The 102235-nt window shown below is 42.3% G+C and overlaps 4 protein-coding genes across 7 annotated transcripts; 1 reads left to right on the top strand and 3 right to left on the bottom strand.

Annotated features, from left to right (window-relative positions):
• Nucleotides 1-16182: 16182 nt before the first annotated feature.
• On the bottom strand, nucleotides 16183-40721 carry colgalt2b (collagen beta(1-O)galactosyltransferase 2b). The gene is given in 14 exon segments (XM_069150274.1): nucleotides 16183-17545; nucleotides 20021-20227; nucleotides 20366-20493; nucleotides 21365-21497; nucleotides 21986-22092; nucleotides 22375-22448; nucleotides 22636-22755; nucleotides 24227-24368; nucleotides 24370-24432; nucleotides 24518-24652; nucleotides 25663-25780; nucleotides 25927-26037; nucleotides 40294-40584; nucleotides 40683-40721. Coding segments are annotated over 13 exon segments (1848 nt in total). The 5' UTR covers nucleotides 40530-40584; nucleotides 40683-40721; the 3' UTR covers nucleotides 16183-17271.
• Nucleotides 40722-48901: 8180 nt separating this feature from the next.
• On the bottom strand, nucleotides 48902-77867 carry LOC138198695 (uncharacterized protein C1orf21 homolog). 2 transcript variants are annotated; one of them, XM_069150273.1, is made up of 7 exons: nucleotides 77644-77867; nucleotides 76006-76107; nucleotides 63861-63990; nucleotides 54923-55008; nucleotides 53438-53505; nucleotides 52296-52356; nucleotides 48902-50524 (listed from the first exon to the last, which is right to left on the bottom strand). In XM_069150273.1, exons 3-7 carry the CDS (start codon nucleotides 63949-63951, stop codon nucleotides 50471-50473), a joined length of 360 nt encoding a protein of 119 aa, XP_069006374.1. In that variant the 5' UTR covers nucleotides 63952-63990; nucleotides 76006-76107; nucleotides 77644-77867; the 3' UTR covers nucleotides 48902-50470. The 2 variants fall into 2 exon arrangements, with proteins under 2 accessions (XP_069006374.1, XP_069006373.1); XM_069150272.1 differs by lacking the exon at nucleotides 76006-76107.
• A 1017-nt stretch (nucleotides 77868-78884) lies between these two features.
• On the bottom strand, nucleotides 78885-92288 carry edem3 (ER degradation enhancer, mannosidase alpha-like 3). Of its 3 annotated transcripts, none has more exons than XM_069150269.1 (21): nucleotides 91097-92288; nucleotides 90970-91015; nucleotides 90450-90550; nucleotides 89122-89161; nucleotides 88790-88902; nucleotides 88496-88649; nucleotides 87774-87908; nucleotides 86418-86523; nucleotides 86136-86233; nucleotides 85794-85919; nucleotides 85619-85702; nucleotides 85281-85364; nucleotides 84749-84873; nucleotides 83972-84143; nucleotides 83728-83873; nucleotides 83476-83620; nucleotides 82835-83026; nucleotides 82096-82261; nucleotides 81711-81896; nucleotides 81273-81320; nucleotides 78885-80193 (listed from the first exon to the last, which is right to left on the bottom strand). In XM_069150269.1, exons 1-21 carry the CDS (start codon nucleotides 91183-91185, stop codon nucleotides 79814-79816), a joined length of 2736 nt encoding a protein of 911 aa, XP_069006370.1. In that variant the 5' UTR covers nucleotides 91186-92288; the 3' UTR covers nucleotides 78885-79813. The 3 variants fall into 3 exon arrangements, with proteins under 3 accessions (XP_069006370.1, XP_069006371.1, XP_069006372.1); XM_069150270.1 differs by having other exon boundaries at nucleotides 81306-81320; XM_069150271.1 differs by lacking the exon at nucleotides 81273-81320.
• Nucleotides 92289-92431: 143 nt separating this feature from the next.
• npl (N-acetylneuraminate pyruvate lyase (dihydrodipicolinate synthase)) lies at nucleotides 92432-101284 on the top strand. The gene is made up of 12 exons (XM_069150266.1): nucleotides 92432-92803; nucleotides 93170-93255; nucleotides 94645-94718; nucleotides 97162-97249; nucleotides 97334-97391; nucleotides 98692-98767; nucleotides 98944-99036; nucleotides 99175-99320; nucleotides 99448-99494; nucleotides 99590-99674; nucleotides 99768-99807; nucleotides 99920-101284. Exons 2-12 carry the CDS (start codon nucleotides 93176-93178, stop codon nucleotides 100057-100059), a joined length of 927 nt encoding a protein of 308 aa, XP_069006367.1. The 5' UTR covers nucleotides 92432-92803; nucleotides 93170-93175; the 3' UTR covers nucleotides 100060-101284.
• Nucleotides 101285-102235: the final 951 nt, after the last annotated feature.

The raw sequence follows: 102235 nt of genomic DNA, 5'->3' as shown, positions 1-102235 counted from the left end.
GAGCAACATTGTCAATCACTTGGAGTGTTTGTGGACACCTGATGAATGCTGAGGTCCAACATTTACTCTTCTTTTAGCTCCGTTTTGGTCTCCATCAACTCCCCATGCAGCTACTATGTTCACCAGCTGCATGCTGAGCAGGTTGTGTAGATTAGTGTTGACTATAATCTTCTTTTAACGGTCATTAAGTTTGATGGCTTCAGTTTACCATTCTATTTATATACATCAGTGGTAATGTCATATATGTTGATTATTATAAAGGACATTAACATACAAATGTTATATAAATGACAGACTGTGGCGGTCTTGTGTGTGAAGCAGCTGCGGCCTCACGGTCCCTGTGTGGGACAATACAAGGAAGGTTGTAGATGCCGTCACCAGCACTGTGCATTGTCAGTAACTGCAGAGGAGAATGGGCTGAGTGTGTGAGAATGGGCAACACTGTTCCACTGTGAATGTGCCGGCACACGTACTCAAACAGCCCACTTGTGTGAATAAACGGGAAGATGTGAATCAACCGTAGACTTTGTGAGGGGTCTTTTTGTACCGTAAACATATCAAATGTGAGCAAGCAGTGGCTCATACATTTACATGTCCATTTAGTTCACTGACAAAAGGCCAAACTACTGATCCATACTTAGAAGGGCTGCCAGAAGGAGACAGTGGGAATCATATGATGCTTATTGTCATCTGATTGAGTGGGAGAGGTATTAGACCTGCTGTGGCCCCCTTTTCAATCCTGTGTGTAATACATGATCTCCTGCCCACTTCTCTGGCTCCCATAGCACCAACACGTAACCCAAACGTCACACTCAGCGTCACTGGCTGTCACACAGCACAGTCAGCATCACAGATATACGCACACACACACAGGGTGTCCACTTTTTTGGCATCATTACCCCCTACCAATTTTGCTTAAAGGGCACAAAGAGGCCAGGGAAGCCTTCATCTCCAAATTTCTCCATGTGTGGTAATCATACAGGACAGGTTTTCTTTCTGCTGACTCCTCATCATGTTGCATGTCTGGCGGGGGTCCAGTTCCCAGGCCTAGCTGCCCCAGTGTCCACTTGGGTCTTCGGAACTCTGGGAAGCCCAGAGGGGCAGTGGGAAGGTTGCGACCCCATACGACCTCCAGCTCAGCCCCGGGGGATCAGAGTGTTGGTCTCACAGTAAGAGTGATGTCATAACTTAGTGCAAACAAGACGTCGGACAAATGGGATAGCTGCTGCTCTGTCTGATGGATGAGCAGAGGAATATGCACATCTTTCAGCTCGGGATCAAAAGGAGATTTATTCTCTTACTCTCAGGTGCACTGGACCCATTAAAGTACTGTATGCTCCAATAACAAAGGGCTTGCTCTAGTTTAAAGTCCTACAGAAGATTTACAAGCCAAAATTTAGTAAATACCAGAGCTATATTGGAGTCCATGTCAATCCAAGTTAAACCAGCAGTTTGACATTTTGGGAAACACACTTATTTGCTTTGTTGTCAAGAGTTGGACCAGCTTAGTAGAAGGACTGGAATGGCAATAAACAACTTCCAAAAATTAACAAAATCCATCTACCAGCTCCTTCAAAGTTCCTTATTAAAACAATTAACAATTGTTTAATTAAACAATTAGTTTAATCCAGCATAAATGTTGTTATTCCATGGGCAACACCTCATCTTTGATTCATTAACACATGAGCAGCAATTTAAAAATATAGCTGGTCAAAATGATGGTACTTTTAAATCGTTTATATACTGCTTGGTGTAAAATGCATCAAATTTAATATGTTTCAATACAGTCATCTTTAAAGTAACTTGTAGCCGTCAAATAAATGCACCTGAGCAAAACTTTAATATTTCCATTTGAAATGCAATGAGTAAAAGTATAAAGTAAGTAGTGTCAAACGGAAAGTACCAGAATCTGAAAACGTTCCATCTGTCACATCTTCACATTTGTGATTCAAAGTACACAGCTCTTATAAATGTAACTTTACCTCGCACATCTCTCCAGAAATCAGAAAATCTAAATTTCCTGTCCTGTAGCCTAAATGTCAAGGTTCAACATGTTGCTTTTGTTTGAAAACCTGTCAAATATTGCACATGGTACTCCTGCACTGTAATACAGGCCAATCTTAATTTCAAGTATTCCTTCCTACTCAAGACTAATGACGTAATTACACTTAGGCAAGCCCTTGACGAGACCATTTTTCTTATAATGGCTTCCTTCCATTATGGAGCTTCCTAAGTACTCTATTCTCTCTGTTCCACAGTCCGAACAGTGAGCTACAGTACAGACAGAAAGGGGACAAAAACAGGAGGAGCGCTGCTCGCACTGTTATTGCACCACAGTGGGGGGAAAAAACGCACATTCCAGGAAATCTCCCACTTCCTGCCTCCAGCCTCCTGACTCCAGCGAGGCTGCTGTCCTCATACCTGACTGGCTGAGGAGCCTCTCCGGCCTGAAGCACGGTCATAAAAGTAGACCAATGAGGAGGAGAGGAGAGGAGAGGAGAGGAGAGGAGAGGAGAGGAGAGGAGAGGAGAGGAGAGGATAGGAGAGGAGAGGAGAGACGAGACAAAATAACTAGGAGAACTGAACCTCAGACACTCATGAGAATAATAATTGGGAGGATCTTGGGTTGCATGAGTAATGTCTCTGTGTTTACATTCGAGATAAGGAGGTCATGTATCAGAGAAAGTGTAGAACACTGTTGAGATTAACTTGAAAGCACATTATCTCTGCTGTGAGAGGGAGAGACTGAGACAGATGGGGGAGAGTTCACAGCACAGTCAGAAACTGAGAAGATCCATACTGGCGGAAAGACAAGCGTGATGCAACTGGACCATCTTGCACTGGTGCCCAGAGAAAAAGTCATTTTGTCATGTCAGACCGGAAAGAGACGTGCTGCTTTTCCTCTCTGCTGGAAACAATTCAACAAGGAAGAGGAGATTCAACATTTCGTCCAGGGAGAGGAGTATCATCTGTGAGTGGTGCAAAGGTTATGGTGTAAAATTTTAAAAAAAAAATCCTTCCTGGTGCCATATCTGGACCAAATGTCTCAATCTGTTCATCATCTCTTATTATCTTATTATTTATGTCACATGTGACTGTGTGCTTGGAGATACATGTTCGTATCGCACTTGCCTTTCGCTGTATGTTTGTGTGTGGTTGGCGGGTTTGTGTTTCCAAAGCATGCTTCCCAGTAGAGGGCAGAGTTCATAAGCCGCTGTGTTTATCCAGAGTCAGCAGAGGTTTCAGTCAGAGCAGGGCAGAGCAGAAAAACAGCAAGGGTTGGATTTATGGTGGAAGGGTCCGCTATCACTTGATATAACCTACAAATGAGAGAATTAAAGTAGCCTAAATGGATCCTTTGAGAGCAGTGGAGCAGCTACAGTGCACTCAGTGAGTGGTCATGTTTATATGAGGTGACAGAGTTTGTGGATCTGGTAAATACAGATGGACATGTCGGGTCATCTCTCATAAAGACACACAGCTGCATTTTCTTATGCTCTTTCTGTCTCTTCTTTGGTCAACTGAACCTTTTGTTCAAAGAGTCCCATTAAAGCTCCGCCTGCCTCTCTCCCTCTTCTCTTATGTCATGTCTCTGCTCCCCTCAGATCTATTGTCCTGCCTGTCCTGGAGCTCTCTCTCTCTCTCTCTGGATGGGTGACATCATCCGTTTTCCAGTAAAGCTGCAGACAAGAGACCCCTCCTCCTCCTCCTCTTCGTCCTTCTCCTTCTCCTCCTCCTCCTCGACACTACACATTCAAACCAAAGTAATAAGAGTCTTCAAGGAAAAGTGTTGCTGAGTCTAGGTGTTTCGTTATCGCCAGTGCTACCCAGTCATGTTTTGGCTATTTGAAACTTGGGAACAGACATGATTTTTCAGCTCTAACAGCCTCTATATCTTTTTTACTGGGGTCAGTTGGACCATTGCAATAAAGCAGAGCTAATCCACTCTAGAGCAATGATGACTGAAATGCTATGCTGGTTGTTAAGGTGATTTCAGGTGTCTCTACATTTAGAAGAGTTATGATAAACTAGAGAAGTCCCAGCATGCCCTCCCCCCCTGTGTGGCCCCAAACCTAACCCCCTGAGATCTAAACCCCACTAAGCCTTGAATGAATCGGTCTGGACTGGCTAGGTTGTCTGTCTGACCCCCCTGGCTAATGAGAGCAGGACCATCTGTTGCCCAGCAAATTCATGCTACCCTCAAGTCGTCACATATGCAACAAAAACAACACACACCATCCATCAAGCTCGAAACACACTGGTGACAACTGATGCCTAGCCAGAAACTGAAACCAATCGGAAAACTACAAAAACTACACAGAAGCCTTGCAAGTTCATCAAATCAGAATGTGCAAAGTCATACTTTTTTTCCACCATCACGCTATTTCAGCTTTTTATTTCATGCATTTCTGGTGCTTATCTTAAATCTGAGCAATACTATGCTGCCGTCTGCCGTGTTGTTACTGTTATTGTTAAATCAAAGTGTGAAGCATGTGCGTTTGTAGGAAATGAAACTGCGTAAGTGATGTGCGCAAAAAAACACACTCATGGAGCTGCTACCAAAAAAACAGGCAATAGATGGAGTGTAACACAAAAACATGCATTAACAGCACTGCCGTCGCCATAACGCCAAGCAAAGTGTACGATATTTACACAGCCAGAACCCACACAGTAGGAGCACTACAGACACTGTGCAAAGTTAAAATACACATAAAAATACAAACAAACAAATACAGGACATATTTCCTGCGCAAAAGTTTGTATATTTCGTTGTTTATCATAGTTTGTGACCTCTGCAGAGTTATTATTGTTAATAATCTGCTGATATCAAGACTGTGTGAGTGCTGACCACTCATAATAATAACTGGACACCAGCAAACCCCAGCTTTACACACTAATGCCACACACACACACACACACACACACACACACACACACACACACACACACACACACACACACACACACACACACACACACAATGCGAGCTTGATCCTAGTCATGCGTCCTGGCTAATGCTGCATGCCTGGCCTGAGTGGGAAAAGGAATAGAGAGTTTAGTACGTGTGTGTGGGCCACCTTGCACGCACGCACGCGCATACACACACACCATACACACACCCCCACACACACACATCACTACCACTAGCAGACTCCCATTGCCATATGGTGTGATGAGTTTCTGCTTCAGTTGAGCGAGCTGCTCCTGTGGTGTTTTGCTGTGGGATAGACATTTGGGTGACAGGGACAAAGCCTGCCGTATTGACTTTTCACACCAGTCCCATTATGTGACCTAATTAGGCCCAAGATCACAATACGAACCTCTGCAGTGCCACAGGCGACTAGACAACTTGAAACGCAGGGGGTCAACCAAGAGCATAAACACCATCTTAAGTGGTTGAATGAATAAAAAAGGGGATAGAGATCTGGATTATGAAGAAAACAGAAGTCTGGGAGTTTGTGAATAGTGCAATATGAGACAAAAGAAAGGACAGACATGAATGGACTTAAGTTCAGTACTGCCCTCACACATGTGCTTTGTATTGTCAGTCCTTACCGGGGTTAATCAAGAAAGCAATTTCTCTCGATTTCCTTTGTTTGGTGGTCAGCCAGTGGTGACTCATGTAAACTAGGAACTGTAAAATGTGTCACAAAGTTGGGGTTGTATTACCGGAACCTATACAGCTTTGTTTCGTATAAACTCAGCAAAAAAAATAGGTCAAAAGCTCTAAAAACTAGTTCCATCCAGATGAGTGAATCACTGAACTGTTGAAATCATTGTCAAGTCATCAAAACACATGACAAGCAAGAGTCCAAAATCTCTGAATGGAAATACCGAGACGTCACAGAGCATCAGCATGAAACGTGCACTTCTCTGTTCAATAAGACGAGAAAGAGGAAGGAGGAGTGCTAACTCAGCTTTCTCGCTTTCTTTCAATGGAAAACACACCATCATCGAAATTCTCCGTCCCCCTCGTCCTTTGTCCCGGATTTTCATGTAAAAAGTCACTTCTGCATTTCCAGTAGGTATCCTTCTGAGGTTATTGAACTGCTTGTGAGACAGCGGGTGTGAGGGAGCGGCTAATATTTCCTCTGCTGGAGGTTGAATTGATGAGCCTGCAGTTGAATTACATTGTCCTATTACTGACAGGGAGAGGAAAGTACAAAAGAACATTACAGACTTCAAATTTAAAGAAGCAGTAAGATGTACTGTGATAAACCACTGAGATCTGTGCAGTTGTGGACACACAATTCTGTGCAAGTAGGATCAAAAGCCCGTAACGTCCTTTATTTCTTGTCACAAATTCTCCAATGTCTGAATTATTACATTTAAAAGATGCAGCTTTTTTGTGAACTGTTATCATCACTTATCCATCTTTCTGTCAATCAATCTGTCCCTCCACCCGTGTGAACTACCATCTGTGTCCGTATGGGAGTCTCATTGTCCTCAGTGGACTACTGATAATGAGTGACACTTCAGCACTTGTCCCTCGTCTCTGACCTGAACTGTGGACCTGACAGCTGTCAATGACTGCACAGCAGGGTGATTAAAGAGAAATAACCAGTCCAGGTGTTGCATTTATGACCGGCATGGTTTCATAACCTAATATAAGGAAGCGAAAAGTAAACTGACAGGAGACTGAGAAATACCCAAGAGCAGTAAAGGCAAAGTCCTTAACCTCTGAGCCAGCTGGTAGACTTGGAGAAAACACATCACAAGAACGGATGTGCTTTCTTGATTCGTGACAAGTTTGGGAAGCTGCTGAAAACATCACCCAGGGATCAGTTGTTTATGTATGGTCGTCACGTCGCTAATGGTTTTGCTTATTCTTACTTAACTTTGTGGAAAGTATTCACCTCACTATATAATCACCTTTACTGCCGGTATTCCATCTGTGAGGGCAATCAGAAGTCAACACTGTAAAAACAGTCACGAGGATGATCTGCTGGCGTGCGAAGTCGATGCATTTACTGTGGGAGCATCTGTAAGCTAACCTCCAGTCGCCTTACCCCTTGAAACAATTGGTGGAAACAGTGCAGTGCGATGAGGCGACACGTCAGCCAGGATGTCAGAAAGGCGGCAATGAAGATTATCTTTCAATGCTTAGATTTAAAACGTATAAACAAGCATCACAGCGTGCACAATCATCTCATGGAAATGTACATGTTGTAAATGAGCCATCAATGCACTGCAAAAAAAAAAAACTGCTCGATGGACAGTTGAAAGAAGGATGAAAATGGATTCAGCAGAACTACATTTTTTTTTTTCCTTGTCGAAGCCAGACACCTACATTACCCACAGTGCAACTCGACTGCGAACAGGGTATTCAGAGATTTAGGTGTGTTTCTCTACCAGCAGCTACAATAATAGAGATGAGCAGCGAGCGGGCTCAAGGCACGGATGTGTCATGAAGAACTGGATACTGGATTACAAGATGACGCATCATTCATTCGAATGAAGGTGACTCCGGGGCACCAACGCCAGCAAAGTTTTGCCGTATCTGTGCACAAGTTGATGAATGTGGAAGTTGGAAGTAACATAGTTTGACCACTAAATCGCTACAGGGCAGCACTGTTCCTGACGGCTCGGATTGACGTCTACTAAAATCATTTCTTTCCAAATCCACATACCCAGATTTTTTTTTTCAAACTTTGTAACTTTTACTACAGCGAAGCCACAAAAGGCTTTTACAATGTTTTTTCACACGTGCTATGGTGTTCTCCAGGACAGATGGATAGACTTTGATTAGTTAATTTTTGTAATAATGACATGGAGGTATTAGGGTACTAAATGGATGCTTCTTGGGAACTTTTCTTTTTGCACACTCAGCACTGGAGCCTGTAGGGCTTTATCACCTTGCTGAAGGATGCTTCAGCAGCCTTGTTTTCAGACCTCAGTCTCCCTCCTCAGTAAATGTCTATGTGCCATTTAAAAACACCAAAAGTATTTTTTTACTTTGACAAGGCTGTCGCTGCAGGTTGTTTTCTGGTAATCACACTCAGTGACCTCACAGATGAATAAAATAGAGACAAATAAACAACAATGTGTGACATGAAGTGGAAAGTGAATAACATTTTGGTCATTCTCTGTGTTTGTCTGACACTCATCAAAGTCATTATCTGTTCTGAAGTTTCAGTGAGTAATGCCTTTTCTGTGAACTCTGACAAGTCAGCAACACACACACACACACACACACACACACACACACACACACACACACACACACACAAACACACTTAGCAATAAGCGGTAGTTCCAGTGAATGAGAAATGCCGTCTTTCACAAGAGTTCCTTCTGTCTGTGCCACCAAAGGTTACTGTCGGCTTATTGCAATAAAATTTGATTGAGTAGAGGTCAAACAGAGGAACCGAAAAAAACTGAAAATGGTTTGATAAATGACAAGTCAATTGCTGACTGATTTCAAAATGCCCTTCACTTACTTTACATTACACTGCTGGTTTATGTTGAGTAGACTGCTGGGATGCTGCATGTGTAATTGTTAACTGTCCATGTGACCAGCCAGGCCACAACTGCTGAGTCCAGAAGAGCCACAGATTTGCTGTCATTTATTCTTTAGCTGCAGTTCACACTCCTCTACTTTCTCACAATTACCAAACACATCCAAGCTACAGACCTTGGAGGAGTAACAAACACCACTGGATCGCTGCTCCTCACTGCATAGCTTTACATGTTTAGAATTCCAAGCATGTCTTTAGTGATTTTTTTATTATTATTATTATTATTGCTTCAATCTACCAAAAACGTTTTTTGTTTTTTTTTACTTCACTTTCCAAACATCGACTTACACCAAACAACCCTGCAACAACTTGCACGCTCCAAACAACAGAAGGCACAGGAAGGCCACTCGTGCGAAGGCCAACATCTACCAGATTGTTTAGGGAGACTGGAACTACCTGTGCTTCCCAGACATTAAAAACAGATTTCAATAAACACAAGAGTTGAGAGACATAATTATTCTGCCATGCGCTGAGTGAACTGTACTGACCCAGTGCCGCGGGCTGCTCTCCGGGGAGCGAGGCTGGTACCTCTGCAGGGAGACACCTCCCTCCCCCTCCAGCAGTAAAGTGCAGTCCAGGTTGGGGCAGTAGTGGTGGTGGTGGTGGTGGTGGTGGTGCGGACCCACAGGGCAGGAGCGTGGCCAGAGGGTAGTGGGAGATCATGCTGCATCAGCGACAGGGGTGACAAGGATGGCACGGCATACTCAAGTCTGGACGGCAGAGTGGATGGAGACGTCTTCAGCAGCAGGAGATCTTCGCGTACTGATGATCAATGAGGATTGAGGTTTTTCTTCAGGATTAACTGAGATCCTCGTCCTCCACTCTTCTCAGTGCGGTGGTTGTAGACTAGATCTTCAGCTCAGAGGTGTGACAGAAGATAACTCTCCTCTTAAGTTGTCCACCTCAGTTTCTCCCTTCCTGTTCCTCTTCTTCCACACTCAGTTTTCTGTCTTGCCCTCTTTGGGTTTTGTTTTTTTCCCCTCTCCTTTCAGTGCGCGTGGAGCCTGGCTTAACAACAGCTCTCGACCACATGAGTGATTAAAGTCTATTGTCTCTCTCTCTCTTTCCCTCCTCACCCCTTACATTAATCACAGTCAGAGGGGGAGGAGTTATAACTTGGTGGGACGGCGCCTATTCAAAAAACAAAACTGCTCGCTGACCACAGACAGTTTCGATCTGAAGAAGAAGGAAAGACAGGAAAGCTGAGATAGAGGGAGGGATGTTGTGGAAAAGGTTATAAGAAATACTAACAATGGCAAATGTTTTCCATGACAGGCAACCGTATGTCTTAACTGCACTAAAATTTCAAATTTGATTCTCATTGTTTTCTGGGTTTTGCTAAAGGTAACTTCAAATCTCTTCTTCCTTAAAGTTCTTTTCAAACTTGTTAAAGTTTATTGAGGCGGGCGGGTGTTTGTAAAACACGACACACAGAAATTCACATTAAATTTAAGTGCAAAGTGCTTAGCTGTGTGGATGGCTTCATAAAGTTACTGAGTCCGCTCTCTGATAAGGCATCACTGCTTGGCGACACTTTTGACAGCAGGGTAAAGGTCAAACCACAATAAATGTGAAACAATCATGGAGAAACAGAGAGGTTGTGTATGTGCTCAAGTTCAGAGTAGGAATAAGAACCAGTCATGTGTAAAAGACTGAGAAGAGGATTATCTGGGACCAGGCTGTGCTTCAACACATGCACGCACGCACACGCACACGCGCACACACACACACACACACACACACACACACACACACACACACACACACACTGTAGATTCAGCAGTTAATATCGAACGAGGTGTGATGAAAGTTGCACACTACATGTACAAGCTGCAGTACAAAGTAAGACTTTGCATCCTGTTTTTCCAGGTAAATAAACAGCCGGCAGAAAAACACTGGTGCCAGACAAGTATCCGGTGCACACAAGGAGTATAGTCTCTCACACACACACACACACACACACACACACACACACACACACACACACACACACACACACATACACACACACACACACACACACAGAGAGAGAGAGAGTTTTGATGTACTCTCCATTTCATGCTATTTTCATAATCGGTTCAGTTAGCCACCACTTCTTCTACACAAAAATCACATGATAAGCCAATAAAATACAGGTGTTTATTGAAGGTCAAGCCAGTAATCCTGGGACTCCTTACAAAAACACTGAGTCTGGTCAAAGCTCATTGTCATGTTTCAGGTGTCTACGAGTTGTCAGCAGTTCCGCCACATACACTTTTCCCTCTAAACTTCTCCAATTATGTCAATTTAATTACAGTTCAGCCTAAATAAATAGGGCAGAACATCTCTTCACTTCTCATTTTGGTGGTTCTCAACCTGTGGAAACCAGATTTAACAAACTACCATCAGTGTAGAAAGTGACGTAAAAGGCTCTTACATACTGAGCCATTGGCATTAACTAATTCATTTGATTATTACATCGGTCACAGGGTCCATTCCCTGCAACGTTTTAGTCACGTAAGTATTCTTACATTGTATACTGGTTCTTTTACTTAAACAAGCTTAAACACTGCAGCCATGACTCAGATTTTCACTCTGACTCAGCGTGACAAAATTCCTTTGGATTCTTAACACACAAAAATGCAATGAGACTCCACCTAAACTATGTTTATATTTAGCAATGGTTCATGGTTGGAGCTCAAGGATGAAAGAACAAAAGCATTAAAATGCCTCTCTAATCAAGTCAAATAAATCAAGTTCCACTGACGTGTCTGGAGGAAGAAGAGAGGGAGTTATTTGACTCTCTGACTCCATGTGTCCGGGTGACCACTGGGAATGAATGAGAGCGTGACAGGCGGGAAGAGTGAGTAAACATGGTGCCTTGTCTTCATGCTGATGTCTGGATAGACTTCCAGTGAACCGGCCTCAGCTCTCTTCCTACCTCTCCCCCTCCTTCCTCAGTTTCCTCTCTTTTGTTGAGTGCTGTGCTCTTTTCCCAACAAACCCTCAAGTCACTTCACTTCAGCACAGTTTGACGACCTTTACTGAACTGACGCATAACAAAGCAGCTTTAACTGTGTTAGATATGAGGGAATGCTATTAAGCTACTGAAATTCTTTACTTTTCTTTTCAGTTAATTCCTCCATTAACTCCACCTTCATGTACACAAATATATTTTACCCCTCTGTGAAACTTGCTCTTCTTGTTCCTGAGCTTTTCTTACTTTCCTTCTCTGCCACCATCTGAGTGTGCTGACACAGTCGCAGTGCGGCCAGCGTCGGTTTACACAGCTGGGACGCCAAAGCTCTCTACAAACACTCTTTTATACACACTACACACTCAGGCTCTCCTCAGCTTGGGTCAACATAAACAAAATCTCTCTCTCTCTCTTTCTCTATTGCTCTCATTTTCATCCTAACAAAACCTCAAACAGTGGCTCACAAGAGGAGATATCTCAGTTAAATACAGTAGTAAATGCAGTGTCACTGAGTAGAAATCTGAAGTAAATACATGCTGGAGGTTTACAGACAAAAACCGTGGCGGAAGAAGCATATAGATTGTTTCAAATTAAAAGTCAGAATAATAAAAAGCTATCTCTGTCAGTGTTGTATCATTGTGTACAAAATGATTTCAGGTGGATCTAATCCTAACCACATTGTACACTGTTGGGTCTTTCAATTTATAAGAGGCATCACAGCTTACAAGCTCCGATATGTTTTGTAAATAACATTGGTACTTTACTTGAAGGAGTTGGCCTGACACTGACGTGACAGCTGTCATGCACATCGACAAGTCTTTATGAACGTTAATGGCCGTTGTCATTAAGTGTCATTTGGTCAGTTATGTCACTTTTAATGCAACGCTGACATTTTTCAAGATGAATTTGTTATGACAACCTACTAAGTAACCCTAACCCTAAGACATCTCAAACAATGTAAAAACTAACTTAAAATCTGACATAACTGATCGAATGACAGGATGTTACCGTATCATCTTAATTTGACAAGGAACTAATAACTAAAGCTGTCAAATAAATGTAGTGAAGTTAAAAGTGCAATATTTGCGTTTGAAATGCCGTGACATAGAGGTATAAGGTAGCATACAATCTTAAAGTACAAGCGCAGTATGTTAAAAACCTGATTAAGTACAGTAGTCAAGTCTGTACTTAAGCACTTTTCCACCACCGTAAACACATAACCCCAGCTTGAGAAGGCCAGACAATACATGAAGGCATAATGTCTGAGAATACAAAAATAAAAAGTTTGTCAGAAACAGAGCTGTTTCCTCTTAGGCGATGACACATTAGACATGCAGCAGTTTCACGTCTCCACATTGCGCCCTGCTGGCTAACAATGGAACACAAAACACACAATAAACTCAATGAATTAATGTCTTCAATTTGTCTCCTGTGTTAAGTCATTGTCAGCGATTATAATAGAGGATCTTCATGGAGCAATCATATCAGATTAATAGATCATGTATGTTAAGATTCACTTTGTCTTTCCATAACCATTGGTATTGTTGCTAAAGTGTTGCCAGGCCCTTTACTGCCTTGCCTCCTGTGCACACACTCATCCACTCCCTGAGTGGACGTTTAAGGGTCATTGTTGACACTGAACAGTTACTTATTATCAGTAGGAGGAAAAGAACAGAAGAACTCAAGGGACACTTTATCGAGCTCACTGCTAGAGAGAAAGGGAAAAACAAAAGAGAAGAACGAGGAGGCACTGTGAGTATTTCAAGAACAACGTTTTCTTTTTCTTCCAAAGACTTTTGAAACGAATATTTGTGCATGTGTTGGATATACATGCGTAAATGTGCGTATGTGCGAGGCCATTCGCAGGCAAAGGGCCACGGCCTTACAACAGCACTGTTAGTCACTGGCACCTTCACACAGCATAGCATCACTGACTCATTTCCCTCATTTACGCAACAATAACAGTCTGTTATATAAAGATTCACCAAGTATTGCAGTCCTTGCCAACAACACTAAGATCAACCAGCTGTTCCCTTTGATGACTAACAATCCTGAATTTGCATTATTTGCATATTGCATGCACTAATGGGATTATCAGACAAGATATGCAAAATCAACGTATAAAGCCTCACATTTCTTTTCACGAGTCCACAACTGTCACAAAGAATAAGACCTCATCTACTTCACACCAGTTGCTCTAGATTCCAATGAGTTAAAGCAGATGCATGCTTTTTTTTGTTTTGTTCTATTAATATTTCTACTCCCTCTATTTTATATTCTGTAATTTATTGCTTTAATTTTTTTTAATTTGTCCTGTACATGCTGCTGCAACTACAACATTTCCCCTCGCGGGATTAATAAAGTATCTCTATCTGTCTGTCTGTCTGTCTGTCTGTCTGTCTGTCTGTCTGTCTGTCTGTCTGTCTGTCTATCTATCTATCCATCCATCCATCCATCCATCCATCCATCCATCCACCCACCCACCTATCCATCCATCCATCCATCCATCCATCCATCCATCCATCCATCCATCCATCCATCCATCCATCTATCTATCTATCTATCTATCTATCTATCTATCTATCTATCTATCTATCTATCTATCTATCTATCTATCTATCTATCTATCTATCTATCTATCTATCTATCTATCTATCCATCTATCTATCTATCTATCTATCTATCTATGCTGCACCACAATGTCTACCAACCGATGAGCTGGGACATCCACCCCACAACCCTGTCAACACGTCTCACGATACATTTAAAAGACTGCAATACAGTGAACACGATAACAAAACAGAGAAGGAATTATTTATCCTGCAAAAATCACATTTGAATTACAGGGGATGATTTGAAGTCCTCGGCTAATAAATATGAGGATAGAACATGTGGCAAATCACTCGGCGCTTTGAAGAGGGTGAACATTTACACACAGTGTTGGAGGAAGTGACTTCATTATATCCTACAAAATCTGAACAATAGTATTAAAATGTAATATGTGATTAAACATTTGCCGGTACCATAAATTTTGCAAGCACTTGACAATGTAGGGATAGCCAAGAACACTGCTATTCGTAATGTATAAGACGTTCTCGCAGAGATATGACACCAAGTGCTTCCAGTTTGAAATGAATAGTTGCTGCAGGTGTTTTGGCTGCTGGTAATCAAAAGGCTATTTCTTGTCACGAGTGGCGCCGAGCTTAGACGGGCATCTACCGGCCTGCATTTACTACTGGTGCGGTACGATTTGACTCTCTAAGCTTTCTGTGTCATCGTCTGGCTGTTACCGTTGTATTTGTAAATTTCTGTAAAGTGAATTGACGTTACTTAAACTAGCCTCGCAAGGGGAAAAAAAAAAGTAGGAAGCGAACAAGCGCAGGTGAGCGTCACGCAGTGCCCCATAGGTAACGCGATTTATTCATGGGACGTGAACAGGTATGTATTTCAAAAAAAAGGTCTAAATGTCATATGAGTGGTATTCAAATTGAGGTGGTCTACTGTCAATGTGAAATGAATTTGGTCTGTGGAAACAGGAAGTTTTCTTTTAATTCTAATCTGAATCCAGACAGCTCGCATGACATTTTACAGGGTGTAGGAGAGAGGTTTGGGGTTTTTGAGAAAGGTTAGGCTTTGAGCGAATTTCCATTTAATGCAAATACAATGTAACATTTTAATTTATTTTTAAATTTCTTCTTTAAGTATGGCCAGAAGCTTATCGATAATATACGTGTCAATTCCAATAGGCCTCATAAAGCCAAACTTCTATCCTGTTCCACACATGGCCAGCAGATGGCATCGTAGCACTTTTCCTCTAATTGCATCTAAAAGGGGTAACACCTCTGAGGTAAACCTGCAAAAGTAGGACTGACAATAGAAACTAACTCTATGACATGGCAGTAATATAAAGTGAAGCCTGGTTACTGTTGCTGCACCAAATATTAGAAAAAAAAATAATAATAATTTTCCATCGAATAAGAAGACCTGCCACCTGATAGCAACTGAATAAGACTGAACTTTGGTCTTACATCTCAACCCAAATGCAGGATATAGTGAAATATCCTCTTCACCCTGCCTCCATTTCTCTGCACCTCACAACATCTTGAGTAACCTCCGCCACCCCCTGCACCACAGCTCCTGGTCCCTGCTGTCCTGTTTCCCTCCCCCCTCCATCTTTAACTGTCAGATCCCACAGCAGACAGGAACTATCAAATCGAGAGCGAAATTTCACTCTGCCAGCGAACCGTAGGGAGCCAGCACACTCTGAGAGCAGAGTATCCTCGACGTGATCACCGCTCAAAACCCCAAATTTATTGGGAGGTTAAAGCTCCTTTCATGTTTTACCACAATTTGTGTAGCGCCATGAGGCTTAGTTTCAGGAGGAAAAGTCTGAACTCCATCCTTGAAGACAACAGGAGGTCATGGGAATAGTTGCGACAAGTTCATGTTTGCTATTCAGCTGATGAAACAATAATATACATTATTTAAAGCTCTATTTTCCCCCGCCAGATAAGAAATACCATGTGATGCATTTTCTGTAGCTTTGTTGTCATGGGCTTAAATCTGGCCAAGACATCTCTTCTTTTTAACTCGCCTCAGTCACCAAACACTCCAACAATGCCAATAATACAAAAATAACCCAATTCACTGTAAGAAGATAGATCATATCTGTGTCAGTTTATGCTGCAGAGTGAGCGACCACACAGACATAGACAAGTTGTTTTATTGGTTTAGCCCAGCAGCCCAAGTGAAAGAAGAAGCGCCTGTGTTAAGGACATGAAGAAGTCAATAAAACAGTTTTACCAAAATATTAAACCCATCTAAAATCTGAAAGAATGGGTCAGAAAGGGTTGAAACTGCATATCATACACCCTACAGGCTATATGTAACGTGTGACTGTTGCTCTGAAAGGCTAACTAGCAGGACCAGCCCGCTGTACAACTTTTTTCTCTCTGCAATAACGAAATTTGGACACTAATCACATCTGTTACTGTTACGCTCGGCAGGAAAGGGCTGCCCTTTCTGTGTGTATATATGTGTGTGTGTGTGTGTGTGTGTGTGTGTGTGTGTGTATGTGACATCATCTGCCGCAGTAGTGACACTCTTGGGTACGGTACATCAGCCTCCCTCCTCCCACATGTTCAGTTCTGTAAACACATGAATTTGTCCACGTACACGCACAAAACCACTCAAATACTGCAGTGATGTTGATGCACAGTTTCACACGCACACAAAGAGTTGTTGTCAGACAGCTTTCAGATTCCTTTATTCTTCAGCTGTCCCGTAAAAACATGTTACGTTTAAATAACAATAAAAATGATTTTGTAAGAAAGTTTTTTGTTTTTTTTCTTGAACATCCTACAAATGATGCTAGCTGTCTTCCATGTGTTGCTTAAGTTTTCTCAGGCTGTAACTGTCTCCACATGACCAGAGGAGGCACATGGGGAATAAATAAGGCTTTTGTCAAAGGCCTGCTGGCCCCCGTCCCAGATTCTGCTCTTCTTCCTCTTCTTCCTCTCTTCAGTGTCCCCTCCTCAGGCAGCAGACCAGATTTTATTCTGCTTTTATCCAGTTGTACACCTGTATGTGTGTGAATGTGAACGTATGTAAAGAATGTCAGCCTGTTGTTGATGTGTCTTTTCAAGTGTGTGTGTGTGTGTGTGTGTGTGTTGTGTGTGTGTGTGTGTGTGTGTGTGTGTGTGTGTGTGTGTGTGTGTGTGTACACATGACATTCACTGTGTGTACACGGTATATTTGTAAACACGAGTCTTTCTCTCGGAGTCTCATGTCTCTGTTTCAGAGTTCGTCACGTGACGCTCGAGCCGCAGGGGGCGGCGAATCTCCAGTGACGCTGTTCTGTGCCACGGGCCGGATGCTTCCCTGCTGGGCCGTCTTGCGGGCGTGCTGCCGGTCCCAGTCTGTGGCCACAGCTTCATCGTCCCAAATGGTGGAGGTCTCTGTGTCACTGACGTAGCCCGGCTCTCCGGTGTAGTGGGTGGGGTAGATGAGCAGCGGCTCCACGGAGAAGGCCTTCAGGTCCCGCGGCTCAAAGTGAGACATGTACTGAACACTGAGGAGGGCGGGGGAGAAAAATAAAAATAATTAATGACACTGTCGACATTAGGTGCAATTAGATCAGAATTGCAACAGCGAGCACAAATTATTTTATTTTCTATTGATGTCTTGATTATATTTTCAGTCAGTCAGTGCAGTCCCAAACCCGAAGAGGAACATGGAGCCAGTGAATATATGGTACTTTTGCCTTATAAATTACAAATATCAGGGTCACAGGTGGGGGAAATCATGGTAACCCCAAATAGTGGCATGAGGTAAGCAATTTCGTACTTGGTGCCTACAAGAACGACAGTTTAAAGATGCATTGTCAGCCCTCTGCCAGCTGCATGGTCATGATCACCGACTCACCACGTCTTTGACTGCTGTATATGTACAAAAGGTAACCTTAGATCACTCGTTACTGTTGCATGTGACTCTTTTGCATTTTGCTATAATTACTGACTCATCCTATCTGATAGGGAAGTTCTGGTGTCCATATTCAGTGTACCGGATTTTAACTTCTCCACAGACAGCAAATCTTCGGGATGTCAAAAAGGGGAACAGGATGCTCTTCTCATGTGCAGCAACTTTTGCGAAGGAAGTTGACCTCCTGTTTGACATTTGTGTGAAATGTTTTTATGATTAGAGCATGAATTCTTGAGTTATGTTTTGTGAGGTCACAGTGACCTTGACCTTTGACCTTTAACCACTAAAATCTGACCACTTAATCCTTAAGTCCAAGTGAAAAAAATTTGGCCAATTTTGAAGAAGTTCCCTCCAGGCGTTCCATCAGATCATATTGTTGCAGTAACCTCTGCTCCCAGTGGGTCATGGTCAGCCTGCAGCAGGGCCAGAGTGAGGAATGAGGAGGACTGTTTGGGTGACACTTCAGCCTCGAGGTGTCACAGGCAGAAGTCACCTCGGAGGTTAACTCTCTGCGGTCCAATCGCCTGTTTAAGGCCTTTCAGCACTCCGCTGGGACAGTGAAACCCTACACTTTTATTAGTGTTCAAAGGAGCTGACCTACTAAAACACACACTGAGGCCCTTTTACTTTGCATAGTTCACAGCCATGAATTTCCCTTTCAACTGTTTATGTGTGTTTTTAACTGAGTTGTAAAGAAAAGAGGAGAATTAAGAAAACAAAAACAAGTTATGTGACATAATATCCACAATATAAACAGACCATAATCCCTTCTGTTTTCATTAGTAATATACGACACATTTGACATATTTTCTCTCTCACCTCTCCGCATTTCCATCCATATTTCCCATTTCTCTCAATTCTGAACAAACTCACCTTCTCTCACTGTTGAATACACACAGCGTATTTACCTAGTAATCTATACACTGCACACTGGACACACATCGCCATGTATTTATATAGTAATACGCACACACTTGCACAGTGTTCATCTCAAACCCACCCCCACTCTCAGACCTCTATCAATGGGAATCCTGTCCCCCTTCGCCAACCAGCAGGAAGAGCCATGCTGGTCTACATTCCTCAAAGAGAGCGGAGGAAGGGGGAGGAAAAGCGGGTGACACGGGGACGGAGGAGGTGTGTAAAAAGTAAATTTTGTTGAGAAGAGTGAGGGCACAGACAACATAAAAAAAAGAGTTCAGAGGTCTAAGACAGGAGGGCTGGTAAAAGGAGTACGGCAGATTGTGGCGTTGAAGGAGACGAGGCAGAAAATGGGAAGGAGAGAGTAGGTGAGGGTGGAGGGGAGAGCAGGGCAAGGCAGGAATCCCCAAGGAAAAAGAAAAAGAAAAGCAGGCATTGTGTGTCCTGTGTTAGGCACCGTACCCACTGAACCCCCAGAACAATCCATGCCCTGTGTGTGAGGGAGCACAGAGCAAGAAGAAGAGGAGGAGGGAGGTGGTGCTGCAAAGAAAAATGAAAGAAAGACGGACAGGAGAAAGTAAAAAATAAAGGGTAGAAATAGAGACGTATAAAGAACATTACTTGGAGTTGAGTTTGTGGTGTACCACCAGAGCACAAATTAGAAAACAACACACTGTCCCACAACCTAAAACATCACAAAATAGACATAAGCATGCGTGTGTCTACGTATACGTAATTACTGGACAGTAGGCCCTTCAGTATTTCTGCACTGGTTTATTGCCGCTGAGTTTCTGTGCATGCACGGGATCCACGCATGGCAGCGTTCCATGTACTTTAAATTTAGTTTTTGCATCTTCATGTTTATTTTGCATGTGGATCACCTGGTACATCCTTATGTAAGAGTGCAGTGCACCTGCAATCATCTATTTGTGGTCCTTAGTAAATATTTTCCTGTCTGTTCATAAACCAGACTGTCTGAAAGGGTCTTTGTCTGTGTTTGTAAACATTACACAGAAAAACTGCTTACTGTGGCGTTCTAGCTCTCTGCATTACACGCCTTAAATAACACTCCGTTCCTTTGTATAGACCGTGTGTGTTATTCTTATTACAGTAAGTGAATGGCGCGAAAACTGGATCAAAGACTGACTTGGGGTGTTTGTTGAACATGACGGGCAGGAACTCGTCGACAGGCAGCATCTTGGTGAACGGCTTTGCAGCCAGTAGCTTTCTGGCTCCTTGCTGCGACAGCGCGTAGCCGAGCGTCCAGTAGGAATAGTCGGCCTTAACCAGGTTGTTTACTCCCTCCACTGACTGCTCCGGCTGCTGCACCTGCATACGCTTACGCCCCACGTAGCTAAAGATAGAATAAGACAGGCAAGTGTGTTACTGCACATAATAAGGCTTCACATTAATTTAAAGATTCATAAAAATTCATCTTGAAACAGAACATTACTGTGATTCGGGGGAAAGAACGTCGAATGTACGTGCTTACATGAGGTCCCAGTCCAGCTGGGCTTTGTCTGTGTCGTCCATTATGGCCTGAAGCCTTCGTTTAAACCTGGGCTCAAACCTCACGTCATCCTCTAAAACAAGAACCCTCTGGAGGCCACGATCTATCACCTGAGGGTGAGAAAACAGAGACACTGGAGTTAAAATGAAAGCATACCAGCTGTGGTTTTGCTACATTGTCTCACTCCTTCAACCTTCTTTGGAGACCATTGTGCTGTGCTTACTGTCCGTTGCCTTACATTGACAAGAAGAAGCGTAAGTTGCTTATATTCATCTTATAATGTCAGTTTTTAAAAGTTTTTTTTAATTTTTTTTTTAAACATACCATCATTTGGCATTTTAAGGTTACTATCAATGTCCTTAAAAGGTAAACCGAATCTAATCTCTGAGAAACACCACCTGCGCAGTGTGTGCCATGTTAACAGGTTAGAGCAGCCACACAGCGTGCATGAGATGCACGTCTCAGCTGAGGCTTTTTTTTTTTCCATGTATGCCCATGCACAGTTCCCAGTAAAAGTAGAAAGGAAAAAGATTTATAATCACATGTGTACTATATATACTATATAGTCATAGTAAAAACTAAATGTAGGCTTTAATTGTGGTATGTCAATAATTTAACTGAAGAAGGGTAGCATTGTTTTAGTGCGTGCGTGTCTTGCGTTGAACGAGTGTAAACGAAAATGACACGACTGCTTTTTGGATGCATTTGGATAGTAATGGCCAGAAACTCAATGCAGATAGTTTTGGGTTGGCAATAGCAGCACAGCAGCAGACATAGTGGCACACACGCACGGGCCACAGTAGCGCAGCGAGAGAGCCGTGACACACACACACACACACCATGCAGGCAGTGTGTCCAAGTCCTATAAGTCAATCAGTATTCTGTAAAAAGAAACTTCAACAAGTTCGATCAGCGCTCCTTCAGGATTCTAACCTTCAACCTTTCTTCTTGAATAAATGCATTACGTCTCCACGCCCTCACCTGCATCCATACAGAGTGATGGCTGAGGAAGCAGCCGATCTCCCCTCTAGTCAGGACTCGACCAGAGTACGGGTCCTTGTAGCCCGGCATCATCTCTATTTCCAACGCCTGCAGCTGGGACGTATTCAGAGCCCTGAGAGAAAGAGAGGTGAAAGGTTTGGGTAGTAATGAGAAGAGGAAGGCGCGTCATGTATCTATACATTTATTTTGGCTGCTTAGTTATTCCTCAGAGAAAACAAAGCCAAACAAAGCAAAGTCACACCCGGTAGGTTGCAACAAGTAAAACACATTGCCAGACAAACAAAGGCTGGAAAAAGGATTAGGACGTTCTAAACGGTGGATTAAAGTAAGCACCACGGACAAAAAGTAAGTCAAGCACAAGTACCGAGTCTCTGTTCAGACAGGATGTTTGGATACAGATGTCACAAAAAGTAGCGACAGGTTGGAGACAACAGCACTGAGCATTATTCCGGCACTGAACATGTTTTAGGTAGAAAAAAATTGTTGTACAGAAAAAGCTGAACACTATATCGCTGAGAGGCTCCAGAGATTTCTTTCGGGATGAAATTTTCTTCAGAGTGGTTCATCAGCTGCATGCAGGGCCGAGTGTTTGTGACCTACTTGCCGTCCACTGCATCTGTCAGTGTAGCGTGAAGGCCGAGTGAGCCCATTGTTTTCAACATCCTGGTTCTTCTGTCCAGTCGGCGCTTCAGGTTGATTAGGAAAATCTAAACAGTGAAAAAAAAATCAAACACACATGGGAAACATTCTATATTGTTAAATGTTGTTCTGAGAGAGAACAAAAAAAAACAGAGCGGAAGGGCAGACATTTATGAGGAAAGTGCAAGAGCAAAGGAAGAAGCAGAGGAAATTGGAGAAATATGGAAAACAAAAAACAAACTGGGAGAAAAACAGGAAGTGGTATTTGCTGAAGAACAGTAAATATACAATGAGACAGAAGTTGTTGAGCTCCTGTTTCTCCAGGCAGAGCCAGAACTCTCATAACTCACTTCATCAAAGCCTATCTTGGCCTGCAGCAATGGCGGAGAGTACACGTGCTCAGAGGGTTCAATGTCGTGGTCAACTGTTGACAGGGAGGGGAAGGAGGCGAAGGGTTGAAACAGCAACAACAGAATTAGAAGATGACAAAATATAGTGGCTTACTAAAAATCAGAGCAGTGAAGGGAGCAAAAATTAGATGGGGGGGGGGAGTATAGAAGAGGAGGAGAGGAGGGTTGACAGGATGCAATCACTGAGCTGTGTGGACTCACTCAAAGCCTCCGTGATGGTGTGTATGAAACTTTCGCTTTCATCTTCCACGCTTTGCTGGGCCTTGAGGGGAACGGGCAGGAAACCATAGTGTTCTCTATTACACACATACATCTGCACACCTAGGACGATCATACACACACACACACACACACACACACACACACACACACACACACACACACACACACACACACACACACACACACACACACACACACACACACACACACACACACACACACACACACACAGCGTTCTGTAAATACAACCTCTTGACCCAAACAATTTAAATAAACATGTAAATTGGATCACCGCTGGGTGCTCCTACCTCCTCCCACGTGCACATAATAAACGTTCGCAACAAAGGTGATGTGACTGTGATGGATGCACCTCCTCCAGGAAAGGAAAGGTTTAGTAGGACAATGTGATACCCAGTGAGTGGTGGAAGAAGATACGAAATCGTGAATTAATTTCCACAGCAATAATTTTTATTTCATTACGCATGTTCTAATTTTAAATATCCTTTCTTAAGAGGGCGTTTTATTTCACTGTCTCACTTTTTGTGAGTATTAGACACACCCCCTCGCCTTTCAGCCAATTACATGTCCCCTGCCTCTATTCAGCTCGCAACAAATTTAGCCTGTTAGCACTTGTTAGTCAGAGTAACAACTGTTACCGTCCCAAAGTATTTCTGAGTTGACCAACTGGAAGCTGCTGCTGTCAATAAATATAGTACAACTGTGTGAAAAAAAATGCAATTGTTACATTTGTATGTAAAAATACAAAGGCTTTTTGATGGCAGCCCCTAGCGGCACTCGGTGATACTGCAGCTCAAGCTGCTTCAGCATTGGCCTCATTTTTCAGACCTTGAAACTACGTCCACATTTATATAGAATCTAACAGTAACAAAAAAAAAATACCAGACCAAACAACAGCCAAGCCCCTGAGTGTGTTGAATTGAGCAAGAGTGTGATAAAATACTGTACATGTGAATGTTAAGAGGAATGATGTGCCATCTCTTCTTTCAAAGGTTAAATATTCTGCATATAAATGCTGTATAATCAATTGCATGAGCTCTTATGTAGTGCTGTCAGTGCTGAAACTCATTAGTGAGATGGAAGAAACTGTTTTTCTGAGTGTCTTTGTTTTTGCATCTGTTTGTGTTTGTGTCAACGTTTTCATGTTTACTATTTTTTTCCAGGCGAATGCCAGACACTGCTGTCTGTGTAATAGAAAGCTTAATGGCCCTATTTGTTCCTTATGGATGATTACACACATCAAACACTCACATCCACAAACGTTAATGTTGTTGCACACTCACTAACACACACAAGCTCAGTCAAGGACACACATGCATCCATTTATCTGTGCTCTCACTCATCTTTCTTAATCTGACACATGTGCATAAAACCAATGAAAAGCTCTGTGTTTTACAGCAGTTCACAACTGCACAGTGGAAAAAAGCGTTTGTAACCAACTACTGAGTTAATGAAGTCACTGATGATTCTCAGTTAATCCATGTGAAGCTGTCATGAGGCATTTGCATCCCTGTCACAGATCTGGCAGTTTGTTGTGAGGTTTCAAACTGACCTGCTTGACGTGCTGAGAAGGCAAACACCATGATGTCATCAAATGCCCAGCTGTAGTCAGGGTGAGGGGGGTAGAAAGCCAGGTCTCTGCTGGATTCACGACGCAGGTCCAATAGGAAAGTGCTGTGCACCATGGGAACGGGGGTAGCAGCCGAGTCGCTTCCACTCCCTGATTGGCTGGTAGTCTGGGGTTCGCTTATAGTATCCCTGACAGGGAGGAGGGAGATAAAGAACACCAGGCTGAGTTAACAAATCCAGCTGAGTGATGGATGAATTTAAGTCCAAAACATACCTGTGGGGTGATGCCACACCAGAAGTTGGAGTAGAGAGAGCGAGACTCTAACATAGGAGCCACCAAAGTCAAGTTCTCGGCCATCAGCAGGTTCAGCGCTTGAGGGTTCGTCAACAGGTTGTCACTGTCTACAAACTAAAGAGGAGCAGCGCCTGAGTGCACAAGTCACAGAGGAATACAGAGTCTAAAACTAAATCAGATTGTCTTTTACAGATGTTTGCCTTCTAACTCGTTAAAAGTAATCAAAACGGATACAAATAAAAATACAACTCTCATTAATTTGAACAAAGTTACACATTCTGGGACACTCACCATCAGAAAACCTATTTAACATCATTTTAAGTTTGTCACTGTTAGTTATATATTTTTGTTTTTTTAATCAGGTTGCAGATTTTTTTTTTTTTTTATCAGCCAAATTCAAATTAAAGCACCACTACGCCACTAGAGTAGGTTCAAGCAGAGGTCACACTCGCATTAGCTGATCGGTATCAGCTGTTTTGTTCTGGGCTTCACAATCACATTCTCCTTCACCAGCGGAGTATCAGCTGACTGGTATCACATTCATGTTGATAGACAGCCATTTTACAGTAACCTAAAACTTCCCACATCATGCCAATGCCATTTGCCTCCTGAGTTCTCTACACTATCCAAATCTCCCCATTATGATGAACATTAGGTATTGATTTGGTATAAAATGTAATATTCATGTATGTGTACTCTCAGTCCTCACTGCTGCTGTGAGAGCAGTGAAGATTGAGCAGATTATCTCAGTATACAACTAACTAACTGCATATCTGGTGTTTGGTGAGACATACTGCGCATGCTCTCTGGAAAGAGTATGTGCACTACACACTTCCACAAGCCAAGATGGCTAATTGCTGGTTTAGCCTTTTGCTAACTTGAATGGGGTTAAAATAATTCAATCATGTGGCCTTCTAGACTTTCCAAATGGTATCTGACCAAAAAGATCAAATTCTGATAGTTAAACGAATCCTTCCGCAGGGTTTGTGATGCTAATGACAATTTATCCTCCATTTTACAGATGCAACAGTAGCCACAGAGTAGAGGCTATGGCGGAGCCTATAGGCAGTGTTGACACTGTTTTTGTAACAACTCTTAGCTCTGAGTTCAATGAGAGAGGTTACCAGTATGAAGTCGGCCCATCGTTCCCGGGCAGCCTTCAGTGCCGCTTGTCTCAGCTTCATCACATGGTTGAATCTAGAAGGAGGCCAGTGTTTTGGACCCCACTCATCTGTGTAGGACCTACAGCAAAAAATAAAAGTCACTTAATTGTCTTTAGCATTCTATTGGGAAACACAAGTTATGTAAAGAAAGAAAAAGAAAGCAAAAATAGAATCAAATTCTGATTTACACCACACAGATCTCATTAATGGAGCATTTGGACCCACCTCGGCTCCTCCATCGGTCTCCACTCCACGTAGTGATAGACTCGCTGGGCTATCTTCAGCCATTCTCTCAATATGGCAGTGGTGTTGTCCATATTGTGGTCTGTTGCTGCCCTACAACACCAAACCAGACAACACAGAAGATCATTCAAAGGAACAGCCACAGTTTCAACTCCTTCAGGAACCACCCATGCTGTTTAGGTGCATCTGCTAAACACTTGGGCACAAACACAACATGCCACGCCTGTTTTCAGGAACCAGAAATAAGAGGAAATGAAAGAGGGTCGAGCATAACTTAGAGGGCTGCACATTTTGGTTAGCAGGATTTAACAGGGAAGAAGTTGTGACAGTCGGCACCATGATATTCAGAGAACATGTCAATGTTACAACAGGCAGCCTCAGTCAGTGTTGCAAAGCTTCCTTGCAGCTGGAGCGCATGCAAAGACTGAGGAGACACGGTGCAGACAGAAATTATTCTGGGGAAGTAATCCAAATGGTGCTCTAACCCTTCTTTACAAACTGGCATCTGCTTTTCTAACAATTGTGGGTGCTGCTTGACAAAGACGTCCATCGAACATGCTGAGCTCATGCGCAAAGGCTTCAAAATACTTAACTCAGCGTGCAGGTATCTTTTCCTCAATTTAAATATGAATATTGATGCACTACGTGTAAACAAACTCAACACCAAACTACTGCAAAGGTAAACTCACAAAGCGCCACTTCAGACAGACACTCCTACCTGTAAGCAAATGATGTCAGTTTTAGCATCTCGTGCTGCCACACTGCTGTAGTTTGCACTCTGCATTGGTGATTCCAATTCAGCTAGGCAGAGCTGACTCAGAGCAGACCCTGTGACTACTGTATGTGCGGATGGGAGTGGGTGCGTATATGAATTTGTGCAAGATAAATTAAAACCATAAAACAGCCCTGCATTGCAGTTTGCTATCACTTCACAAACGGAGATCTCAGAAAAATAAATATCACTTGTCGCTCCCTCTCTGCATTTAAAATGTGCTTTGAAGGAAAGGTCAACAGAAAGTGAGGCAGAAGCCTGTGCATACAAACACACACACACACACACACACACACACACACACACACACACACACACACACACACTTGGTGAGATGGAGTTTTCCACTGCTTCCTGTAATATTCCCTGCTGTACTGTCTCCAAAATCGCACCCAATTTTAGACAGGATGGACAGAGATAGAAAAACAAACACGCTCAAATTTGGACACCTCTTCATATTTTCAGCAAGTTCCTCTCAACATAGAAAATAACAATGTTAACACTCCTCATTTACCCACATTTAAAATATAACTCCTAAAAACAGCACCTGTTTTCTTTATGATAAACAGACATAGAGTTACACATAAACACGAGGACAAATTACACACGTGAAAAAACATCACACATACATGTTCAGTCTCGTACTACACACTAAACATTTGACGGAAAGAGGCGGAGCTCTCTTGCGTTTGGAATTTCAATCATCTTCAGTCAGACAGATAAACTCTTCATCCAACATCACAAACAGCTGCAGTGGGGCCGCGAGCAACACGGTCAATAATTTTAATAGTATGCGTGTGTTTGTATGCCTTCACATGTAGATGTGCAGCCGAACATAAGGATATTAATTTTGTGTCCTGGGAATGTTTGTTTTAAAGCAGCGTGACCGGTTATTTATGTGTTGCACAAGTGCTAGTTTAACATTTTAAATGCATCTGCCGGACTGTGTGTAAAGGCTGGTAAGTATGTGGTTTCGGAGGTGAAGTACACACATGCATGTAAGTATATACATCTGTGTGTGAGTGCATAACAGCGGATGAGAGTAAAGGAAGAAGCCAGACCAGCTTATTTTTCATCGCAGGCTAGGAACACACTGAAACACCTGACTCGTTGGTAATGAGTAGATGTGCACACACGTTTACAAGATTCTTCAACTGCTAAACTGCAAATCGCTAGAGGACATAAATGTGTTCCTACACGCTATCTACGCATGATAGCTGCAGCTGCAGGCAGAGATTTGATACAGGAAACTCAATGTGAGAGGTAAAGTAGAAAAAAAAACAATACCTGGCACAGTAAGTAGGAACATACAGTGCTTTTGAGAACGCATGTATGTTTATGGCTGTGTGAGACAGAGAGGATAACTCATGATTGAAATAGAGGGGAAAGAGTGGCTGAAAGCAAGAGCAAAAAGAAAAGGGGGTTTGTGTTTGCATTGCTTTATTTTACTGGCAAACATAAACCAGAAATCTGCATAATTGTTTCAAAATGTTGATCTTAATTAAGATCATTAAAACTTCTCCCAAACTTATAAACGATTGCACCGACTTTATTTTACACACACACTAAAATGCTAATGATGTTTCTGCTTCAGCTTATAAATCTCAGTGGAGACCTTTTCAATTTTAAAGGCTCTTCTTGGCGGGACATGCGCTCCAGTGTACAGGTAATCAGTCGGTTTTAGGTTGTTGAAAAAAAGTACAACAAACTCGTGACTTCATCTCTTAAGAAGGGGTTTTAGTACTTCAAGAAATAAGCAGATTTGACCAATGCTGCATTTGTTTTGTGATCCTGGATGCTAAGAAGCTTTTGGGGCTGAAACATACACACAGTACACACAGTATTAATACTTATTTGTGGTAATACCAGCACAAAATGCATCTAGTGAGGATGACATACAACTACTTTCGAGTTACGGTTGCTTTCTGACTCTCTATTTTCTCATGCACATCCTGTAAGCCCGCCCCTCCCACCTCCCAGCCCCTCCGAGCACTAAGGACTCTGAGTACATCGTGTAATTTTCCATTACCGACATTACATTTTAGTGTGGCGTATGATATCTGGATATGTGAAGCTTAGTTACAGTATGTACACATCAAAGCAGCGTATGAACACAGTGTATATTTGAGACAAATTGAGTGAAACAAAGGCTTTTGTTCATCGGTCTCTAACATGATCAAACAACCCCACACACACACACACACACACACACACACACACACACACACACACACACACACACACACACACACACACACACACACACACACACTATAGATGTACCTCATTCTCTTCTCTCCTTTATTTTTATGGGACATCATCTCCTTCATCTCATTCCATTTTAGAACATGCAGTCTTCTTCAGGAGGCAACTATGTGCGGCTTCTCCTCGATTTCCTCTACCTTCAGGCAAAAGCAGTCTGAACTCTCCTGTTCTGTGACCTCAGTGTCAAGTCAAAGAGGCTTCACTGCTCTTCAGTACCTCAGCTGTACTCAGCTAATGCCCGTCAAACCGCTGGAGTATTTCATCCATTTGGTTATGGGAAATAAAATCAAAATGGACGTGCGCGCCTCCAAGCAGAGCAGAAAGAGATACAATGTGATGCAGCTCTGCACATTATACAAACATACAATAATCTAGGCTCCAGGCCTCATATCCCCCTTCTTACCCTTCCATACCTCTGTATATCTCTCCTGCCTTGTGCTGTTTCTCCTCATTTCTTTTTTCTTTTAAGCTTACAGTGAACCTCATTATTCTGCTGCCTGCAGCTTTGGGGTGAGGCTTCCTCTCTCCTTCTCCGCCTTTATGATCAGCATCTGGACAACACATGCTTCCTGGGCTTCACCTTAACACACCCCACCACTCCCTCTCTCTATCACTTCAGAGATGTCCCTTTATTTGTCCCTTGTCTCTGATGTCAGTGCACCACATGCCTACTTATAATACGTCCATCAATCTGTCACATCAGCCTTAGTCTCTCTTACACCCATCACACCATATTCACATCTTACACCCACAGAGAGTATGGAAGTAGCTTCTAAGTCTGAAAAATGAGGTCAATGCAGAAGTGCCTTGAACTGCAATACCACCGAATGCCACAAGGGTTGGCTCCAAACAGGCTCCGGCTCCGTAGACTCCCATTCAAATTCTCTAATGAAATACAAACTCAACCATTTTTTTCCACACGTCATTATATTGTCGTTTGCAAAAGTTCCTCCTTCTCATTAGCTTTCTGGTGTTCCAATGCTTGCTCCTCCCCAGCTCTTCCAGATATGCTCACTTCTTGCTCCAAACCCCTCCGAGCTAGCAAAACGGTGACAGAAAAAAAAAATCAGAATTTGAGGCTTGAAAACGGCAGTTTACAAACCAATGGGGGACATCACTGTTGGTTGCTGCTTGCTTACACCAGCCAACAGTCATCCAGTGGTTCTTATCACCTTTATAGATTAGATCAAATTATGTATTGCAAGATAAAACAAGCAGTTTGCAGAGAACAAAAAAGATTACAAAAAAAATGATATATTTATAAAAATTCTAAAATTGTAGCCTTCATAACAAGAGTTTGGTCAGATTCAAAAATATAGAAATACAATGGTATCATTGTAATCTTTTTCAGGTAACCTGACTATCAACATGACTTCATCACTCTACCTCCCACCTCCTGTGGTTATCCACTCCAGAAAAGTGTGTCAGATAATCATGCCTTGAACACAGGGGCTTGTCTCTGAGACTGGCCCTTTGAGGTAAACACAGGTCTGGAAGGACCCAGCAGACCAGTGTCAGCTGACTGACTGTTGATTCAATAAACTATCTAATATCACTGCCAATAATGACTGGGTGCTGCATGTAATTAAGAAGGAACAAGAGAGATGCAAGGGTAACAGGAATGAGAAGGGTAGGAGGGAGATGGGGGCGGTGAGACGGGACCTCCTGACTGAAATTCCTCATGACTCTCAGGGTCAACAAAAGTAGCCAAGGCCGTCAGAGTTGCACTGAAGTGTAATGTTTGGCATTCATATTCAAGACTAGGAAAACATTAATGATCGTTTCATACTGAAGAAAGGCACTACTGATTGTTATAGGAGGCTTGTCAAGAAGATTCTACCGGTAAAGTCAAAAGCTTTGTATGGCCATTTACTACTCTGACCTCTACACAATTAATTTTTGCTAAATATTTTCAGACATGGACTAATGCCTGTATCAGAAGATACAAATTCAGCTCGATTTTGAGACAATTTAGTCTTTGACAAGAAATTCCCTGTGTCTGGCCCAAATATGAACATTAGAAACAACAAGCAGGCCTTATGTAGGAACACAATGTAAGAACAGCGAGGCTGCGTCTGGGACACCGCGGGACAAGCCGACAAAACACGTGAGAATTTCTTTTCACTTGCCAAGTTTAACATGGCCTATGATGTGTTCGTTGGCGTTGATAAATAGGATGACAGGATTCAAAACAAATCTGTGGCCATGATTGACAACTTCTCGACCATCGTCCCTGACGACACAAGAACTCAGGCACGAATGTGAACGATTACTGGTCATACTTGTAGTTTTGCAAGTCTCCTGACAAAGACACGGCAAGAATTTCCAGCACTTTGATTGCCTAATTTGACTTTGTGAAAGCCAAATATGGTGTGCAGTCTGATCCTGGCATTAGGGTATTCAAATAGGACCTGTGGTCATTCACATTGCTGCCAGCCCTGAGCTTAAATAAACGACCGATGCAGATCATTCACCGGTGTGTGTGCTCCACGCAATATTGCATGCGGGTGTGCAAATCCTCCCTTAGAAGGAAAAGAAAGAGAGGACCAAACACACCAGGCAAAGCATTCCTACTAAAATGAGGCTTAAAAAAACCCAACAAAACACAGTCACTCAGGGCTAACAAGGGTGGGAACATAACAATAACTGGTAATGTATTGAATCAATACAAACACAAACAACTAAGTACTTTTTGTAAACATTCAAAGCAAGGTCCAGTCACACAATCATAAACATTCATGATGTGAAAGAAATTCTGCTTTTAGAAGAGGACAAGAGAGTTAAAGGAACATGAAGACAGAGAAAGGAAAATAGAAAGTAGAGAAACAGATGGAAGAAGTGATGAAGGAACAAAAGGATTTCAGGAAAAGGGAGGAAATGAGAGAGTTGGTGGGAGAGAAGGAGCGACAACACAGTGGTTAAACAGTAAAATGGATGACACGCTCAGACTGACTGATGGTGCTAAATGTATATTTCCTCTATGAGAACATGAGCACCAGTCTTTCTAATGAATGCTCCACTATTCATGAACATGGTCCTTTAAACAAGTTACCTGACTGATTAACACTGGACCTGTTTCTCCCTCTCTGCCTCTCTGTATGTGCGCCTGCACTTCACCTAATCTTGTTTCATATTCAGGCCTCCCTCCTCTCCAGATGAGAGAGCTCATACCGAGATACCATTGTGTTTTAGTGTTTGCCAGCCCGATCATCAGTCTACTGCCAAGCTCTGACAATACTGCTGGAAGTGTGCTGGAACAGATGGGGAATCTAAGCAAGAATTCACAGTCTGGAGACAAGTATTGGAATAACCATTTACTCCACTCCAGGGAAGAGAAGGAGAGAGAGCTTGAAAAAGGCTCACGGATAGGAAAGTCAATTCTCTTAGCTTACTGCACATAATTGAACATGTATGTTCACCTTCTTCCTTCAAGGTGAAGAGGATTCTTTTTGCAGGTACATCATCATCAGCTGCATCCCTTCAGCTGTACCCGGTTAGAGTTTCCTGCTTCAGGATGAGAACAGGGCTGGCAAAGTTTAGGCTATGAAGTCACTGCGTTTGGAAAAATTATCATTAAGCCACACAGTAATTTCTCGTAATAACACCTCATCAAAAGGTGTAAAGAAAAGTTCCTGTTTCCACAGATACCCTGCAGCTATTTGAGCAATGCAATAAAAAACTGAGACTCAGTACACCTAGAGTTTGACTGAACGTCCATTTTAAAGTGATGTGTCACCAACTGGCGCCCATGTGCCTCGCATCCTCCTCACACCAGAACAGTAGAAAACACATCAGTGAGGCACACTGCTGCGCTTCATTAACGTTTCTTTAGAGCAACCAAGTGGCAGCTCACTGAGACGTGCTGCACTGGTTTGTGGACTTTGATGACTCAAGTCTGGTATTTTGGCCATCGTGTTTTTGGAGCCAAAAGGGATCATAATTGGAAAAGCTGGAAAGGAGCGAGGGGTGGATCTGAATGAGAATCCGAGGTCCTGAGTGCATCCCAGGCATGTCAATCACAACAGACATGCCTCCAAACATACCTAAAACATACCAATCATCACACCATAATAACTTTAGGAAAAGTTTACTGAATTAGTATTTTATGAGAGGTTGATGCCTTTTGAATGGGAGCAAGAGTTTTTTTTGGAGCCAGCCCCTTGCGGCCCCCAGTAGTATTACACTGTTTGTTTACACTTCTGTTTTCACTTCACTTTTTAGACCTAAAGACCACATCTATTTTTATATACAATCAACGGTTGCAACGCACACAGGCACGTTTTCTAAAAGGTCAATTACACAATTTAACATTTTTAAAGATGTACATCTTTGGTAATGACCAAACACATGGGTGGTTTTGATACTTCCCCCTAACAATAAGAAAAATATAGAGTATGGCGCTTTGGTGTGTGACTCCTCTCCTGCCTGTCTGTATCTACCTGTGGGTCAGGGGATTGTTTGCTTTGGCAGAGAGGTACCTTCTTCTCTACCTCACTTGCTGTGTTTGATTTGTCCACAATACTGGACAGGTGGATCACAGCATCTCCCTGTGGTAGTGCGCTTCCCTATCCATGTTTGTCCCGATTGCTTGGTGCCTCCCAGTCAATCAAGGGATTGGCCTCACCTCTATGGCTACATAAGACTCTTTACCTCTAAAGACTCTTCATGTTGCTCCTTTCTGACACTTACTGGAAGTTCGGTTGAGTGATGTTGTCACTTTAGTACATTACTTTGTTTTTAAAGTTGCAAATGGTGTCCCACCAATCATTATCATGCCGTTTCGAGCCGGGTTGTGAAAAATTTTTGTGCCCATGGTGACTCAAGGAGTTGGATCGGTCGTGATCAGTCGTGACTTCCTCACAGCATGTTTTGTCAAGACTGTGCTATATTTGTTCTATTTAATTTTTTTAAGTCATAAATTTCATGGTTTAACTTAAGACAATCTTAGACTCAAGTAGTTAATGAGTGGGTGGATTTAATGTAAAATTTTCTTTGAAATGATGAAGGTGTGGATCGTTAAGTTCCTTTTAAGGTATATACAACATTTGCAGCTGCAAACTGTGTTACAGCTGGGAATAAAATGCAGAGCCATCTTCCTCTGCTCCAGGGAGTTTGTGTCATTACGAGTTGCCTATCTGGAAAAAGTCACCTTGAGTTTCTGGAGCTGATGTCAAAAATTGGAGCAGATGTTTAAATACCTTTCAAGTCTCCCACAGATTGGATGTGACTGCAGAATACGACTCCTCAGGTGATACTGATTGGGAGGTCAGAGATGATTGTGGCCTGTTACTCTACACAGCTCTGGCTCACTGTGGGCCTTATGGGGTAATGGGAACGGGAATGGAAAACAGGGGCTGAGCCAGAAAAGAAAAGCAGAAACACACACTCGTTATGTGTCTAAGAGAACACACACATATCCATCTAAGACATGTGTGAGAAGAGACACACATGCATGGACATTAATAGTCATGCTTGTACCAGAACGTTGCAGATAATTATACGCGCTCCAAGTGCCAGTACTGTGATCTAATACATACTGACACACATCAAATATGCATGCTGCTAATCATTCAGAAATGCCAGTGCTGTCGGCTCCAGATAACACACAATAGCCCTACACCCCCCCAATCCCCCCGATAATTTATTCCATTCACTTGGATGCTCTCCTCTCCCAAAATGGCCAGAAGTCTTTGCGTGACAACACCAATAACAATTTCTCCTTCACTGGTGTGTTCCCACAGAGGAATGGGCCCTGAGGTGACACACCTGGCAAGGTGAAACCCCCACAGGGCAACAGTCCAACATCACAAAACTGATAACCTCCCTAAGCCTGTTTCAGTCTTTTCACCTGATTCCATTTTGTCAGTCAGAGGGAACGAAAATAGCCTCCGTCACATCGCCCATAAGTTTCCTGAAGAGTGGTTTTGATGCTTAATGTGACAGTGCCTGACTCTGCTTAACTCCTGGCTAATCCAAAACGAATAATTATGCGTAACGTTAAGCGTTAACACAATTTTACGTAATATGCACAAATTCACTCCTGTACAGCTGTCATTAATGAGCAAATTAGCTATAGAGACCAAAGCAGGCTGTAAGCATGTTTATTTCTACTCTTAAGTTCAACATTTTGACATGGGGGGGTCTATGTGGATGGACTCACTTTTGGAGCCAGCCTCAATTGGTCACTTGATGAACTGCAGTTTTTAGCACGGTTGCCACTTGGTTACTGGATAACAAGTCGATGGCCTTGAAGACTTACTGAAAGCCAGGCAACAATACTCCATTACATCTACAATTTCTGGGTCAGTTTGTTTGCAGTCTTTTCGGAGGTCTGGTGGAGAGTTGATATGAGATAACAGACGGTCCTGCTGCAGTGCGTGTTAGCCTAACTGTTTGCTGACGTTTCTCTGGCTTTTTGTTGGAAGAGATGTGTCTCTCTCTCTCACTATGTTTCAGATCGGACTGCTCGTCTGGGTGCTTGAACCACCCACACCTGAACTTCATTTGATCGTTTTTGGGGCTGGATATCAACCCCCAGACTCAGTGTTGCCATTTGGCCCCTTGAGCTATGTGTTGGGCTGAAGCTTTTATTGGTTATCTTCTCACCATTATGGAAGCTGTTTTTGATCATTCTTTGATACAGCTGTTTTCTCTCCCGTTGTTCTGGCTGACAGATGATAGAAGTGCCTTTACCATCTCTCTGTAACTTTAAAGAAACCTTGTAATGTTTTTTGCTCCCCCTTATTCTCCTGTTGTATTTCTAACTAGGGATCTTAGTATTGTCTTTTTTCTGTAATTCAGTTTTTTATTCTCTAAACAGTGTGGGTTTTTGTTGAATTATTTTGACCTCGGAGACCCTGATGTATATTTGCCTCCATTTCTACACTTTTAGTTGCAGTGGAACACTTTCTGTAAATTTTTTTTTTTTTTTTTTTTTTTTTTTATTGTTACATCTAAAAATGGTTTCAGCAGCCATTTCTGAGTATTTTGCGTTATTTCATTATGTTACTCTTTATGTTCCCCTGGATGTTAAATTGAGGTCATAACATTGACGCAGAGACTGAAGGCGTGGAAAGGCTCTACCAAAAGAGGACAAATGTGCCTCCCGGTGACACTGAGCAAACTGTCAGGAAGACAGAAGAAGGACTTCTTGTCAGACTAAGCTACTGTGAAGCACAGTCAGAATAAACACATCACATAAGACAAGTCTCCACATGACATAGTAGATCAAGAAACATTCAAATTTAACATCTCATTATCTGCCAGGAGCTGTAGTGTATACAGCATATCTGTCAGTGCGGTCTTTAACATGTTTGTATGGAACTGTGGTAAAATTTTGACTTGTAAAGTCACAGTATGCCTGAGGCTTTTGAGTGCATCAGAACTTAAATGATCTCTTGTATAGGAAAATTAAATAATAGCCATAGTTGGTTGATCAGAGCTCGATGGTTGCTTTGCGGCTTCATGTTTTTGTCAATAAAATGGCATGAAAAAAACTGTTCCTCGTGTTAAATACTAAGAGAAAATCATACCACAAACCCCATAAATTGGCACACATACAGTACAGCGGCAGACATAAATATTAGATAATTGGGCATAAAATAAATGAGTAAATAAACAACATGAGATTGTGAGAGGGAGAAAGCGAATCCTCAGGGAGAGGCTGATGATGTCAGCGCCCTGATATCCAGGTTAAGTCCGTCTCTGACAAGTCCACAAATCATCTCAACCCCCAGCTCAGCACCTGGGAAAGCTCTTCGCCACATGAACTCAGCCGGCGGGCAATAAGCAGCAGGCGGCCAGTAACAAGCGACGTGAGGAGTAAGCTAATAGCATGCTGGCCCTAGCTTCAGAGAGTGTGTGTCACAACAACACACACAGTTCCCTTATGCAATCCTCTACGATCTCCTTTGGAGCTGCTCTAAAAAAAGACTCCAACTCCGGTAGGCAGGGTGTAAAACTTAACTGTATACTGGCAGAAGAAAAAGATTTTGAATGTTCAATTTAACCTTTCACTAATTGTCACACACCGTTCCTCTGTTATCTCCTGCCCGAAACTTCAATGTCTGGCATTAACCAATTTCATTAAATATTTATGTTTTTACCAGCCTTTAACAAACACCTTTTTCCAATAAATCCTGGATGTTCACGTGCTAAACATCGCAGCTCCACACAAGTCCACAATGAGACACGTAGCTTGACAGCTGCTTGTCTTTTAACCAGAATTATGTTGAGGTGGATGCTTGGGGGATGGAAAAGGAGAACCACGCCAAGGGTGAAGAGGAGAGCAAATTTAGTCAAGCTACTGTGGGAATGTGGATTAACTAACCTTGCTATGCCCTCTGGGTAATTTCCCCACACTGTTGACCACCTTTTATCTACCGAACCATGCCCCTCTTTCTCTAATTCCCTGCATTCTTTCATTCTTTAACAGCAGTGTGAGAGTCTTTCTCATTGCTCTGCCATTTCTCCGTATGACCTGTGCCCACTTGCTGAAGGAGTCTTCTTCTAAAGGCAGGCAGATTTCACCGACCATCCCAGCTGTGAGTCAGAGCTAAAAAAAAAACAGGGTGTAAGAGATCTGGATGATCAGATTATCCTGTGAACAGGCTCGAACTGGAAACGTTGGTCCTCCCAACATCCACAGATCAGCCAAGGCCTGCCTACATTTTTGGAAACATGCATGATGTTGTCATTGTAAATCGAGCTGAGTCTACCCAGTTAATATCAGAGACGCAGTTACAAATTAAATGAAAGAATACAAAACAAGCAAAATGACAAGATGCTTCCTGATTGGCAACCATATTTGTTGGTCAAATGTCCTGGATCCAAGCGAAAAATATTTATAAGGGCCAACAGCAATGTGATCGCTTTGTCTCTTTTATCCCATCATGTATTGTACACTGCATTTGTTGAGGAGAAGGGAGGGATCTACATGAACGTTTCTGAGTGCCAGAAAATTATATATAAATTATACATACATGCTCTCTCCACATTTTGTCCGTTTGTCTCAGGTCACATCGACATGTATACATTTACAAGTCAATCAAAATGCCTAGAAACAAAAATGTCCCTTGATCCAGTGGAACGACGGTCAGGAACTAAAAGGTAATCAGATGTCATTCTTCCGTCCTTCCCTGTACAGTATCCCTCATTAATCAGAACCCTGGGATGAGGATAGGGAGCGAGGAAGAGTATGCTTCAGAGAGGATGTGAAGAACATTGTGTCCCCTCGCGAAAAGTAGCACTTCACAGCCAGATAGTTTGCCTACAGTTTATATCAGCCAGCCCATTATCTACACGGACAAGCTCAGCAAAGCAGTTAAGTGCACTAACTAGGCTGCTGGATGAAGATGTGTCATGTAACCACAAAGTATTTGGCTCCAGTCTAGCTGGAGAACCCTCGTCTTGAGTTATCTCGTCCCTCTTTTTCCCCCCCAAGCTACTCTGTACTGCCATAAAATAACATTTCTGTAGAAGCGATGATGAGGTCATCTATTTACTGTTTTATTCCTGAAGAACTTGCCCCATCCATCTAAGAGGCATCTTTCCCACTTAGATATCCCCTAATCTGTGGAGCTTCAGACACAGCCTGATGTTCAGGTTTTAAATTGAATTTTGTCTTATTACAATTATTTCTCTTTAACACATTAGAAAATACTTTGACATGTGTTTATGCTTTTAGGGAGATGGTTACATCAATGTAACACAATTAAAATAAGATGAGGCACATCATTATTATTCAGTTTATACTGAAACAAAGCAGCACCACATATTGCAGCCTCAGGGATGTTTAGTTACCATTATTGTCTGATGGCCTCTTGGACAACTATCATACCACACACACACATTTGTTTTCCATGTGCTAAATATTAACAGCTAGAGTCAACATATGTGCTAAAAAATTATCTTACTGCATGTAAAACGTACTGTGTGATAACCTCCGTAATATCAGAAAGCTTTATGACAGAAGGACTCTGGTGAAAAAAAAGCAGACCATGTCAGTAAAAATACTTCAGACTATGACTGCTGATATGAAAATGTATACAATCTAAAACAGTCCAGTGTTAGAGGCCTGCCAACTAGACATGGTGTGTGCCTATGTGTGTCCTTTCTATACATTTCTGTGTCAGTGGTAGATTATCAAACATTCTTAACATATAAGACTAACGTGCCTCAAGCATGCACAGATTTCTTCTGTCTGCACTGACTGCAGGGTATAGAGATGCTAGTCATAACTGATGGGGCCCTTCCTCTGTGAGTTAAACCACTCACAAAGCCATGTTAGCTCAGTCACTTTGCACTTTGCTGAGAGCGAAAGCCCCTCTCTCTGTACTGAGTTTCTCTGGTGCCTCTGTGTGTGTGTGCATTTTTGTGAGGGTCTCTGAATTAGTAACAGCCCATCTGCAAACAAAAACTTGGCATTCAGCAAGGGAAGGGTGGGAAACAAAACAAAAGAATGCCAGCCCGGTTACAGCTGGGTCTCTGGGAGAGAAAGAGTGAGGGCATTGTGAACATTTACCAGAGCTGCAAGTGTTACGTCCTCCATCTCATATTTTTCACATCTAATCGACACTTTGATAATCAACCTGCATGTAGTCAGAAGATCTCTTTTTTGATTTTTTTTTTTTTTAATCTGATCCATCAGCCTGCATAAACCCCCATCCAGGAGCGCACACACATTTTACGCATGACTTCCCAGAATTCACACACCCCCGGTCCTGCTGTCAGACCAACTCAATGTCTCCTTTCATCTCTTCACCTGTGGGGTCCCTCTTTAATAACTTTCAATTATATTAGCCTGCTGCTGTGGGACTAAACGAGCTACAGGACCTTACCTGAGGTGAGCCCCCCTTTCATAGCAGTCAGTCCTGCTGTTTTAAAGCCCCGTTTCCGCAGGTTTGTGCTGAATCAGACGAAGGGAACCGTGATTAAGGGTTAAGCCTAACTCTAACATGCACAACAGCTCTTTCATCTTCTGCCACAGTGTGCAATTAGGATGCCGGCAGACACGCCAGGTAAGAGCATCGTAAAACGCAGCAACAGGTCTCCGCGCCAACACTGACAATCTGTTATTATAATTAACGCGGACACACGCTGTTTTTCATTACAGCACGCTCCAGTGAAGCCCACCGTCCACATCATATCGCCTGTTATATGCACTCGGAACTAAATAAGCCTGGTCGAGAAAATGCACGTTTGAGACTTGCAGAAATCCTTGCACAACAAAGTAAGGTTCAGGTATCACAAAAAAAAGTAAACTCAACACCACATTTGTGCCTCTATTGCATCCTTGTTGGTGCGTCTCTCACCAGATCGCAATGCGCTCCTTCGGGTACTCCAGCCTCTCGATGCAGCCCAGGGAGTGCGGCAGGCTATGCGCTGCGTTACGAGCCACAATGGCGATCATAACCTTTGGCTTCAGTAGGGTGGACTCGGCCTTAACTTGCTCCTGCACCAGGGTCGCCAGCTCCGACACGCCACCGGGCACCACAGCGGCCAGCAGCGCCCACACCACACCGACTCCCACGGCCCCGACAGCCCGCATCTTCGCCTCCAGATTCCGCAGCGATTCTCCCCGACCTGGACCCGGAGTCCTGAGACTGAGAGAGCGAGAGAGGGAGTGAGCGAGCCACGCTGAGAGGGGGAGAGAGGAAGGAAGGTGGTTAGAGGAGGAGAGAGTGGGTGGAGGGGTCTCTACCTCTTTTACCCCTCCTACATCCCTGCTGCTGCTGCTGCTGCTGCTGCATGGAGCCTGTGCAGCAATGCTTTACTCACCCTATAACGTCTAATACTATTCATCAATAACTCTCAGTAATCATTATTAGCCTATACAGCAATAAAACACATGAACTGCTGATGAATGACTGATATTATATACTGGATAGTAAATTAAACAAGTAGACTTACTATCTCTATCGAATCCTTTACAATGGGTTTATTAAGATGTGCGGTATCACTGTGTTCAAAGCCATTGCTGCTGGTGTGCCTGCAGCCTGTTGTCTGTATTTCTCCTCCTTAATTCTCCTGGCTGCATGTTCTCTGAATGTTTTTTTCCATTTCCACGCCTTGGATCTTGGCAGCCTCTTGGATGCTGCAGAGCTGGAGACCATGAAGTCATCAACCATGGCATCAGACTGCTGCATGTTTAACCCCCCCTCCTCCCGCCCCCTCTGGTAGTGTTAAGACACGTGCATTGATGTATCTAATAATCACAGCAACATATACATGTGTGTGCAGCCTATAAACATAGGCTATAATAAATTGTATTTAAAGTATTTCATATTAATTGGGTGTGTTATATGAAGTTATTGAGTTAAAGTTGTTGACAGCTATATTAATTAACACTTGAATGATATGATATCTGCTTACAACTACATTATAGTGTGTTAAAAAAAAAATACAATTTTAGGCTAAGAGTTCATGCTGGAGCTTTTTCACAGCAGACATTTTGACTTGTCATTGTAGAGAAAACACAGGTGTAATAATGATGGCTGCATCCCACTTAGGATAAATCCTGTTTTTGTGCATGTTGTTTCAGTTGCATGGCTTACTGGGACACTTAACAGAACTCAGCCATCATTAATACACGTGCATTACTGACAATGACAAATCAAAATATCTGCAGTAAAAATGGTCTATAGGGAAGTTTAAGATAAAATGATGAACAGTACAAGTGACTTATCAATTCTTTTTAATATAAAGGACAAAGCCAGCAAAAAGAAAACATTCATCATTGTCCAAAGAAAACCAGGTATCCCCAAATTTATCAATTTTGCATTTTTCAGCAAAACTGAAATATGAAATGTCTCTTCATGGGTTGAAAAAAAAATTAACTGATTTGAGTTGAATTAACCACATTATCACTGCTGAAAAAAAACTATTTTTTTCTATAGTTCATTAAAAGTTGAGGTTTTGCAGACAGGTGGTTTTCATGTGACATTGACTACATGATATTCCTTAATTAGAGCAGTGTTTATTGTCTTTCTATGTTTGCCTGTCATGGACTGAAAAATGCTAGGGTTTTTTTTTTTTTTATACACAGCTGACTTACTTTATGGAGCGATGCCCGCAAGCTAATTCAGGCAGTCAGCTCGAGCTGCTCTACTCGTGTGACATGGCTCAGTCTCCACAATCATCACCCTCCAAATTTGGTGGTTTTAAGCTTTGCCTGTGAATTACACTGCTGCCCTGCATCAGTACTGCTGCCTCGGCCCCACCTCCACCCCGGCTTCCACCTGCCAGCTCCAGCTGGAAGTTAAAGATATGTGCTCATCACGCCCCGGTACCTCTGTAATCATATCCACAGAGAGTGATGAGGTCGGCGCGTGGACACCAAACTCCAACTACGTTCTGAATAAACATTTGAAACGTGAGTTGTCTGAGGAAAAAACATAGACCATAAGGGTAAATACTGTAAGCTGCAACTATGTCAACACCGGCAGAGTGATTCAAAAGAAAAATGTTAAAGAACACAAGTAAATTAATGGAGACAAAGATTCTATTTCCTGGATGCAGATGAAAAATAAAAGAAAAATGACAGGAATTTATTTAAAATTTAAAAGTGTAAAATAAATTGTGTCTTTCTTGAGGGCTACAAACTGTCAGAGGCATAAAACAATGAACAGTCATGGCACAAAAACAAACATAACACCAATTAATGGCAGAGAAAAATGTACCAAACCTTGACCAAGACCAAAAAAAATCGAAACGAAACACTTCAAAACTTATCACAGAAAATCTGACATTCACTCGCTATAACGGAGTCTACAGAAAACTCTCACACAGACACATCCTCCCATTCCAAAAGTTGGCATCCATGCTTTATATGCTATTATAATATTACTCTGTATGCTCTTATATGATTATAGTAACCCTCCAGTAACCTCTGTTAATTACAGTGCACCAACAGACACAGACAGACGGGCAAAGCCAGCTTACTTCTGTCCCTGTTTTGACTCTAGTGTTTATTTAAGCCAGGATCTCTGCCACCTGGTAAAGTTTTCCCTGCGCTGAGGTAAAGAGAGTATTCTGCCATGTCCCCCGTTTGATGTTCTTTGTCAGATGAGAGGTAGTGAGGAGGAGAGAGCAATGATTTCAGTGTGTCTGAGTAATCTCTTAGCTCCCTCTGGTGCTTTCCAAAGACATTTAAGATGTTAAAACGTACATGCAGGAGGATGCCACAAAATCACAGCCTCTCAATAGTAACACACACACTTGCCCAAACCTATACCTTCCGAAAGCATCACTTAAATCTTCGCTCATGCTGACCTTTTTAAACCTGTGGCTACAGCTGTCTTAAAACAAAGGTCAGAGATCAGGAGTTCACAGCTGACTGGTGGAGGCTGCCCATGTTGTGACTTGCCTCGCAGGCACGTTAACAGCAACAACTACTAGGCTCAAACTCTGGTCAAACTGGACTGTCACTGTTTAATTTAGGCTAAAATAAGAGGGAAATGCATATAAATAAATGATTGAAGAAAACGTACCACTTGTGTTAGTCACTGTATTCTGCACTTTCTGTTTGGCTCTCTGGAACCAACCTCACCCTATTGGACCGGAGTCAGGCTTCAGCACCGGCTTTTTCATTATTCAACTGGCTGGAACTCCCTCTTCTGTCGGAACAAAACATCTGCTTTGTAATTGTGGTTGTGTATTTGACGTGCAGCCATTTGTCTTTCTGTAACTAATCTATGGATGAGAGAGCAGAACCGTCTCGTTTCTTTTAGGTATGTTTGGGATAAATGTACGTTTCAAGGGCTGCCAAAGCTTTGGTTTGTTAAACTGTGGTTGCAGAGAAAGCGTAGCTTAAATAACTAGGCTTTCTCTGCTCTCGCTCTAAATAGCAGGGTAAATCCTTCAGAGCTACGGTCAGTAAATAGAAAAAATATTTCAGAGAGAAAACTCAAGGATAAATATGTACTGCTATTTCTCTAAAACGAGAGGCTTAAAAATGCAACTAAAAGAAGGATTGTAGCACTTACCAAATTCATTTTTGGCACGTAAGTGGAAACTAGATCATGTTTTTGTCTACTTCACTACAATACAAAATGGAAACTCACTGCTATAACATATTGTCGGTAGTTTTACACAGCAGTCGGGTGAAGTGCTCAAGGTACTGCTCAGCAGAGGAGATGCTTGCACTCTGGTTGTAATTCCAATGAGGTGATTTATGTCTGTGTGTGCGCTGGTAGGAGGAGGGTCGGTGATTTAGGACTTCATGCCTCCTCACCTGGCTGTCAGGGTGATGTACAGCTCTAATAGATAGTGCCTGATCGTGCAGAGGTGTGCACCCACGTGTCAGCATTGTGAGGGGGGGGACAACCTGGAACCAGCAGATGGTGCCCTTGTTTTATCTTTGAAGATTTCTCTCTCATGCATGCTTAAACACATATTGATCCACAGCTGTCTCATCTTGAGGGAACTCAGGTCCAGACAGTGGGAGACAAAAACAACTCATTCTGGCCAGACAACTTGAGATGATTGAAAATGTTCCCACACATGTCACTTAAAAACGACTCCAGTTCCTGACACACACACTCCTCAGTACCATTAGACTCACGTTAGAAGTCTTGCTCCAGGCACTGACTGCTTCCTCAGCTAATGTGAATTTGGCAGACTGCAGCAAAATACAATACAAGTGCAGAACCATAAGCCAATCAGGCTCTCTGGCTATCCATTTCAATCTCTCCTCCCCTGCTGGTCACTCGATGCGGTGAAGTACAAAAACGCACCTTTTCATTCCAGCTGAGGCATCAAACTGTGATGTTGACATTAAGTAGATGCAACCAGACAGTTACATAATTGTTCATGGGCGTGTATACACAGAACAATTAGCTGGCTGGGATTTAAGTAGGTCACTTCTTGTGGGTGTGCAGCATAAATGCAAACGCATCTAATTCCACCTGCCTAAAGCCTTGGCCTCCCCCTCATGTGAGGTGCTTCTTCACCAAGGTAATCCAGAGTATTGATCTGCATGGAGAGGTTTTACATACGAATGGATGGGGAGGAGAGCAGAGAGCGGTTCTGACTTCAAAAGGATGGAAATGTTGTTTGTGCACACTGTAGATGAACGTAAAATGTATATTTCTCCACACTGAGAGAGAACGAGGTGATAAAGAGGTTGACAATGCCACATTTTCTAAATGAGTGTGTTTGGAACTAGTTGAGGTGGATTACTCCAAAGTGGCAGCCGGGAACTGCTGGAGAGAGTTGAGACACTGAGCAAAGGCCTGCTGGGCATGCAGGCAGGAAGCCATCCCTTTGCCTCTCGCTGTTGACTCATACTGTCTACGTGGGCAACGTCTGCATGTACACGCACGCGCACGCGCACACACACACACACACACACACACACACACACACACACACACATGCACTGTGCTCCCATATTTGTAAAACCAAATTTTTTGTCTGAGTATCCAAGATGTCTTCTGTCTCAAAGGGTATCTCTTCAACAGAAATGCCATTAAAAAAAAGAAGCCACATTTACATATTTGTACAAAACTAACTTTTTGATGGAGATTTATCTTATCTTAAAAAATGATGACCCAGAAATATGTCATCAAAAAACAGCATGTAATATTTAAGAACAACAAAATAGGTCAGTAAAGACCAAACCACAGTCACCTCACAGAGAAGAGATAACTGTTCTTAAGTAAAGCTAAATGACTTTTTACAACCTGCTTTCTCCGGGCTAATTGGAAATTTAGATACATAGATCTGCTAAAAGCTACCTGCCCAGAGACCTTTTAGGCTGTCCAGATACAAATCACAGTATCTTATTTTGTATGTCAATTACTTTATCTTTCTTTTAGAAAAATAACTGTCATGGCACCATAAGCCAAGAAAAGTGGTTTTACAACTTTTTACAAAAAGCTCTTACACTAAGCAATCAATCTTCTGTGGCTCCCTGCTGAAGTATCCAACCTGTAACAAACAAAAGGATCATCCCACCAACAAAATCAACACATGGAGACCTGATATCACTCTCAAACTTATTAGCTGGACTTTCAAAACACAGATTAACACTAGACAACAACTACATTTACGTTGTTAGTGTTTTACAAGCTGCTAAAAGGTATGTTACTATTACTAATGTTTGAAAATACTGCAGAAATATTCTCATTTATGACAAACAAACTACAAATTTTCATTTATGAATGCGAATTCAACTCAAACAAGAATTTAGTCTTAAATCACACTCGCAGCAAAGAACATGTCGTACCTTATTAGGGAATTTCACACTCTTTATTTCGCTCACACACACAAAGCAGGGAGGAGTGGGCTCTTTATTGGTACTTACGTCAGGGTGGAAAGAACATTTTCTTGCCCATATTCCTGTCTGAGGTTAACGGGCAACATCCGTCTCTTCCTCACTCTCTCCCTCCCACATTCTCACTTTGCCCAACTCCCTCCCCTTAATTTCTCGCTCTCACCTCGCCCACCTCCCTCTCTCTACCTCGATCTGTCTGTCTCCAACACGTTTTATTTCTCTGTGTGGGAGAGCCTTGCTGCAAGCACTGGCCCACAGGGACCCCTTCACGCTGCCGATGTGCTCGGTGGCTGCTGATTGTAACCTTCTGTGCCCCTACAAGTGAATCATGCAAGGTAAAGATGTTTGTATGTGTGTGTGTGTGTGTGTGTGTGTGTGTGTTACAGAAAGACAGTAACAGCTATTTCAATAACCAGGCTACTGAATGTTCCTATCAAAATGGGGAGATCAGTGTTACTAACTCAAAGCAGAGCAGTGTCCAGTCCGACAGGGGGCACATTAGGCCGAGGATGGGAGCAGATATAGATTCAGCACTCTGGGGTTTTATACATGAAGTTACCACATCATGTTTATGAAAAAAATAAACACCCAGTTATCATCAGTATTATCCATATCAATCGATTAGTCTTTGTCTTTATTTATTATTATAGATTGCAACTATTACTAGCATTATTTGTAACTATATGGAACTTGGTTAATTAGGTATCAAACTCCTTCATTATTTAATTATTTATTTATTATTATTTTTTTTATATATATTTCTGCTGATGTCTTATCATGGAGTTCCCAACATCCAGTAGATAATTTGATGATTTTAACAGGGAGATGCCCAATGGGAACATTTATCAAAACAATGGGATTTATCGATAGACAGCACAGTGAGCCAAATGATATTTCAGAACCGTGGTCGAGGCCGTAGATTCCTAACTAGCACAGAAAGTTTAGTCAGATAAGGAATCAATGATTCAGGCAGACCAGACCCATATGTTCAACTAAACTACGGCTCTGCTCCTACACGCTCTCTGCTGTGAGGGGATATGTCATGTTAACAAGGGGGACTAAAACTCCTGTCTACATTACCATGAAGGTCAATAAATCATTACTTGTATTAAATTGCACACATTTTTTTTTTTGGTACATTTTCAATTCTCTGTTTTGACTGTTTAGCTACAGACGTAGGCTATTACTATTTAATGAAGTTGATAGGGTAAATATAGGCGATATGTTACCGAGCACTCCCCTACACATCCGACAGTTTTGAGGAACAAAACATCTCTGGCCCCAGTAGACTCCCATTCAACTTCTCTCATAAAATACAGTCGATCAATTTCTTCCCACAGGTCAATATGATGTCATTCGCTTAATTCCCTCATGGCCTCAAAAAGCGGTACAGTTGGGGGGCTTGTGGTTTAATTGGCAGGTCTGGCGTGCTAGACTTTCACTATAGTAGGGCGCACAAAGTGTTCTTTAGTTCTCAGTCAGATCCACCTCTTGCTTCTCCCCAGTTCACCCAAATATTGTCATCGCTGGCTTCAAAAAAACAACAACAAGGTGGCTTTGGCTGAAATGTCAGACTCGGGGCTTCAAAACGTCCGTTCACAAACCAATGGGTGACGTCCCGCCAGGCTGCTGCTGCTTGGTTTCTGGAGAGGGCCTTGTGTTTTTCGCCAGTTTCACAGCCACTACAAATTATTTTCGGATCGTGAGGCAAAGGGTATTTAGCTGGTTGCAATTTGCAACTTTAGCATTAGATGCCACTAAATCCTTCAAACTAATCCTTGAGGCTTAATTTTGGCTGACCAGCGACTTCCGTGCCGACAATTGTGGGATAGTTGAACATGAAACATTGTAGTGTAAACGTTGCGTAAAAGTTTTAGTAATTATAGAAGACAAAGTCATCAAACTGAATCGGAAGGGTCAGTTAAACGACAATATCTAATAATATACGTTTGAAAACATTCGCTAAAATTAGCCACTATACCAGACCAAGTAACGAAGTAGCAGCAAAACCTCTGACTGTATATATCTGTACAAGTGTGTTTTATTGCTTATGTAACTAATTGTTAATTTCTATTTTGTCATATAATTTCACATTAAATTTGGTTCTACTGCATTTCTTCACCTCTGCGTTTGAAAAGACGCTGAACTGTCCTTGCCATGATTGTTACTGTACCGTGCTATTGTAATTGATTTTAGTTATGCCATCTGGAAGGCACACGTATATAGAAAAGTTTAAGACAAACATGTTTCTTGAATTTTCACCAGCCATATTTGATTACAGATTTATTCCCTCGGGAGAGTTTTTGTGCTTAACTTGATTTATTTGAACCAAAGAAGAAAAGATCTAGGAAATTCTAAAACACCTGCCTGCACACATATTGCGTATTTAACTACATGCAAAATGCATTTTTTTGTTGACAGGAACACGGAGCCCACTAGACTGCAGTACTAATACTGTGCCAGCAGGTGGCATAACACAGTCTTGCAGTTCTGAATGAATCTGCTCTGACTGCATGGCTGTAGGCAGCATGACCACAGGGAAACAGACTGACTTCATGCTCCTCGGTACACTGCCAGCATGAAGGCACTCTATTACTCAGCTCACAACACGCACACGCACGCACACATTAAAATGCCATGCACGATCAGAGCTTCTGCGTTTTTATTTTTAATAGAAAATAAGTATTCAAAATAATACGACAGGAAGTATCCAGTAAAGATGACAGCAAAAAAAAAAAAAAAAACGTGATCAGGTCTGTGTCTCCACGGTAACCGGGCATCCTCCCCTTGAGCTCAGCCCAGTTTGCTGCTTCAGTGCCAGAATGTGTATGAATGTGTGTGAACACTGAACCAAAGCAGGAATATGGAGCTTTAAGGAATACCTCTGATTGATGTGCATGACAGTCTGCTGGTGACATGAAGGGTATCAAATAATGTGTGTATGTTTGTGTGATTTATATGTTCACGCAAAGGTGTGTTGGAATGAGGGTGCGTTACCTTATGTACAATATAAGACTCCGGGTGTGTGCTTGTAAGCTGGGAACCACAAATGTTATGGTACATGAGGGAGGATGGATTGGGTTGAGACACAGATGCACCGAGTTATACAGCTTCAGTCTGCCTGTTGTGGTGATGAGGATGATAATGATTTTGATGATGATGACGATGATACACTACAATGGAGGCCAAGAATCAAACAAACCAAAGAATAAACATCAGAAAAAGGAAAATAAAACTGAATGAGTGGCTTGCGGAACAGAAACAAAAATAAAGGTCCTTGACTTCGGAAGGCAGGAGGAGTTTAGAGTTTCTTAATCGACCAGCTCGCTCCCTACTCTCTCTTATTAAAATATTTTCTTCACCTTCCCTCACCCTCCCTCACCCATTCTCTCAGTCCGTCGTGGCCCTGGTCAGCCTGACTGTCGATAGGTAGGCCCAGAAAATTTAGTGTGGATCCAGGTGGCGTTACGTAACTCCTCTGCCTTTAGCATCTTTTCCTCCCTGGGCTTCCTCTCTTCTCTATTTGTGTGTCTCTCAGTCCTCCACACACCCAGCAAGATGTTTGTCCATATTTGGGAGTTCCTTTGTCCAATTGCAGGGTTTAAATATTCAGGATCGGACCTCGGAAGGAGAGACGGACAGATAGGAAAGGACAGATGGAGGGTTCAGAAGCTGTCGTTGTCCCACTTGAGGAAATAACCGTTTGACCCGACCGTGGCGAGTCCTTCGCTCTGCTCACGACGATGTGTCCATCCGTCAACACGCCCTCCTCCATCTCTCCCTCCTTTCATCTGTCTGTCCCTTCATCGCTCTGCCACCTTCATCTGTCCGCTCAGGGCGCTACGAGAGGAGGGCTGTAGTCTGTGAAGAAAGTTTTCTTTTCCATATTCTCTGTCTCTCATGCATCCCCCACTCTTTCATTTGCGCTTAAAGTACTATCTTTGTCATATGTTTAAAAACTCACACATATTCATACCAACACAGTGTCCCGTCACATCAACGTCCCATTGGTAAAACACTGATTGCTCTTTCTTTCTCTTTCGGTCTCTCTCTGTCTCTCATAAGCACACACACACACACACGTACACGTACACGCACGCGACACACACACACACACACACACACACACACACACACACACACACACACACACACACACACACACAGAGAGAGAGTGAGGCTCTCTGTGGAGGTTACTTTTTGGGGCCTCTGTGCTATGTCCCATCTTCTTCCTCCTCCTCCTCCTCCTCTGAACAGTAGTCTCTCCCCTGAAGAAAGAAAAGGATGAGTGAGAAGAGATGTGCATAATTTAGGGGTTTTTTTCCCAGAGTCTAATTTGTTCCAGTTAAGTGTACCCAGTAATAACCTACTTAAAAAGACTCTGAACTGTCTGAATGCACCAAAAAAAACCACGCACCTGTTACTCCAGTCATGTTTAAACAAACCCTCGTCTATTTGCAGGTACCGGAGTAGAACGTGCTAGATGAGGCAGTAAAGTACTGACAGGTGGGCAGTAATGTTGTTTTGTTTCTTCCATCAAGATGCGGCGCTAAATCGACTGCCTTCCTCTCCTCCCCACAGCTTCTCTAACAGCATGTCAAACCATGCACTCTCTCTTTTTCAATTAAGGATTAAAAACACATGTTGCCTTAGAATGACCCTGAAAATCAGTGGTACATTTACACAAGTGCTTTTATTTCTATTTCATGTTATTTTAAAGTGTTACTACTTTTGAAATAAAAATATTGCATTTATTTTTACTTGACAGATACATTTGTTTGTATTTTTTTCTTTTTCATATTCAGGTTTCACTATGCACTCATGATGCACCATGTTTGATTAAACTACCAGGTTGTTTTTAAGGTAATTAAATTTGCATTAACACTTTTTTTTTTTTGGACAACATTAACATATTCTAACCTTACAACATTAATGTGTTGAACATGGTCGCAAACAGCTGCCTACTATACTGCATGGAGCCACATTATCCTTCATTTGGAGTTGTATTTATGGCCACCTCAGAAATTTACTCCAATATTCACTCTCTTTCTAGATTTGTTTTGCTCTCCACGTACTTCTGAATAAGAAAGCTGACTTTTAAGTAGCTAAATGCTCCGTCAGCTTGTTGCTAACGTTGTCTGTCTTCTGTTGGTGTATAGCCCTGGTTTTATCAGAGCCTTTTTTTTCTGATATAAGAAGTGAGATGGAACTAAACCAGTAACTTTGCCAGCCGGACAACCAAAACATTGTACTGAAAGGCATTAAAGCGCTCTGTAGGGCTAAGAGGAACTGCTGAGTCAGAGAGTAATCCTCTGTGGATTGCTATATTGAATCCATTTCTTAATACACTGAATTATTTGATCCATTGCTTATATAACAATACTGAATATCGCAACTTTAAAATGTATATTACTGATAAAAAAAATGTTGTGCATTCACCTAAACAAAAAAATAAAATGTAGCAATATTAATGGTGATAAACCAACTTTTCCACATCCCTAAAGCCTAAAAACTTTTTTGCAATATTTCAACATTTAAATATTTATTTTACCATTTCGAGTCAGGCTTTTTTACGTGCACAAAACAGGTGGATCGAAACACACTTTGTGATATATTTACGTTCACTCAGGTAAAGGACCCAAATCCTCTCCCAGCCACCGCTTAAAATACGCCGATGTGTTTCATGGCACAGTTGTAAAATTAAAGGGATCATATGAAAGCTGAATCCAGCGTTGGCTGCTTGTGACTGTGCATGACCTCGCAGTGTAATTCAAGTGGCAGACTAAGTGTACCAAGTACTCCTCACTGCAGTGATCACCTGTTCCTCCCCCTCACGCATTCGAAGTTCAGTGTTGAGCTCGTACACAGAATAACAACGTGGACTAATGGATGTTGTTGCTGTAGAGCCTGTCTCTTTAAAAAATACAAGACCCAGCTGTTTCCTTAAACGCTCCGAGATCCACTCCTTGCACCCCCCGCCCCCAACCATTAAAACCATGCAAACACGCATGCATACACACAGCCCCCGCCGCCCCTCACCTTCTCAATCTTCTCATCCAGCATCCTGAAAAATTCCTGCTGGCTCTCTGACGTGTGAATACTGAGACACAGGGAGGGAGAGAGAGAGGCGAATGGGAAAGCAGGAGAGAGGGGGAGAGGAAGTTGGAGGTTGCAGATGAGGTGGAGAAGGGAGGCAACAAATACATCACGAGAATTTTCCATTACACCCCCCACACAGCACACAGCACACACACACACACACACACACACACACACACACACACACACACACACACACACACACACACACAGTTGTCACCACAGCGTGAGAAATCGTTGGGCTGGGAGGCTGTGGAAGATTTTAAATAATTATTTGATCAAGTATTAACCAAGCCTCTAATCCAAAGGCTAAATACTCTGCAACCAGCAGCAACCATCATGTATACATATATATACAAACACAAACACGGAGTCTGAGGTTGGCCAAGAGGCAGCAATACAAAAGCCAGACACAAAATATCACTTACTGCACACATCATAACATTAACATACTGAAGTCGCATCTTAATGGATGTAACAGCTTATCAAAGCGTCAGTTCAGCCAAATTGCAACACACTTCAAGAACAAGAAATTTCAGTATCTTTTCATTGAAACTACTTATTACATCAATTTTTATGAAAACTGTTCCCTGAGTTTGCAAAACAATCTCACGAGTTTGTATAGCACCTTTTCTGGAGCTTTTCATCGTGTCCCACGGTCTTCCTCAGCAGACGAAGTTTGCTTAGTTGTCTTGATTTGTAAATCTTGAGACTTTTTCAAATTAAATTTTTTCAGTCCATATTGGCTTAAATTTAGTTTTTCACCATGAGAAGAGCAGCTGTTTACATTGAGGTTTGTGGAATACTCAGAGTTACTGCAACATTGTTTCTTCAAAGAAAACTTTCTGTGTTTTGAGGACCACATGGGAGCAGAGAAAGGGGGATATCTCAAAACCTGCTCAGTTTAAACCAAAATGGCAGCATGGTTACTTCGAATTGTGAAGAGGGCATTATTTTTTGGAATTTGGGTGAACTGACCCTTTAACAATATTTGCGATAGAGTGTTCAAGTCATCACAGATCCCCATAAATGAACACATCATATAGTTTATACATTGCTACCAGCTGCTGCTGATCACTTACTTCGACTTGATGTTAGCTGCAGCAACCTCTTTCTGCTGTTTGCCCCTGTACTGTGCATTACTCTTCTCCTGGAAACACATGCACACACCATTAGTTTTCATTACCAGCAAATAATACAGGTAAAAAAAAAAACCCCAGCAACAAACAACTGATATCAGCATCAGCTACGCCACTCAAAGCCAACGTCACATCCAACCTGGATTATCACATTACTCCCACCCCCAGCTGGCACTGCATGACAGGCATGCAACATGGGGCAGGTCTAATAAAACTACTTATCAACTCTGATGAAGGTCAGTCAACTTACACACCCTTCCATGTTTCTGTGCGCAGTTTTCTGCTAGTGAAATGTTTCCATGATTCTGAACATCTAAAAACTCTGCAACATGCACCTTTCACAACTCACTGTGTGTGTGTGTGTGTGTGTGTGTGTGTGTGTGTGTGTGTGTATTCATGTCTGAAAGGAAACACCCACAGTAACGACACGTAGTAAGAAACAAATACTGCTCTGACCACATGCAGTGGCTGCACTGGAGGTTATCTCGCTGCGCAAAAATGTGGTTTGGCTCTCGCAACAGCAGCAGCTACAACAATTTTACAGCTTAAAAATAATGTTATGACCTTTGCTGAGTGTTGGTTGAATTGAAGAGATTTTGTGAAAATGCTTCATGTCTTAAAAAGAGTTGAATAATTATATTTGCAACTAATGAACAAACAAAAATCTGCAGTACCTTACCTGATGTCTTCATTTAAAACCTCCTGTGATGCAGGGGTTATAAGCAGCGAGTTTCACAGGTGGTTGTAGCCACTTACTTTCGCAAACCTTTTTTCTTTTTTAGGTATAGTAATATCATTTGTGGCAGTGTGATTTATGATATAGTTTATGGCTCGCTTGCCAGGATGTCAGGCAGACCTGATTTATGGAAAAAGAAAACAGGCTCTCAAGTTTACTCAGTATCAAACTTTTCAGTTTTTTAATGATGTGATGAGGACGTAAATCTGCCCGAGCTTTAAATTTAGATTGTTAATGTGTCTCAATTTATAAAAAAAAATTCCCATTACTGTACAAGAGGGATCCAATTGTTTGCAAGATTTTGGCAAAGTTTTACAGAAAAATAACTTCATGTAACACTTCTTTACACTGTTCAAGACCTAAAAGTTTTGCAAGGAGGGAGTCCAACCAACCAAGTGATCAGCCCACACATTCCTCACACGCCAGCATGTTGTCTCTACCTGCGTGCGAGGTGCCCCTTTGTGTGTTTGTGCTTGTGTAAGAGACAATGCGCATGTATGTGCGGGCCGGTGAGGTTTGACGGAGCTGCCTTTGGACACAAACACGAGCCTGTTTGCTTGAGCTGATGAACTGTCAGTAAAAGGTCTGAGTCTGTGTGCGGATGATGGGCTGTCACTGGACGTGGACGTACGTACGTGTGTGTGTGTGTGTGTGTGTGTGTGTGTGTGTGTGTGTGTGTGTGTGTGTCTCACCAGGTTCTCCTGGTTGCGTGCATTCACTCTGTTTTCATCCCCTCTCATGTACTTCACCTCCTCCACTCCCTTCATCTTGTATTCATCTGAGAAGAGAGAAATTTGCAGAGAGAGGAGGACATTATTAAAGGAGATAAAAAAAATAAAATAAAATAAAAAAGACTGAAAGGAAACAAACAATAACATATATTCATTCGTCTCCTACAAAGAAACACTGACCAAAATTATTTTTATCCGTCCTGGTCTATATTATTTGAAAGGCCAGAATAATAGAACCACCCAGTACTCTCACTGTATTACATTAACATGACTGGTGACTATTCCATCGATTCCATTTCTAATTTGTCAGAGGTAATCTGATAACCAAGACCTGACGCAGCGCTTTAGAAAGCAGACACGACAGCTGAGGTATAAGTAGGAGGATACGAGTCATCTCCTTTCCATTTCAGCTACGGCAGCTCATCTGAGAAAGCTACAACCGAGAGACAGCGAGAGGGAATACATGTGTAGCGTGTACGTGAAATACGAGAGGAGAGAGAAGAGACAAGAGGGAAGGAAAGAAGAGGAAGAGTGTACAGATAAGAAGGAGCAGAGCTGGAGGGGATTAAACATCAGTTGAACAGCCTCTAGGCTACATGGACAACTTAGACAGTTAAGACAGGCTCAGTGGCAGTGGGAGAGGTAACACTTCCGCACGGCGCAGCCACCACACCCAGCACTAAAATAATAGGACAATAAACCTGGCATTACGCATGTCGTACTGATACAGGGTTACACATATTACTGTCTCAATCCCATATAATTAACCTAAGAATAGCTCAAATACATCCAGATTCATAACCAGAAGATCTGTCAGGTCACAGAAGTGAAATGTGTAACTGGTTGTCCTGCATTATTCAGGACAAACAGATGTTACATTTACCATAAGCAAACTAATTATAACACTTGATTGTCATCAAGATTGTAGGGCATATCTTTGTCCAAAAAGAAATATCATAGTGATTTAACATGCAGATATTACTACAACATTAATCTTAGGATACACTCTGAGCCTGACATCTTCTACTAACATCACAACAACATTGCTTTTCCCCTCCGGGTTAAACTGTATGCTACAACGAGTCATGCTGATTATTTTACAATTATCCAACAAAGTGGCAACCAGTCAAGTTCAGACTCAATTAATAATGAAGACTTTGAAGGAATTTAGCCGATAAAGTTGTAGTCATGACAGTAGACGATCCTTGAAATATAGATGTTGCTGCAAAGAACCTACAAATTCTAAAACGTGGATCTTCACACACATCTTGACAGCACAACACGATTTATACATAAGCACAGTTTCAAGGTGAACACCAAAAATTCAGTCTCTGACCAAATGTGAAATATGGTCACAATCTCGCCCTCTGTTCCCGAGTTATGGCCAGAAAAGTGTTTTTACAGAACACTATCCTGTCACAGCGAAACTGACCTTTGGTCTTTTGGATTTTCAATTTCATCACTTCATTATCTTATTCTATTAAACATTTGTGTGAAACTTTGTCATAATTAGTCTATCAATTCTTGACTTATGGCCATTAATGTGTTTCTGAACAACAATATATAATCAGTTCATTTTGATAAAAAATTAAGAGACTCTTATTTTGACCAAATACACCATCAAATATTCAAAAATATTTAACCTACAATTTTAAAAAACAGAAAACTTAAGGAACTGCTCACTATTGAGAAGGTCTGTACTGATCAGAGGCAATTACAACTGTTAGAAACCACACCCTCATTTACGATGAACTATATATAAAAAAAATAAATACAGTCCGCTATATTGTAAATTGGAAACACATCTGAACAACTATTTCAGCACTAATGGCTCACAAAAGACCTCCAGTGGTGCTCATACCACGATATCATCATAAATCTGACTATGATATTAAATGATGCGATGTCTAAAAACTCCACCTACAGCATGTTGACATAAGACTGAACCCCACCTAACCTTGAGTACAACAATATAAGCACAGAGGCATTTTGGCTGACTACCTGATTGTTGGATATTAAACTGATGAAGCAGCCGAGAAGCTGAGGAATACATACATACAGATGCAGAGCAGTCTGCTTTATCTGTAGCACACTCTGTATTTTTGCCCTCGCTCTATCAGCAGTGACTCTGTCTGTCGGTTTATCCGAGTGTCTGTCTGCGCTCCTTTGTACCCAGCTGAAAGGTTCAACCCTTCCTCCGCTCGGCTGCTCACAATCGGCCCGCACCTGGATCACCTGTGTGTTTGCAGTATGTGTGTGTGTGTGTGTGTGTGTGTGTGTGTGTGTGTGTGTGTGTGTGTGTGTATGTGCGTAACATCACCTGGAGTCTCTACATCTCACACGTGTGTCACTGTAGAGCCAAACATGGCCTGCAATTGTCAGATAACCACCATTTATTTTAAATAATTTGAGGGGGGGGGGGGGAAACAAGGAGGGAAGCTGGCAGAGATTAAGAGAAAGAAATGCCGACTACCTTTCTGCTGTTTGTCTCAGGAATGTAAACGAGTCAGAGCACAGCGGCTCCTGTCTCAACACGCAGACACGTGCACGAACAGTTTTCTAACACAGCACAGGCTCAACCAGCTTAGATGTGCTCTGTAAACACACAGTTCCACGGCAGGAAACAGAATTAGGAGCCATTTCCTCTGCTGTCCTGCATTGTAAAGGGGTAATCCACATAAATTTCAAGCTATAAAATCTGTATTTTAAGGTGGATAAAGATGAATAGAAGGGGTAAAATTAGCTGCTGCTGCCTGCCGGGTACTTAAATAGATCTAAATGCACAATTTCAAGCAGGAATTGAGGGAAATGTCATTATGTAATTTGGGTGAGCTGCAGCCTGACAGGTTAAATTGTGTGAATGTTCTGCTCCTGTCACCGGATCGTCACCGAGCTTAATGTGATGGTTATAGATCAAAGTGACCCAGCTTACACCAATCAAGACTCATCACATCACAGACTTTCCTTCAGTTTAGATAGGAGCAAAATCCGGTCATGCTATGTACGTGGTGTGTGTGTGTGTGTGTGTGTGCGTGTGGCAGTCATTGTCACAAGAGATGACAAGGGTGTTTCGTCACGCCGATGCTGGGCTCGCCTTGGGTGAGAGGGAGGGAAACCGTCGGAGAGAGGAGAGATGAAAGGGAAGAACTATTTTGAGAAGCCGTGATTTTTGTGATGTGGACATCTTTCTCATCTCTGATTAGAGACCGCGGCTCTGCGCTGACCTGAAGGTACCAACAGTCACTGCGTGTGCACGAGGGCGTGTGCATGTGTGCACGAGTGTGTTTCTATTTCAGATGAGGTCGTGTCTTTGAATCAGTCCGTTTGTCGTTTGATGCAAGTGCAGCGTTTGTATGGGTGTGAGTCATTTAAATAGCCTTTTTTGGGCAAGTGTACATGTGTGAGTGACTGAGTGTGTGTTTGTGGTCCCACTGCTCTGGCTGTCCTGCCTGGCCTGTGGCTAAGTCACTCTGTCCTTCCTGCTGCGTGTCCTCCCTCTGGCCAGTCTGGCTCGAGGCCATCCCGAGCCTGGTCATGACATTTACACCTGAACACAAAGTCTCATCTCTAACACAGACACACACAAACACACACACACACACACACACACACACACACACACACACACACACACACACACACACACACACACATCTCCATCAAGTGGGAATCGCTGTGGGTAATATTTTGTACAAAGATGAATGTCATGCCTTTTGCTGGCGGGTATGAAATGATAAAAAGCGGGAACAGAATAATCAGAAACCTGCAGTGCTAACTCAAAACAAATAAGAAAATATTAAAATTAAGCCATTTGAAATTTCTGCTGATCCTCTGAGTTACTATGGACCTGCTGAAGACAGCCGACTAATGTAGAAATATGTATCATATAATTAAATCATAGGTTTTCTGGTGCTACTGATTGATTATTAACATATCTCTCCTGGTCTTTTATGAGGCCACGTAAGAATAAATGATACATTACGTATTCATGCAAAACACCCCTCAACATTCATTGACCATACAGGAGCAGTCGTCTCATCAGCTGAATGTGACTGCTAACAAAGCTCTGCTAACTGTGACAAAAACGAGCGGGCAATAAGGCCCTAAAATTATTCTTCAGAGTTGGGGGAAGGTGGGGCACATCCTCGCTAGACAACCTTACATGCATGTCTTTGGATGATGGGGAGGAAGCTGGAGCACCCGGAGAACACCCATGCAAGCAAAGGGAGAACATGCAAACCCAAACTCTCCACGCAGAAAAGGCCCCAAGCTGAACCCAGAACCTTCCGTCTGTGAGGTGACAGTGCTAACCACTGCACCACCGTGCCCACCCTCACTATGAATAAAAGAATTTTCACAATCATATTAAATATAATGCCGATATTATTGTGTACAATAACATGGCACATCCCTGCTTCTTCACTAAAAAAAGGCACTGGAGTGGTCGCATTTAGAAAGCTTTTATTGAAGCAACAACAGCAGGAAAGGTTCAGTTTCCACCAGCAATGATATGCATTAAGTTAGTAATCTGTGTTAGCTGTGATGCGTCTGAAAACTATCAGTGAACAGTAAAATGAGGTGGCTATCTGAAAGTATACACAGGAGACAGACATGACAGTAACACTGATAAGTGCAGTCAGACTTTACGACCAGTGATGTCTGTCTGGTCATATGTCAACTTCAGTTCTATTTTTTTGATAAAGCCAGTTTGAGCTCGTCTCTAATGAAATTCATCAGCTCATGTCGCATACTTTCAATGTTATCAAAACTTCAGATTACATGAATCTGAGGACACCCTTTAATAATTGACGAGTATGGCTTCAATCAAATTTAATGTTTAATTTGCATACATTTTGGGGCCTGCTGGAACACAGACAGATTACGCCTTATTATGAAGCCGAGCATCTGCTCTGTGACGGTGACGAGGTTACACATAGAGGATGTTATCATTGACTGACTTGCTTTTGGATGCATCTGTGAATTGAACCGATTCATTCAGTAAGGAACAGACAACACATGGTGGTGATTTCAGGACTTGTTATTTTCAGTAATCTTAAATGTGCCGACAGATTTCAGAGAACTTCTATCCTCATTGACAATGGACAGACAGAGTTTTCCCCTGTTCATATGAAGACGGGAAATTATTCCTATAATGCTAGCAGTGCACAGAAACAGAAAAGAGTCATGTGCCGGGTTCATAATAACATGAAGCAGTTCTAGTCAGGTGAGGTCATTAAGAATATTCAGACACATCAATGTGCCTGTGCATTTGCCAATATGTATTTAAAGATGCATATATAATTATTGCATTGTCATATAGCAGCCTGTGCATGACTGCATGCGTTGGTTAATTTAATTTGTTGTCTTTTTAGTCCCCTCCACTGACGAAAAGTTGAACGTATGTGTTTCATCTTTTCTTCTTTAAACTAGGGTTAACCCACTGGACACTAATACTCTTTTCCATGAAGATCCTGCTCCACACTCACACCTGGAAGCTGCCCAGTACAACCCCAGTTTTAACCTCAGCCAGCTCCTGAAGCAGCTCCACTGGAGCAGCTGAGTCGCCTTGTTAAAGGGCACTTCAGCAGTGATAATGAGGGACATCAAGGGCTGCTCTCACCTCCTGGTGCCAAATTTATCCTGCCAGCTCGGGGATTGAACCGGTGACCTTCGGGTCAACAGCTTGCTTCTCTTATTTCTGTCTACTGCCCCAAAGAGGAATTGTTTTTGCTCGCCATACAGCTTTCACAAAAACGGTATTTGTTGGGAGTTTGGGTTGTCATTCAGAGTTTATGTTCCTTGAGGGAGAATTCTCTGAAATCCAACGTCACAAAAACTTAATTCGAGGACGTAGTTGTTCTCTTGAGCTCTTTTTCAATTGTGTGAGATAATATGTTCGTGGTCTGACTTCTCATTTAGCAGTATGATAAAGAAAGCTAAGTATGACTGAAGTGCCTGCATTTCTTTGAAGCACGAATAAAACAATCAGTTTAGAGCAATGCTGTTTGACTCCCTGCAACTTTAAACATTACAGTATCAGCAATCCAAATAGTAAATCTGATCTGTCTTACAATTTTCTCTGCATGATACACAGAGTGAGAAGGACAGACTATCAAACCACTCAGCTGCTTCATCCTCGTAACAAGGCACAATTAAACAGGGAAATCTGCATGCCATTTTATTTTTGGTATTTTTTTTTTTTAATAGGGAGCCACATTTGCAATCATAAACACATGCAGAACTACATGTCTATCTACTACTACTACCGTCTCTGCTCCGATCTCCTCTCACTGGGATTATCACAGACATCAATGTTGTGGAGAGTGTTGCTATTTTTCCCTTTTCGTCCTTCAGTGTTTGTGTAATGGAGCTCAGCCTTTTCCGGTTATTGTGCGAGAGCGACCGAGAGTTGGGGGAGGGGAGGGGAGGGGGAGGTTAGGGTTAGTGGCCGGAGTCTGATGGAGTGGGCAGCCCGAATATCTGGGACACACACACACACACACACACACACACACACACAAGGACAGACTGACTGGCAGACAATCTGTTGGAGGCGGATCAGTGTGAGCAAGAGGATGGCTCACTGTCGAGCTAAACACTGATACATGACACACACCAACAGACACAAATGCAAACAAACTGACACACAGTCCACTGGGGGTAAACGTATGTATGTAGGCAAAGCGGGCGGACTGACCAATCTTTACCGCCTCAATCAGGAGAAGTAAACCTGATGCAGTGAGCCAGTTCGACTGGGGTTGGAAAGGGCAATGAGTCAAGTGGGAAAGAATGACTACACAGTTTGTGTCAATGCTGTGAAGTTAGAAAGCTAGATGTAAAAAAGAAGCAAAGATAAGAGTCGGCAAGGATAAGATGAATAGGAAAGAAGGGGTGAGACAGGAGATGCTATTAGGGGTAGTGGCCTGGGATCACTAATCCACACTATCCAGGTCACTTCCATCTTCCATCTCCCAGTACACACTTGCAGACAAGCTCAAATAGTCGCCTATCCCAGCCTCCACCACTCTGGATTCCCCTTTAACCAATTGACAGCAAGACGAGGGGGCTGGATGGGAGAATGAGGGAGGAAGCGATGTGAAAGGACACAAGGTTCTGACCCAGTGTTGTGCCAGAGAAGAGAGGAAGGAGCTCGAGAGAAGAAACACTGGGGGACGAAGGCAGGAAGAGAGGAGGGAGGGACGTGGGTGTCGAGACCCAAAATAGTGTGACAGAGAGAACGAGGAAGAGAGGAATGGGGCCTTGAGCAGGGGAAGGGAAGAGGGGATCTAAAGGAGACGGAGAAATCGAGGAGAAGGAGGAAGGAAAAAAAAAAGAAAAAAAAAAGAAACAGCAGCGTCAACCCACGTCACTCTCCCTTCCTCTCTCAAGGAAAATGCTCCACTCCTCCCATCGCTCCCTCTCATCTCCCGACCCGCTCTGCTGCTCCTTAAAAGACGAGGAGGGAACGAAGACGCGAGTGCGAGGCAATCAGAGAGGAGAGGCGAGGAATTGAAGGGACCGGAAAAGAGCAGGAAGTCGAAGAGAGGGCGCAGAGAGAGGGTGAAGAGGAGGGAGACAAGGATGATGGAGTCAGACGGAGGGGACCTCCTGTCGATCGTCATCTGCCACATCCATCCGCCCTTGTGCAGTTCTACCAGAGTGTTGCTCCTAATTCTTAATCGCCGTTAATCCCTCATCCACCCGTCATCTCTTTCTCTCTGCCGTTCACTTATATTTCCGTCCCTCGTTGCCCAACTGTCTGCTGCAGACAAGGCTACAACTAACATTTACGTTCATCACTGATAATTCTGCCCGTTATTTTTCAATTAATCAAAACTATTAGATCACGGACCGCTTGCCTAAAGGGAGTTGTCATTTTTCACATTCATGGGAGCAAATGAGGACTGAGTGTCTTGATAGTCACGATGTTATGCTTACAGTCTATATTTTGATATAGAAAAACTAATTTTTAAATAGATGAACGACAGCTTCAGTTTTGTTTCATGACTGACCTTGAAAAACGTATAAATCACTGTTCCCAAGCGTTTTGTCTCACGACCCAAAGCAGTCTTCTCGTGACCTCTTGTGACTCATGTCAGAGGTTGTCTGATTTGTGCAAACAGTGACGTTCCCAATATTTCTGTTAAATTGAATTGTTTAGAGGCCTTTAGTTCTCTTCTTTCTTGCTCAAGATAAATCAAATCAAAGAGTTAGGATCCTCAGACTGATCTTCCAGTCATTGTTTGAAAACTAATAAGGTATCTGTTCATGAACTTCAGATTTTAATGACTTATTGAAATGTTTAAAGGGGTACTCCAGCACAATGGGACTGCACTTCCATAATGATGGGTCACTCACAAGAGACAGAACTTAAAAAGAGTCTAAAGCAGTTTAGGGTCAAACTCCGGAAACACAATTCCACATTTCCCACAATGCACCTCAGTTGTCTTTCATTAGAACCCCCTGCATCCCTTACATTGGAAAACTTCCTCCAGAGCCACAATACAAGTAGTACTCAAACTATACCTGTACCTCATCATCACACCTCTCTAGTCACACCCCTCCTCACCTTTATGTTTCTATTGCTCTCAGTCTCTCTCTGTCCTCTTCCAAAGACTAAAGCATTAAGAACATAAAGGACACAAGTGAACACCACTGTCTCGCTTACTAGTTACTTCCTCTCTCTTATGTGAACTGTCAACACCGCTGATTCCAATAAAACTGGCGGTGTTGACTGTTATCGTCTCAAATGGAGCGCTTAAGACTCTGCCCTGAAAATATATTCTCTTCGTTATAGCTCATAGTCCTCGGGGCAGACAAGGCAATGGGTCTACGCTGAGCAATTAACTGAGTGAAATGGAGCTGTGGAGATTTTATTGACATCCGTGTGTGAACTGACCAGTGAAGAGGTCTCCATTGCTGTAGGCCTTGCCGCGTCCCTCCTCATCGTTGGGCACAGCCGACACCTGCTTGGCCGAGGTGCAGCCCATGGCCTCACACTCTGAAAGATCTCCTCATCGCACTCTCACCTGGGCAAGGACAGAGAGAAGAAATTCTAAATTCATAATGAACACAATTAAATTAACGACACTGCTGTTCTGGTTTTACACTGCTATTTATAGATATCACCTCTTAAAAGTACTCTATGGTATTGGGGACTTACGATCAATGTAAAATATGTTTTCTCATTTAACAGCTTTTGAGATTTGCTTTCCGTCAAAAAAGATACTTAGATATACAGATCTGGTAGTGCTAAGATTTGAAGTTTAAACAGAGTGGGTTTTATAAATATATTTAGCTAAATTTTGGCCATCCTCTATATACTGTATATCTGTTGCACATGTTGCAGATTATTACTTCAACCTTGTAAAAGTTCGTTTTTAGGGCTAAACATAACATGTGGTGAGCAGAAGCAGCGGGGGAGGAGGGGGCAACGAGTAGATAAACAACATGACCTGTTTGAAATACGGCTGGAATATGTCATTCTTCTCATTTAATTAATGTATCCATACACTGCTGAGGGATGATGAATATTTTTCATTTATTATGCATTGATTATTTTAATGATTAATGAATTAATTATCTTTAAACATAAAAGCATCAGGACTAATTCTCTTCAAATATTCAAAGATGAACAAAATAAACAGAGCTGAGGATTCGATGGCACAGTATAAAATGAAACTAGAATTACCGCCTTGCAGTTGTATGTCTCCGCCAACTAGTCAAGTTGCAGTTCACATTCATAAACGTTTAGACTCACATAATATAGGCTATGTAGTGAAGACTTTGAAGGAATTCGTAATGTGTTCACATTTCTGGCCCATAAAGCTGATTGACAGTAATCAATTCCTCACAGATCGTGGACACCCAAGATTAGTGTCAACAATTTAGTATCTGACCAAATGTGAAATGTGGTCACAATCTCCCCTTCTCTTTATTGTCGTCATGATGTTGAAAAAGAGCCAGAAAAGGTTTTTTTTACAGAACATTATGATGCCACAGTGAAGTTGACATTTGACACTTTGGATATAAAATGTCACCACTTCATCGTTTTATCCTAGACATGTGTCTGAAACATAGTCACAGTTAGCATTTAATTCTGGACATACGTGGTTTATGAGGTCACAGTGACCTTTGACCTCTTACCACCAAAATTTGAACAATTTATCCTCGAGTCCAAGGGAACCTTTGTGCCAAATTTGAAGAATGTTCCTTAAAGTTATTATGATACTCTTAGGAAAAAGCCTACCTGCATAAAGCGATTTGTGTATTTACAAAATTGACTTGGCAAACATGTTGGCAAAACATTGCCTTTACTCATTGAGCAGACACAAAGCAACATTAGAATTCATTTGGAGTCGTATTTCTGGCCACCTGGTTTCCGCCAGTTAATCTAATATTCACGCCCATTTTAGCTCCATCACCTGCTGAGGGGAGTATCTAACTCTTTAGCTGCCACATGCTAAATTAATGCCAAACGTTGTTCACTAGCTGTGTGCTAGCTTTGTCTGGTGTTTGGCGTGGAGCAGGAAGTGTAAAATGGATTTTTAGTGGAAATACTCTGTCTTCTGTGGATGTAAAGTTAATGACAGCAGCAGTGTGACTGAACCAAAAGAGTGAAGTGGCTGAAACAATGAGCTGAAATGTGCTAACATGGTGGGAACTGCAGCTGCATCACTACAAGTGACACCTTTCACATTATGTGTAATTATTTAATTGACTGTTGATATAAAAATATTGATCAGTGAAGCCGTAAAATGATCATTTAATCACCGATAAGTTTCTGTAAGCCGTCTCATCATTTTAACTTCACGTTGAAGCTTTTGGTTAGGAATTAAATAAACACTCCGAAATCATTCAGAAAAGATGAAAGTAGAAACCCTCCCGCGGAGCAGGACAGCTGACACAAAGCTGCGAACGTCACTGTCAGTCAATCTCGCACTCTGTCATGGGAGGCCTCACACAATGTCAGACACATTACATTGAGGGCAGTCTCCATGTCACTCACACATGCCATATCCTGTCATTGACAGAGCCCATCTGACTGCTGCCAGAAACAAAAATGCACGTACACACACACACAGACACAGACAGACGCAGCCGATGATTACCCATCACCCAAATTAAATCTGATGCACCAGCACACAAGTGAGAGGAGGAGGAGCATTGGATGAAGGACAGGCTTTATGAAGTGGCAGGAAAACACTGAAGAGAGAGAAAAAGACAACGGAAAAGAGGAAGTAGGTGGGTTGAGACAAAAGGGGGGGGCAAGGGGGGGCGCAAGGGTGAAGGAAAGGATAGACAGAAGGTGGGATAGAAAAAAGGCCACAGAGAAAAAGATGAGCACAGAGCTTCAAAAGAGCACCGCCTGCCCTTCCTCCCTCCTTCAGAGCGTTTGAAGTTGACAGGAGGCCCGTGTTCACTGCTGTGTTTAGGCTGCGGCCAACCAGCCTCCATCACCTTGGAGGCGACACAAAGCAGCAGGTGTACAGGGTGCAGGGAGTGGTGGTCCGTGTGTGCCGGTACTGAATGTCTTACCTTTAGGGATGGTTGTGACCATGTTATTGTGTCTGTGTATTGGAAGGTCCTTTTTACAAAATGTGCTGACATGTCGCAGAAAAAAACAGAACACGTGAAACTACTGCTGTAAAACAAATCCTGTTTTGCTTTGACAAAAACCTTACATGAAAAACCTTATCATCATAGTTGTGGCCAACATAATTAATTTGCCAGGTGCTAGGAGATCTGGAAATTCATTACAGAACTGCGAGGAAGTCCCAAGAGGCAAGCGACTACAGCAATCAGATGAGCAGTAACATTTTTCAGGACACACTAACCGTTTTATCAATGTAACAGATACTGAAGGCGTTTCAGGTGAGCTAACTTTAAGTTTTACCTTCAAGTAAGGTGTTTTAAGGTGTTGCTTGAACTGTGTAATCATTTCAGAGGCTGCAGTATTTAAAGGGAAAATGTTACATTTTTGATCACATAAAACTAACCGTTGTACGTTCCTGAAATTAATGGAAAAAATAAAATTCTGTATTATGTCAAGTTTACGAGTCATAGTTTGTGAGCTGGTGAGGAGTGTGTTCAGTACACCATGAGGAGATTCACACTTTCCCAGCTCTATAGGTGAAAAGGCATTAACCTCTGGAGCCTTAGCAGAGCTTTCACATGAATTTGTCAAAGGGCTTGCAGGCGAGAAGGAGTTGTGCCTGGGGGGCATGAATGAAGACACGCACGTATGCGCGCGCACACCCGCAAGCACGCAAGCTTGGGATTAGTGTCAGTGTGTGCAGCTGTGTGTGGTGTCACCTGTGGCCTGAGCACGAGTCCTGGACTACAGAGCAGCTTATCAGCCTGTTCCAGGCCGCCGAGGACACCTCTCACTCCGACTACCGCTCTGGAACAACTCAATTATGTCTCACACACACACACACACACACTCATAAACCCATGATGACGTGCACAGCTGGAAGATCTTAATACAGTCTGAGGCACGTTGTCGTAAAGACACAGAAATAATCTCATCTGACATAATCTGTTTCTTGACAAGAGCCACATACAGTAAATGAGAATTGTGCACCGAGCAGTACGAGGTGTGTGTGTGTGTGTGTGTGTGTGTGTGTGTGTGTGTGTGTGTGTGTGTGTGTGCGTGCATGCAACTGTCTCTCTGCCACCAGGGTGCATTTTACCTGTCAGAGTCACAGCACACTGAGAAACAGAGGCCAGAGAGAGCTACAGAGACAGAAAAAGAAGGAGAAAAAGGTGAATAAAGCCAACGAAAGAGAGGATGCAGCTCGGGAACCGTCAAGCGGGTCTACACTGTGGTCTATTAATGAGGAACTGAAGGGAACATTAGATTAGCAAAGCACAGAAACTCCCCTCAGCAGACCTCTGGAGGAAGTGTATTGAGAAATGTGGGAAGACTTGATAGATTTTAAGTTTCACAGGGTCTCTGGTGTGTGGGCAGCATCAATTTGAAGGGCTGTGATTTGTGTGTATTGAAACATCAAATTGTGAGTAGGAGCAGACTAAAAATAGGCAAGCAGTCCCAGAGCCATTGTTGTGTGCAAGGATGATGCTTGGCTTTGTGGATCTGTAAGCCAAGCAGCTATTACTTGGTTTATACGAATCGGCTACAGCTAGTGGGCAGACCATTACAAAGTCAAATACACCTATAAATAAATACCAGGGAGGCCTATAAAGGGCAAAGGATTCAATAATGACACAACACTCAGTTGTTTGTTGAAATTCAAGCAGTCAAAACATGTTCTGCAAGAAATCTGGTTTTCCCAGAAGCATCAAAAAACAAAATCAACTGAGGGTTTTATGGGTGAAGAGTTGGCTGATGCACACGCTGCTGATTTTAGTAGATTTCTTTCAAGACCATCCAGTGTTTTATTTCCACAAAAACATGAACATTTAGTTCTTTAAAATGCAGTTTTGCTTCAGTGGAAGCCAAGCGGCAACCAACAGTAACGTCACCCGTTGGTTTGTGATCAGCCATTCTGAAGTGTTGAGTCAAGTTTCGGTGGTCACCAGCTTGCTATCTCGGTGCCAGAAGGGACCATATTTGGATGATCTCGGGAGGAGCGGGCTGTGGCTCGGACTCACTCTGATTGGAAACCCTAGGACACTAAACCACGCCCACCTATAGTGCAAACCTTAATGCACCAGAGGCCTGTCAATCAACCAGCTCGCCCCCAAATAATACTGCTTTTTGAGACCTAAATTCTAACCAATGATGATGATAAATGTGATTATTTTCAGATGTACCACCGGGGGAGAGCCGGGACTGCAGATAACAACACCAAAATAACTCGTGGAAAAAAAATGTATTGGCTTTGTATTTCATTGGAGAAGTTGAATGGTAGTCTATGAAGCCGGAGCCTTATTGGAGCCAACCACTAGCAGCCCTCTGTGGTAATGCAGTTTAAGGCATTTACGAATTGGCCTCATATTTCAGACCTGGAAGCTACATCCACTTTTATATACAGTTTGTGGTAGAAGCCCTAAATGTTCAACAATATTACCAGAGTGAAAAATAAAAAAAATTAAAAAAAACTTTTGACATTCAAAATTGTGTTTATTTTCTTGACTTTTGTCGAATGTTGGCTTGTTTTTTTGTTTCAGGATTTAGCCTGCCTGATGTTTCAGACTCAAAATCAATGTGTGAATATGCGGGTCTGGGAACCCAACATGGGTACTTGTTTCCAGTAGTCGCCGCTTAATGGCCGTAAACCTAGTGTTAATTTTGAAACCTTTGGAGCAGCCTTTAACCAATCAGCATTCAACACTATATGCATTGAAACCAGGCAAAACTCTACAACAGCTGTAACTACAACGTGGCAAACCTTAATGTGAAAGCCGTTTCCAGACTACAATCACAGTAATGAAAACTGAATCAGGCTGGTATTATCCCTTTGGGCCTCTAAAAGTTCTTCAAATGAAACAGTCAAAATGGAGAAAATTACTTTTTGATTGAACGTCTTACATTGCAGACACATGCACCAAATACACACAGCTTTGTATTAAATAGTTTACAAGCAAAAAAAAAAAAAAATCCACTGCAATAAAGAAGACTTAAGGACCAGGATATTCTAGTGTGCCAGTGTTGAAGACTTGTTTGCATCCTCCTACTCTTTTTGCATGTGTTTCACTCTACAATGAGATCAGTGCACACTTTTAGCCCTGGCGACCCTAGCAGCACTGAGCCACTCTGTGCCACATGTAAGACCACAGCGGGGCGTTGCTCAGTGTTGATTCAACCCACAGGACAGCTGGACTGAGCTGCTCTGAAGTCGTCTCCTCCTGCAGACAGTGAAGTGTGTCAATGGGACAAGCTTAGTCTGGCGAGTCAGCGAGGACACTCACACCAGCAATCTCCCTGTCTCTCTCTCACACACACACACACACACACACACACACACACACACACACACACAGCCAACATGATCTGAGAAACATCCTGCGTGTGTGAAACGGATAAAAGTTCTTAATTCTTACTGGCACAGAACCACCTCAGCCACTCGCTCCAGATGCTTAACATTCAACAAGGGTACACTTGCCAAGGCAAAGTAGTAACCCAATTTAAAGATAAAAGTGTGTCACGATGTCACCTGCAGGTCTTGCATCATATCTAGCTAAACTTACACCAGATTTGGCACAGAGCCGTGTGTCAGTGTTTCACCTCGTAAGCAATCTTCAGTACACCAAAATAATAACACAGAGGTCGGCAAGGCAAAGAGCTCCAACTCCATGTTAAGTTCAAAGGGCACCCATAACACATGGAAAACACCCAAGGGCTTAAAATGAATGTGATTTGGCAAACACAGAGGCTTGCCCATGCCTGCATACCTGGGGGTGAGACGTGACCTGCTCTCAGTTCTGTGAATAAAGCCTCCTTTACAAGTCAGTTTGTCGAAGGAGGAACTCAAAAAGGACTTGTTCAGGGAGATGTGAGCGTACATGCTTGCGTAAACACACACCGTTCACACAGGCTGAGCAGTGTGCAGTTAGTGTAAAGGTTTCTCAAACGCTGGGTTGTGCCAGAGCGAGCGACCATAGAGCCTGAAAAACTGGCTGAACAAAAGTGAAAGACAGGAGAGGCCAAGACTACTTTTTTTTTGTTTTGGATAGGATTTGCTTCCGTGTTTATTAGTTCCCATCATAAGGCTCCTGTAACAGGAGGGCCAGACTGTAATCAGGAAGTGATCAGCTGTGGCCAAAGCCGCAGGGAGATTCACTACTGCGTAGCAGTTCTCTCAGTGAATCCACCTGTGACAGAGCACAGACTCACCCTCTGCTTCCTCATACTGAGTGCTGAGCCCTACTCTGCTGTCTGGCCTGCTCTACAATAAACTGAAAGGAACTGAGCTGGCCAGTGCTTTACAATGAGCCTTTGGTTCCCTCAGTACAGCAGCACAGAGTTACCCACAGAGCATTTACAAATGCATTAGACAGAATGAGAATTTATAGAGCTTTAACGGAGGAAGAAAGTGGTAGGACACTCATGTCCTGATGCATCTCATGGTTAGGATAGTTAGTGAATGGCTGCCGAAACAGTAGTTACACTCATTAGATGTGCACTATTTGTGCTTTTTTTTTTTTTACCACTCTTTTTGAGGTTAATGTTTAATTTCATAAAAATGGACAAAATATTGTGTGAAACATTTGAGAACGGTTGGGAGACATGATTTTATGTTGAAGGCAACAGCAAAGGATCAGCAGTTGTATTGATATGATGAAATACTTTGATTTTGAAGTTGATATATTTACTTAATTAAAAAAACCAAAAAAAACGCCCAGTTTGACTGTTAAGAATAGGCAGTTATCATCACACATATGTCCAAAAAATATGGGCAAGCAGGAACCGACTAAACTGGGCGCAAAAACAGAAGTCCCCAGCTGGTTACTTCACACCGTATATAAATCGTTTTGAAAGTGAATTTTGAGAAATTTTACAATATCAATACGGTTATATTAAATTCCATGTGTCATTAAAATACACAGACAGAAATTTCTGTTCTTGGCAAGTAGAGCAAAATAACAGACAAATCAACTTACTTCATCACAGTGATGTAAACATTAATCATGAACAAAACAAGGAGTCTTAATTCAGCCATCATGAATTTCCATTATTTATAGCTGTGCTTTTTTCCAACTGTGACATCTCAACATGTCATTTGTGAAAAAGGCCCACCAGTTTCTCAGACCTATTAAGGTTATAGCTGCAACAGTGTGGATGATGTGGTAAGATCTATGAAAGATTTATATGATTTTATGTTACATATATAGACTACAAATACTCCAGTGCAACAGCAGACACTCCTTTCTGACTAACGTAATGAAAGTATTGTTTTGACCTAGCAGAAGTCAGAAAACTGAAAAAAAAAAAATCCAGATCCTGTACCTGAAGTTGCTACACGACACTGTGATGGAGAACTGCGTCTGTGTGCTACTGTGTGTCGACTGCGTCTTTGCTGTTTTCTGTGACAGAGCAGAGTTTCAGTATGACTCCTGGGCCAACGCGCCATAATATTTACTCTAGCCAGGCAGCAAATGCTGCAGCTCTCCTCTTGTCCCAGTTTAAGCTCTCCATCAGCCTGACAAGCCCTGGAAAGCCACACACACACACACACACACACACACACACACACACACACACACACACACACACACACACACACACACACACAGTAAAGGTTTCTCTCCTCCTGAGTGCGGGTGCTTTTGCTTAAAGTAGTGTACGTCTCCACGCTCTCTATTCACGGTCTGCTGTCGAGCATCTCTCTCCTCCTTCTCGCTGCTGTAATGAGGATGACAAGTGGTCATGGAGGGGGTAATGGACGTGAAAACAGAGGGGGGTGAAGGGTTGGGGGGGGGGGGGCGAGGACATACAGGAGCGCCTCTGTTCTGTTAAGTGAAACTGGCCTTGTGACTGACAATGAGAGACTTACTGCACATAGCTGAGGCATGTGCTGGTCAAGAAACAAGAGCAGGTCTTAGACACAAAGTTACATGCATATACTTTGGTAAGAAGCCAGTGTTTTTACTCCAGGCCCATAAAAGCCAGTGGAGGTGAAATTTGTATGGTCTGGGCGCCTCCTACCATTTCCTTTCACGACTGTAGCTTACGCAAAGAGAAAAAAATTAGAGGACAAAACAAAGGGTTGAAAGAAGAAAGTGGTGAGGGACACCATTAGCGCTCAACCTCAGAGACCAGCACAGTAGTGTAATTGAAATCTGAGCTGTGCCTTTTGGTACAGGTAGAACCAACCCATACAAAAATGGATTGTTCCACCTAATGTTGGCTAGACCAGAGGATAAAATATTCCCTCTGAGGCCTATTAATGGCCGCCGCTTGCAGCACTGAGTTTTCAAGAGTGAGACATATTCCCTCAAAGAGCAAAAGCCGAGTAGTCATGCCCGTTTTTTTATTCCTTCTGGTAGCACTTTGTTCTGCTGTTTCCAATTGTGACCGGGGTAAAAGCAGGTCAGAGCCTGAGATGACTGATTTCAGGGTGAAGAACAGGAGCAAAAAAGGGTGGAAATGTGACTGAAGGGCTTGAGTGATATCAAAGCGCGACAAGTAATAATACATAGGTAGAATCAGGTGAGTCAGCTGGCTTTCAGTCTACTATGGGTACATTTTGTCCATGTTTGACTTGTATAAATGTTGCAGAGCCCTTTGTATGTTCCTATTTTTGGACTTAACAGTTATTCTCATCTGTAGTTAAATATTATTTTTCTATCGTGGCTGTCAATTCTCCAAAGTGAAGACTGCTGCTAATTGTTGACCTATAAAAAGGTGTTCAGCACTGCAGTTTATGTTTTTACGAGCACTGCTTTTCTATGTTCGACTTTAGTATGCCTCCATGTTCATCACATTTACTGACAGACAGCTGCACAAGTGACAGAGCGAGCCTACTCCAACAGAGCAGCGACACAAGGTCAAACATGTTTATGTTTTCTCGCCCAAATCAATCTGAATTGCGAACAAACCAACCGACAAGCTGGAAAATAAAAGAAGACCCACATCAATATTCATTAAGATTTCCGCAGCTGATGAAAATAAATACCAAATCTCAGCGCAATTGGCAAGCATGCTGCAGGATAATTGGCAAAGCCATCTCGGATGAGTGTCTGTGTGTGAATGAAGCACGTTGAAATGTTTGCCTGTTCGAGCCCTTTGCAGAGGAGCTGCAGACGAGCCTGTGCTTCACATCTCAACATGGCCGTGTTCTTTCAGATGCAAACCAGTGCTTTAGTCCGTCTGTCATCGTGTGCAGAGACACACAAACACAAACACACACTGCATCCTCTCAGAGTAGACCCCTCAACAGTTTTCATCCAACCGACACCTAGCATGAGGTCGTTGCTATTCACCAGAGGGAAACAGTTGCTGTGCTCGGCAATATGGTTCAAATGAAATCCGAGTGGAAACACTGAAAAAATAAATATCGATTGATTAATACATGCTATGCTGTTCAGCCAAGATGATTAGCCACCCACGATACATACACATCTCTTCTTGTGATGACTTCAGTGATTGAACTCCCTACGTTCAGAAAATATGTCATTTGTTCTGTGAAATAAGTGTTAGAAATGTATTCATTTTCATGATGTTAACAGCAAATCGAGGAGGCCACTGCACTGAGGTCAAAGTCAAGCAAGCAGGGCATAAATCTGATAGTATTTTTTATAAAAAGGTAATCATTTTGGTCATTTTCTAGCAAGAATGCTGAACATTTGCTGATTCCAGCTTTTTAAATCTGAGAATTTGATGCTTTTTTGTCATGTTAGATGCTAAAATAAATCTTCTGTAATGGTTATATCACCTTGGGCTATGGGAAGGTCCTTTTCACTATTTTTTTTTTACATTACAAAAACAGTTAAATAAAAAAATGTATCTACTTTATCAATAATGAAAATAATTGTTCATTGCATCATAGAATCCTGATTCAATCACAATATGACTCAGCTGAAAGTCAAAAAACTATAAAACAGTCATCTTCTTTCCTTGGAAAAGAGTAACCAGCATTCATTGCTACAGTGTTGTTTACTTTGTATGTCTAAATCCTGAAAAGTCACGTTACATTTTATCGTGGAGTAAAAGATACTCCACGATAAAATGTAATAAATGTAAAATGTAATACTAAGTTCCTGTTGTGTTCATAACCGCAATGATTAGACTATTAATAGATTAGTTAATCAACATAAAATGAATGGCTTACTGTTTGATAATTGATAAATCATTTTGAGTTATTTTTTTAATAAAGAAAAAAGCTAAAATTCTCTGACAGCAGCTTCTTGGATGCATCCTTTAGTCCTCTGTGATAAGATTAACATCTTGTGGTTGTGGCCTATTGGTCAGGACAAAAGACATTTTAAGTTGCACTTTGGTCTTTAGAAAACACTAGTAGACTTTTCTTACAATTTTCTGACATCTCAAAGACCAAACAGTGAACCAAAGCCTGTGAATTATTGTTATTTGTGGCCCTGCTTGTGTACAATATCAACAGAAAAAAAATGGTGTATGAACCACAGACACGTTGAAAGGTGAAACTAACCTGACACTTCGGTTTGAAAGATACCGGAAGTATTCCAGAGGTCGTACATTTGAATTCCTTATTTTATCACCAGGAATTGTAATAAATGCATTAGCTTTTACTGATAGGTTGAACGCTCCATTTGTTTTCTCACATCAGTCCAGCAGTGTTGTCATTATCGAGGAATGGGCCTGCAGAGATCCCCTCAGAAACTTTTATCCAGTGGGGATGGGGCATTGTGTCCCTTCGAAGTCACAGTAGGAATGAGAATAAGCAGCAAGGAAAAAAAAAAACAAAAAAAAAACTGGAAAGCAAAATCAATACTGCACTCTGTGTCCTTCTCCCATCCCAACTGGACTCTGACCACCAACTGAACTGTAAACACAGTCGGGGACACAGAGGGACGCTGCTTTGTCAAGTGACAGACTAAGCACAGAAAGCACGCATGCAGGCTTCACAGCCAGCGTCTCTGCTGACACAAAAGCAGCGAGAAGCCAGACCAACGGCGGGAACGGCCCTCATCCAATGATCTGCACCTCGACTGCAGCGCACGAACAGACGGGGAATAACAGACCACAGGAGTACGACACGACTGCAGCTTCCTGGTTTAATGCTGCAACATCTCCAGCTTTTAATTATTCTGTCAGGTAGACAAACCGGCCGACCAGCGATGCCCTCAGTCACACCGACAGACACGCTGAACCCAGAGGGATCGTGTTGTGCTTCCCTTGTGCTTTCTGCACTGCACTATAGAGACTTACCTCACCGCACCTGACAGAACGGCCCCGGACGGAGAACACAGTGCCCGCAAAGCAAACACCAACTAGACGCAAGAGACAGTAATGGGAACTCCCTTCCACGCCCACAGACAGAGAAGACATCCTGGTAACCATGGAAACCCTCCTCCTTGCACAGTGACATCATAGGTGTTGCATTATGACCCTCGCAAGGAGGCGGGAGGCGCCGGGAGGGGTGGGGGGGGGGGCTCACCTGAACCGCTGTTAATCAGCTGAAGGTGAAGAGGCTGCTGGTGGGGCAGGCTGGACTGGCGGATGATGGCGATGATGATTGAGGAAGAAAGAGGGAGGAGGACTAAGAATAGACGAGAGAGAGAGAGATAGAGAGAGGAGTGAGGAGGAGTTGGACTCTTGTATTTCAGTCTCTTCTGCTTGCCACCGGAACGAAAAGCCATATGTGAACGCTCACTCACAAACACAAACACAAACACACAGACAGACAGACACACACACACACACACACACACACACACACACACACACACTACGCTGTGTGATAAGCAAGTGAGGGAGGGAGAGCGAGGCAGATGGAGGCAGATGGATGAAGATAGACCGATAAATCAAGACTAAAGTAGGGAGGGGGACTTGCAGCATCCACTCCCAGGATTTGCCGGTCATAACCTATATAGCCCTGATGTAAGCTGCTGGTGACACGATGCTCCTTGCCATAATGCGCCGGCCACACCAACATAGTGTCACACCAGGGTGCTGCACAGCAACCAAATGGATGTAATGTTGTGATGCTGTTGATCACATGGGGGGAATCTATCCACTCTGGCTAATGACCATATGGCACGTTTAAAGGCAGCAGCCAGGAAGGCAGTTGGGAACTTATCGAGTCCCTGTGGTTGATGCAGTGTGGATAATACTTGCCGAGGAAGTGGGAAGTGAAGGATCCATTTGAAATAGACTCAGTGAGTTTTGGCTATTGGGCAGCAAATGAGCCTGCATATGAAATCTAACTGTGGTTGCTGTGTTAATGCCATCCAGCAGCTCCCGTCTCACCTCTGTGATGAGAAACAAAGACAACCAGCAGCTCATAACAAACATGCCAGAGAAGCCTGCTGATGGTGGTCAACAGAAGGAGAAAGCTTTTCCCGTCACACCAGAGAAGTTGGAGGCACACGGCAGGCTGAGGAGGAGCGGTAGCAGCAGTAGTTGTAGCCCCTGGCCCAGCCACACAGCTCTGCCCTGTCCTCCGCTCAACAGCTGTGTCCAGCTGCGCTGCCGGGAGACACTGGGCGCTTTGTTCCCGTCAGGGGGAGGCAGAGCTGCGGGCAGAAGTAGTGCAAACGGTGCGTAGTGTGGTTTCCACAAAGGTTAACGGCCCGCTGCCTCTGCCAGCCCCAGGTCTTCCCTCTGTTGAGTGTTTCTTCAAAACAAACGGCCTCTGAAGAGCAGCAGCGGCGGCGGCGGCATGCAGAGGGGGAGCAGCGGCACTGTGTGGCTCAGCCAACCAGGATGTGTGGAAAATTTGAAACGCGCCGAGCCAACGCCGTCCGAACCGAGCGAGCACGGTCATTCACACACTCCAAATGAGACACGAACACGTCCCCCCTCTCCTCGGACTCCTCTTCGCGTTGTTTTATCGCCGGTAAAACGGGGAGATAAAGTCGCGTTTAGCAGTGCAGCACCGAAAACCTCGACAGATGCGAAGCCCCGTGTGCAGCAGGAAGGAGAGCACCGGGTAATAATCACGGCACACTCAGGAAACAACAACAAAAGAGAGGAGTAAAGAGAGAAAGAGCCCGCAAGCAGGAGCGTGGTTTTCGCTGGAGGGTAAACGACACCCCTGGGAGAAGATTAGCGAGTAATTCACGCTCGTACTTACTCAGATGAACCGGTGCCGCTCGGTCCACTGGAGGGTAGCCGGTCGGTCTTCCGGCTGTGTGTCGGGCGGGATCTGCGCTATGGAGACTGGAGAGCTCAGCTCAGAGCCGCGAGGACTGAGCGTAAACTGTGGCTTGCGTCATTTCACCAGGATGCCACTATTGCGCGCAGCAATGCAGCCATCTTGCTGAGGAGTGCCCCACCAACTCACCAATCACTGCCGGACCTTAGCTGCTGTCTTATTATGACAGGGATCCGCCAAGAGCAGCACTTACTACGGTCCGTCTGTGGTATTATTTACCGTGCCGTGGAAGATCTGAAGGACATCTGTCAATGACAAATTAAACATTTTTTTTGTTTGGTTTTGTTTTGTTCTGTTTCTTCATATAAACATTTTAAGTCACTTTTATTAAGTGGTGGAAATTACAGTACAGTAATATTGTCATGCTTATCTACTACAACCGATAGCTTTATTTACTAGCCACTTTGCAAGTTATATTGTATTTATATATGCAACAGTATGAGTATAGTACAACTGGCTCCATCTCCAGAAGCTGTCCTATTAAAAATGTTGTTACATGTTTTTATTCTCCCCAAAATCTTTTGCCCAAAGTACAATTTGCTAAAAATAGGATACTTTTCTTCTTTTACCTAGGCTATGTAAAACGTAAATGCAAGACAGTTTTGCAGCCGCAAATTTCTACTCGACATGAGTGCTTCCTCCACCACTGCTTTAATCATTCTGACAGTAATGCCATGGTGCACCCTGAGAATATTTCCAATTACAGATCTCTCATGTTGACTAAAGTGATTTGATGTGGGTGTCCGCCCACTGTTTATAGAAATGTCTGTTGGAAAATTAAAAAAGGAATTAAAAAATATCTTTACCTTCCACTCAAATGACCCACTCTATTGTGAAGTCAACCTGTGTTTACCTTTCTCAAAAACGTCATAGACATGACGTGCTGAATAATGTCAGAGCAACTTTTTCATCCACACAAAATGGTGTAACACTTAAAATCTACAGTAGAGCAGGAGATGTGTTGTGTTGGTTGGGTGGTGTGGTGTGATGTGATGTGATGTGTGATGTGATGTGATGTGATGTGATGTGATGTGATGTGATGGATCCAACCACATCATCCTATGAGTAAATCTCCTTCCATTTAACATTCATTTTTTGATTGCAACAGAAATCAAACAATCAGTGTTCAAAGAACAAACACTCAAAGAATGAAGGCAGCCTTCAGGATTTCCCTCAATTTTTATTTGATTTCATCCTGTCATCTTATTGGCTTATTTCTGCTCCTTCAAGTCAGTCAGCAGCTCGATCATGACAGACAGATCATACAGCGCCCTCTGGAGGCGGCCTATGAGTGCGCGATCCATCCCGTCACGCTGCTGAGGGTGTGTCTGCTCCACCCAATGTGGTCCAGAGGCTGTTGTTTGTGGGGTGACCCAGAACCTGAGCGAACAGCGCTATATTATTTCGGTCAATATATTTCGACAAATACATATTTACAATGACAGATATCCTCCAGAGAGATTAAGTTTGGTGTTGAGTTTGTCTGCCATAAAGCCATAAAAAGATTCTGCAGCTTATTCATCACCAATCTTCCCCATTAACAAAGTTCTTAATTCTCATCAATGCTTACATAAGATTAAGCCCAAGACCATGAAAGCAGTAAATCTATCATCACAAATAATCGTCACATGTGAATAAAATGAATTGGTCGATGGGTTCATCAGTTAGAAAGTCGATGTTGGACCAGCATTCGATTGAGCAAAAGTAGTCAGAAATGCATAGAGACAGAGTGAGAAGTAATTTGGACTGGAGAGCGAGACGCGGTTATACACAGTCTGGTCCATGTTGATCATTAGGGTTTGTTATGACACATAAACAGAAGCTGTACGAGAAAGTGAGGTAAGAACCCTGGGCTCTCATCCACCGTCGACCTAAAAAGGACTTCCTTCTGGTCCAGAGAGACAGTATGTGGGCTGCCTTGGTACGTGATACCATTCAGAAGACGGGAAACCGTCATGAAAGACATCTCCCCGGCTTCCTGCGAGTTCATCAGGCTGAGGCTGGCGACATGTGACGATGCCCCACCTCCAGGTCTCTCCCCTTGGCGGCATCAGACCGCAGTCACAGGGCACGATGAGCCCGACGACTGTCAGAGCTCATCTTTCTCCATCTGCTGGAATGCCTCCAAGTCTTCCCGCCAATCAGCCAGCAGTTCGTCCACTGACTGGCTGCTGGAGTCTGTGTTGTCTTTAGGCACCTCTCTCTTCTCCGAGTCCATCTCGTCTTTAGGCTGAGCCGAGTCCGCCTCTGCCTCTGCAGGACTGACTTCCTCTACGGGTGGACTAACCTCCTCTGCAGGACTGGCGTCTTCATCCACAGGACTGACTTCCTCCTGTGAAGGAGTAACTTCCTCAGCAGCAGATTCATCTGGCTCCACCGTGCTCATTTGCGATTGGCCGACAGGTTCAAATGAAGTGGGAGTTGTTGCCTCAGTTAAGCAGTCCTCCTCCGCTTCTTGCACATTCACACCTGAAAAGGAAACAGGAGCGTGTGAGACTGAATAGTTTTGCGCAAAATGATGTACAAGACAGACACACACACACAAACACTTTTCCTCCTCCTCCTCCTCCGTCAGTAATACATACGAGCCTCCTGGTAGCCATTCTTGGTCAAAAATAGACCCGTTTTTGTCGAGAGGCTGTCAACTGTAACGGCATGATGCTGATTGTGAGTCATGTTTCTAACAGGATAAAGCCTTTCTCACATAACTGCAAAACCAAACTCAGACTCAAATGAGAAAAAAAAAAAGTCTGGCAAAGAGTTGTACTGTGAATGTTGCACAGCTCTGGTTAGAAGGAAAGTGATGCGTTATCGTTTCTAAAAATGTCAACGCCTCTTTAACTGCAGATTGTAAAACGTGTTAAGAGACAAGACTGTGCTTTTTGGCTGGTCTGCAATATAAATGTCTCTCACTGACTGACAGTAATTACACCATTTGTTGGCCGTCTGCAATGACTTCCTGTATCCATTTCAAAATAAAAGTCATCATTTTAAATTAAAAGCGCTTTAGTGTTTCATACACAGTCCAACCATATACTAGGCTTTAACCTCATCTTGTTATTATACAGCCAAGGGAATACACCCAGGACTGCTGCAATGACAACAGCAGCCTTCAACTTTAAGGCTTGCATAATTCAGGCACAGACGGGCACAGGCTGTCTGGTCATTATGGTGTCATGATTACCAAGTTACTGTTCATGATCATCTCCATTCAGGCATCTTAACATTAGGTATGAAGATTTTCTCATATTTACAGTAAATACACTGTTACATGCCTGGGTTATAACCCTACCACACTGTCCTGCCTTCCTGCATAACTATTGGTTTGTCCCAGTGACAGAAGGTAAGAGGAGCTGTCATGTCTTAAGGTCTTGCACTAAGCTTTTCTATCAGACTCCAACAGAATCCTGTGGTTAGAAGGCCCCGTGCGAGAGAGGGATGGTGAGATACGAGCATTACCATAAGGAGGAAAAAAAAAAGAAGATATTAAGGCCAGGGAACAGTGTGGGTAACAGACAAAGGAAGAAGGAAAAGAAGAGCATACTTACTGCCCTCAATCAGGCTTCCAGGAAGAGTTTTACCTTTGAATATGGCTTCTGTTCATCCAAAGGGGTGAGGGTTGTGAAAACACAGCAGAGAAACCAAGAAAGAGGAGAAAAAGGTACCGTTACAGGGAATAGGAGGATTTGGCAAATGAGGAAAAAAGAGGAAAAGAGTGTGGATGCAATAATGATAAGGGTGTAAACCTCCATCACACCCCATTATAACCACAGCCGGTGGGTAGCTCTGGAATGACTCACAAGCTCTGATACTTCAATTTGCACCTGAATCCCTACACCTCATCTTTATTTTATGAAACCAAGCATATAATGAGGCTCAGTCAGTAGACAGATATGTCTACAACGATGTGATCAATCTTATAAGTGGAATGAAGAGAAGTGCTGCAACCATCGGGAATGGCGCATACGAGGGAAAAATTATCACACCTCTGTCTCTGGCTTTGTCGCTCAGAAGCACCTCCACCTCTCTGTACTCCTTCAACGCCTCCAACAGGATGTTGCCCTCCTTGTGGAACAAGAAGAGGACAGGCATGGTGATGTCATCCGTGCTGCGGCCGTCCCCGGCCATCTGAAACAGGGGAGCTGTGTCGCTGCTGCTGCCCTCGTTATCATCTGGAAGGAAAAGAGAGGAGTGACAGACTTAACATTATTACTATAGCTCAAGTTAGTGTTAATCTTTTATTATCCGGTGATCATGGAGTGTGCAGCACCCTGTTGGACTGACTGTCTTCAAGATAATCCAGTTATCAAGCACTAATCTAGTCACAGAGTAGTCATATTCCGTCTTCTGTCATTTGCTGCGCGCACTCACCGATGACGATGCCTCCGATGGCGCCAGCTTTTTGGATGTGTCGGGCCTTCTCTGCAAACATACACTGACCCCTCTGGAGCAGAGCGATGTGGCCCTGGACGTACTCAGCGTTGGTGATCTCAGTACAGCCATTGTAGGGTTCAGCCACAGTGACAAAGCCTCGTACCTGCAGGACGAAAAAAAAAGCAGAATTGTCGCAAAGAATTCATCATTTTTCTGTTGTACAGAACTGCGGTCTGATCCCACAGGCATACTTTCCATCTGTCCTCCAGGACATATTCAAAATCCATCACACAACAATAACACCGTCGGTTGTCTGTTTTCTTGTTTGTTTAAATCTTTGCACTATTGTTTAGTTAGGTTTAATTTAATTATTCTATTTTATTCTATTTATTGTTTCTACTGTGCATTTTTATATTTAATATTTTACTGTTGTTTTATTGCTTTCCTGTACCTATAATGTTGCTATCTATCTATCTATCTATCTATCTATCTATCTATCTATCTATCTATCTATCTATCTATCTATCTATCTATCTATCTATCTATCTATCTATCTATCTATCTATCTATCTATCTATCTATCTATCTATCTAATATTTATTTATTTATTTATTCCTGGAGAGGAAGTTTCCCTCTCAAAAATAAAGGGGGAAGAGTGTGTCTCTCTTTGGAAAAACAAACAGCTAGATGTGCACTTGTAACCAGAAAGCTTGGCACAGCTACAAAACCCACTCACCCCTGTGGAACTTTTGGACAGGTCTGTGCCAAACTGCGCTGGGCCGGCGGTCAGCACCACCCTGCCAAAGAACGGATGTGAGACGATCTGAATGGCTCTGGGAGGCAGCTGCTCTTTCTGCTGCTGGCTGGACAGCTCCATCATCTCCTGCATGAAGCGCACGCCATCCTCTGCTGCTACTGCGCTCATCGCCTACGTGTAGGTGTGACAGAGTGGGAGAGGAGAGGACGGGAGAGAGCAGTTTTAAAAAAGGTGGAAAGAAACCAGAAAGAACATCGAGTTTGGACACAAATATATGTGGCAAAACAAAATTTGGCACCTGAGTCCAAGTATGTTCTCTTCCTTGTCTTACATAGTACAGATGCAGACGCTGGAATCTGAAGACACCATGATGCACGCATGATGAAAAATAACTTCACCTTTTAAAAGGTAGTTTTTCCTCATTAGCTCTACAGATATTATAGATGTGATCATGTTTTATCATGACAGCATGTGCTCGAACTGTAATATATTGTATCACAGGTTACATTATTATTCCAACAAGAAACAGCTGAGATGTAGCACACAGTCAAGAAACTCAGTTCATCCGGTCATGGATTTTGTGGTTTTTATGATAACTTTAAAACTGATAAATTGTTTACCTGTGTCGCATGCTGCACCAGCTGCACCCTGCCATCTTTCAGGTGGATGAGGCTGACTCCCATCCTCCTCAGCAGCTCCAGATGTTCAGGGTTGTTTGCCATGAAGTCTTGAGCCCTCAGGGGTGGACGGCCCATACCAGGTTCCCTGAAAGGAGGTGGGGGAGGAATCAGTTACAAAGATGGAAGAAAGCTGCTGAAAATAGACAATAGGTGCAGACAATATGAGCTGGTTTGATCTGTATGTATGCATACCTGTAAGGGGCAGGACGCGGGCAGCTCTTGTCAACAGCACTACGGATCGGTTCTCTCAGGTTGCGAGGAAAGGCGGGGTCAGGAAACAGGAGGCGAGCGTTCGGACACGTCCAGTCAAAGTTAGAGTCGTCAAGCTCCTCTTCTGACTGAAGTATCAGGAACATATGACAGTTTTGCATGAGTCCAAAGTGTAAATGCTTTCATTACTTTGTCAAATGTTGATTAATGGAATCATATTAATTACCGTTCTGTTAGAGGGAATGGACGAGGAGTGAGGGGCTGTGGAGAGCGACAGGGGCAGCAGGTGCGCCTCAGTGGTGAAGATGTAGTCCTCCACATCAAACGGGAGGTTCTCCGCTTCCGCAAACAGCAGGAACAAGTATTTAAACATCTCAGCAAGGAAGAACGAGTCCATCCTGAGAGAAAGAAAAGTCGTGTAAAATAAGGAACAGGGGACTGACAAATTGAATTACTCAAACAAACACAAATTATTCCCATTACAAACAAAACTAGAATCATCAATGTAATGTTTTCACCATTACAGCCCGAATTTCTTTCTCTTATTCATTAATTCTGAATAATAAATTCATCAAACACTGTTCTCCTTTAAAAAAAAAAAAAAAAGTATACTGTTTAATGTCATCTTTACAAATAAATTTCATTGTTTCAATATATTGCTTTGTTATAACACTTTAAATTAACCATATCTGAGGGTTTCCTGCAAAAAAGTATCATCTGATAACCAGTATATTTATTTTAATAATCAGGATCAATATTGGCCTCATGACTTTCGGACCGGTCAAGCTCAGTTACAAAGATCCAGTGATGGTAAGAAAAAACAAACATATAACCCTTAACACTATGTAACATACTTTGTCCTTGCTGTGTTTCATATCATGCTTTTTACACCATTATCTCATGGTATGTAAAGCCCATCTAAATGGTGTTCCCAGTAGCAGGCAGTCAGTCTACTATCATCCTACAAATAATCATACAAGCACTGAGTTTTTAATGTTCTGACCGATCTTCGTGGCTCCCAGTGCGTACATCCTTCATTGCAGCAAAGCCGCAGGGAACACGGGCAAAGCGGTTGAGGTTGTCCAGGATGGTGCGGCCGGCCTCCAGGTAGTAAGGGTCTCCTGTGGCCTGGGAGAGTGAGAGAACAGTACTGTGATCACAGCAGCACATCAACTGTGGAGAAGGAGTCTAGTGAAGTCCATTACACAGATATGTGACTTCCAAGAGAAACGATCTCAGCGATTCAGCATATCACGTTTCTTCAAAGCTTTTTACAAGACCAGATACTTATGAACATTATTGGTGATGTGTTTGCTGGAGGCGGCTTAATTACCACAGAAATGGAGACAGTGTCTCTCACAAACTGGGAGTGAATTCTGGTGCACCATTCGATTTTAATCAAATGTCAAAAACCTGAGAGCTAATATCAAGTTAACACCATCCATTGTTAACTGCTGCATGATAATAGGTCATTTACCTCTACTGTGGCATTGAAGAGAGAACGTCTGCATTATGTCAGCAACTTGATAAATTACCTTGTAAAGGAAATAGGTGCTCTCTGCAAACTCAGGCCTCAGGGGATGTTGGGCCCAGTGTACCCTGAAATCAGTAGTGAAGGCCTGAGGACAGACGCAGAAGGACAAAGGGGTCAGCACACCGACTACGAGCGGTGTAATTAAAATGAACAGACGAAGCTAAAATGCAGCCGTGCTGCATGAAATCCAAGTTTGTTCGCTTCCAAACAGTTTTGGTTGACCACACAAGCAATATGGGGTTATTTGATTCGATGGTCAAATGACACAGATTCACTTTTTGTGCTGCAGTTAAAGCCCCGGCTGTAGTATTTGAAGTTGGAAACTGTAAAACAGATTACCTCTGGGAGGAAGTTGTGTTTCTTGGTCACTTGGTACAACATCTCATGAGTCTCGATGGCAGGACGGATATCTCCCTTCAACACCTGGAACGTGTACAATATTTACAAAGTTATTGAAATTACAGAAGCTTCTATAACGGCAGCAAATGCTTCAGTTCATATGATGTAATCTGACCTGCAGTCCGGGGAAGAAGGCCAGCAGAGAGTCCATCCAGGTGCGAGCGGGAAGCAGAGGTTTGTGGATGTGGACATCCAGCAGCAGAGGAGGCTGGCTGATGTACTTCATAATAGAGGCGTAGTGCTAAATGGGACATACATAGTGGATATATTGAAGATATAGTTGTCTTAAAACACTGTTGAGGTAATAAGAACAATCAGGGAGTACAATTTAGACATTATGGTGTTTGGTGATACACACAAATAAGCCCCCCGCAAACTTGACATCAAACCTAGTTTTTCCAAATGTATATTTGTCACAAAGTAAACAACAGTCAAATGTGTGTGCGTGTATTCTCACAATATTGAACCGTTGCAGAAACATGTCATCTCCCAAGAGAATGTAGGCCTTCAGCAGGTATTCATAGTACGAGTCAATTCCTGCTCCCACTCCACTGTCTGGAAACACAAAATCATCAATCACTTTATTAGACATTATTTAAAGACAATTTATTTTTAGTCATCCACAACCTGTACAACCAAAATCCTCCCACACCCAAACAGAACAACTGTACACCTATACTTCAAATGACTTTTCCCATTCATCTGCCCTGTTCATCTTTCACTCCCTCTGCGCTCTCACCTCTTCGGACCCACTCTCCAGAGTGGATGTTGATGGTGGTTCCCACCAGATTGCTGTTTCTCTGTCTCTTCTCCCACAGAAAGTCCAGGGCTCTCCGGGCATGGGCCTGTGTGTGTGTGTGTGTGTGTGTGTGTGTGTGTGTGTGTGTGTGTGTGTGTGTGTGTGTGTGTGTGTGTGTGTGTGTGTGTGTGTGTGTGTGTGTGAGTGAGTGTGTGTGTGAGTGTGTGAGTGAGAGAGAGAGAGAGAGAGAGAGAGAGAGAGAGTGAGTGAGAGTGTGAGAGAGAGAGAGAAAGTGTGCATTATTGATTTAAAAAAAAAAAAAAGTAAAAATCAATCTGCAGTAGCTCTCGACTGTTTGAATGATTACAGTGATTGACTCTTTGCTTGTTCAGCAGTTTACTGTTGCCAGGAAATGAACCGGTCCCAGGATCAAGGAAGGTGTGAGGAAAAAAATAGCTACCTTTGTTGTTTTTTTTAAACAATTTCCAATACCTACTTGAATGGAAAGTCAGGTGGATCAGCAACCAAAAGACGTCTTCAGGGTCTAGCTTATTTTAAACTTTATTATTTTACCAAGAGTGGTGATGACAAGCAGCAATTTTCATTTTTGCATCCACAATTAAAAAGTTATTGGCAAGATATTGTTTATTCATGAGATAGGTGACCGAACCTCAGTCAAATAAATTACACTAAATGTGTGCAGTCTCTGCAGGAGTGATGTAAAGTAGAGAGACAACTAAGATGAGTGATACAAACTGTATTATCTGTATAATCTATGGGCCCACAACACTTGAATATTCCAATGGAACTTAGTGATCAACTTGGTTATTCGTGACATGAGAATTATTGTATAGTACCACCAATCCATCACCTATTGATGAAATAAGCAGTGTAGAGAAAGGAAAAGGAAAACAAGGACAAAACGGAATCGGATCTCACTAAATACATGAAATACAATCCCACACAAAATTCTGGTTTCATAAATCCAAGTATCTGCAACCGGATCTCAAAAGAAACCTGAGTCACTTGTAGGGTGTGGCTGTTCAGAGCTGATGCTTGTCTGTTTAAATGTCTATGGGCTATCTAACTACTCGACAGCTCTTTGACGGCGATGAATTCAATATGTCGACATAGGAAACATCACAAAATGCATGCAAACACTTAACAGAAATTCAGTTTGTGTATCACCACAGATCTTCAAATGAATAATTAGCGGATGTCCAAAACATGAACTGCTGACTGGGGACTGTGTTATATCTGCTGGGTGATTGAAATATATTGTCTTCTTATCTGTAATGCTTACTGAGTGTGAATGTAGACATAGGAGAATCTGATGACATCATGACAATGTGGTACCTCAAACACAGGGTCCCCAGTGAAGCGGCTTAAGGCTGCAAACTCCAGGATGATGGTTCCCGCACACGCTGTACAGGTGTCTGTCTCTGTGCCTGTTCTCGTCTCAGGACCCCTGACACCATATTTCAAGTTCACCTGCCAATCAAAGAGAAAGAATAACAGTCACATTTGATTAATGGAAGATTATGCGCGGAAACAAGTCAGCCACGAAAATGTCTGCTCCTGAAAGCTGTTACAGCTGCGAGCGGAGCAGTGAAGCAGAAAATAGAAATATGGAGTCATAATCTTTGAGAAGGTTCCGAGCAAATGTAGATATCAGTTTGTCATGTTGAAGTCTGAAAGCATGTAAATAAACTCAAAAATGTCTTTTGTATAGCCCACCAGTTCAAATAGGTTTTCTTTAAAAAAAGGATTCATTTTAAGAGGTCAAGTTCTGATTTTTTTTCCATCATAAAGATTTGGACTACCTTCATTATATGCATCACAAATGACCTCAGTTTTCATTGATTCTTCTTATTAAACAACCGCTACAACAGATAAGGCAGATAAGGGCAACACCTTTTTATGCAATTTTACCCTTTAAACAAAACTACATCTATTGGCATGTAGCACACAGAGCCTTTTCCATTCATTATCATTCAATTATTAAAATGGAAGAATTCTGGTATTACAGTGGGAAGCTGAGCTATAGTAGTATGTCTGCCTGTGTGTGTCTGTCTCACCCTGGGATAAGGCAGGCCACTGCTGGTGTTGAAGGCCGGCAGCAGTCGGAGTCCCAGGTCTTTGGCCATGTGCAGGAGCTCATCCTGGTACCACTGCATGTGCTGACCTCCTTCCTTCAGCATCACAGCCATGGAGTGTCCTCCCAGCAGACCTCTGAACACACACAAGATAACCACGTATAAACAATTAAGTACGATACAGTCCACTGACTTCTTCTGTCTTTTTGGACTTCAGCGGTTGAGCGATTGAGTTTTGAACAGTGTCTGTATGCTAATAATCCGGTCCAATCTCACCCGAGGACTCGAATGTTGGTTTCGAAGACTGACACTACAATGTCATTGTCCAGCCTCACATCTGTCAGCACCCTCCTCACCGCAACCTCAAACTCGGTTGTCTTATTTAAAAGCTGGCAGAAAGAAACAGAGCATGACTGTAACAATCAGCTTCAAATACACAGTTTAAAAGTTTTGAACTAGCAACACTGACATTCAGTATTAAATGTCATTGTTATGCAAAATAACATGAGATCATTTTCCCGTACAGCGTGTAGATAACATTAATGCTATTTCATCATTACCCATTACTAACGACAACCAAATGAGAAAAATGCAGAACTGATACTCACCACCAGAGTATCCAGGGTGTCTATGAGGGTCAGTGAAAACCTAACAGACAGAGACAATAGCTGGTTACCCTAACACTAATATCCACACTAATGAGTCCAAATCAGCAATAAAGAAAGAGAAGGAAAGAATGAGAGTTAAAACCGAGATGGATTCCACACTATAGAGATGAAACCCCAAATTAGAAATCTCAGTGTCTTAAATTATTCAGATCCAATTTCCAGCACCATCACAAAGGCAGGAACTAAATCAGCATCTTATCACCTCAGACAAACAAGATTTAAACAAGAGCATTAATGCCTTCATTTCTATCAGGGTTGAGACTGATAAGGCTGTTCAGACTCCGATTTATGGACACTTCTTACTGGAATCTGATCAAATGTAGCAAGTCTGAAGTTTTAGCCAAAAATCCCTCAAGATAGATTTTTGCAAATTTGTTTAGGTCTGACTGCTCTGATCAGATTACAGGTGTTTATTTTGCGTCTGTGACTTTTGAAAGCGGGTCGTGTGTAGATTGCATGCACAGGAAACATGTTAGTTTGGTGGTAGAAGGAGCCAATCACAGCAGGTCTGTGAGGACCATACTCCTCACTGGACAGTGACAGCAGCAGTGACAGAAGGATGAATGCTGTAAGAGTTTTGACAATAATCAAGAGGACTGAGCACAACCCTGTTGCAAATCAATATTTACAATTTTTCACATAATACGTTTTTAAGTGTTATTGCCGGTTTATAAATTACTAAATAATCTTGGACCAAAATAGGTCTCTGACCTCCTCAAAGAACATAAACCCCGTGGGACTCTTAAATCTTTAGAAACTAGTCAACTGATCTAAACAGTGTGAAGCAGCTTTCAGATACTATTCTGCACAGATGGAACCAACTTTCTGCTGATCTCAAATGTAACTTAAAATCTAAATTAAAAACGGATGCTCTCATGTGCCTTTAATTTATTGATTTCACTACTGCACTATTATTTGCTTTATTGCATTTGGAGCAACTTATAACTAAGTACTGCACTAGTACTGTATATCTTTTCTACTGTTGCTGAAATCTAATATTATTTGATTAAACCTGATTTTATTTTAGTTCTTATTGCTTGTCGATTCAAGGCTTTTCTTTGTCTCTGTTAAGCACTTTTAAATGACCTCTATGTTTGAAATGTGATAGGGAAAGCTGCCGTGCCCCACACAGAACAAATATTAAAAATAGTTCAAAACAATGATTGTCATTTAGGAATCTGCCGTCTGACAGGTGTGAGAAATAACCTACATTATGATTTGTCCATTAATACAGCAAAACTCGTGAAACAAGGCATGATGCAACTCACTTCCCGAGTGCGTCATCTACGTCTCCTCGACTGGGTTCAAGCCCGCGTACTCTTCCTCTACACGTTAGAGGCATCAGCTCATCTGCTGGGTATGCATGGTCCTGAAAAACACACAAACACACATTTGACACCTTGCTCTCGATTCCTGTCTGTTCAATAATAGGCTGCCTCAGTCTGATTAAACCCCAGCAATCTCAAAACCACATCACATGAGGGAGCCAAGCACAAAGCATGTGGCAAAAAGCCAGCTGGCGTGCTGATTCGTAAAATCATGCCATGGTCATTTCTGTGTTTTGCTGAGTTATGAAAATAAAATCAAAAACATACCCCCAAACATTAATAAACTGTATTTATGTCTCCATAATTAACCATTATCAAAGTCATGTGCGGTTTACAAATAATGTGAGCAGGGATAAGCAGCTCAATTCTGCTGAAACACAGAAATACCAAGCAGGCGGCACAAAGGCTTTCCCAAACTACAAACGTCTGAAAGGGGATAAAGCAAGGAAGGAGAACTTACCATATAATTCTGATATGCATGGTCAAACATCTCAACCACTTGGTTCCTTTGGTGAAAGCACAGCACGGACACAAATCAGCATGTGTAACATCTCACACTATGTTCTCTGTGTTTTTCTTCCACTCACCTCAACCTGTGCTTCTCTTCCCGTGTCATTGAATGTCCAAGGCTGCATAACGCTCCCGACAGCAATAATAAGAACAGCGCAGGCGGCATTGTGGTGTGTAGGCAAGATCGCAGCAATACACATACAACTACAGTTCAGCTCTCAAGACAGTCACTGAATAAATATTTAGTCATTACCGCTGCTCCAACCAAACAGCTCACAATAAGAAACTCAATCAAGCCACGTAAACCTCCACCACCTCATTCATTTCTACCTGAGGTCATGTTTAATCACTATTTTGGCTTTGTTTATGAGTCACCAGCAAATCACGGATGGCTTCAAACAGCATCAAGAAACATCTTGGGTTGTTGCTCAATTTTGTCCCATTTTACAATCTTGTGTGTTTCACCGAGACAGGGATGATGGTCACAGACAGTCGTGTGCACACAAAGCTAACACTGAAATCAAACACTTGGCAGTAATGTCGTTACTTGAAGTAGCCTGAACATCTTATTGTTGCAGCAGAGCACATTTGCTCCACGTCGGAGTGTCACACCTGTTTACTTTAAGCCGTCACCGGGACCATGCAAACAGGGACGTGTCACATGCAAAAAGACTGTCATCGCGTTCAACTCCACCTCACCCGCTAAAGTCAAATGAATCCAGCCGTGTGAGTATTAAAAAAAAAAAGAAAAGACAACGCTAGTTTGCAGGTATTACAGCCTTCTTTACGGCTCTCTGTTAAGAAAATCAAGCAACGTCGAGTTGAAGAGTCCCTTTCTCTTATTTGTGTTTACAATCTCCTCACAGCTTACTCACTCCAAAACTAAAAATAAACAAACAGCGAATAAAACCAAACTTCAACAGGTCCTGTTTTCACTCTGGTGTGTCAACTGTGAACCTTTTGAGATGCGAGTTCATTATTTCCGTATTTTTTCGTCAGCTGGTCAGAACAAGCAGCATCAACACTTATCAGGGTTTAATCAGCCAGTTAGCCAGCTGTGCTAACTGGCCGGGCTGGTGACAACGGGGCGACAAGGATTTTAAGACGAATCGAAAAAAGACACGTCTCCATCGTTTAACGGCGGACCTGAACGGGTTTGTCGTTTTCGGTCCTTTAAGTTGGAAAGTGGTTAATTTCGCCGCATGCTGCCCCTTTCGATGAGCTAGCTTGCCTCACAGACCGGATGCTGGTGCGATGAATCGTCAACAAGTAACATCCGCTTCCTGGTTTCCTTCCTTCCTCCTCCCCCCTCCTCCCCCCTGTAAAAATACACATTTCAGCTATTTGGGAGATTATTCTGTATATATAGGTAATATCCATTTTTAACTATTTACAGTTTTGTTTCTATGCGCCACATAATATTCACATATCCCTGACAGCAATTTAAGGCGGCATTAATGTTTTGTAAATGGAAAGCTAACTACATTCAGCCCACATGAATACGTTTCAAAACGATTGAAAACGTCGTACGCGTGTCGGAAGGTGAGGTGGACGTTTTCTAATATCGACGTGGATTAAAAGTCCAGGTTCATCTCGCTTTATTCTCGCGATTTTCATTCACAAACTACATTTCCCATGAAGCTTTGCTTCGTCACTTGACGCGCAGATGGTTCCACGTGACAGGCACATCACCAAATCCCCGGCGGATGCTTGTAAACAAGTCGTAACCCGTGAAATACTTCCTCTAAAACTGCATTTGATGTTGAAGAAGCACGCTGGTACAGGTAGGCTGCAGATAATAGAGCTGGACTAAATTTCGACAGCATGTCTTGTTTTTATTTTCATAAATAGGGTCGATGGCTATAAACTCCTCTGCATTGAGTATTGTTCACATACTGTGTCCCGAAGGTGTAGATGCAATGTGTTGTTGTTTTTTAGGATAATTTTGACATGTAACAACCTTTTAAAAGTTATGACTGTCTAACGGTTTTTGTTCCTCGTCCTTCCTGTCTTTCTATGTCCTCTTCTTTTCCTCGTCCTTCCTGTCTTTCTATGTCCTCTTCTTTTCCTCGTCCTTCCTGTCTTTCGATGTCCTCTTCGTTTCCTCGTTCTTTCTTTGTTTCTGACTGACATGTCTGTTTCTATGCCAGGTATTTATGTCTACCATGACTCTTGCAAACCAGAAAAAGCTGTCGGGTCTGGTTGCAGCCACCTTTACGCCATTCACCACCCAAAGGTAAGAAGCTTCAGAAAGATGGCGAGATCAAACATTGCAAGTTGGCACGTTTCTCTCGCCTCTTCTGTGGCGTGGACGTGTCCAGTGATTTCCAAATGACAGTGAAGTCGTTTCATATTCTGATTGTGACTCTGAAATCCTGCCGATGTGTCCAAACGTGATATTAGAGCCGGTCTTGGATTTGGCCTCGCCACCGTGAACAGTTTGAATGAATGAATTAAGCATTGTCGCCTCACAGCAAAAAGGTTCCAGGTTCGAATCCGGTCCTGGGCCTTTCTGTGCGGAGTTTGCATGTTCTCCGTGTGCTTGCGTGGGTTCTCTCCGGGTTCTCCGGCTTCCTCCCATCATCCAAAAACATGCACCTCAGGTCAGGTTACCTGGCGCCGCGCTAGTGGCAGCCTGCTGCAGCAGCTCCCCCCTGAGAGCCCCCCTGCTGTAGTGAAGAAATTTCCCCTCGGGGATTAATAAAGTGAATAAAATTAAAAAAATAAAATAAAACTATTTTTTTTGGGGACTATTTTTATGCCGGTAGTAAATGCCTTATGTTTGATAGCATCCGGTTATTTAATATGTTTATGGTAAATTATAAATATTCTGCCATACATCTACCTGGTTAATGCTGAGCAACGTGGAGTAAGATTTGAAATTCTGTCTGATCGTGTTCATTGAGGAGTTCAACGTATCAAAAACAATACAAGTATTTGCCTGTTGGTGACTGTTATCAATCAGTCGGACTGTTTGCGGTGGCGAGGCTGACATTAACACCGTTATCCAAGGCCGGCTCTAATATCACGTTTGGACACATCGGCAGGATTTCAGAGTCACAATCAGAATATGAAACGACTTCACTGACATTTGGAAATCATTGGACACATCCAAGCTACAGAAGAGGCGAGAGAAACATGCAAATCCCTTTATTTACATCGCTCTAACCTAATAAAGACCATAAACATATGTATGTCTATGATAAAGACCATATCAGAATTGGAGATGATGACAGAAAAGAACACATTTGCGGCAGCATTTGGCTTAACGCTCGGCAACTTGCACCAAACTTGCATATGCATAAAGTGGCGGGGCATACCAAAAGTCCCGAGTGCCAAACCACCAGGAATCGGTACGTGTCGCTTTCCACAAAGTGACACACTAACTGGCAATATTTGATCTGGGCACTACTGCAGCTTTCAGACAACACTTTGCTTTGTCTGGCAGTTTTTTTTCCCCCCCGAGTCCGGCACTGATTGAATGTGTTTGGTGTGTGTGTGTGAATGCATGTGTACATTCAGTTCCCCTGTGAGAAGTTAAAAGTGAGGAATGAGTGTGGAGATGTCATACACTCCTGTAGATCTGAAGCACCACAGCATGTTTGGTATTCTTTTTGCCAAACAGTGAAGTCAACCCATCAGTGATTGGACCTTATGTTGACTACTTGACAGAGAAGCAAGGTGTAAATAGCATATTTGGTAAGTTTTCAAGTCGATTCTTCCTTTTGATATTTGTCATTGTCTGTGTTCCCATCTGAATCAACGCTGATAACGCACGAGTGTTGGTTTGTTGACAAAGTTGATATATTGTTCCTCTGTTAACCGTTAACCCTCCTTTCTAATCCTTGGAAAAATGCAGCCTTGGGTTAGATTACTTTAAAATATAATCAGGTAGGGTTGGATCTAACTGGAACACCACACTTTAGTCATTCAGTTACAGAACTTGTTGTTCTGGGTTTTGAACCCTCTTGGTTGAAACGCATTTATTGTAAGTCGCTTTGGATAAAAGCGTCAGCTAAATGAAATGTAAAGAAAAGTTACTTTTGGAGAGCATATAGTCTTCCAGCGCCTTTACTTCACTTCAAAACTAAAATGATCTCATAACCTTCTAAAATTATGAAATAAGCTTTTGTCAAAATGTTTGTTATTTATTTTCTTTGAAAAATACGTCATGCTAAACAAAGACAAAGTCACGTAATACACACTTGATGGTTTTGTCATCTGCTTTTTGTGCCACACGATGAATTTTGAGTATAATCAGTTCATACCTACAGTCTATGGTTGATAGCCAATTCTGTAGACTATTTCAATTCAACTCATCAGCATTAAATCAAATTATGTCATGTATTATTGAGGCCTGATTAATGTGCTGAATTCATTAGACTCCTCAAAAACACATTTTACATCTGCCTTGTCCATACCGTTATGCAGTGTAAGTGCGTCCAGTGTTCGCTTCTCTTTTTCCCTTCTATTTTTAAAATGTACAAAGATCGCCTTTGGCACATTAGGCAGGTTTTGACTGTGATTTTGAGTCGATATGTTCATTCTGTGAAAGTAACAAAATACTCAAAACGCGTAGTGCAATCAACGATTGTTTTCATTTTGTCATTTTGTTCACAAAATGTCAGAAGATTGTGAAAGAAGACCTATATTTTGCCAGAGCCTGAAGTGAAGTCAAATCTGATTAGGCAAAGGTTTGTTATTTATGGTGACTAAGCACATAGTAAATTGTATTTGGTTGACTGAACCACTTCAGCGACTGAAGTCCGAACAATATTGATATCCAGCCTCGGCTTCAGTCGCCACATTCAGGCAGAGCAGCTGCCTGAATGTCTGAATAAAAGCTGGGAACGCTTTTAAAATAAATAAAAATCAGACCAAAAACAATAGGTTTCCACCGCCGTTGGTGCTTGGATCCTTAATAAGCACTAAATGCATCACGTAAAGTGTCACATAATTTGTCCTTCAGGTAGTATCAAATGTATCACACTACATTTGCAGACAAAGACATATTTTTCATATCGACACACAGACTGTTTATGAGGACCAGGGCAGCTGAGCAGAAATGGATAAATGAACAAGTAAAAAAAACAAGAGAATGCAAAATATATTGCCCAAAATAGGTCTCTGACCTCCTTAAAGAATATAAACCCTGTGGGACTCTTAAATCTTTAGACTGCATAAGAAGTCCTCAAAAATAGTTATTGCGACTAGTGGAGTTGTAGACTTGTCGATTTAAAATAGAAAAACAGTCAATACTTTTGCTTTCAATAAAAAGTACTACTTCATTCTTAACTGTACCAGTTTTGCTTTAAAAAGGAAAAAAAAACTTTTCCAGGCACATTAATCCTTACGTCTCTTATTTGTCCTCATTGTTAATGGGTTGCACTTCGGTCAGAAGTTTTATCTGACCAAACTAGGAAGATAATGTTTTGTCTAAAGCTCTGTTTGGTTATCAGTCTGTTCTGCATTAACTACCCGTGATGCACAAATTCAATAGTGAGAAGACATAATTTCCTTTTCTCTTCGTTAATCAAGGCTAGTTAGTCTTTCCTTTGTGTCATACATGACTGCAGAGATTTCTATTTCATTTCGCACTTTGCTCAAACCAAATGAATCATCGCAGTTTGTGCTAAATTTCTCCTTTTGTCAGTGCTTCGTTTCCGGACTAGTTTCTGTAAGACCTTACTCAGCAGAATAAGTTTGTGCTGATCTTTGTGCCTCATCCTGTTTTTCCTGTTCTTTTCTTCTCGTTTTTCATCTCACTGTCTTCGTCATTGTCTGCGTCTTTGCTCTATGAAATTGTTTTCTCCTGGCACGTATTGCGCACTCTGCTGTCCTGGTGGTGGATCCCTCTATTTGGCCCCACCAGAGGTTTCTCCCCTTTTTTTTTTTTTGTTTTACCTCCTGGTGAAGCTTGATTATATAGGTCATGTCATCCGTTCATATTTGATTAGCAGTCTTTGTATTGTTTTCATTTTGTTCCATGCAATTTACTGTCAGGAGTAACTCAGTTTTGGGAGCGAGCGTTGACTCGTCAGACTTAGATTTAGGTTAGAATTGTTCTCTTTACATTTCTTTAAGATACTGTTGTCATGTGGAAAATGCTGTGTAAATAGTACAAGACTTCTCTTGCTTGCAGTGAATGGCACCACAGGAGAGAGCATGTCTCTCACTCTGGTAGAGAGGAAGATCCTGGCAGAGGAGTGGTGTCAGAAAGCTAAGGGCAAGTAAGTCCTCACACTTTTTAAAAAAAAAAATTTTTTAATGCGTGGTAAAACCGAGTTGACAGTGTTTGAATTGTCTTCCTACAGAATGGATCAGGTGATTGTCCATGTCGGTTGCATGAGTCTTAAAGATTCCCAAGAGCTGGTGAGTTGTTGCCGGTCGTCTGTAGTGATGGGAAAATTAAAACAAAAATATATCTTCACAAGGTGCGTTTCATGAAGAATCCAAGTTATAAATCAAGCTTACTTCAGAAAAGCAGGATCATTTAAGTCTATTTTATTTTACCATCAAAACGTATTCCTCCAGACTTGTCTGGTCGGGCAACTTTCCAGGTTTAACTTAACCATGATTACAATTAATCCTCTGCATTGATAGGTTTTGGACAAATTACTTTCAATTAGAGCAGTATTCCCAGTATGTTCATTCACTACACGTGCTTTTAGGTGCATTGCAACTCAAGTAAACTTAATAAATGAGTTTGACCTGCACTTATGTTCTTCTGGTTTTGCTTTGATATTTTATTGTTTGTATAATAAGTTCAGTTTAATGTTGAAACAATTGAAATAGTTCGTCACTTTGTGCTGGTTCCTGTTTTGCGTGCGTCAGACTGTTTTTGAGTGAAGACTGTGCGGGAAGTTCCCGGTCCCAGCCGAGAAATTGTCTGGCACATCCCTGTCTTTGTAAGACAGAGAAGTGTCATTTGTCGGATTCTGCACAGAATTAACAAACAAGAGCAACATGTTGGGGTGAAAATACAAAAAAACTGTACTGTCCACACCTTTTCTATGCTGTCAAACCGTGGCCAAATGTAAGACTCCTGTTGGTGAAATACTATTACAAAAAGGGCAGTTACTATTTATTTGACTCTTCGATCAAGGATTTATTTGATAATAAAGGCCTTTTAATTGTTTCAAGAGAAAGAGCCTTGAAGGGTTGTTTTGGTATTTTTATGCCTACATGCATCTCGGTCCAAAAAGGCACCTCAAACAAATTAAATTTTTTTGTTCAGGAATGCTCCTCCCCAAACATGTTCTGAAGATTGTTACTTAGTGAGGTTTAGAGCTGCAAATAGGTGGATTTTGTAATCATTTGACAGAGCCGAGCCTGTCCTTTCCCTCTGATTCCAGTCTTTATTCGACACGAAGCCAAGCAGCTGCTGGCTGTAACAACATTTCAGTCCAACTCTCTACCAGAAAGTGAATAAGTGTTGAACTATATTATTAAAACACTTGTTTGTTTTTTATCAATGGAAATTAAAGTGCTACAGTACCAGTATGCTGAAACTACAAAGCTTGAAATATATCTTTCTATCAACTTTATAGTTTGTTTTTATTAAGTTTCTAGCATTTTATTTATTTATTTTTGTATCATTGAAATAATTGGTTGTAGATCCACCATAGCAGTTGCTACAAGTTGCCTTAGTTTTTGTTGATCTTCCGTCCAGGCTCGCCATGCAGCACAAATCGGAGCTGATGGGATAGCAGTCATTGCTCCCTCCTTCTTCAAACCCAGCACTGCAGGTATGTGACGGTGTTTGGAGGGAGAAGCCTTTATTTCAATGTCTCAAATGACAGGACATGCACATAACCACTAACATCCACTTTTACAGTTACTTCATGTATCAGTATTGTGGCTTCGTTCAAATATTTACATAATGTAAATATGGCACCTTTCTTTACTCGTCGGCCTGCTCCAGATGCTTTGAGGATGTTCCTGCAGGAAGTGGCATCGGTCGCTCCAACTCTGCCCTTTTATTACTATCACATACCGGCAGTAACTGGTGTTAACCGTGAGTGCTGTTGACGGAAGATTTTTCATCCTGTTTTCACACTACATTTCAAGATAAAGACATATTTTTGTCCATGATCAGCAGCATGTTATACGTCAAATATTTGTAACGAGGTGAATTTTCTCTTTTCTTCTTCAGTGCGAGCGAGAGATGTGGTAGAAGACATTGAGAATCTCATTCCCTCCTTCAGAGGAGTGAAGTTCAGTGGGAGTGACCTGATGGACTTTGGCCAGTGTGTCAGCTACAATCGGCCTCACTGGTCGGTCCTGTATGGCGTGGACGAGGTCAGTGTTTTCCTCACCTCCATCTGGTTTTGTACTGTATCTGCCTACAATGTAAGATGATGCTTTCTGACTCTTAACTTCAGCTATGACATCTTCATGAGACAAATTTTCCTTCATTTTACCAAAGCAACTGCTAGCAGCACTGGCTATGGGAGCGCACGGTGCAGTTGGCAGGTCGGTGTGTGTGATCTTCAATTACATAATGCTTTTCTCTTCTTTTATTCTCTATGTTAAATAGTAATTCATGTTATTTATTTGTCTGCCCGCAGCACATTTAACTATTTCGGATGTAGCGTCAACAAGCTCATGTCAGCATTTGAGCGGGGTGACCTTGTCGAAGCCAGAAAAATACAGGTATTACTGATGTCTCTGCTGTTGTTCCCAACTTTCTTTCTACTACTCGTACTCATTTTTGTTTACATCTTTACATTTTGTCTCCATTACCAGTTCAAGGTGCAAGAGCTTCTGACTTATGCCATGAAACTTGGTGAGTGATGATGTCGTCATGATGTCTTCTGCAAAATTAGATCTGGTATAGACATTTTCTGATACGATAACAGTCTTTGTTACACTTGAAAATGCTTTATGGTCATTGACAGGCTTTGATCTGGGAGTGAACAAGCAGCTGATGAATGACGTGTCAGGCCTGTGTCTGGGGCCCCCTCGACTGCCGTTGATGCCATGTCCTCCTGCTCATGCTGTCTCCATCGCACAAAAGTATCACAGCATTTTTTCCTGAACACGAATGTGTTCATGCAGGATTATAAGAGAATCCATCAGTGACTTTACCATTTATTGCTCACCTGTCTCCTGTTATTAATGCCTACAATACAGTGACAATGATGGAACCAATCACCAGCTGTTTAAATTTAAACTACTGAACCAGCAATTTACACTTAACACCTAAACGTACTGTCAAATATTTAATTTGCATTCAAGTGGCCTTGTCTTGATATTTTAGGTGCACAGTCAGAAAACAGATTAGAGTTTGGCATACCTGCAAAATCATATTTGAGATCTGCAGCATTTATAATCTGTCCTGGAATTTATCAGAAGGTAAAAGGGAGTTTTGTTTTGATTGGATATACTACAATATTTTTATGGGCTTTCTCTATTGACTTATCTGTCAACGGTTCATATTTTAAATTGCTGGAGAAAATTCTTACATTCTTACCTGCTGACACTTATTTTACTCTCAATGTTTATTATTTCATATAATATAAAAATTGAATTTTCTTCCAATGCTACGGCAAATGTGGCATTTTTGTTTTTGCTACATTTAGGGAACTGGGGACCATCACAAATCAGCAGTATTATCCTATTATCTGTTACTGTGTGGGACCATGGCTCAGTCTCTGAGGAATTTGAGCACAGAAAACCTTATTTTGTAAGTCTCATGGCATTCATTATTAATTTTGCGGTTCAAAGGTGGAGAATGTTTTGCCTACATCCATAATGTCCACCAATCAAACAAAAGTTCAAAATGTTTTTATTGTTCTGATACCATTAAAAAAAAAAAAACTCAAGCCTGAGCTGCTCCCATCACAGAGAGGATAAAGGAGACAGAAAGGTCATTGATACAAACTATTTCATGAAAACATTTCTGACAAGGGACCAACTGAACACTCCAGGGACCGTAAAATAGTTGCAAATGAAATCCGGCCCTTGTTCAAGTGTATACTTTCTAATAGGCATATAAAGGGAAATATACTGTATCAAAAATAATGTTTGCTTAGATTTTTTTGTTGTTGTTACAAATCACAGTTTTTGCTGATTTATTTGTTGGATAAAACTGATTTGTTCTTTCCTATTTTTTGTGACTGAAATGTTTTGAATACACAAGGTCAGTTTATCTACAGTGCCAGTACAGGGCAGGAGTTGTGTGTGTACATGTCCTTCTATGTTTTGTGTGGATAAATTTAAATTCAAGTGCGTGTGTGTAATAAAATGCAGATCTTCTATGATTTTCTTTTTCTTTCTCCTTTGAGAGCCATTTTGCACTTCTGTTACTACAGAAGATTGCAAATTGCCTGCAAATTTAACCTGTTATTGGCAAAATGCAACATCATCATCGGATGGTTTGCACAAACTAGTAATTAATTTTAAACCTCAATTAAATTGTGATTTGTCTTGAAACTGCTGCACCAACAATTACAGACATTTAAACAGACATGAAGGATCAGTGTCACTTAAACTTCACCTCAGTGCAAAGTAGCACCAGAGACACCATCCAGCTGTGCTGTCTCATAATTATGTTTGCACTTGTCTGACTCATCTTCAGTTTGTTCCAGCGTGTTCATTGTTTCTGCTCGTATGTACATGACATTTGAATATTTTACGAACATCGAACAGGATTCAAAGCAACTATTCCAAGTTTGTTTGGGTTTTGCGATTAATGCTGTAGCTGAAATGTCTTGTTTTGAGTATGAGTCGTCCTCAGTGAAGAGTGTACAATGAGGGAAGCTGGATCAGGACACAGTGAGCTCATGTGGTTATTAAGGGCATTATGGAAATGGAAATGTCTTTTGCTGTTAGGGCTATTAGACCCGTATCTCAGGAGGCACTGCTCTGATGTACAGTAAAGCATTCATTGTTTTAATCCCAAGGCTGTCTGTTAGTATATTAGTTTATTAGTACCTCTGCAACACAAAATGAGACAACTCTTTGGTTTTAGTATCCTGCTCAACCCAGGCTTTTAAATATTTTAGGTGTTTGCAGCGAGAGTCATCCAATGGTCCTCAGTGTAGTTTCACTGGCTTTATTGTAACTGGACCTGAATCCCTGCCATATGAAGGTGCAGCTTGAGTGCAGGACCGGTGCCATGTTCACAGATGGAGCCAGAGGAGCAAACAGAGGAAATACGATGTAGGGCTACACTTTGATGATCCCTGTGGCAAATACGTACGTCTGTTCCT

Source organism: Embiotoca jacksoni, unplaced genomic scaffold (assembly GCF_022577435.1).
Source record: "Embiotoca jacksoni isolate LCO1_2020_lvr unplaced genomic scaffold, fEmbJac1.0.p SCAF_16, whole genome shotgun sequence".
NCBI lineage: Eukaryota > Metazoa > Chordata > Actinopteri > Embiotocidae > Embiotoca > Embiotoca jacksoni.
Note: the sequence above shows the minus strand (reverse complement) of the source record. Positions and strands in the feature narration are given on the sequence as shown.

Coding starts and splice junctions, on each gene's coding strand:
- npl (XM_069150266.1), top strand. CDS start 93,176: ATGTCTACCATGACTCTTGCAAACCAGAAAAAGCTGTCGGGTCTGGTT. Junction 93,256..94,644: donor ACGCCATTCACCACCCAAAG/GTAAGAAGCTTC, acceptor TTTGCCAAACAG/TGAAGTCAACCCATCAGTGA. Junction 99,321..99,447: donor TCCTGTATGGCGTGGACGAG/GTCAGTGTTTTC, acceptor ATTTTACCAAAG/CAACTGCTAGCAGCACTGGC.
- LOC138198695 (XM_069150273.1), bottom strand. CDS start 63,951: ATGGGCTGCACCTCGGCCAAGCAGGTGTCGGCTGTGCCCAACGATGAG. Junction 55,009..63,860: donor CAATGGAGACCTCTTCACTG/GTCAGTTCACAC, acceptor CTCTCTTCTCAG/ATGAATACAAGATGAAGGGA. Junction 50,525..52,295: donor TGGATGAGAAGATTGAGAAG/GTGAGGGGCGGC, acceptor TTCTTTCTTCAG/GGGAGAGACTACTGTTCAGA.
- edem3 (XM_069150269.1), bottom strand. CDS start 91,185: ATGCCGCCTGCGCTGTTCTTATTATTGCTGTCGGGAGCGTTATGCAGC. Junction 88,903..89,121: donor ACACCCTGGATACTCTGGTG/GTGAGTATCAGT, acceptor TCTTTCTGCCAG/CTTTTAAATAAGACAACCGA. Junction 85,703..85,793: donor CCTTCTTCCCCGGACTGCAG/GTCAGATTACAT, acceptor TACACGTTCCAG/GTGTTGAAGGGAGATATCCG.